This window comes from Podarcis gaigeae (assembly GCF_964106915.1).
Source record: "Podarcis gaigeae genome assembly, chromosome: 15".
Taxonomy (NCBI): Eukaryota; Metazoa; Chordata; class Lepidosauria; order Squamata; family Lacertidae; genus Podarcis; species Podarcis gaigeae.
Window position 1 is genome coordinate 865,263 of NC_139692.1, and position 137,589 is coordinate 1,002,851.

General features: G+C 45.7%; 1 protein-coding gene across 8 annotated transcripts; it reads right to left on the minus strand.

Annotated features, from left to right (window-relative positions):
- Positions 1–6,726: 6,726 nt before the first annotated feature.
- On the minus strand, positions 6,727–117,151 carry TACC1 (transforming acidic coiled-coil containing protein 1). Of its 8 annotated transcripts, none has more exons than XM_083713497.1 (14): positions 117,010–117,151; positions 77,227–77,342; positions 57,660–58,803; positions 52,722–52,757; positions 50,170–50,230; positions 47,296–47,422; positions 37,948–38,009; positions 34,950–35,090; positions 15,776–15,852; positions 14,692–14,735; positions 13,370–13,530; positions 10,732–10,838; positions 9,879–9,999; positions 6,727–8,705 (listed from the first exon to the last, which is right to left on the minus strand). In XM_083713497.1, the coding sequence occupies exons 3-14, from the start codon at positions 58,784–58,786 to the stop codon at positions 8,637–8,639; spliced, it is 2,133 nt and encodes a 710-aa protein (XP_083569623.1). In that variant the 5' UTR covers positions 58,787–58,803; positions 77,227–77,342; positions 117,010–117,151; the 3' UTR covers positions 6,727–8,636. The 8 variants fall into 8 exon arrangements, with proteins under 8 accessions (XP_083569623.1, XP_083569621.1, XP_083569619.1 ...); XM_083713495.1 differs by having other exon boundaries at positions 47,209–47,422; XM_083713493.1 differs by lacking the exon at positions 117,010–117,151 and adding an exon at positions 79,746–79,992.
- Between the last annotated feature and the right edge of the window lie 20,438 nt (positions 117,152–137,589).

Below are 137,589 nucleotides of genomic sequence, written 5' to 3' on the forward strand. Positions count from 1 at the left end.
CCTCTCCAAAGTTCTTCAGTGCTGACTGAAAAACCTCATCAGAAGGCAAAAGGTAAAGAATTTATTTTGGCTTTATTCAGTAAAACGACGGGAAGATAAAAAGGAAGTCCATCCCGTCAGTGGTGCAGTTTACTCTGCATGGGAATATTTTACAGGTGAATCAAGAACATTTTGCTTTTTGTGGTAGACATGCAAGATAACAAAAGCATTCTGGGAAATGATTTACATTGAGTTGAAAAAAATGTTTAAAATAATGTTTGTGGAAAAACCAGAGGCTTTTTTGTTAGGTATTTCAGGTACAGAGAAATCAAAGGAGCAGAGACGATTATTTATGTATGTGATGATAGCAGCGTGGATACTATTGGCCCAGAGATTGAAAGAAGACAAAGTTCTGACCAGAAACGAATGGTTGATGAAGATGATGTACTATGCTGAAATGGTGAAATTGACTGGGAAAATCAGAAACCAGGAACAGAAGAATTTTAAAAAGGAATGGGAAAAAATTATAATGTATTTAAGAGAACACTGTAAACAACTAAACACTTTGGCAGGTTGTGAGTAATGCTTGTAATGTATGAAAAACTATGATAAAAGTGGATTATTTTTCTTTTAAAAATAGAGAAAATAAGGGAAGCAGTTGGGAAAAAAGATTGATAATGGTAACCATGAAAGGGCAGAGGGGAGTCAAAGGATTCAGGGGATCCTAAATGATGATGTTTTGTTTGAATTTAAATTTGTTGTGTAAAACTCAATAAAAATATATTTTTTAAAAAAGAACACTTTCTTTTTATGGCTTTGCCCTAGTTGATAATAAAGTTGGAATTTATGGGTGTATGATCCCCTTCTTTGGAAAAGGAAGCTGTAATTCGGAGCTTGACTTTGATTTTCACTTGGATTTCTGGACTTTTATTTTTGTACATGAACTTGGACTTTACTTTTGAACTTGGATTCCTTTAAACTTGAGTGTGGATTGTACCAACAAATATCAATATCTGAACTTGTGCTTCACATTTGAACTTGGACTTTTAAACTAAGTAATTTGGATCTTGAACGTGAATTTTGCATATTAACTTTGACTTTGGGGCAGGACTCTATTGAAAGAGTTGCTCTGTCAACTTTTTGTTCATAACTGTTGATATATACAGTCATACCTCGGGTTAAAGTTGCTTCAGGTTGAGCGTTTTCGTGTTGCGCTCCACAGCGACATGAAAGTAACAGAATGTGTTACTTCCAGGTTTTGCCGCTCGTCCATGTACAGACGCTCAAAATGACGTCACATGCATGTGCAGAGGTGGCGAATCACAACCCGTGCACGCACAGACGCGGGCTGCGTTCTCTTCAGATGTGAACGGGGCTCTGGAACAGATCCCATTCGCATCCAGAGGTACCACTGTACTTTGAAACTGGACCTACCAAAAGACAATTAGGAACTGTTTTGGGTCTGTGGAAGGGGGAACTCACTAAACCTCTCTGCTCCTGGATTGGACTTACAAAAGTAACTGAAGAAATTACTGGAACTGTGACCTCTTCTGACTCTCTTGATTCTCTAACTGCACATTACATATTGTTTGAATTTTATTTTCTTATACTATTTTTCTACCCTGCCAAGGAGAGAGAGACATTTTCCTTTGTTCCTTCCACTCTTTCCTTAAATGCTTATTCCCAAACACCTTAAATACCTACTCAAAACCCCCACTTTAATAAATCAAAGAGAGTTACCCTCCCCACCCGAAGAAAGTGTGTAATGGTTGGGTCTCTCCCACAGAAGAGAGACAACTCTGGCAGCAGTTAACTCAGGTTTATTGCTCAAAACACACAAATCACTCTGGAACTCAGTCACTCTGCTTCCAAATTAGCTGTTGCTGAGTCTGAGGTCTGCCCCTTCCTCTTCCCCCATTTAAAGCCCCACTTTTGCTTCCTTTCCTGTTCACGCCTCGCCTGCGTCATGGGATGGGCTATTTCCGAGCTTAGCTGTCAGTCTGTGTCTTCCCCCTTGAACTCCCCCCTTTCTTCTCCATGTTCTCGGAGCTCAGGCTTTTACTGCCACTAGGCTGCTCCTCCCTCATTCCGCATTCCTGCCTAATTACCTCCTCCTGTCTCTCCACGCTCTGCCCCTCTGTCAACAATGGGATATAGGGTAGCTGACAAAGTGAATATGAGGACTAATTGGCCAACATACAGAGAGCTAAGGTAGAAAACAGGTAAAATTAAAAGATTTCGAAGAGGAGAGAGAACTGGTAACAGACTGAATACAATATCATCAATTAATTTTTAAAAAATGGATAAAAAGAATGGTTTAGAGCTTATAAAATAACTTTAAATTGGTGTAAAAAAATGTGTAATTTGCTCCTGGAATGGAACACAAAATATGAACAGGTCAAATCTGTGATGATCCAATGGGCGAAGGATGTGGGAAATGATATACAAATGACAGATTGAGAGAGGCTATGGAAAACCGATCTGAACATTTATGTCATGTTCCTCACTGAAAGAAAATTATATGAAAATGATGTATCGGTGGTACCTAACCCCAGTAAAATTAGCAAAAATGTATAGAGCAAGTACCAATATATGCTGGAAATGTAAAGAAAAAGCAGGTACCTTTTATCATATGTGGTGGAATTGTAATGTACTCAAAAATTCTGAGAAATGATATATAATGAAATGAAAAAAATGTTTAAAATAACTTTTCCTAAAAAAACAGAAGCTTTTTTACTAGGAATTATAGGTACCGAAATCCCAAAAGATCAGAGGAAACTGTTCCTGTATGCTACAATGGCCGCTTGGATCTTGCTACCAAGGGATGGAAGGAAGAGACAACCCCAAGCAGAGAAGAATTGCAGATCAAGTTGATGGACTATGCCAAAATGGCAACATTATCTGGGAAGCTCAGGAACCAAGAGGACAAGACATTTAAAAAAGAATGGGAAATGCAAGGAGTGCTGGGAAGAAGAAGTGGGGAGAACAAAGTGAGAGATCCATCCTGGGCAGGTTGTCTGAAGGCTGGCTGGGAGAGATGCCTTGGACTCCAGTGCTGCACTGCTGTAGGGGACAACCCCTCTTGAAATGACCAAGCTGTAAGATCTGGACTCTCTCCATGCAGACGGAAGGTGAAAATAGGTGAATGAACCAGATGTCTTAAAGCAGCAACAATCTCTGCCACATCTTCAATTCTTCAGGTGCTCCAAATTAAGTGCCTGGAACCCCCTGTGGAAGTGTAACAGTATGCAACCCCAGAATTCCACCAATACACCAATTGTGTTGGCTAAGGGAGGCCTCAGAGGTAGAAGAGCCCCATGGATGAATCACTGTGAAAGGACTGCTGGAACAAAACCATAACTGCTTTAGCACCCATGAAGGTTAGGAGCCCATATGGGGAAGGAGCAGAGGAAAGCCTGTTTGCCCCTCTCACCCTAAGAGAGACAATCCCCTTCCTTGTGTAAATTCCTCAACACTCAAGTCTATAACTGCTTGGACACCCTAGCCTTTCTCTCTCATGGTCTTTGTGAGCTGCATGTAGAACGCAACACCCAGTTCTCCAGTCTCCCCACCTTCTTTCCCCCATATTCATAAGCTTCTGGGTGCAGCCCATCTTGCATTCTGAGATCATCACCCCCTTCGCATATTGCAGGCAGAGCTGAAGCAGAAGGATGGGTTACAATCGCCTCTTCTCCCCTCTAAGCCTAGTTCCCCACCTTTTCCTACTTTAACCATTCTTCCCCTTATGTAAGCTGAAACTGTGCTGCCATAACCACATAGCCAATTCATCCCACAATTCCTCAGCAGGTGCTTTTTTATCTGATAGTACTCACCAGTATGGAGTACTGTCACCTTTTTTTTTGCTGCCCTTGGTAGCCGTTTCATGCCAGCATTTATGATATATTTATCAAGAGATGAGCACTGGCACCTCATTTTTTTAACCAAAAAAACCCACTGCTTCCAGCTAACCATTTAATTGCTCTTTATTATATTATTTCAATAAAACCTTTACCTTCTGGAAACCCTTGGACTTGTCTCCATTGCTCCCAGAGTGCCTTAGAAGGGCACTCCTTTACCCAGACTTAACCACCCATTACACATGCTCAGCTCCTCTGTATTTTGGTTGGTGTGTGAATAGGGCCAAGCTCCACCACACGGACACCAGGCTTTCCTCTAGAGCAGCGTTTCCCAAACTTGGGTCTCCAGCTGGTTTTGGACTACAACTTCCATCCTCCGTAGCTAGCAAGACCAGTTCTCAGGGCTGATGGGAACTGTAGTCCAAAAACAGCTGGAAACCCAAGTTTGGGAAATGCTGCTCTAGTGGGAGAGCAAAGGTGCCACATTGAGTCAAACCCTGACACCCCCCCCCCCCGAGCAGCATGTGTGTTCTGGAAAGGATTATTCCAGGAGAGGAGGACCCATGGCCCTTTAGGTCATTTTGTTATTAAAATTTGTATACCACCCCAGTGCTTTTTTTCTATATACAGTGGTACCTCAGGTTAAGAACTTAATTCGTTCCGGAGGTCCGTTCTTAACCTGAAACTGTTCTTAACCTGAAGCACCACTTTAGCTAATGGGGCCTCCTGCTGCTGCCTCGCTGCGGGAGCACAATTTCTGTTCTCATCCTGAAGCAAAGTTCTTAACCTGAGGTACTATTTCTGGGTTAGCGGAGTCTGTAACCTGAAGCTGTATGTAAGAAAATCTTTGGGGTACTCTCATTTTGACTCAAGAAAATCACCATCTTATAGTTAAAATTGCGGAAAATATATACAGTAAATGGACAAAAGTACAAAGATTCACAAAATGTTTAGGGCTATGCATCCCCAGGAAAAAAGCACTGTACCACCGTATACCCACAGGTCTCAGGGTGGTTCACAGCAGTCAGCTAATGTGATGCCCACCAGATGTTGTTGGAGTTCAGCATGGCCAGGATGGGATTTAGACTCCAACACTATTTGGAGTGCCACAAGTTCCCCACCCCTGGTTCTTTCCCTCAGCACTGAAAAGTCCTGCACAGTGGTGTGAGGAAAAATGTTAACTTGGCTTAGGTTTAAAAATCCCCCTTCACCGGGAGTTCCAGGAGGGGAATAGCCATCTCCTAGCTAGGATTCATTGGGGGAGGTCATGGCTCTTTAGAGCTGCATCCCAGGGCTTTAAATGTATGGTGTGAACGCAGTCTCATTGGCTGGCCGGTTTGGCCTTGTCTCACTGGAAAGTCACAAGAGGGTAGAAGCAAAACAGACTTCTCTCTCCCTCCCCCCTCCCTCCCCCCCCCCACTGAAAACAAAGCACAGTAATAAAAGGAAAACAAATACTCCCAACTTGGAAACACTTTATTTTTATTCAGGCAATGGGACATGGAAAAAATATATTAGTAATCATTATTATAATCTCATTTGTGTGAGTATAACTCTTACAAATATTTACCTGACATAGAAAAGGGAAATTATCATACATATCAAATGTGTGATGGTGGCAAGTCACACCCACTGCACAAAGCAGCCCCAGCCGCAGGGCATCCTGGCCCAGGGCTGGAGACCCTTTGCTGGACGGTACAAGGGAACCAAAGTAACTGTCAGGTTAATATATCTTGGGGACTTTGTGGCAGACAAGTGTTCTCAGCAACTGTATGCTGGTTTTGGACTACAACTTCCATCCTCCGTAGCTAGCAAGACCAGTTCTCAGGGCTGATGGGAACTGTAGTCCAAAAACAGCTGGAAACCCAAGTTTGGGAAATGCTGCTCTAGTGGGAGAGCAAAGGTGCCACATTGAGTCAAACCCTGACACCCCCCCCCCCCGAGCAGCATGTGTGTTCTGGAAAGGATTATTCCAGGAGAGGAGGACCCATGGCCCTTTAGGTCATTTTGTTATTAAAATTTGTATACCACCCCAGTGCTTTTTTTCTATATACAGTGGTACCTCAGGTTAAGAACTTAATTCGTTCCGGAGGTCCGTTCTTAACCTGAAACTGTTCTTAACCTGAAGCACCACTTTAGCTAATGGGGCCTCCTGCTGCTGCCTCGCTGCGGGAGCACAATTTCTGTTCTCATCCTGAAGCAAAGTTCTTAACCTGAGGTACTATTTCTGGGTTAGCGGAGTCTGTAACCTGAAGCTGTATGTAAGAAAATCTTTGGGGTACTCTCATTTTGACTCAAGAAAATCACCATCTTATAGTTAAAATTGCGGAAAATATATACAGTAAATGGACAAAAGTACAAAGATTCACAAAATGTTTAGGGCTATGCATCCCCAGGAAAAAAGCACTGTACCACCGTATACCCACAGGTCTCAGGGTGGTTCACAGCAGTCAGCTAATGTGATGCCCACCAGATGTTGTTGGAGTTCAGCATGGCCAGGATGGGATTTAGACTCCAACACTATTTGGAGTGCCACAAGTTCCCCACCCCTGGTTCTTTCCCTCAGCACTGAAAAGTCCTGCACAGTGGTGTGAGGAAAAATGTTAACTTGGCTTAGGTTTAAAAATCCCCCTTCACCGGGAGTTCCAGGAGGGGAATAGCCATCTCCTAGCTAGGATTCATTGGGGGAGGTCATGGCTCTTTAGAGCTGCATCCCAGGGCTTTAAATGTATGGTGTGAACGCAGTCTCATTGGCTGGCCGGTTTGGCCTTGTCTCACTGGAAAGTCACAAGAGGGTAGAAGCAAAACAGACTTCTCTCTCCCTCCCCCCTCCCTCCCCCCCCCACTGAAAACAAAGCACAGTAATAAAAGGAAAACAAATACTCCCAACTTGGAAACACTTTATTTTTATTCAGGCAATGGGACATGGAAAAAATATATTAGTAATCATTATTATAATCTCATTTGTGTGAGTATAACTCTTACAAATATTTACCTGACATAGAAAAGGGAAATTATCATACATATCAAATGTGTGATGGTGGCAAGTCACACCCACTGCACAAAGCAGCCCCAGCCGCAGGGCATCCTGGCCCAGGGCTGGAGACCCTTTGCTGGACGGTACAAGGGAACCAAAGTAACTGTCAGGTTAATATATCTTGGGGACTTTGTGGCAGACAAGTGTTCTCAGCAACTGTATGCTGGCAGACAGCAATAACTGGGTTTAGAGGCAGGCTCCTTTGTGCAAAGGGTTGTTTAGCTTTCACGGCAGAGAGAGAAAGGCATGCTGGGAACCAGAGACTAGCAAATTGCTTCTGTTCTGGAATTAAATCGAATCAACTGGACGATTTAACTAGTCATCAGCCAGATATAAGAGAATCATCCAGTCTGGATTTTTCTGATGCAAGGCAGCCTAATATGGAAGCACAGATTCCAAAATACACCACCAGAACCTTCCCCTCCACCCCGATTTTGAGTTCAGGACATAGGTCGCCTGCATTACATCGACCATTTGGGAGAGAATCATATACTTCTTACAGTATGGGAACAGGCTGCATCTGCCACCACCAGAACTAAGTTGCAGAAGCCATTACAAGGTTGATGAGCAACTAAAAAATAAAAGCAATCTGGGACAGTGTAGCATGGAGTAACCCAGTGCCAAAACTGTTCCTGCTAGTGAGCACAACTGCATTAGAAACTGCACCTGTCTGCTGCATAGTTTGCCTTCCATTCTTTCACCCAGTTTCCAAAGAGATGACAGGAGCATCTAGAATCCCATTAACCGGGAGGAGATTATATATTCATATTCTTCAATGTTTAGGAGCTGTTACTCACTTGGGAGGCCCTGCATTCAAGGTGCATTCTGGGAAATGTGCTCTCTCTGTGTCTCTGGGAGGGAACACTGTTCTCCCACCGCAGCATTAAAGTGCACTAACTGAAAAGAGAAATTCCAGGAGGGTACCCTATGTTGGTCTGTGCCTGAACACACAGAAGAGCCTTAAGAAAATGTATCGTGGCACAAACCTTCTAATCTACAAGACCTTATAAAGTCTTTAAGGTGCCCTGAAGCACTGCCTTTTTCATTGCCAATCCTGGCTCACAAAGACTTGCTCTCGCACAATCCAGTAGACCCTAATTTGAATTCTACATGTGATCCACCCTCAGGAAGCAATCTAGACGCCAGCCTGTGTCATGCAACAGCTGCATTAAAACTGGCCTTGTTGCGCACCCCCTCCATTGCAGCTTACTTCACATATCACTTGTGCCTTCCCCATGCTCACTGCAACCGCATATGGCAAAGCACCTGTTTAGGTAAATGGCACCTCCTCCTGGCCCCTCCCCATCACCCATCGGCAGGTATACACAGCAGTGTCCCTTTTCATCAGGCACCAGCTCTCAAGGCAGCAAATGCAGCATCTTCTGTGGGCTGGAGCCCCACCTAGTTGCAGAACAGAGTGGCTGTTCTCAATGCCTTCTTGCAAATAAAATGGCGTGTCTAATATATATATACTGCATATGCCTCACCAATAGCAGCTGGGCTACAAAAAGTGGACAGCGGAAGTGAAGCCAAGGAGGAGACCTGGACTGGTGTGTAATGTTGGAAATGAACACATAATAGGGCCTCTGATTCCCTCTTGAGGGTGAAGACTGCTTGATACAGAAGGCAAGTGCATGTGCTTTTCCCTCTCCTGCAGCAGGGGGAAGATTAGTTCTGGAAAATAAGGCAGGGTGCTCACTTGAAGATGCAGATAGACAACAGGAAGTAGCAGAGCATGGTTGCTCTGGATGAGAGAGAGGGGGTCAGTCCGCCTTTCCTAGCTTGGCAATCAGCTCATCGCAGATCTTGGTCAGTTCTTCAATTTCCTGGTTCTGAAAAACAAAAAACGTAGGAAGTGAAGAGCTGCTAATGACACATTCTTAAATCTCCTTTCTTGTTGCCACCATTGGATGCAAGAGAACGCAGAGGGTTTGGGCTGGTGAATGGGATAATGGGATAAGCCAGAGCTTTCCAAACTCTGGCTTAATGTGTGTTGCGACACATTAGCATGTTGCCTTCAGTGTGCAGTGTGCATTTCATGTGAATGCTGCTCCTCCTGGGACTGGCAAGGGGTTAGTGCTAGTAAAACTGAATTATTGTGTCGTGAAATGATGCATGTCTAAAAAGTATGTCACCAACATGAAAAGTTTGGAAAGCTCTGGTATAGGCAGTGGCCACAGTCCAGGGATGGGGAGCCTGCAATCGAGTCAACATGCTGGTGGACTCCACACAGGATTCCAATCCCTGCTGTAGAGCATTTTCATAAAAAACCCCAAAAAACAGACTTGCAAAAGTTGAAACCTGCAAAATCCAATAAGGCACCTGTAGTGCAATGGAGTCTCCTTTAAATGCTTGTGCAATCATATTTTCATATTTTCAACTAGGTCACCTTTCTGTGCCCTGGGCCACATTTGGAAACCAAAGAAACTGTTGTGAGCATCACAATATGCCCTCAAAACAGGCAAAACATCTACACACACACACACCAACCAAATCAAACACTGACAGAAAAAGTAGCTAAGGAAACCATCCTCCAGAACAACAAGTCCCCAAAACTTAGTATTTGAAAAAGAAACCTGGAAGGGCTTTTGCAGGCACCAAGGTGGGCCTCAAGTTAGGGACCATAGCAATAGGGTCTTGGTATTGAGGAAATCAACCAATAACCAAGTTAACCCAAACAGATTCAGGAGTACAGATTACTGTATATCATCCTCAGGATTGTACCACCCTTCAGTATATAAGGCTCCCCCAACCCAGAAGAAAATATTAAAAATATAGGACAAATGAAGCACAATAGAAATATTGTATAAACACAATAAATGAACCAGGCCATTGAACAATTAAGAAGAATAAAAAAAAGCAATATCACAAGATCAGAAGAATACTGAAAACTCAATGTACATTTTGCTGTCCAAGTTAAAGGAATTTCAAGCAGCATGTGGTAGATTCAGACAATTTGCTCTTTTCTTTGCAGCAGGAAAAAGATAAAAGAGAGGCTCCTTCACCTTTTGCTGGAGGGCCCTCTCCAGAGACTCCACCTTCATTTGTTCTTTTCGGAGCCCAGCGTGAAGAGCTGCACTCTCCGCTTTGGCCTTGTTGCGCACCTGAGCAATTTCTTCATTGGCTCTGCATTGAAGGGGGAAGACAGCAAGAGAAACAGAGATGCAAATAAGGTTCATCTTCTGGGTGGCCCTTGAGAGTGATAGTATTGTGCTCAGCCAGGCTGTAATGAAAATGTCCTTAGCAGAGAAAACTGACTCTCAGTTTGTGGGTGAAGGCTTTCAACTGCAGGATTTGCTGTCCGCAATATAGCAGCCCGCTGTTGATATTATTCATGATGCGCTGCAATCCTTTGGCAGTGGAGGCTGGTCCATTGCAGCAAACAGGTAGCTCTGCCCTCAGACAGCTGCCACCTGCCTGCTTTCCGAGCCTCCTCTGCCTTAAGTCTCAGTGTTTCCCTGTGTAGAACCCAGCATGGAGGAGGATGGGGACAAAACTAAAATTACCTAGCTCTGCTTGTCGCTGACTCTGGCTGCACCAGCTGTTGTTCACTTTGTTTCCATCTTATCACTCCCCAAAGGGCATCAGCCACCACTGATCCTTCAACTGCTTATCGTCATCATTATTCCTGAAACTTGAGCTTGTACTTGTATATTCTGTTGCAGGCAAAGACACTTTTGCTCCCCATCCCCCCTTACATCAAGACACCATGAGAACCTTCCTCTGGCCTCCCTTGCTTCCCCTTCTCCTCCTCCAGCACACCCACAGGGAGGAATCTGGAAGCTTTCACTCCCGCTTTCTGTTAACCACAGTTCAGTGTTGCCATTCTCTCTTTCCTTGAAAGCCAAAATGCCTTACTTGTCCAACTTCTCTTCAGCATGGATTTTCAAGGCCTGGTACCGCTGCTCTTCTTGCTTGACCCGAGTGAGATAATCCTGAGCACACTTCTTCAACGCGTCCTCATTCTAGAAGACAAAAGTTAGAGGAAAATGCAAAAGGTTTAGCAACAAAAAGATGCAAGTTTGCTAACTAGCAGAGCATCAAGATGGAGAAGCTAGCAAAGTTCTCCAGAGCTGAACTTGGGGAAAGTGCTTCAGAGGCTTCTTAAAGTCCATAGGGAAATAGCATTCAAGCTTCATGAGCCTCTAAATTCTTCTCCAGCGTGGACTGAAATCTGACCTGGAGCAGAATTGTTGGCTTCCTGATACTGCCCCATTGGGGAAAATCTGAATCGCCTGTTGCCATGTGATGTCAGGAAACAGACTGGTGGAGGCCCACACCTATTGGTCAAAAGGGGTGCACAGAGGGTGGGCCAGTTCCGGATCCAGCCCTCCAATGGAGATTATACATTCATCAGAATGAATGCACCCATTTGGATAATGAATATTAAAGAATACACCTTCATAAACTAGGTGTTTTTTAAAAAAGATATGAGACTTTGCAAGAGGCTTAATCCATAAATCCTCGACTAACACAGGGGAATAAATGCAATAATATATGAGGGGGATTATTTCCTCTGCTAAAATATGGCAATTGTGCAGTTGATTGTCGGCTGCTGGTGATGATCGGACAGTGGCTTTGGCGAGGTATGCGATTGGCAGTGGCGGTCAGGTGGGTGAGTGATTGTCTGCAATCCCCCCCAAAAAGCTAAACAACTGTGCCCCCCAAAAAGTTTAACAGCTCTGGGCAATCTCCCACCATTTCCTTAATTTGGAGTCCCCCAAAATAGGGGTCGTCTAATACACGGGTGCGTATTCTACATGGAAAAACACAGTAATATAAGTTACGGTAATTTCACTTGATAATTAAAATGTGTTTAAAATTGCCTAGAAATCCTTAACAATGCTTACCAAGTACTTGCAGATTTACTATAAATTATTATTATTATTGTTAATAATAATAATAATAATAATAATAATAATAATAATAATAATGGTGTCAGGGGTTCAGAAGGAGAGACACAGGAGGGGGAGCAAATGGAGAGTGAGGAGGAGGAGTACGAGGGGGGCGCAGGCAGTGACAGTGGCCAGAGTTATTCCACAAGCCTCTCTAGCGAATCGGAGGACTCACAGAAGGGAGCGCCGGTGGCCAGAGCAAGGGAGATTCCAAAGGAGAAACCTCAAGAGGGAGGGGCCAGCGGGGAGTCCCTGAACAGCAGCTGGAGATCAGGGCCAGCGTCTCCACCAGAGCGCAGTGGGGAGGGGGAGTCCCAGGAGTCGGGACCAGTGTCCTCACCACCAGAGGGAGGAGAGGAGTCAGGTTTGGCAACACCCACATCAGGAAGCGGGGAAACGGTCAGAAGGAAAGTCACCGGCTGGGCGCGCGCGCCAAGTTCAAATGTACAGGAGCGCGGCACAGCGGGGAGCCCGGGAAGGGAGCCAGGTCCTAAAGCCCGCCGGAGGGAGGGGCAAGACTCAGGAGGCTCCGCGTCAGAGGAGTCCAGGAAGGAGGGAACCCCAGAGGGCCGAAGGACCCAACGCAGGAAAGAGCAGCGCAAGAGGTGGAGCCGGGCTAGAATCTTAAACTGGTGTGGGTGGAGCAGTGAGTCAGAGGGGACTTAGCCGGTCTAGCGTCAAGACGTGGGTCTGCGTGCCCAGAGCTTGGAAATGGAAACTAAACTTCAATAAAGACTTTTGTATATAATATCCACTGGGCGTTGGTCCTCTGTGAGCTGGGACCTAGCGGCAGTCCTGACAAATGGTGATAAGGCATTCCTGAAATTCTCAGAAAATTAAAATCCTTTGGGTTTTTTTGGTTTTCCAAAAGCAGATTATGTGCTTCTTCCTCAGACATAGACTTACTGAATATGGTCTAATCACAAAAAGAATAGCAGATTTGAATCATACCCAGAAACATACTTTTAAGATGCATCACTGAAGAAATTTGCAAAAATTCAATTTCACCCCGAAAAAAGATACGCCCTCCTGCATCAGGGTACCTGTGGCCCTTCAGAAATTGCTGCATTCAAACTCCCATCAGCCCAGCCAGCAGGGCCAATGGTTAGGGGTCCAGGAACTTCTGGAGCCCACAGGTCCCCCACCTCTGGCCTACAGCAGATAAGGCAGGGATTCTGAGCTGCAGGTAAGGAGGATGTTATGTACTGAGTTGAATAGGATCCAAACTGCAGCAGTCTGATTGGTCCTAGAACAATAGGATCCAAATTGCAGCAGTCTGATTGGTCCTAGAACAATAGGATTCAGAATGCAGCAGTCTGATTGGTCCTAGAACAATGCAGCAATATGATTGGTTGGCAGGAACCACCCAATCATGCTCCAGATAGAAGTGAATCCACAACCTGATTGGCTTACAGTAGAATTCCAGAATTAGCCAATCATGTGCAGCCCATTGTGTAAATAATGTATATAAAGCAGATACTTTGAGGGGACAATTCATTCATTCCTCCTCACCACTATGAGCTGAATAAAGAGCATGAAATCACTTTGCGACTCTGAGTATATTTCAGAGGAGAAAAGGCATTTTTATGCAGAAAAAGAACCTTCTTAAAGCCTTCCAGGACCCCCTTCAGGTTCTCATATCTCCTGAACAGGTCGGAAAGGGACCGTTCCACAGAATTCAGGTCAGACAGAGCCTGCTCCTTCTCCATCGTCAGTTGCTGAAGACTCTTCTGGGATGCCATGTTTGTCCTCTGTTCATCCTCTGTGGATTCAAATGAAAAGGAGAACATTAAGCCTACCTGGAAAGTAGCAGTTGGGCGTTCCCTTCTTCCCCAGCTGTGATTCCTAACGGAGAAGACAGTGCTAAACAACAGTGCAGGAGGGCAGCTTTTCACTTGTTCAAGAGCTCCGCCAAAGGTTTAGTTCACCCTTCACTGACCTGGCGCCCTCAAGAGGTTTTGGACCACAACTCCCATTAGTGACTGAAGGTTGGCCAAGGCTGAACTAAATGGAGAGGGATTGGTGTTCAAAACCTCTGAAGGGTACCAGGTTGGGGAAGACTAACTTAATTCCAAATTCAGGTAGGTAGACATGTTGGTCTGATGTAGTCAAAATAATAATAAAAAAATTGTCCAGTAGCACCTTATAGACCAACTAAGTTTGTTCTGGTATAAGCTTTTGTGTGCATACACACTTCTTCAGATACCAATTCCAAATGGAGAAGTATCCTGTCCTTGATATCTGCTATTTCCCACCAATTAGCCAATATTTTTAAAAAAGAGTGCTGTTGTGCTCTGTTCTGCCTCTGCGTAGCCAGGGAACCAGGTGGAGGGCCTTCTTGGTAGTGGCGCCCACCCTGTGGAATGCCCTCCCATCAGATGTCAAACACATAAACACCCCACAACTTTCTGAAGACCTCTGAAGGCAGCCTTGTATTCAGAAGTTTTTAATGTTTGATGTTTGCTGTGTTTTTATTATGCTGGAAGCCGCCCAGAGTGGCTGGGCCACCCAGTCTGATGGGAGGGGTACAAATAAAAAAATTCTTATTATTATGGGCATCTGGTTGGCCACTGTGAGAACAGGGTGCTGGACTAGATGGGCCTTGGGCTAATCTATCTGGCTCTTATGTTCTTATCATGCTTGCAGCATTTACACGGAGACTTGACTATAACTGCTTCTGCAAGCGCTGACCAGACTCCAAGCTACCACTTGAAAACTTGGCACGTCGTGTCACAGACACAGAGACATTGCATTGAAACTGCATTTGTGAACAGCCCTGAGATCTATGGGTATAGACAGGGTGGTATACAAATTTAATAAAACGAATAAATAAAGATATGCCTCCTGCACATTTATGGCCTGGATTAGCTGGAGGGGATGATCTGTAGAGGGTGTCTCTTCTACTCACAAAGCCATGGCTTACCTATCATCTGGGCAATGGTCTTCTCGTATTCAGCCACAATCTTCCTAAACAGAAAAGTCAGGAAACAGCACACAAGAATCAGAATTGCTCACTTCTTGCTTCGGTGAACCAGCTCCACCCACTCATCCTAGTGTGGGATGCCTTTAACATTATTTCATCCTTATGCAAAACAGACAGACAGCCATCACTCAAAGTTTCTCTTCTGCAGGCATCTTAAGATGCATGCAAACTTGAGAATGGTTACATGCACACCCATTTCACTGCATAGACCTGTTTGGCTTCCAGAACTCTTTCCAAAAATGTAGGTAAAGAAAACTGACACCTTTTTTTGATTTGGGTGCTTTTTTTGTTAACAAACAAACAAACAAACAAACAAACAAACAAACAATGTACAAATTTATTCCATTTGTATCCTGTTCTTTCTCCTAATATGGTGCACACAAAGGTCCTGCTCTTTTATCTTCACAACCACCCTGTAAGGTTGGCAGGTTGGACTGAGAGGAACAAGCTGATGATCACCCAGGAAGTCTTGGGGCTGAGTGGAGATGGACTTGGGGTCCTCCCTGCCCAGGTCAAATTCCTAGGCCAGGGATGGCTTTTTTTCATACACTTGCCCTTGACCAACCCGCCAGGGGCTGGATGCCAATGGGCAGCTGCGGACAAAAGTGGATGTTGCCTTTCTACACACTTAAGAGAACATGTCACTGAAGTCTTTTTAGTGCCTGCGAAAAACATTTTTGTTTAGACAAAATACCCAAATATAGATAATGTTAATATGTATTCTAATATGTTTTTAGTTTATCAATGATTTTTTAAAACATTTTAAATACTTATTCTTAACTGTTTTTACCAGTAATTTTATTGGTTTATTATTTTGAAAACAGTTTTCAGGGTATTTTGTTTGTTTGTTTTTACATTCAATTGGTATATAAATTTTATGAAATAAAAAATTATACACACCCACACGTACATCAGATGAGTTAGGGGGCTATCACTCTCCTTGCTCATCAAATGACTGATCAAACTACAGGAGAGGGGACAATTTACGTCCCCCCAGGGCCCTGGGCTGGATGGAGAGAGTTACCTCATTTCCAGAACCTCTTGCCGGCTTCCTTCATATTTCCACTTCCAATCGTTTGCTTCAATCTCTTTGGAGATGATCTACAAAACATGGAAACAAGGAACATCATTTAGCTTTCCATTTTAAAACCCTCCTAACTGTAAAAAGTAATGTGTGAAGCCACTGCGAGGCATTTCAAAAATACCTAATGGGATAGACTCAGCACAGAAGGCACATATCAGGAGCGGTTAGGCGCAAATGTAAAAACTCTGCCTGCCACTTTTAAATTGTCATGGCACCCCTTTCTGTGGGCAAGAAGGGTCACTTCATCCATACCTGTCTAGTAGCTTTCATGTAAACCTCACCCACCTCAGACTGGGAGGACCCCCTGGCAGGCCTGGACCCGAGCACATCTGAGGTACTAGCGGACTTTGGACAAGGCTACCTTCCGCTTCCACATGCTCAGGCTCAGACCCAGACTGCGGTTCTCTCATTTCCAGAGGGCAGAACAGTGAGAAAGAGCTAAAGCAGGCTCTTGGCATTTATTGCCAGTCCTGGCCACTGATACTGCCTGCCAGTCAGAGGAGCTGATGTCCTTGTCTGTGTTTGAAGAGGCTGTAAAGCCTGAGTGCTCTGTAGCTCACAGGGTTTGACCTCAGATCAGAAGATTCCTGGTTGAAAACCCTGATCCCTTACACACCATACAATGAGGTGGGCAAGCTTTTCTCTTAGGGTGGCCTTTGCAGACCTGGAACGCAGCTTCAACCCAAACATACATTTGGGGACCCATTTCTGAATTTTTAAATAATCTACTTGCATAGTGGCAGTGCTGCTCCTGTGACTCGCCCTCGGTCATGCTGTGATGTCCTGGCAGCGGGTGCTGACCCAAGAGTTTGAAGGCCAGTGCCTCAGGGGCAGTCGGGGGGGGGGGCAGCACATTCTCTGTCTGCCTTTCCTTTCTCATTCCCTCTTCCTCCCAGGAGAGGGACTGATCACACAGATTTCTTTGGCTTTTAGGCCTGAGGCTGCAGGTTGCCCATCCCTGCTTTTTAAAAACAGATGGCTCTATAGCCCATTTCTACCTCAACATTTTGTAACTGATTTTAAAAGTAATTTATCATTCTTAGTGACAAAGCACTGTTCTCAAACATAACCCCACTGGAATTGCAACGACAGAGATCGTTCTGTGCGCAACTTAAGGGTTAATCCTGTAAGTGTTAAAGTCAGCTAGACAAGAGGGGGAGGGGGGTGTTGCTCAGCAACCAGTTGGAATGGTATGATTTTCACCCAATTGGCTGTGTCGTTTCCTGTCTATGTTTAGTTGAATGTCTCCCTGCTATGTACAAGGCCTGAAATAAGAATGACAACACCTCTCTCCTCAAATTATATAGTTTTCTGTTCAGTTTCCTCAGTAAATTGTTATCGGGTTTTCTTTAGAACCCAAAGGCAAAAACTTACTAATGACGGGAGGCAACCAAAGACGTTTTTCGAGATGGTGGACAATTTTGACCTGACAGACATTTGGAGATTGAAGAATCCAATGGAGAAAGATTTACATTTTTTTCAGATGCAAATCTATCGTGCAGTCGCCTAGATAATATATGGTAAACTAAAGACTTGACTCCAGGAGTGACTAAATCTGAAATTTGCCCAAGGACTTGTTCCGATCGTAATGCTGTGTTGACAGAGTTAAAATTGTCTCTACAGAGTTCTTTTAGATGGCAGATGAATGATGCTTTACTGAGAAATGATTTGATTGTAAATAAAGCTCAGAAGACCCTAAAGGACTATTTTGAGTTGAATTTGAATCCTGGAATTGAAGCAAGGGTCGTATGGGATGCAAGTAAAGTGGTAATGCGAGGTTTTTTTATTCAACAGAATTCTATCAGGAAGAAAGCACAGAATGAGCAAAAGGAAAAAATTCTGTCTCAATGAAAGGAGAAAGAGAAAAAACTGAGATGTAACCCAAAAAATCAACAGATTCAAAAGGAAATTAAGGCATTACAATCTTAGTCTTCACAAATAGTCAACCAAAAAATTGAATGGAAAATTAAATTGATGAAACAAAAGACTTTTGAATTGGCAAATAAATGCAGAAAATTACTGGCTTGGCAATTGAAAAAGAGACAGAAGGAGAGTACAATAATTAATATTATGGAGAATGGTAAGAATATTGAGAACCCAGCAGAGATTAGAAAATGTTTTCAAAAGTACTACAAGCAACTTTACAAAAAGGAAAAAGAAGAAAAGGAAAAAATGGAAGAGTTTCTGGACAAAAATGGATTGCAGAAAAGAGCCTACTAAATGAATGGATAACGACAAGAAGTTGAAGGGGCAATTGCCTAAATGAAAATAGGCAAAGCACCGGGACCTTAACATCCAAGTATTATAAAATATTTAAGGATTGGTTGATACAACCTTTGACGGAAGTTTGTAACAAAATATTACAGGGGGACAAAGCACCCGAGTCCTGGAAAGAGGCATTCATCACTCTGATACCCAAACCGGAAACAAATAGAGCTCAAGTAAAGAATTACCATAATTTTCTGTAATGGTTGTGAGGGGTTACTTGTGCGTAAATTGCCTTCGGTTTAGTTAGTTTGCTTGCCCAACCATGCTTAGGGTCAGAGCTCGCCCTCCGTGACCTGTTAGTCACTTGCAGAATCCGCCAGTGGGCGTTTCTTGAACCTCTTCCAGCATAAAAGCTGTTTGACCCCGAGTCTCCTCCTATGTTCCCTGCGCGGAACGCGTCTGCGCAAGTAAGGGGGAGGCAGGGGCGTGCCAGCGCTCTCTCCACTAGTTTCGGGTGAAGGGTCTTGGAGCCCTGTCACCAATTCCTCCATCTCCCTCTCTTCTCTATTGGTGTTATGCTGAATTCCTTCCCCCCTGCTGGTCCCCTCTCCAGCATCGCTCGGGAGCCCTGCCTCCGCTTCTCGCTCTGATGTCAGTTCCCTGACATCCACCTCCCTCCCAGGACCCCCTCCACCCCCGGCCTGACCCTGTGACGGGACCTTGTCCCCTTCTTCAGCCGATGATGCAGGGAACCCCCGAAAGGAGCTGCTGTCGTTGACCGAGGACTCAAACCCCGCTTCCCACCCGCTCCGATTTCTCACGGGAGGGGCTTCCCAATCTGATTCCTCCTCTCCTGACGATTCTCCTCCTTCCTCCTGGGAAGCCGGAAAACCCACAAAATCCTCCTCCTCCTCATCGGTGGTGGCAAATTGCTCCTCCCAGAATCTCTCAAGGGGTTTGGGCTTCCTCGGATACCTGTTGTGGAACTCTTCCACCAGATATTCATCATCTATTTCCCCCGCGGGAACCCACGTGTTTTTTGACTCGGGTTCCCCCTCCCAAGCCACTAGGTACTCCACCTGCCGCCCTCGCCAGCGCGAATCCAGGATCTCCATTACCTCGTGGTGGCGTTCCCTCTCTTCCAGTAGCGGGTGTGTGAGCCCTTCCCCTCCTACCTCCCGGACCCTCCGCTCCCCTCTGTATGGTGAGAGCAGTGACCTATGAAATACCGGGTGGATTTTCATGCTGTCTGGCAACTTGAGCCGGAACGCCACCGGGTTCACTTGGTGTGTCACCTCAAATGGTCCCAGCCGTTTTGGCCTCAGTTTCTTACACCCGCCCTTGAAGGGTATGCCTTGTGTGGATAACCACACCCAGTCCCCCACCCTAATGGTCTCCCCTTCCCGGCGATGTTTGTCTGCTTGTCTCTTGTACACCTCCTTGGCCCTTTCCAGATTCATCTTAAGCTGCTGGTGCAGGGCTTCCATTTCTTCCACGAACTGCTCTGCGACGGGCACGCTCCCCCCTTCCTCCCCCCTCCCGGGAAAGGCCCTGGGGTGACACCCATAATTAGCCAAGAATGGGCTCATCCCCATGGACACATGCTCCGCATTGTTATACGCAAACTCTGCCAGTGCTAGCTTTTCTACCCAATCGTTCTGTCTCTCGTTGACGTAACAGCGTAGATATTGCTGTAAAATGCTGTTCGCCCTCTCTGCTTGCCCGTTAGTTTCCGGATGCCTCGCCGTCGAGAAACCCACCTCCATCTGCAATAAGTTCATAAGCCTCCTCCAGAACCTCGAGGTAAATTGTTTCCCTCAATCCGAGATAACCCTCGAAGGAGCCCCATGCAACCTAAAGATGTGATTCACAAACAACTGGGCGGTTTCCTCTGCTGTCACTGCATGAGAGCACGCTATAAAATGGAACATTTTGGTTAGCAGATCTACTACTACCATGACTGCTGTCTTACCTCTGGATTTGGGTAAATCAGTCATGAAATCGATAAACACCACCTCCCAGGGTCTTCCCAGCGTGGGTAAGGGTTCCAGTAGCCCTGCCGGGGCTGCCCGTTCTCCCTTGGCCCTTTGGCAGCGGTCACACACCCGTACATACTCTCGTACATCTTCCCTCACCCTTGGCCACCAAAACTCCCTAGTGACCAGTAACATAGTTTTGTGTTGCCCAAAGTGCCCCGGTGTTGGGTTGTCGTGAAGCTGTTTGAGCACCCTTTCCCGCAAGGCCTCCCCGGGCACATACATTGCTCCCTTGTAATATAGCAGTCCTTCCCTTTCCTCAAAGCCTCCCCGGTCTCCCCCAGTTCCCCTGAGTTCCCTGATTTGGGTTTGGGCGAATTCGTCCTGGCGAATCAGCTCGGTTAGTTCTCATTTCCCAACCAACGCTCCCCCACAAACCCATCGTTCCTCTGGGAACACGTGTCGAGCTTCCGGCGGCCCTTCTCCTTCCGTGTACTCCGGCTTCCGGGAAAGCGCGTCTGCCCTCACGTTCTCTTCTCCCGGCACGTACTTGATCTCAAAGAAGAACTTGGAGAACTCCTGTGCCCATCGAATCTGTCTCTGGTTGAGGACTCGAGCTGTTCTCCAATATTCCAAGTTCTTGTGATCAGTGCAAACCTGAATCTTGTGCTGAGCCCCTATTAGGAGATGTCTCCACTGCCGAAATGCTGCATAAATAGCTAACAGTTCGTGATCATACACCGTGTAGTTCTGTTCCGATTTGTTCAGTTACCGTGGGAAGAAGGCGCACGTCCTCCAGGTGTGTTGGCTCCGTCCCGGCTGCAGCAACACCGCTCCTATCGCTCTGTCTGATGCGTTGGTCTCCAGCCTCATCGGCTTCTGCAGATCCACGTGCAGGAGCTGTTCCTCCAAGGCGAACGCCTTCTTTAGCCTTTCGAAGGATCGTTGGGCACTTTCCGTCCAGATGAACTTCTTCTTGCTACTGAGACAATCCGTGATGGGTGCGGTCAAGTCGGCGAAGTTCTTGATGAACTTCTGGTAGAAGTTGCTGAACCTGAGGAACCTCTGCACATCCTTCCGGGTTTTGGGGGCCTTCCATTCCAGCACCACCTGCACCTTGCCGGGGTCCATGGCTAGGCCTCTGTCCAACAACCTGTATCCCAGAAATTCCACTTCTCTGGCATGAAATTGGCACTTTTCCAGCTTGACCCACAACTGGTGCTCTTGCAGCCTCTTCAGCACTTCCCTGACGTCCTGGACATGCTGTTTTTCATTGTCTGAATAGATCAGGACGTCGTCCAGAAATGCTACGCAGTTTTTGTACAGCAGGGGACCCAGCACATGGTGCATGAAGCTTTGAAAACAGGCTGACCCCGACTGTAATCCAAATGGCATGACTAGGTACTCAAAGGCCCCTAGGGGGGTGAACATGGTGGTTTTCCATTCGTCCCCCTCCCTCATTCTAATCAGATTGTATGCTCCCCGGAGGTCCAGCTTGGTAAAGATCTTACCCTTCCTTACCCTAGTTAGAATATCATCAATTCTGGGCATTGGGAAGTTCACGGGTTCCGATACGAGGTTCAATTTTCTAAAGTCTACGACCAGCCTAAGCTGATCCGTGTTTTTCTTTTCCACAAAAAACATAGGGCTGCCCCCCACTGCCTTCGATTCCCTTATAAACCCCCTTTTTAGGTTTTTGTCAATAAAGTCTCGCAACTCCTGCATCTCTCAGTCCGACATGGCATACAGCTTACCCACCGGCAGCTGCGCCCCAGGGAGTAGGTTGATTTGGCAGTCGAAGGGCCTATGAGGCGGCAGCCTGTCCACTTCCCTCTCGCTGAAGACCTCCTGTAAGTCTGCGTACTGTGGCGGCACCTCTGCTCTCTGCTTCAGTGTAGTTGCTGCCACTCTGGCCAACCTCACCCTGGGCTTCTCCCCCCCTAGACAGTGTTCCAAACAGTGTGCTGACCCGAAAGTGACTGTCCGTTGATGCCAATCCACCACGGGATCATATAGCACTAGCCAGCTCATGCCCAGTATTATCGGTGGTCCCGCCAGTGTGGCCACATGAAAGGCAATGGTTTCTGTGTGCCTGGACACCCTCATTCTCATTGGTGGGGTTTGATGTGTCACCTCCCCTCCCAGCAGCTCCCTGCCATCTATCGTGGTCACTTGGAGTGGGAAATCAAGTGGCACTAGGTGTAGTTGGTGCTCCAGTGCAAACTCCTTACTAAAAAAATTACAGGAGCTGCCTGAGTCCAGCATTGCCTTCACCTTGACTGGGTGTCCATTTGGGAGTTTTAGCACCACCTCTATCGCTATAGAAGCCTTGGGGGGGTCTGGTTGGGGCACTTCCGTTAGTTGTTCGCTTGGCTGCTGCGCCCCCCTGTGGGCAGTCAAGCGCTGGCGTTTCCTTGCACCTTTTCCTCTGCCTCCTCCTCCGCGCTTCCAGAGGCTCCCACCATCCCTTGCCAAGCCTTCCTTTGTGGACAGACCCTGGAAGTGTCCTGGCCGTTGGCAGAGGAAACACCTCTTGGTGCTTTTCCCAGCCTTTCCCTCCCTTTTGACTCCTTGGTTGGCGCTCGAAACCTCGCGCGCACGCGCTCCATCGATTTCCATTGGCACCACGTCATCGGGAGGCTGCTTTGGCATCTCAGGAATGCGGTAGTCAGGGTGGCGCTCTCCTCTCCCTTCCCGCCTTTCCAAAGCGTGCGCTTCCTGCCGAGCGCCTATCACAAACGCAGCTTTAGTCAGTCCATCCATAGACTGCGGGCGGGGCGCGCGGGAGAGCTCGTCTTTAACGGTTGGGGGCAACCCCTCCTCAAACAGCATCCGTATGGGCGGGCTATCCAGATCCCATTCGAGCCGGTGTATTAGCATCGCAAAGCGGGACCAGTAGTCTCTAACGGAAAGATCCCCCTGCTTGCATCTCATCAGGTCCCTCTGGGTTACACTCTCCCCCAATTGGCTTGAATACATTGCGTGCATCGCCTGAAAAAACTTCCGGACGTCCCTCATGGCGGGGTTCTGCGCGGCCATAAGGGGTCTAAGCCATTCCCTCGCGCCACCCTCAAGGTGCCCCACGATATACGCCACCCTCGCTGCCTCGTCAGCAAAGTCATCATGCTGCAGCTCCAAAGCGTACTCTATTTCTGTTCGGAATCCATTATATTCCTGGGGCTTCCCCCCAAATTTGTGTACCAGTCCGGGCACCTTCTTTCCCACTGGGGTGGGTCTAACCTGCGCGTCCTGGGTGCACCTCTCATCCAGCCGCACCGTCAGCAGGGCTACATGCCGTTCCAGCTCCTGGTTCCTCTTTACCAGGTCCTGCACCCCCGCAGCTTGCTCCACTGCCCCGGTGCCTCCAGTCTGGCTCATGTTTCTCCTGCTTGCGCACAAGTAACGTCAAAGGCTGACGGGTTGCTGTAATGGTTGTGAGGGGTTACTTGTGTGTAAATTGCCTTCGGTTTAGTTAGTTTGCTTGCCCAACCATGCTTAGGGTCAGAGCTCGCCCTCCGTGACCTGTTAGTCACTTGCAGAATCCGTCAGTGGGCGTTTCTTGAACCTCTTCCAGCATAAAAGCTGTTTGACCCCGAGTCTCCTCCTATGTTCCCTGCGCGGGACACGTCTGCGCAAGTAAGGGGAAGGCAGGGGCGTGCCAGCGCTCTCTCCACTAGTTTCGGGTGAAGGGTCTTGGAGCCCTGTCACCAATTCCTCCATCTCCTTCTCTTCTCTATTGGTGTTACCCTGAATTCCTTCCCCCCTGCTGGTCCCCTCTCCGGCATCGCTCAGGAGCCCTGCCTCCGCTTCTCGCTCTGATGTCAGTTCCCTGACATTTTTGCTCCATAACACGCACTTTTTTGCTCCTAGAAAGTAAGGGAAAATGCCTGTGCGTGTTATGGAGCAAATGCACTGGATCGGAGCCATGGCTGCTGTCAGTCAAGCAAAGTGGGAGCCACTTGCAGGACTTTGCACGGCTCTAGCTTTGCTTGCTTTACAGCCAGGAGGAGGGGCTCTCTGAAAGTAAGCAAAGGGAAAGCTGCTTACATGCTCTACGAGGCTCTCGCTTTGCTTGCTTTAAAGCGACCTACAGAGGAGCCGGGGAGGAGGGAGGGAAGGAGAGCCATGGCAGCAAAGCGGGCAGCAGCCGCTTACACGGGAGGAGGGACAGACGGGAGCTATAGCGAGCTGGGAGGAGGCAGGCGGTTCAAAGCCAGCAGGCATTTTTAAAGTAGCCAGCAACAGCTGCTGCAGCCTCAGCTAGCAAAGGTCCGTTTGCTCTCTAAACTGAGCAATGAGGCTGCAGAGGGACAGCAGGGCACAGAAGGGCTTGGATCAGGAAGGATAAAATTTAAGCAACCAGCAGCAAAAAAACAAAAACAAAAAAAACCAAAACCCAACCTGGAGCTCTGAGCCACGAGCGCAGTAAAAACCAGGAAGTAAAAAAAAGGGCTGGGGAAGGCACGGTATGAGGGAGAGGGGAAAACTAGGCAAATCCCACACTTCTCAGCTGTTTTCTTCCACCTAAACATTAGGAAGAACTTCCTGACAGTAAGAGCTGTTTGACAGTGGAATTTGCTGCCAAGGAGTGTGATGGAGTCTTCTTCTTTGGAGATCTTTAAGCAGAGGCTTGACAACCATATGTCAGGAGTGCTCTGATGATGTTTCCTGCTTGGCAGGGGGTTGGACTCGATGGCCCTTGTGGTCTCTTCCAACTCTATGATTCTATGATTCTAGGATAGATTTGAGCATTGTCTGGGTCCTAGTGCCCCTATCGCCTTTTTGTTCTCCATTCTATTGCTGCTGGTGGCTGCTTATCACTCAAACTGAACCTGATACCAGTAGCCACGTGTACAAACAAAGCGCTTTTACACAGCTAATGGCGAATCCCCTGCAATCCAAGTCCTCCTCACTTGCTCAAATCTATTCTGCCTCAAAACAAGGAGCGGAAGGCGGTCACTACCCTTGAGATAGAAGGGAGAAACATCCAGAATCCTGTGGAGATTAGAAAGTGCTTCCAGAGATACTTCAAACAGCTTTATACACAGGGGCCGCAGAAAGAGACTGATATAGACCAATTTTTAAGAACTAATGGATTACAAAAACTATCTCAAGAAAATAAGACAATATTTAACTATGAGATAACGGAACAGGAGATTGAAGGTGCCATCCAGAACATGCAATTGGGCAAGTCTCCAGGGCCGGACGGGTTAACCTCCAAGTACTATAAGACTTTGAAAGACTATTTAGTTCAACCATTAAAGGAGGTGTGCAATGAGATTATGGAGCGGAAGAAGGCACCGGAGTCGTGGAAAGAAGCTTTCATCACACTCATACCAAAATCCGAAGCTGAAAAGGCACAACTTAAAAACTACCGTCCCATATCCCTTTTAAATGTGGATTACAACATTTTTGCAGATATTTTAGCCAATAGACTGAAAAGAGTGTTAAATAAAGTAATACACAAAGATCAGGCAGGCTTTCTCCCAGGTAGACATTTGTCTGATAACACAAGGAACATTATTGATATATTGGAGTTATTGCAGACGAACACTAATACAAAAGCAGTGTTAATCTTTATTGATGCGGAGAAGGCCTTTGATAATATTTCTTGGAGTTTTATGAAAAAAAACCTTAAGGGAATGGGTGTGGGACGAGGGTTTGAAAATAGTATAGAAGCAATCTATTCGGAACAAAAAGCAAAATTGATAGTTAATAATGTGGTGTCAGAAGAGATTAAAATTGAAAAAGGAACACGACAGGGCTGCCCTATCTCTCCATTGCTATTTATCTCGGTCCTGGAGGTGCTCTTGAATATGATTAGGAAGGACCAGTTGGTTAAAGGAATTCAGGTCAGAGCCAAACAATATAAACTTAAAGCTTTCGCAGACGACCTGGTTTTGACGTTGCAGGAGCCAGAATCTAGTACGAAAAGAGTTTTAGAACTGATTCAGGAATTTGGTCAGGTGGCAGGATTTAAACTAAATAAGCAAAAAACTAAAGTATTGGAGAAAAATATGATCTTAACGGAAATAGAAAAGCTTCAGAAAGAGACAGATTTAAATGTGGTGAAGAAAGTGAAATACCTAGGGATAAATATGACAGCCAAAAACCTGAACTTATTTAAAGATAATTATGAAAAATGTTGGTCATGTTACCATAAAGCACCAATGCGGCAGCAAGCAAAGGCTCTAGCAGCTTCGTCAGCTGCAGGTGGCTGGAAAGCCAGACAGGATGTTTGTGACTGTTGCCATGGGAATATAGGGGCAGTCCATTCTGTACTGAGCACCGGATGTTAGCTCAATGTGTGTGTCTTGTGACCCGTACTGGAAGTACATGGGTGGAGTTTGATACTTACTGTTGTTGAGTGCAGGCATGTTTCTCTGTACTGATGTAAGAGACAGAAATAAAGGATGTAAATAGATTTCTGTCTGCTTCTTTCCCCTCCCTGGGGATACCAAAGGGGAGAGAGAAGAAACGGTGTGTTCTTCTCACATCTGGGAAGAATCGCCGAGACCTCGCCTGCTTATCTGCCGGGAGTAGCAGCGGGGAGGTCGACAAGGAATATCTGCCGGTGCCTACGCTGTGGCACATTCCTCTGACCCAGGCAGAATTCCAACAGGTCAGAGGTAAAAAAAGATCTAGAAATTTGGTCAAACTTGAAGCTCTCCTTGTTGGGTCGAATTGCTGCTATAAAGATGAATGTATTGCCAAAAATGTTGTTTTTGTTTCAGAGCTTGCAGATTGTGGACAGGATGGACTGTTTCAAGAGGTGGCAGAGAGATATTTCTAAATTTGTCTGGCAGGGCAAAAAGCCCAGAATAAAATTTAAAATATTGACTGATGCTAAAGAAAGAGGGGGGTTTGCCCTGCCAGACATGAAGTTATATTATGAATCAGCAGCCTTTTGCTGGATGAAGGACTGGCTACTTCTTGAAAACACTGACATTTTGGATTTGGAAGGGTTAAACAATGCGTTTGGGTGGCATGCATATTTGTGGTATGACAAGGTTAGAGCTCATAAAGCATTCAAGAACCATATTGTCAGGAAAGCAGTTTTTAATGTCTGGACAAGGTACAAAGATTTATTAGAAAACAAGACCCCAAGGTGGTTGTCACCTATGGAAGCTAAGGCTCTGAAAAGACTCAATATGGAGGCCAATGGCCGAAATATTGGGAGATACTAGAACAAAATGGAGACACATGGAGATTGCAGAGTTTCGAGAAACTAAAAGATAAAGTGTGAGATTGGCTACACTATTACCAAATTAGAGAGGTCTTTAATATGGATAAAAAATAGGTTTCCAGGTGGAAAAATCGAAATTAGAAACGGAATTGTTAGAACCTAAAACTAAGGTATTGTCAAGAATGTACAACTTGCTGTTAAAATGGAACACTCAGGATGAAACGGTCAAATCAGCTATGATTAAGTGGGCACAAGACATTAGTTATAACATTATGTTTGCTGACTGGGAACGGTTATGGACCACTGGTATGAAATTCACGGCATGTAATGCTTTGAAAGAAAATATTATGAAAATGATTTATAGGTGGTACATGACACCAGTCAAGCTTGCAAAGATATATCATTTGCCTGACAATAAGTGTTGGAAATGTAAGGAAACTGAGGGAACATTCTTTCACCTCTGGTGGACGTGCCCAAAGGTTAAGGCTTTCTGGGAAATGATCTATAATGAACTGAAAAAGGTATTTAAGTATACCATTTTTAAGAAACCAGAGGCCTTTCTCTTGGGCATTGTTGGCCAGAAGGTGTTAAAGAAGGATAGAACCTTTTTCATGTATGCAACAACAGCAGCAAGAATACTTATCGCAAAGTATTGGAAGACACAAGATTTGCCCACCTTGGAAGAATGGCAGATGCAACTGATAGACTACATGGAACTGGCAGAAATGACTGGCAGAATCCGAGACATGGGAGAAGAACAAACAGAAGAAGATTGGAAGAAATTTAAAGATTATCTGCAAAAACATTGTAAATTATTTGAATGTTAAAGTGATGCAGGATATAGAGATAGTGCAGCATTAGTGACAAAGTTGAAAGGAATGTGCAAAGATGTTTTATAAGTAACAAGTAAAGAAATACAGCAAAATTAATCAATGATGGGGGATTAGAAGATAAGTGGATAGCAGCGGTAATGGTTAATTTAAAAGAAATTAAGCAATATTAAAATCAGTCAAAATAGAGGAAGAATTTGCTGAAACTAAATTGGAAATTGGAATACAGAAAAGGGAGGTGTGAGGAAGTTGGGAAAGTAAGTTACATGAAATTAAGAGTTGAACTTATATATTTTTGTTTGATTTTTGTATTTTATATTGTTTATTGTTTGTTATTGTGTTGTTTTGTTTTGTTTTGTTTGTTATGATAAAATCTGTTGAAACCTTAATAAAAATCTTTTGGGGGAAAAAAAAAGGAGCGGAAGGAACAGACTGCAAACTGTTAAATGGAAAAAAAACCAGGCACAGGGCAAATACCTTAAGTATACCTTTAAAGCAACAGTGCTCTTTTCCTCTCCGCTCAGCTCCCCGAAAAGCTCCTTCTCCACACACCCCACGCGTGCTCCTTGTCCCTTGCATGCTTTTCCTTCCCTCCCCACTTAAAACGTGGTTTCAAAGCACAGATCCACATGGATCCTCAGGATTTTTGCACTGGGTCACCCCAAATTCACCATCAGATCACAGCATGTCCATGGCTACAGCCTGCACCAAAAAACAGACACGCACCCACTGTTTCGTGGGGCCGCAATGGCGCAAAAACGTGCTTACAAAGCATGGATCCACATGGATCCTCAGGATTTTTGCATTGGGCTACCCCAAACTCACCGTCAGATCACATGTCTGTGGCCACAGCATGAACCACAAAAATCATACATCCATTGTTTCATTTAGAATATTTTTTTCTTGTTTTCCTCCTCTAAAAACTATGTGCGTGTTATGGTCAGGTGCGTGTTATAGAGCGAAAAATACGGTACCGACCAATTTCTTTGTTGAATGTGGTTTATAAAATATTTGCAAATATTTTGGCTACAAGATTGAAGAAGGTTTTGAATAAGCACATACATAAAGATCAATCAGGCTTCCTACCTGAGAGGCATATGAAAGATAATGTTCGGAACACAGTGGATGTGTTGGAAAGATTAGAGGTAAAAAGGAAAACTAAAGCAATGTTAATGTTTATTGATTCAGAGAAAGCCTTTGATAATGTTTCTTGGAGCTTTATGAAGCAGAACTTACGTAATATGGGGGTCGGTCAAAACTTTTAAAATGGTATTAATGCAATTTACTTTGAGCAGAAAGCAAAAATTATAATTAACAATGTGGTCTCACAAGAAATTAGGATTGAAAAGGGAACCAGGCAAGGGTGCCCACTTTCCCCCCCTGATTTTATTTCTGTCCTAGAGGTGCTGTTGAACATGATAAGGAAGGATGAGGAAGTTAAAGGCATAGTAACTAAACAATATAAGTTAAAAGTCTTTGCTGATGATTTGGTATTGACTTTACAGGACCCTGAGATCAGTGCAATCAAGCACTGAAGATAATTCAAGAGTTCAGACAAGTTGCAGGTTTCAAATTGAATAAGAATAAAACTAAAGTTTTAGAGAAAAAATTAACGATACATGAATAACTTAATTTAGAGGAAACCACAGGGCTGAAGTTTGTGAAAAAGGTGAAATATCTGGGTGTAAATATGATTGCAAAAAAAATGAATTTGTATAAAGACAACTAAGAAAAGTTATTGAAAGATATCAAAATAATTTGGATATCTGGACAAGGTTGAAACTATCTTTGTTGAGCTGAATTTCTGTGATAAAGATGAATGTATTGCCTAAGGTGATATTTTTGTTCCAAGTACTTCCTATCATTGATAATTTGAATTGTTTTAAGGAATGGCAAAAGAATCATAGAGTTGGAAGAGACCACAAGGGCCATCGAGTCCAACCCCCTGTCAAGCAGGAAACACCATCAGAGCACTCCTGACATATGGTTGTCAAGCCTCTGCTTAAAGACCTCCAAAGAAAGAGACTCCACCACACTCCTTGGCAGCAAATTCCACTGTTGAACAGATCTTACTGTCAGGAAGTTCTTCCTAATGTTAAGGTGGAATCTTCTTTCTTGTAGTTTGGATCCATTGCTCCGTGTCCGCTTCTCTGGAGCAGCAGAAAACAACCTTTCTCCCTCCTCTATGTGACATCATTTTATATATTTGAACATGGCTATCATATCACCCCTTAACCTCCTCTTCTCCAGGCTAAACATGCCCAGCTCCCTTAGCCGTTCCTCATAAGGCATCGTTTCCAGGCCTTTGACCATTTTGGTTGCCCTCCTCTGGACATGTTCCAGTTTGTCAGTGTCCTTCTTGAACTGTGGTGCCCAGAACTGGACACAGTACTCCAGGTGAGGTCTGACCAGAGCAGAATACAGTGGCACTATTACTTCCCTTGATCTAAATGCTATACTCCTATTGATGCAGCCCAGAATTGCATTGGCTTTTTTAGCTGCCGCGTCACACTGTTGGCTCATGTCAAGTTTGTGGTCAACAAAGACTCCTAGATCCTTTTCACATGTACTGCTCTCAAGCCAGGTGTCACCCATCTTGTATTTGTGCCTCTCATTTTTTTTGCCCAAGTGCAATACTTTACATTTCTCCCTGTTAAAATTCATCTTGTTTGTTTTGGCTCAGTTCTCTAATCTGTCAAGGTCGTTTTGAAGTGTGATCCTGTCCTCTGGGGTGTTAGCCACCCCTCCCAGTTTGGTGTCATCTGCAAATTTGATCAGGATGCCCTTGAGTCCATCATCCAAGTCGTTGATAAAGATGTTGAATAAGACTGGGCCCAAGACAGAACCCTGTGGCACCCCACTAGTCACTCTTCTCCAGGATCAAGAGGAACCATTGATGAGCACCCTTTGGGTTCGGTCAGTCAGCCAGTTACATATCCACTGAGTGGTAGCATAGTCAAGACCGCATTTTACCAGCTTCTTTACAAGAATATCATGGGGCACCTTGTCAAATGCCTTGCTGAAATCAAGGTAGGCTACATCCACTGCATTCCCTTCATCTACCAGGCTTGTAATTCTGTCAAAAAATGAGATCAGGTTAGTCTGACATGACTTATTTTTCAGAAATCCATGCTGACTATTGGTGATCACAGCATTCCTTTCTAGGTGCTCACAGACTGTTTGCTTAATGATCTGCTCCAGAATCTTCCCTGGTATTGATGTCAGACTGACTGGGCGGTAATTATTTGGGTCCTCTCTTTTCCCCTTTTTGAAAATAGGGACAACATTTGCCCTCCTCCAGTCTGCCGGGACTTTGCCTGTTCTCCAGGAATTCTCAAAGATGCCTGCCAGTGGTTCTGAGATCACATCTGCCAGTTCTTTTAATACTCTTGGATGCAGTTCATCTGGCCCTGGAGACTTGAATACATCTAAGCTAGCCAAGTATTCTTGTACTATCTCCTTAGTTATTCTGGGCTGTGTTTCCTCTGTTGAATCATTTGCTCCAAATTCTTCAGGTCGGGCATTGTTTTCTTTATCGGAGAAGACTGAGGCAAAGAAGGCATTGAGAAGTTCAGCCCTTTCTGTGTCCCCTGTTTGCATTTCACCATCTTCTCCGCTGAGTGACCCCACTGTTTCTTTGTTCTTCCTTTTGCTACGAACATACCCATAAAAGCCTTTTTTGTTGCTTTTAACCTCTCTAGCAAGCCTGAGTTCATTCTGTGCTTTAGCTTTTCTGACTTTGTGTCTACACGTGCTGGCTATTTGTTTGAATTCCTCTTTGGTGGTTTCTCCCCCTTTTCCATTTTTTGTACACATCCTTTTTAAATCTTAACTCAGTTAAAAGTTCTTTAGATAGCCACCTTGGCTTCTTTAGGCACCTTCCATGTTTCCGTCTCATTGGTATTGCCTGAAGTTGTGCTTTTACTATCTCCCTCTTAACAAACTTCCAGCCATCATGAACTCCCTTTCCTTTTAGTATTACTGTCCATGGGATCTCACCCAACACTTCCCTAAGTTTTATGAGGTCTGCTTTCTTAAAGTCAAGAAATTGAGTCCTAGTATGCTTGGCTGCTCCTTTCCGCTGTATAGTAAACTTCAGAAGAGCATGATCACTCGCGCCTAATGATCCTTCCACTTCTACCCCACTAACCAGGTCATCAACATTGGTTAGGACCAGATCTAAAATGGCGGTTCCTCTTGTTGTTTCACCCACTTTCTGGACAACGAAGTTGTCTGCAAGGCCAGTGAGGAATCTGTTTGACCTTATGCTCTTGGCTGAGTTTGACATCCAACAAATATCCGGGTCATTGAAGTCCCCCATTACTACTATCTCCCTTCCTTTTGCATGCTTCACCATCTGTTACAGGAAGGCATCATCTATGTCCTCCGTTTGGCTTGGGTATCTATAGTAAACTCCCACAATGAGGTCACTGTTATTCTTCTCTCCCTTAATTTTGACCCAAATGCTCTCACTTTGGCTTTGAGGTTCTAAATCTTGGATCTCTTCACAGGTATACACATCCCTGACATATAACGCCACTCCTCCTCCTGTCTTGTCTGGTCTGTTTCTCTGAAATAGATTGTATCCCTCCATTATTACATTCCAATCATGAGACTTATCCCACCAGGTTTCAGTGATGCCTATTATGTCATATTTAGTTTGCTGTACCAAGAGCTCAAGCTCATCTTGTTTATTTCCCATGCTTTGCGCATTAGTGTACAGACATTGAAGTCCATTAATCATTCCCCCGTGTCTCTTATTTAAGGATTTTTTCCTCCCACCACTAGGTCTGCGTGCTGTTTGCTCCATTTGGTCTATGACATTTGGATGATCATCTTCATCAATTGATAGACTCCTACCTTCAAGAGCACTATCTTCCTCCCTCACATTAGTCAGTTTAAAGCCCTCCTGATGAGGTTTCTGATATTTTTGGCAAAAACATTCCTCCCAACCGTTGTGAGGTGCAGCCCATCACTTGCCAGAAGTCCATCTTCAAGAAACTGCAGTCCGTGATCTAAGAATCCAAACCGTTCCTCTTTACACCATTTGCGAAGCCAGCTGTTCACTTCCACTATTTTTCCCTCTCTCCCTGGGCCACGTCGTTCAACTGGGAGGACAGATGAGATGACAATTTGTGCATTTAATTGCTTCAATTTCCTGCCCAGAGCCTTGTAGTCTCTTTTGATCTTCTGGAGGCTATTGCTTGCCGTGTCATTGGTTCCCACATGAACCAAGAGGAAGGGGTATTTGTCAGTGGGTTTTACGATTCCTTGCAGTCATTCAGTTACATCTTGGATCTTAGCCCCGGGGAGACAGCAGGTATTATCTAAATTTATCTAAAGGTATTATCTAAATTTATCTAAAGGTATTATCTAAATTTATCTAAAGGTACTATCTAAATTTATCTAGCAGGAGGGGAAACCCAGAATTAAGTTTAAATTATTAACAGATGTGAAAGAGAGAGGGGACTCCTCCCTGCCAGACTTAAGGATCTATTTTGAAGCTGCAGCCTTTTGTTGGTTGAAAAAATTGTGTTTATTGGAAGATACAGATGTTCTAAATTTGGAAGGTTTTGATAATGTATTTGGCTGGCATGCATATTTATGGTATGACAAGATAAAAGCCCACAAAGGATTTAAAAACCATATAATTAGAAAATCTTCATACAATGTTTGGATAAGATACAGGGATCTGTTAGAAAGGAAAACACCCAGGTGGATATCACCATTGGAATCTAAGACCCATAAAAGGTTGAATATGAAAGATATGTGGTTGAAGTATAATGATATTTTGATGGAAGTAGGGGAGCAATTTGGATTAAAATCTTATGATCAGTTGAAAGATAAATTAGATGATTGGTTCCAGTACATCCAGATAAATGAAGTGTTGAAAATGGATAAGAAAATCAGTTCTCAAACAGAGAAATCCAAACTGGAAACGGAATTACAAGACACAAAAATAAAAAACCTATCTAATATGTATAATTTATTGCTGGAATGGCATACGAAAGATTAACAAGTGAAATCTGTGATGATGGAATGGGCTAGGGATGTGGGGCACAATCTTATGATGGTGGACTGGGAGAAATTGTGGAAAAAAGGAATCCAATTTACAGCTTGTAATGTATTAAGAGAAAATCTGATGAAAATGATGTACAGGTGGTATTTAACACCAGTGAAGTTAGCAAAAATGTGTCATACTCATGATAATAAATGCTGGAAATGTAAAGAAAAAGAAGGAACCTTTTACCACATGTGGTGGACGTGCCCCAAGGTAAAAGACTTCTGGGAAAGGATTTATAATGAATTGAAAAAAGTGTTGAAAAACACATTTATTAAAAAAACCAGAAAACTTTTTACTTGCTATAGTGTGTGTGTGTGGGGGGGGTGAAATCCCCAAAAAGGACCTTACTTTTTTTCTGTATGCCACAACAGCTGCGAGAATATTACTAGCGAAGAATTGGAAGAAACAAGATTTACCAACTATTGAAGAATGGCAGATGAAGATGATGGACTATATGGAACTTGCCAAACTGACTGGGAGACTCCAGGACCAGAGAGAAGAGATGGTGGAAGAAGATTGGAAGAAGTTTAAAGAATATTTTTTAAAAAATGTTAATATTTAAATCTTAGAATAGCTTTGGAAGTGGATAGGGTTAGAAGAAAGATGATAGTGTATTTTATAAGTGATAAAATGTGAAGTTTAGAAAAATAAGGATATGACAAGAATTTGTATTGTTTGTTTTCTCTGTTTGTGTTTTTTATGTTATAAAATGAATTTAAAAAATCCGAACACTGTCTTCATTATTTAAGTGACTTAAATTAACATACCCAAAACACACACTCCAGAAACCACCAACGAGCCTTACATGGTTGACATCCTGATGCCCCCCCCCCCCCCGTGCAGCTCTTACCTCCTCTCTGATCAGAGTCAGAACTGCCATCTTATCGGATTCACTGAGGCAAATCGCATCTAGGGGGCTTTCAGCACTCCCTGGCGTCTCATGGGGTGCAGTTCCAGAGGCCTTTTCCCCAGAGGATAGTTCAGAACTTCCCTGTGGAAAGAAGGACTGCATCAAGACAAAAACCAGCCATCCCTTTCGAACTGGGAAAGTTATTCCTGAACTTGCTACCCCGATTCCAGTGGTCCAAAAAAGAGTTCCAAGGAGATGGATACTTTGGAGAGTGCAACTTTGGATACAATCCAGAATTTATAAACCACATATACATTTCAAGGAAATGGAAAAAGATATAATAAAAACAACTATTTAAAAGGACACCAAAAATAGAATACAATTTAAAACACAAACATAAAATTGAGACCCACAGCAGAGAGCCCTAGCCATCCATCTGGGAAAGGTTGTTGGAACAAAAATGTCTTCAATTGTTTCTGGAAAGTGATGATGGGGGGCAAATCTGTGGGTCTTTGAAGTCTAAAATCCTGTGGAAAGTCTGAGGAGGAGGGGGAAATGTCAAAGGAGGGGGAAGGGCTCTGGCCAGGCAAACTGGGCTTAGGAAAAAGAAGCAGCAAAGATGGCCAGGGCAGCACCAAGGTGCTGATACATCAACCATATAGGGCTGTATCTAACTCTACAATTCGAATTCTAAAATGAGGTTCAAGCCCTGTATGAGGAAACTGCCTATTCCTGCATTGCAGAGGTTGGACTAGATGATCCTCAGAGTCCCTTCCAACTGTACAATTCTTGAGTGTGGTCTTGTCCTTTGCCTCAGGCAGCAAAATGTCATAAGCTGGCCCTGCTGTTTGGGACCACATGAACTCCCCATCTCTAAAAGAGGTTTGAGATATAATGAATACCCCCCACCCCTGGAGATGTGTTACTATCTTATGCAACTTCTTTTGGTGCTTCCAGGGTAATTTCTGAAGCTGCTCTTTCACATTTCACACTTAACTTTTGTGTACTTTGCTCTCCACTCCACCCCAAAGTCCTGCACAAAAGCATCAACCTTAAAAAGGCAGCTGTCAACAAAATTAGCCAGGTGCGTGTACATTCCAAAATGTGTGCAACTGTATCCACTTGCATAATTCAACCTGCTACCTGAGGTGAGCTCCCCTGAACTCAATGTAACTTACATCCAAGTAAGCACAGAATCATAGAACCGTAGAGTTGGACCCCGAGGGTCATCTAGTCCAACCCCCTGCAACGCAGAAATCTCAGCTAAAGCAGCCATGGCAGACGACCATGTATAGGATTACAGTGGTACCTTGGTTCTCAAATGTAATCCTTCCAGAAGTCTGTTTGACTTCAGGAATGTTCGAAAACCAAGGTCAGCTTCTGATTGGCGCAGACACCTTGGAAACAATAGCCGACAGCCGCATCGAATGTTTGGCTTCCGAAAAAAGTTCGCAAACCTGAACACTTACTTCCAAGTTTGCGGCATTTGGGTTCTGATTTGTTCATCAACTAAGCCGTATGAGAACCAAGGTTCCACTGTACACTGTTATTCTGAGTTTCAGAATCCAAGAACTAATGTGATGGAAGTGTGCAGTGGGTGGGCGGTCCTTGGCTACGTCTCCCTTGGTACCTGCCTACATCTCCTTTGCGTTCTCTCCACAGAGGACTCCAGGGAAAGAAACATGATGTCAGTATCCCTGCTCTTGCCACTATACTACTTGCAAAGTAGGTTAAAAACAAAAGAAAACCTGAACATCACAGCCTCAGAGTCTAATAAATTGAGCATGTTCATGCAACTTTTTGCAGCATTCATTTTAAACACAATGACACACCTTTTGGTTGCAAAATTTGGAGAGAGGCTGCTGCAAAGTAAAAACCAGCCCTGATCCGTCCCAGAAGGAAGTGGCATGATTCATTTTAAATCTGCCCTTTTCTATCCTTTCTCTCCCCCTCCCCTCTATATGCTTACAATACCATAATGCCACTTTAAACAGCCACATCCTCCCCAAAAATTCTGGGAGCTGCAGCTGAGAGCTGTTGGGAGACCCCCATTCAACCAACCATTTAACAATCAATCATTCATCATAGGGAACTTTGGGAGTAGTAGCTCAGGGAGGGGAATGGGGGTTTCTAACAACTCTCAGCACCTTTAACAAACTGCAGCCCCCAAAATTCTTTGTGGAGGAAGCCACAAATGTTTAAAGTGGTGTCACAGCACTTTAAATGTATGGGGTGGATGTTGCTGCCAAGAGGCCTTTATTCCAGCCAAGGGCTCTCTCAGCAGAGCTGCCAACAGAGGCCCTTGGAGACACAGCTCGTCTCCCACATCCCTTCGTAGCAAACTTTGAAGATAGCACCCATGTTCACATTCTGCACATGTGGGGCAGGGGCTTACAGCCCACATCCACAGCACACAGAGGCTCTCTAGTTCAATCCTTGCATCTCCAGGTCACACTGGGACTGTCCCTATGCGAGACCCTGGAGAGGCAAAACTGAGCTCCAGGGAGCAACGGCTGTGACTTTGCATAAGGAAGCTTCCTACACGCAATCCCAACAAAAACTGCCCGCCTCGTAGTACTGTAAGATTGAGGGAAGGGGAGAAGCTCCCCCCTCCACACACTGCAGTTCCCATGAAATCCCAACTCCCAACTAGTATTACATTTTTTAGAAACTGCAGGTGTAGCTACCAAGTGCCCTTTATAGCATCATGCATAGTTTGGCTCTAAGGCAAAGTCAGAGAAATCATGCATGCATGTACACTCACACAACAAAGAAGAAACCAGAGGTCCTTCCCAGGCAGGATTCACTAGCCAGCAATGCCACCTGTGGCTGTTCCGTGCTTCAGCAGAAACAACCCCACATATATTCAAAAGTAAGGGAGGGGTGAAAGAGCCCTTGCTGCAAGGCATTCAGGTGAAGAGCAAGATCCACGGCTTCTACGGGTGCACCCACTGCATTTCTTTGCTCAATGGAGGGCAGAAACTGCTCTTGTGCTTACCAAGGGATCCCCAGGGTTGCCCCTCTCTGCCACCTTGCTCAACGATGTGTCCTTCTCAAAACCTAAAACAGAAGAAAGAAGTGGGTCACACACTGGTTGCTGGAGTCTCAGTGGTGATGACTGGAAGAAGAAAGTGGAAGCCCTTTTCTCTGAGTCGAGACTCTCCTGCCCTCCCACCCAACCCCTATTTTTAAGACTATGGGATGCCAAAGTTGCACCTGGAAGATTTTCCCCCTGTGCTTCCTTGCATCGGCTCAGAGGAAGATAGCTCATCCCAGGTTCGGCTATTTGAGCATGCAGCTCAGTCTTATCTGCTCTGGCTGGCAGTGGCTCTCCAGGGCAGTGGTGGCTGGTGCCCGCTGTGACTGATGGGGGTGGAAAAAAGGGGCCCAACTCTAGGGGGAACCAGAGCAGTCACCAAGGGCAGATCTACACTTGTCATTTATAACGTTAAAATGTGTTATTAAAATGTGACACCAGAGGGCGCTGCACACCAGCAAGCCAAAAGCAGTGGGAAACTGCTATTAAGCAGTTTTCTACATTATTTTTCAATACGTTTAGGAGATCAGTGTAGATCCAGCCCAGATCCTAGGCAGGTGCCTTATATCCGGCCAGAATACTTGTCCGTCCAGTCCACTGCTGTCTACTCTGATTGGCAGTGTCTCTTCAGGGTCCCAGGCAGAGAAGGCTCTTTCCTATCACCTAATCTACCTGTGCCTCTTAAGTGGAGACTCCTGGGATTGAACCTGGAGCTTTCAGTATGGAAAGCATGTGCTCGCTCAGTGAGCTGGGGACCTCCCTGCTTCATCCCTGCACTTGATTCTTTTATTAGTTGGCAGCTCAACAACTGAGCGTCTATCTCATCTCGGTCAGATGTGAAACACTTGTGGAGATCCTGGATGACATGAAAGGACCAGCTGAGCTGTTAGATCTGGGATGGTTTTCTGATGTTTTTCACAAATGGCTCAATGACCGAGGATGGGAAGGACAGACACCTTCTCCAGCTGGGCAATTTTGCAAAATGGACAACCTGGGAAACTGCCTAAAGAGATCCTGGGAGGCCACCTGAATGTCCCTGGCAATGCCAAGACCCTACAGAAGGGAAAGGGCTGGGATCCAACAGACCTTTTCTCTGGCAGTCACTGGGTGTGCACGGCACTGCCCATCCTTCACATTTTAGATGTTGAGAAGCGCTTCCTCACATTCTTCCTTCAGAATTACAGCCCCCCTTTTTGATGTACATCTGCTGTGTGTATAAAGCAAGAATGTGGCTGCTGGAAACATTTGGAAGTGCTTGCAGCATGCAAATCTAAGCCCCAGAGAACCAAGATTAGCTGTGCTATGCAAGCCTGCATGCAGCTTCCTGTAATGTGTGAAGCAGCCCTTCGGATCAATGTCAGAGGAGAGAAAGGTTGGGGGATGCTCGACAATGAGGAAGCCAAGAGTGCTGCATAATTGGTTACAATAAAATGCTTGGTCGGAATCCCAGATCAGTCATAAAGCCTGACCTTGAACCAAGCCATTCACCCTCTGCAGGTAACCTGAGACACCTCCATGTCAATGGGATGTGGTGCTCCAGATGTTGTGAGACTTCCCATCTCCATCTGCTGCAGCCAGCTGGGCCAATGAAGTACAAGGTCTGAGTGGCTGGATGCCTCTGAATACCAGTCGCTGGGGAACAAGAGTAGGAAAGAGCATTTGCCCTCTTCTCCTGCTTGGGACGCGGGTGGCGCTGTGGGTTAAAGCTTCAGCGCCTAGGACTTGCCGATCGAAAGGTCGGTGGTTCAAATCCCCGCTGCGGGGTGCGCTCCCGCTGCTCGGTCCCAGCGCCTGCCAACCTAGCAGTTCGAAAGCACCCCCGGGTGCAAGTAGATAAATAGGGACCGCTTACCAGCGGGAAGGTAAACGGCGTTCCGTGTGCAGCTCTGGCTCGCCAGAGCAGCGATGTCACGCTGGCCACGTGACCCGGAAGTGTCTCCGGACAGCGCTGGCCCCTGGCCTCTTAAGTGAGATGGGTGCACAACCCCAGAGTCTGGCAAGACTGGCCCGTACGGGCAGGGGTACCTTTACCTTTACCTTTACCTGCTTGGGGTGGGCTTCTGCAAGAGGCGTCTGGGTGGCATGTTGGGAATGGGATGCTGGACAGATCTAGCCAGGCTCTTCTTGTGCCTTTAAGATCTGAATAACACATGGATGTGCAGGGATGGGGGAAGGAAACAATCCATCGCTCTTGTGCAGCTCCATTCATTTCAATGAGGCATGCACAGGAAAACTTCATTGCACATCATAGCACATGTCGACTAGCAGAATAGAAAGGGGGGGGGGCTTGCTGCTTAGCATTTCTGCTTCAGATAGTAAGATTTTGTGTGAATTCCTTCACATGCAAAAACTAACATTGAAAAATTGCAGAAAATAAGAAGTGCCAGAATAGGGTGACTTAGTTTTTGTTCTTCTCTGTTCTCCCTTCCTTGTTGTTACTGCTTTGCAGGAAAAACAGCTGTCATTTTGCTCCACTCCATGAAATGGGGCATCACACCCTGTGGAGATTTGCATGTGGTTCTTAGCAGCAGCTGTTTTCTCTCCCCAGAATAACAAGAATTCAAGCATCATAATAGCCAAAGCTGATTGAAACAAGTTTCATGTGTTTTCTTCTATTCTTATCAGCTAGGCCAAAAAATGCCATCTCCAGTTGCCTCAGAATGCTCCTCAAGCCCCTTGGACTCAGCCATGGGGCTTTGGCCTTTGGGGATCTGCTAAAGCATTCAAGACTGTGTATTTGCAGGGAACCCTTTTCATACTGGCCTGGTTCACAAATAACGCTAAGCCATGGTTTGTTTAGCTGAAGTGAGGTTTGCGTGAATGTCTGAACCCAAAACAAAAAAATTCCTTCCAGTAGCACCTTTAAAGACCAACTAAGTTAGTTCTTGGTATGAGCTTTTGTGTGCATGCACACTTCTTCAGATACACACTGAACCCAGAATAGCAGACTAACTAGGGGTTGTTTTCTGACAACAAAATCAGGTTGTGAAGCCAAGGTCAGTTGTGGGCTTACAAACTGTGGCATGTTTTAACTATGATTTGGCATCATGATCATTATCTAGACTATTTCTATACTACTTAATATATAAAAATACCTCTAGGTGGTGTATAAGCAACTAAAATAGCAACAATAAATATAAAATGACACATAATGTTGTTGTTGTTGTTGTTTAGTCGTTTAGTCGTGTCCGACTCTTCGTGACCACATGGACCAGAGAACGCCAGGCACCTCTGTCCTCCACTGCCTCCCGCAGTTTGGTCAAACTCATGCTGGTAACCTCGAAAACACTATCCAACCATCTCGTCCTCTGCCGTCCCCTTCTCCTTGTGCCCTCCATCTTTCCCAACATCAGGGTCATCTCCAGGGAGTCTTCTCTTCTCATGAGGTGGCCAAAGTACTGGAGCCTCAGCTTCACAATCTGTCCTTCCAGTGAGCACTCAGGGTTGATTTCCTTCAGTATGGAGAGGTTTGATCTTCTTGCAGTCCATGGGACTCTCAAGAGTCTCCTCCAGCACCATAATTCAAAAGCATCAATTCTTCGGCGATCAGCCTTCTTTATGGTCCAGCTCTCACTTCCATACATCACTACTGGGAAAACCATAGCTTTAACTATACGAACCTTTGTTGGCAAGGTGATGTCTCTACTTCTCAAGATGCTGTCTAGGCCTGTCATTGCCCTTCTCCCAAGAAGCAGGCGTCTTTTAATTTCGTGGCTGCTGTCACCATCTGCAGTGATCATTGAGCCCAAGAAAGTAAAATCTCTCACTACCTCCATTTCTTCCCCTTCTATTTGCCAGGAGGTGATGGGACCAGTGGCCATGATCTTCTTTTTTTGATGTTGAGCTTCAGACCATATTTTGCGCTCTCCTCTTTCACCCTCATTAAAATATTCTTTAATTCCTCCTCACTTTCTGCCATCAAGGTTGTGTCATCTGCATATCTGAGGTTGTTGATATTTCTTCCGGCAATCTTAATTCCGGCTAGGGATTCATCCAGCCCAGCCTTTCGCATGATGAATTCTGCATATAAGTTAAATAAGCAGGGAGACAAAATACAGCCTTGTCGTACTCCTGTCCCAATTTTGAACCAATCAGTTGTTCCATATCCAGTTCTAACTGTAGCTTCTTGTCCCACATAGAGATTTCTCAGGAGACAGAAGAGGTGATCTGGCACTCCCATTTCTTTAAGAACTTGCCATAGTTTGCCGTGGTCGACACAGTCAAAGGCTTTTGCATAGTCAATGAAGCAGAAGTAGATGTCTTTCTGGAACTCTCTAGCTTTCTCCATAATCCAGCGCATGTTTGCAATTTGGTCTCTGGTTCCTTTGCCTCTTCTAAATCCAGCTTGCACTTCTGGGAGTTCTCGGTCCACATACTGCTTGAGCCTTCCTTGTAGAATTTTAAGCATAACCTTGCTAGCGTGTGAAATGAGTGCAATTGTGCGGTAGTTGGAGCATTCTTTGGCACTGCCCTTCTTTGGGATTGGGATGTAGACTGATCTTCTCTAATCTTCTGGCCACTGCTGAGTTTTCCAAACTTGCTGGCATATTGAGTGTAGCACCTTAACAGCATCATCTTTTAAAATTTTAAATAGTTCAGCTGGAATCCCATCTCTTCCACTGGCCTTGTTATTTGCAGTGCTTTCTAAGGCCCATTTGACTTCACTTTCCAGGATGTCTGGCTCAAGGTCAGCAACCACACTACCTGGGGTATACGAGACATCCATTTCTTTCTGGTATAATTCCTCTGTGTATTCTTGCCACCTCTTCTTGATGTCTTCTGCTTCTGTTAGGTCCTTTCCACTTTTGTCCTTTATTATGGAAATCTTTGTACAAAATGTTCCTTTCATATCTCCAATTTTCTTGAACAGATCTCTGGTTCTTCCCATTCTATTGCTTTCCTCTATTTCTTTGCATTGCTCGTTTAAGAAGGCCTTCTTGTCTCTCCTTGCTATTCTTTGGAAATCTGCATTCAATTTCCTGTATCTTTCACCATCTCCCTCGCATTTTGCTTGCCTTCTCTCCCCCGCTATTTGTAAGGCCTCATTGGACAGCCACTTTGCTTTCTTGCATTTCCTTTTCATTGGGATGGTTTTCGTTGCTGCCTCCTGTATAATGTTACGAGCCTCCATCCATAGTTCTTCAGGCATTCTGTCCACCAAATCTAAATCCTTAAACCTGTTCCTCACTTCCACTGTGTATTCATAAGGGATTTGACTTAGATTGCATCTTACCGGCCCAGTGGTTTTTCCTACTTTCTTCAGTTTAAGCTTGAATTTTGCTATAAGAAGCTGATGATCTGAGCCACAGTCAGCTCCAGGTCTTGTTTTTGCTGACTGTATAGAGCTTCTCCATCTTTGGCTGCAGAGAATATAATCAATCTGATTTCGATGCTGCCCATCTGGTGATGTCCATGTGTAGAGTCGTCTCTTGTGTTGTTGGAAAAGCGTGTTTGTGATGACCAGCTTGTTCTCTTGGCAGAACTCTATTAGCCTTTGCCCTGCTTCGTTTTGATCTCCAAGGCCAAACTTGCCAGTTGTTCCTTTTATCTCTTGATTCCCCACTTTAGCATTCCAGTCCCCTATAATGAGAAGAACATCCTTCTTTGGTGTCACTTCTATAAGGTCTTGTAAGTCTTCATAGAATTGGTCAATTTCAGTTTCTTCAGCACCAGTAGTTGGTGCATAAACTTGGATTACTGTGATGTTAAAAGGTCTGCCTTGGATTCGTATCGAGATCATTCTATCATTTTTGAGATTGCATCCCAGTACAGCTTTCGCCACTCTTTTGTTGACTATGAGGGCCACTCCATTTCTTTTATGGGTTTCTTGCCCACAGTAGTAGATATGATGGTCATCCGAACTGAATTCACCCATTCCCGTCCATTTTAGTTCACTGATGCCCAGGATGTCAATATTTATTCTTGCCATCTCATTTTTGACCACATCCAACTTACCCAGGTTCATGGTTCTTACATTCCAGGTTCCTATGCAATATTTTTCTTTACAGCATTGGACTTTCCTTTCGCTTCTTACATATAGACAGATATCTATTTCTCCTCCTCCTGACACACCTTGCTCAACATGTCTCAGCCTCCTGGCTCCCACTGAGGGCCCAAACTCCCAAATCACCCCTGAGATCTCACAACAAAGAAGGTTCCTGGAACCCGCTGGCCGCACTTGAGTCTTTCACATGAGGCTTGCTTTTATGGGCAGACACCGAGGATGATGGCGCCTCCTCAGGCCTCCCACAGCTGGAGGCCAGTCACCCAGTTCCAGGTAACAGCAGGTTTGATTGGGCAAGTGTCTCAGGGGAGCCAAAGGGTGGCTAATAGGCCACCACTCTCCCCCCCCCGCCAGCTCCTTCTCTGGCCTTTAGACTGCCCATCTCTCCTCTCCCACACCCAACAACTTTGCTTAACCAAGGGTTGCATTGGAACTCACCAAGCTACAGGGGATGGGGCTGGAGCCGCAGAACCAAGCTGTGGCTTGTTTGCTCATTTGCAAGACAAGCTATATGGGCCTGAGATCTCCTTTTCAAATACCCTACCAAATGGTGCTTCCCCTCCTACACACTGACTTGGATTCATAAGAAACAGGAAGCCAAACTGTGGCTTAATGTGAACAAGCTGGTGCATGGGGTGAAATTTGCAGCTGACTTGCTCTGCAACCAGGAGCTATGCCATGGTTTTGCTCTGCGCTTTATGCAAACCGAAGCTTGTGGTTTGTCTCACTCAGGACATACTATGAACCCAAGAACCAACCTTGGCTATAGCTTGTGGGTCGTATTTTTGCTTAGTGGGCCATGTGAACTGAGGCTTATGGTTTGTCTCACGCGAAACAAACTGCAGCCAAATTTTGTCCTGGGTTATCACTCATAGTTTGTTTCAAGCAAGCCAACCCACAAGCTAACAAGAGTTTTTTCAAAGCATTAATTCTATCCTGCAACAACAACAAAAGATCCCTCCGCTTTGGAACACACTTTTAAAAGAAAAGCCTGACTGGCTCTTCAGATTCCTTTTAATGGAATAACATTTTAAAGAAATGACTGAAGGAACTGATATTATAGTTTGAAATCTTGTTTATTCTGCTATATTTTACTCCAAGAAGACCCATTTATCCTAAATAGAACCCAATAAGGCAGACATGTATGTACAATATATATATTTTTTAATGTGATCACATTGAGATCCCAAGATGAATTTTTGCAAGTAACTCTTAGAAATATGGTGTAATCAATACATTACTTAGGAAATTTTTAATCATATTAATTTTTAATGACTTTTTAAATTTTGAAACTTAAATTTAGAATTCAAAGCAAGCCCATCGTGTGACATATCGTATTAAAGCCCATGAAGATCTGAAGAGATTAGTATTTTTAGTTTTGAATATCACAATTCTGGGCTGAGCTTTAAAGGTTTTTATGTAGCATGGCAAGGCCAAAATTGTCCATTTTTTGAAATTCCCTCATAACTAAAAACAGGATGAGATAAAAAATTAAAAACTGAGACCTGGGACCTTCTCTTAGACTACTTTTAGGAAACTGAAACTGAAAGCAGTATGAAATGGTAAGATAAAAGATGGTAAGATAAAAGGCATTTGATCACTTGACATGGAATGATCCAGCACTTAGGTCAGGGGTGGAGAACCTGGTGGGTCAGATCTTTCTCTCTCCTTGCTGCACATGTCAACTTTGGCAGCTGGGCAGGGCCATCTACCTGCCAATCATCTGAGAACACCATGAGGTCATATGTCAACTGGCCTGCAGGCAGGGGTCTGCTTTGCCAGTGCACTCCTCGCTGGATTGAATTCTAGGCTCATAGCTGATAAGCACAGACTTCAGTCCTTCTGCTTCGGAAATGCTGAACATGTTCCTGTAACTGCTTACACCGTTGTCAAATGCAGAGATAAGTAAGGCTCCAGGCTTTGTTCCTTCTCTTGCCACCCACCAAAAAGAGACATTTAGAGCTTTTTCTAATACTTTTGAGATATAAAATCTGGCAAAGCATGGAATGAGGATGGTTCTGTAGTTAATGAAAGAGAGTCTACAAGGTGAGGAAGTTTCAATAGTTTTAAATCAGTAGATCACAAAAAGCTTTAATTAATTAATTAATTAATTAATTAATTAATTAATCAATCGGACTAGATAAATTTTAATCAGAGTTAAAGGTTCCCCTCTTCAGTTTTCTTTTTCTAGTAGGCCATTTTGGTTTTGCTACATAGCCCTACCAGAAAATTAATGTGGAAAACATAAAAGATGTCCAGCCACCTAATAATTAAACAGTACACTGGCTTAGGGACAAACTTGATGCTATTCCAGTTGCAGGGTCAGCAACCATGTCTGGGTGTTTAAAAGGGGAAGGGCTCAGGGGCACAGCATCTGCACTGAATGCCAAAGGTCTCGGTTTGGATTCCCAGCATCCCCAGGCAGGGCTGGGAGGGACCCTTGCCTGGGACCCTGGAAGGCCACTACCAGTCAGGGCACACAATACTGGGTTAAATGAACCAACGGTCACTGGAAGAAGGCCTCTTCCTCTGTCCTAAAGTTTAATACCAATACATGTGGGAGCCCCTCTTGTTCACTGAGAGCGCAGCACCCAGAGAGGAGAAAGTCTTCTCTCCCCAGCTGTAATTTCGACACCTCCCTTCACTGCAATTGGCCTTAGAAGAAAAGGTTCTCCTGGTGTGAACAGGCACTTTCATGATAAAGCGAAGTTCACTGGGGGTAGGAGATTTACACCAAGAGTGCAAAATTAGCAATGGGGGTGGTGGTGGTGAGTGAATGCATGGCCATGAAATTAGATGTCTGCTTCCCAATCTCAAAAAGACACCTTTACATGGGCTTTGGTGATAAGCACATTAAGTGAAACTTAACTGGAATTAAGGCTACAATCCTAAACACTTTTGCTAGGGACTGAGCGTTCCATCAAATGGAGCAGGGCTTACATCCGAGTGAACACACAGAAGACAGTTTCTTTCAAAATGGCAGGTGCCTATTTGACCCAAAATCCATTTATCAGCTGACAGTCTTCTCAAGAAACACACACACGTTCCCCCAGTGCCGCTTCTTCCCTTGGAGCCTTCCAGGTGTTGGCAACTGCAATTCCCATCAGAATAGCCAGCACTGTTGGGAGCTGTAGTCCCAAATACCTGGAGGGAATAGGATGGGGAGGTTAAAGGTTAAGACAAGGGGGCGTGAAACAGAGAGGGAGAGACTTTCGTACCTTCTCCTGGGGATGAAAACGTATGATTTATGGCAGACGCAGGAACATTGGAACACTCAAAGTACTCCAGGTCTTCCTCTGGCTCACCTTTCGCCTCCAAGTCCGCTGCCTTTTGACTGGAGGATGTGCAAGCCAGTTTCTCTTCGTCAGTGGCATGCCCATCTCGGTTGGAAAGGTCTGGGATTTTGGAGGCAAGCACGGCTTCCTCTTTGTCCTGCACAAGGAAGGAGACAGTTAAACAGGGATCAGCCCGTTGCCCAGGACTTGGATAACATTAATGGGGGTGGGAGGAATCCGGAAGTGCCCAGGGACAGCTGTCTGTGCCTTCCCTTCCACTTCTTCTCACTTTCCAGCTTCTTAAAACATTGAATTGATTCTATATTTATTGTCAGCCACCAAAATGGTTCTTGCAAGAAAATGAAAATATTTAGGGGGGTTGAATAAGGATATCTGGTAGAGTCAAATCTGGTCCATAGCTAATACACTGAAAAGCAAACTTGAAAATTAAGGTACACCAGAGGACACCCCTCTAAAAAAGATTCATTCTTGATACAGTACACGGCAAAATGTATTTCATATATTAATGATGATTGAAATGTTCAAATATGCTTCTATTTGGAATTCTTAGTAACCTTTTAAAGTGAGAATATCACAAGATCTCAAAGACAATATCCTGATATTTTTAAATAAATCATTTTTTTAAAAAAAAAATGCTGCTACTTCTCAACGCCAGTAATAATGGGGGGGGGGAATGAGGGGGGGGGAATGAGAAGGAAACAACTCAGATTTGTGCTTTGTATGAGCATGTTTAATTTTAGTTGTCATTCGTTCCCCCCACCCCCCGGTTCTTGTGTGCAACTGAGGTGTATATTCTTGTTTAAATAAATAAATAAATATTTTGATTATTATTCTTTTTTAAAAAAGCTTCTGGGGAAAGAGTTAATTTAGCCTGCAGCTCTTGTCTTCCTAACAGGCAGGCAGTCGGATGCCTCCGTGGGAAGGGCCGTGGCTCAGTGGTGCAGCTCATGCTGTATCTCAAACAAGGCTCAGGTTCTTCCTGTTCAGGCTGGCAGGGGGGGGGGGGACCCTCTCTGGAAGACTGGAGTGCTCCTGCCAGTGCTGGAGCTGATAGGTAGCCTATTCTGGCACAAGGCGGCTCCCACTGCAGACAATACCAATGGTCTGACTCAGCCTATATTCCAGGGTCTGCTTTAGGTTCTTAAGATGCCCTCAGTGTGGACCGTTCCCTGAGTAGATTCCCCTCTTTGCCATTTGATATTGGACCGTCTAGAGGGGTTGGGAGCTGGGGGCACTGTTATACAGTGGTTTCGCTCCTTCCTCCTGGGCCGTGTTCAGAAAGTGGTGGTGGGGGATGAGTGTTCAGACCCTTGGGCCCTCACTTGTGGGGTAGCTCAGGGTTCTGTCCTCTCCCCCATGCTTTTTAACATCTATATGAAGCCGCTGGGAGAAATCATCAGGGGGTTTGGACTGGGTGTCCATCAATATGCAGATGATACCCAGCGCTACCTCTCTTTCAAATCAGAACCAGTGAAGGCGGTGAAGGTCCTGTGTGAGTGCCTGGAGGCGGTTGGAGGATGGATGGCGGCTAATGGATTGAAGTTGAATCCTGACAAGATAGAAGTACTGTTTTTGGGCGACAGGGGGCAGGCAGGTGTGGGGGACTCCCTGGTCCTGAATGGTGTAACTGTGCCTCTGAAGGAGCAGGTGCACAGCCTGGGAGTCATTTTGGACTCACAGCTGTCCATGGAGGCACAGGTCAATTCTGTGTCCAGGGCAGCTGTCTACCAGCTCCATCTGGTATGCAGGATGAGACCCTCCCTGCCCGCGGACTGTCTCGCCAGAGTGGTGCAGGCTCTAGTTATCTCCCGCTTGGACTACTGCAATGCGCTCTACGTGGGGCTACCTTTGAAGGTGACTCGGAAACTATAGCTAATCCAGAATGCGGCAGCTAGACTGGTGACTGGGGGCGGCCGCTGAGACCACATAACACCGGTCTTGAAAGACCTACATTGGCTCCCAGTCCGTTTCCGAGCACAATTCAAAGTGTTGGTGTTGACCTTTAAAGCCCTAAACGGCCTCGGCCCAGTATACCTGAAGGAGCGTCTCCACCCCCATCGTTCTGCCCGGACGCTGAGGTCCAGCGCCGAGGGCCTTCTGGCGGTTCCCTCATTGCGAGAAGCAAAGCTACAGGGAACCAGGCAGAGGGCCTTTTCGGTAGTGGCACCCGCCCTGTGGAACGCCCTCCCATCAGATGTCAAAACGATAAACAACTACCTGACATTCAGAAGACATCTTAAGGCAGCCCTGTTCAGGGAAGTTTTTAATGTATGATATTTTAGTGTTTTCTGGTTTCTATGGAAGCCGCCCAGAGTGGCTGGGGAAACCCAGCCAGATGGGCGGGGTACAAATAAATTATTATTATTATTATTATTATTATTTGCCCTCTTCCCCTGTGCCCCATCGGCTCCACTGCCCTGCAGGAAAGAGCAAGGCAAGCAAAAACTGCCATTCCTTCTTCTTCCCTCGTCTCCTTTTGGACAGTAGGAAGAGGGCAGATAGAGGCAGGAACAGCACAGAGTAATTCTGAGGGACGTGGGCCCAGGCAGAGTCCCAAGGATGCCAACTCTGGAAGGTGCACCTGTCCCCGGCTGCTAGTACAAGGAACCCTTCTCCAAATCCAAAGCTCTTCCACATGGATTACTTCTTAAGAAAAGCCTTGCTGGATCCAGCCAGTGGCCCATTGAATGCAGCCTCCTGCTCTCACGTCCCCCCCAGTAGATGCCTAAGGGAAGCCTGCAAGCAGGACCTGAGCACCACGGCTCTCCCCCGACCCCCCCAGAGGTGCACAGCCTCTGACAGTGGAGGGAGACTATAGCCATCGTGTGGGCCTTCTCTCCTGTGAACGTGGGGAGCAAGTGGCAGTTCTTGGCTACCCCATACCTGGGAGCAGACATCGAGAACCAGGGACGGTACTTCGTATTTCTTCACCTTGCAGCCACTCCTGCAGAGAGAAAGGGAGGACGGGGTCAGCGTTGGACTTTCTGTTATTGGGTGTGTGGTAGAGAGCTGAGGAGTCAGGGAGGGAGGCAAGTAGGCAGGACCAGATGCCAGGACCAGAATTGGCACCCACGTTGTTGGCATAGCAGATCTCAGCCCTGAGCAGGGAAGGCCATGTCCTTTCTTAAAGCAGGAGGTGGGGAGAGAAGAAGGGAGAGACCAACACAACGGCTACTGTGCTCAAAAGACCATGGACTCTGAAACAGCCAACACTTAAAAGCCGTTTTGCACGAGGGCAAACACAGGTCTGCTGCCAACTCAGCCAATCCTGGATATTAAGCAGCAGAGTCAGTTTTTCCAGCTGGGGAAAGGGTGACGATTCAGCGGCACAGTACTTGTTAAATGCAGGAAGGCCCTGGGTTCAACCCGCAGCACCTCCAGGTAGGGTGGGATAGAGTCCTTCCTGAATACCTGCAGATCTGCTGACAGCCAGAGAAGATAATACTGAGCTAGACTGATCCATTATCTGATTTGATACGAGGCACCTTCCTACGCTGCTACTGGTGTCTTGCTAAAGCATCTCAGAAGTTAACTTTACCTCTTGTAATGACTTTGGCTCAACAATGTTTGAAACTGAAATCATAGCACCACAGAATTGTACAGCTGGAAGGGACTGCAAGGATCATCTAGTCCAAGTGGACTAACACTTTCCAGGAGAAGCAGAGGAACAATACCATGGATGTGGCGGCATCTACAGATTTTCTTTCTTGCTGTGGACTTGGAAGAGGAAGCCAAGTGATGCCACTGCGGGAAAGGGCACAAGAGGAAAGCACAGTGGAACAAAAAACTTTCCCCAGGAGCAGGAGAGCTGCTTCTGCCTGCGAAGCCCTGTGCAAATCATGATACCCCATTCAGATGTAATGGGCACAGCGCCTCTTGCCAGGGGAGGCGAGAGTAGGCAGAGTGCGCCAGCAGGCAGCTCATTCACAGAAACACCATGATAAGCCAGGAAGCCTGACTTATGTCAGAGGCTGGGCAGATTTCATTCTGCTTTTCATGCAGAACTGGCCTCCCAAAGCAGCTCAGGTCCATAAAGAACTGAACACAGTGCTAGGAACCCACCAATGAAGCTGGACAGCAAGAGCCCCCTCTTGCCACGGCTGCCATCCACTTGCTGCCTCTGACCACGGAGGCGTCATGCAGTAAGACCCACCCCATAGGCATCTAATCCCCCTTTCTAAGCTGCTAGCCCTCGCAGTCATCTTGCCACAGCAACATGAAGGAAGACTTGACTTTGGTTTGCCCTGAAACTGCCCATCCATCCAATGTGATGGGGAAAATCTCCATCAGGATTGTGCAGCATTTGAGAGAGGATCTATGCCTTGGCCTTATACCAGGAGTGGGGAAACTCAGGCCCAGGAGCCCAGTGTGGCCTCTGTAGCCCTTGGGACTCTCCAGGCCATGCCCCTCCCTGTAGACCACACCCCTCTCTGGCAAAGGTGTCCCGGAGCGGCAGCGATGCCTCTTGCGTCCCAGCTGTGTGTGGAAACTGGTCCTATAAACAAAGATCAAGATGGCAGTCCTTCCTCTGCCCACTTCTGCCTTGATCCCTGCCTACTGCTAGCAGGTGGCCCCCAGAACGTTGCCCAGAAGAGAAGGTGGCCCTTGGGATGAAGAAGGTTCCCCAAGTGCTGCCTCAGGCTCTCCTTTTTCCTAAAGCAAGAAAAGGCGCCTATTGCAGCCTCTCTTCAGATGGCAGGGCGGATAACTGGTGTCACTCCCTACGCTCAAAACAAAGACCAACTAAGTTAGTTCTTGGTATGAGCTTTCGTGTGCATGCACACTTCTTCAGGTATTTTTGTTTTGACTATGGCAGACCAACACGGCTACCTATCTGTAACTCCCTACGCTGTTGGCCATGACACCTGGGACTTGAGGACCACATCCTCCCCACTCTGTTCTGGGGAAACTTTTACCGTGCCTAGTTCTGTAGGTTTTCCATTTCTGCAATGTGGAAGATAAGAGCTAGCTGAAGCTCCCCACTAGAGACTGTGAAGGGCATGATCTCTGAAACTATGTGGCTTTTTAACTGAAGACCCAGACATTTGTTTCTGAACAAAGGTGGGCTAACCAAAAACGAATTCTTGGCTTTGGAATGAAAGAAGAGCCATAATGTTTTGGGGGGAGTGAGCCGGGGGGGCCACACAGCAAACACACAGAATTTGTTATGCCTTGGAAACCCATAGAAAGCAAGCGTGCCACAACAGCCAGCCCAGCCATCTCCCTGGCCTCATTCTGATGCAAAGCTAAGCTGCCAGGTGAAAGTATGGTCTTCTAAGAGGAGGCTGGAGAGAAGATACAGACAAAAATCTCAGAATAAATAGGCGAGGAAGCTGCATGCAGTGAAGAGAGAGAGGGGGAGGGAGAGAAAAGATCAACAAAAACACCAAAACCCAAAGAGGAACACAAGAAAAAGAAAGGAAATGAGTACTTACAACAGAAAACAGAGAAATTTCACTTGTTCTGTAGTCCTGATGCACCAAAAATGAACAGACAAGAAAGAAAGGTAGAGAGATGGAGGGAGAGGAAAAAGAAAAAGAACATGTAAAAGACCCAGGGTGTGTGTGTGTTCAGTATATATATATTCTCCCTGGATAAATAGAGAAGTCATACTATGAGTGGAAAGTCTATGCGAAGAAGAGATGTAAAACTTCAAATGTTTGCTGCTGGTGTGCAGAAACCTTACAAATGAGTGCATAACTCAGAGCCAGGGCTATGTGAGCCCCCCGTTGATGTAAGGCTGGAGATGCTACACGGGGGAATAGAATTTAGTCTCCTGAGAATCAGGAAACAAAATCTCAGGTTTCTAGCCCTCATGGCTATGAAAATATGCCTCAGTACGTGTGGACATAGAATCACGGAGGCAAAAGACACTTCAGAGGTCATCCAGCCCAATCCCTTGCCTATCAGGGAAGCAGTAGCCATGAATTTTCTGCACTGGCAACCCCCACTGCAATTTCAGAAGCCAGAAGAGTATTAGCTCCATGTGGCGCCTGCTCCTCAGTATGACTAGAAGAACAAAAAGAAATTACACAAAAGAGCAGTAAAACGAGACAAAACAAAAACTGCAGAACTGTGCAATGGAGGGGAAACTGCAAAGTTGTAAAATTCAGTTTTGAGGGGGAAGAGCCAGGATTACCAGGCACAGGTTTCTTGCATTTTTAGCAGAGTGTAGACCGAGCACTACTCAAAGCCAACTGTAGCTAGAGTTGACCTTTAGGACAAAGTTCTAGTTTGATCTAACAGCTCAGTTCTTGCAAACTTGTCATACCAATACAGTGGTACCTCGGGTTACATACGCTTCAGGTTACAGACTCTGCTAACCCAGAAATAATACCTCGGGTTAAGAACTTTGCTTCAGGATGAGAACAGAAATCATGCTCCGGCGACGCAGCGGCAGCAGGAGGCCCCATTAGCTAAAGTGGTGCTTCAGGTTAAGAACAGTTTCAGGTTAAGAACGGACCTCCAGAACGAAGTAAGTACGTAACTAGAGGTACCACTGTATTTGTTAATTTGCATAGGCTATGAACAGCTGCTTAACATCTATGACATCTATCCTCTTCCTACAGTACATCCCAGTTCCTGAAATGCACTGAACTTCTACACAATACTGTGCATTGCCAACCACGCTACTAGGGCTGGAACAATACAGACCACCTTCCAACATAGCAAAACTCTTACGTTTTAGTTCCATGTGGAGCCCTTCTAAGAGCCATATGTGACAAAGTTGTGATGCTTGCATTTGCCCAAGCATCTTTTGCTTCATGTATATAGGGGGAGGGGCGTGTTTGCACACAATGCAAAGGCAAAAATACTTGAGCATGAGCTTTTCTGCAGATGCAGAGCCTCTCTGGGGCTGTTTGGCTCCTCCTTTCACCTGTGTAGCAAAACAAGCCAGGACCCAACTCACAGCTATAGTCTCCTGTTGAATGAAAACCTGGAAACCACGGTTTCAAATGAAGACAAGATATGAAGCCAGTATCAAACCATGGCTTCAACCCCGGCTTGTGTTTAATCCATTAACCAAAATTTCCAGGTTTACATGTAGCAGGAAGCTATAGTTGTGAGCTGCATCCTGGCTTGTTTTGCTACTCACCTGAAAGAAGCAGTGAAGTGGCTGCAAAGGAAACCCTTTTCTAGCACAGACCACTTGTGCACTAACTTTTTGAAGCCAGAATTGTCTGTTTGGCATTGTGGGCATACACAGCTAGTGTGTGCTTGCAGGGGAGCCTCAACCCACCAAGGATTCCCATCAGGTATACATGCGCTCTCTTGGATGCAGAAGCACTTCACACACAGAAATCTCGTCAGGGCTGAAACTGCTTTGGAGCTCACCCCTTTGCTAGTCCCTGCTGAACCCAGGTGCGTTACACAAGAAGATGCAGCAAGACACAAGCCCTACCACAACCTCCCCAAGGCCTTGGGTCTGCTTGCTCCCAGGGGCCTGTGGCTATTCCGGCCGGCACCAGCGCCCTTGGAACCCTGGCTCCCGAGACTGCATGGAAGCTGTAAATAACAAACGGCTGGGAGGGCCCAAGGAGAAAAGGATTCGTTTCCTGCACAATAAGCGTTTGTGCTTCGCAGGCAGAATCAGATTTTCCCACCTCCAAAGTCACCAGCTTTCTGATCGTTTCATATTCCAGCTAGGGCTGGCTCGGGGCCTGAGGGGGGAGTGCTTTCCCCTCGCCTCCCAGGGAAGGTGGCCATTTAAGCAGAGGCTGAGGGGGCCATCGCAGAATTAGGGAACCTCTGTCCTGTGGGAGGGGCTCTATTCTGCTTTGGCTGCATGACAGTTCCCATGCTGATGAGCTGGGGTTAAATCCTGCTCCATTGGCTGCACGCCCTAGTTCCCCTGCTGGGAGCAGGCATGTGCAGGCAAAAGCAGTGTGGGGTTGTCTGAAAGCAACAAGCCCAGTGTTTCTGGAGGTTTAAAGTGCAGCAGGGGACTGCTGGCAAAAGGGCTTTCAGAATCCACCCTGTGCTTTGAAATTCTGGCACATCCAGACTTCAAAGCCCCACATCACCTAACCTTCATCCTGACATCCAGTGATTATTCAGCCTGGCAGGTGCAGAGATGACCCTGCTCCACAGCACCCTGAAGAGACAGGAATCTTTCGCTTCTCTTAAACAAGAACTTTCCTAATTTTCAGTGCTGGAATCTAAAAACCTACATTTGCTGCAGGGACCCAGAACCCTGGAAACAAATGTGGAAAACCTATTGCTGGATCCTACCACAGCAGGTGGGGGGGGGCTGTATTCTCCACAGAGGAAGTTCGTGAGGTACACCATATATAGAAAACTAACATGTCAGGATGAAGTTACAGATAGGTAGCCGTGTTGGTCAAAATGTCAGGATGAAGAAAAGGCTAAAACCATTCCCCTTGGCATACAGTGGTATCCCGGGTTAAGTACTTAATTCGTTCTGGAGGTCCGTTCTTAACCTGAAACTGTTCTTAACCTGAAGCACCACTTCATTAGGAGGCTAATGAGGCCTCCTGCTGCTGTGGTGCTGCCGGAGCACGATTTCTGTTCTCAACCTGAAGCAAAGTTCTTAACCTGAAGCACTATTTCTGGGTTAGCGGAGTCTGTAACCTGAAGCGTACGTAACCTGAGGTACCACTATACTAGGTTTCTGTGTGCAAGGAGCTTTAATATTTAAATTGCAATACACATACGATCTCTCTTAGGATGGAGCATTCAATCAGGCAATTCCCACACTTGCATTCCATTTTTCAGGGCTGGAGAGCCTTTCTCACTGGCAGGCAGAAAAATGGGTGCAAATTTTACCTCTGTCCAATAGGCTAGTTTCTACACAAGGCTTTTAATCCTCCCTCCATCCAAGCAAGAGACCTTATCAGAGTTCAAGGACATATTCCAGCCAGGCAAAAGCAATCAAGGAGGACGTGAAGCAAGGCCGGGTGTGTGTGTGGCGGTGTGTGTGTGTGTGTGTGGCGGCGTCCCAAGGGCTTGGAGGACTGCATTCATCCCCCAGGCCAGAGATTCCCACCCCTGCTGAAGCTGTTGTGGTTGCTGTTAATTCAGTGTTTATACTGCCCTTTATCCAAAGATCTTAGGGCAGTTTACAACATGAAGAAGATAATTTACGCAGCATAATAATAAAAACATAATACACAGCATAAAAAAGAAACAGTCATAACAACAGCCCCCCTTCACCCCACATTGAACAGGCCACAGGTTATTGAATGGCCCAAGGCTTGGGTGGTAGCGTTTGGGAACAATGAGCTGTTTCTCTCGTGGCCCCTCTGCACCCCCACGTCTTGCTAGAATCCCTGCAAATACAGAGCTTGGCGACTACTGCCCTGGGCCCATGGGACACCCTTGCATCCTCCATCCTTATGCTCCTAGAGCAGCTAGACAACAAGACACTGCCCTCTATCCAGCTGCAAATATTTATTCAGGCCAGGGAACCGGGCAGCCCATGAGCTTCTGGGACTTTTTCACAGCAAAACTCCATACCTGGAAGAGTTCAGAGTGAGAGAAAAACAGTCACCACACTGCTCCCTGCACCCCAGAGGGAAAAATGAAGAATCCCAGTAGAAACTGTGTGGCGAGCAAGGGGGTAGGGGAAGCTCAGGGCAGCCCCGCAGGCCTCCTCTTCTCTCTGCTGTCAACTGGGGCAGCCATTCTGCCAGGCTGCCTCAGTGGGAGGCTCATTGCACCAGGTGTCTCCTCCCCCTGAACTGGGCCAGCCATTCCTTATCAGAGCAACAGTCAAGAATTGGGGCTTGAGGCTGTTTTTTTCCTCTTCCCTCCCTGCCCATTTCCCCTTGTGTGTCTTTTTCATGGGGTTGTGAGTCTGCAGGTGGGGACTGTCTTATTTCAATTGTATGTAAGCCACTCCAGGAGCCTTTTTGGCTGAAGAGCAGGTGCAAATACTCTCAATAAATAAGTAATAAATACCCCCAGATATTAACAGACTCCACCAAGCCCATTTGTTGGGTTACATACAATCTTAGTCATACTCAGTCACTGAAATGAATAGACAATATAAACTAGGTCCTTTAACTGCAATGGCTCTACTCTGAGTACCTGGCACAACCCACAGTAACAAAAAACATATTGAGGGACCAGATGCCTGGGTGGGTGGGTAATATGCAGCACCCTTGGGGTGCTGGGTTGGCCAGAGGGGAAGAAACTTCCACAGCCCAGCCCAGCCCAGCGCCATTGTGCTTTTATTTTTTGCTGCCTCCACCAGAATCAGGGGATTCTAGCAGGGTGAAGAAATTTCCTTGGGGTGCTAGATGAGGTGCATTGGTGGGTCCAGAAAACGCTCGGCCCTGCCCAGAGCCTTGTAAACTATGGGGCTTCTGTGCTACCCTGCAGCAAAGCCAATCCCCCCCACCCTCACTCACATTATCAGCCGGGACTTGGGCTTCTTTGGAGAGGCCAAACCGCTCTGCAGCTCTTCGCCCTCGCAGGCCTCCAGGGTCTGCAGCTCCAATATCTCATTGAGACTGTTCTCCGCAGAGGGGCAGGAGTCGGCTCCTGGGCCAGCCAAGGTCTGGGTGGGCTTGAAAGGATCAGGTGCATCAAGGTTGTAGGAATCTCTCGGAAGGACTGGCGAGCTCTGCAAGCCCACACTCCCTGCAAGGGGGTTACAACTAGGTCCATCCCAATGGATGGCATCCACCTGGTGGGAGAGCTTGGGGAGGGGCACCTCGGGTGGATCTGCAGCAAGGGCTTTCTCTGCCCCCTCAGTGCCCACAGTGGGTCGGTTGGCACCAGCTCTTTGCTTCTTAGGAGACAGTTTGCTGGCTGGCTTCCTTCCGGCTTTCCTTGGCAAGGCTTTCTTCAACTCTGCACTTTCCACAGCATCGGCAAAATCAAATTCAAGCTTCACAGCCCGGCCCTGCGACTCACCAGCAATTCCCAGTCCCAGCACCTTGGGGTCACTGTGTGGAAGAGCAAAGCCTGGCTGGGATGCCGGGGAGGAGTTCTGGAGCTTGGAGCCCCCAATCACAAAGGGGTTGGTGTTCTCGTTGTACTCCTCTGGGTCAAAGCGGTAGGAGGCTTTGGGGATGGGGCAGCTCTCTGCGGCCGTTTCGGTCTCAGGGTTCTCTCCTCCCATCTTCTTCAGGAGGGCAGCTGGTCTTGCCCTGGGGAGTTTACTCTTGCTGATCACAGGTGTCTCACCAACTGTTTTGGCTTCCGAAATCCCTTCAATGGGTGCTACTCCACATCCCCAAGACGTCCCCTGTTGTTCTTCCTGAGTTGCTGCGGGCACAGCACTTGCTGAAGCTAGGTCTGGATCTGACCTCTCTGGGGCAGCGCTTTCTTCCACAATTTGCTGCTCCGTGGACGGCTCTGGCCTTGGTGCAGATGGGGTCATGGATGGACCTACGCCAATCCCAATATTGCTTTCTGCCGTGAACACCTCATTGGTGTGTGGGACTGCAGGCTTTGCTTTCCATTCATTCTCTGCTGAAGCTGAGCCTTTTAGGTGCACATTCTCCTCCAAAATGTCAGCCACAAATGGCATGTCATCTTCAAGTGATTCTAGGGAAAGAGAGTGAGGCAAGACAATAAAGAATATGGCTCATAAATAAAGATTTCTCCCCAGCAAACCCTGGTGGTGGACAGCATTCTTCTTCCTTCTTTTTACCCTCTTTCCTTTCAAAAATGAAAGTGTTTGCTCCTTGGGGCAGGGGACTATTATCTTGTTATTCCTCTACAGAAGTGCCATGTACATGGATATCAGCACTATATAAAATGTTTTAAAACTGTAAATGACTGTATATTGGGTAGCTGGGGCCACCCACATACAATTAGGCCAAAATTCACAAGTTGCCCACCTGTAGGTTAAAGTTTTGGGCAGGGGCAGGGGCGGGGGGAGAGACTAACCAAGGACATGATAAAGGGATTATGACATGACAAACAGTGTGGAGGTGATGGATAGAGATAAGTTTTTCTTCTAACCTATCAAGAAGGAGGCTAGATCAGAAGCATTCTCCTTAACATGCAAAGCAAGGGACAATAGATAGATAGATAGATAGATAGATAGATAGATAGATAGATGATAGATAGATAATTACACAAGTCCACAGGAGTTCGATCAATTTTCAAAATAAATCAACATTTGCAGAATGTTGTAGTATGTTCTGTAGTATGTAGAATGTTGAGTAAATTCCCATCATTTACTCATAGGGGAGCTGCAGAATTTGCAACCAGCAACTCCCCTCAAGCTATTTGCCTGTGTCATTACTTAACAAGGTTGCAGCAAGGCGGAAATCAAAGTGCCTAAGCCTCACTTAGGGAATTTATTTAGCTTCATTGATTATGAACCCCAGAATCTGTGATCCCCTTGAAACTGGTGCCAATTTTTTGAAGTCATTTTGCAGCAAAACCCCCATGTTTTGCAGCACCCTCAAACAGACTAATTGATACATCAAACAAGGGTTCATAGTTAACACCCCAAAACCCCACGTTGTCTAATTCACTCCAAACCAGCGAAAACCCTGCATTTTGCATCACCCTACAAATGAAGCAATAGACCCTCAAACCCGGGGGCCACAGGATCGCCCAAAAGCCCAATGTTGTCCAATTCACTCCAAACCAGCGTGGTTCCAGTTTGCGGTGATTCAGATGATGTTGGGGTTTTGGTTGACCTCCAGGTTTGATGTTCTATTGCTCTGTTTGTGGGGCGCTGCAAATCGCAGGGTTTTCACTGAAAAAATGACTGCAAATCTTTGGCACCAATTTTGAAGGGATCTCAGATTTTGGGATTTATAGTTAATGAAGCTAACTTATTGAATGGCACAGCAAAAAGCAGCAGCCAGGTGGCTTCACGTGTTTGTTGAAAAAATGTTTGCACACCCACCAGCACTGCTACCTCCAAGGCATCTTACAAAAATGATTTCAAAACAACCACCTCATCATCAAGGGTTGTACCCAAAGCTAGTTCTACATCAGAGTAGACCCACTGAAATTAATAGACATGGCGAACCTAGGTCCATTAATTTAAAAGAGTCAATGCTGAGGAGAAATCAGTTGGAGATGACTGTAAATATCAAACAATTAAAACAACAGGACACTCAGAGGCACAAAATTGAAGCAGCACAATCCATAGAATTCAACACGGCTTGAGAACTATTACCTATTTATACGGCCTTATCCATGTACATGGCTCTTTTCAAAGGAATGAGAGGAAGGGTCCTCACCCCAAGCAGCTTAAAATCTAGAACTAGATTCCCCAACTAGTTCCCAAGATTGTCTGGGGAAGCCATGACTGCTAAAGTGGCAGCATAATGCTTTAAATGTGTGGGGAGGTTGTGGCCTGAGTTACATAGGAGTAGGGGAATTTGGGGGTTGTGCGTGGCATTGGAAAGACGTGAACGTGGGCACCAACCCATCACCCCTGGTGTGGGGCAATGTGGGGGTAAGAAACTCTCTCCCATGGCCAGCTGGTGGAAGGGCCTCTAAAGATCATCTCAGTGTACCTACAGGTATGTTCTGTACTGTTCCGCAGGGAATCACATTGTGCAAAAGAGTTTCCCTGACCCAATAAATAATGATGATAGTAGTAGTAGTAGTAGTAGTAGTAGTTGTAGTAGTAGTAGTTGTAAAGCACTTGTATAATGAAGAAAGCACTGTGTTAGATAACATCTAGGAAAGGAAAAGATACTTCTGATGAGGCAAACCCTTTTGCCTCATCAGCTATGCAGGCACCACAATAAATCTGCTCATCTTTAAGATGTCATGGGAGATTCCTGGTTGTTACAGCTAGAAAAGTGAGTTTTGCAATTTACAATGTCAGATTTAAGAACTGCCTGGGCCTGCTCAAAAGCTCAGTTTTCCCAGGATTTTCCAAAACTTTTTTTCCCCCCTTTGGCAGCAGGAGGGAGAAGATTTTTCAGAAGATTACCACAGGGTGCACCAAGCTGCTGGTAAACTTTGCCTGTTTGTGTGCAATTGCTAAGGTACCTGTCAACCCATCTGAGTTGAACATCGTCTTTATTATTTATGTTAAGGGAGAGGCCCAGGGTGTTTATTCAGAATCTGTGGCATATGGACATGTGCACAGATAAATATACCAATGAAGAACTATTCTGAGAAAACCCCTGGGCTGAACAGCTGCAGACACCTTGCTTCACACAGGAAAGATACTGACTTTAAGGAACCATAGATAGTTAAAGGCTAGTGGCATAACTTGTAAAGCCCATGGCATCTCGGTACCTGAAACAGAAATTCTATATTGTAATGCTCCGCCTCAAATACACACACAAACATTTATTAACAAGGAAACAAGAAAGGAACTGTGAGAAGAGCCAGGAAGAATATTGGAAGGAAAAATACATGTGTGTGATGTACCATCCAATCTGCCAGTGTTTCACAGCTGAGGCTGGTACCATTGGGAGTGCACTTGTCCTGGGCAACAGAGAACAGTTCTCTCTTGGAAGGATGGTCCAATTCCAGTCAGGTTTAAAGAGAGACAACCCAAAGAAGGGAGATGTGCAGGGTCTCAAAGCTGTGCATTAGTAGTTTGCACCTAGGCAGCAAAGTGAGCAGGCACCCAGGTCCGCCTGGTGACAGCCCCCCTCCCTGTTTCTATTTACATTGTCGTATTTATTTCCACATTTGACCCCATACATACAAATTAGCACATGCACATTTTAGACAAATCTGTGCCCTCTCTGTTATTTTGACAATGCATAAAAGGCCACTCATATTTATCCACACCAAGAGTCAGTGCCTGTCTGACAAGGCACAGGCACAGAGGTGTGTGGCACGCACACACACACACACACACACACACACACACCGGCAGCCAATTATCCTTTGCTTCATTTGCTTGCTGGACGCTGCCTTAATTTACTTTGCAAAAGCCTTTTCCTGAATTGGCTTCAGAAGCAACTTTTTTTGAGGCTGTTTAGCAGAATGAATGGTCTGTCCTGAACTGATCTTTATTCACTCATCAGGAACTGCATACACAATTCCAGAGTCTTGCAGCACCTTCAGGCAGCCTTCCCCATCCCGGTGCTCTCCAAATGTTTTGGACTACAAACTCAGATCAGTCCCAGCCAGCAAGAGGTTAATGGGAGCTATAGTCCAAAATAGCTGGGTGCCAGGTTGGGGAAAGAAAGGCTGTTCTTGAAAGGATCTCCAAGGAGCCACCTTGTCCTTTGCCTCAGGCAACAAAAAGCCTTGGGCCAGCTCTGCGCTACCATTGCCTCCCCTGAAAGCCTGTTATGGGATTTCCCCTTGAGGAAGGCATCCAAGTGGCCACTGTGAGAACAGGTTGCTGGCCCAGGTGGGTTTTCTGTGGTCTGGGCCAGCAGGGCTCTTGGCTGAGGGGGTTTCTAGCAAAGCACCCCACCCTGCTCAGGACACGCCCAGAGCTGGGCAGAGAGCTGACTGCATAGCTTGAATTCTCCTGTGGAGCCACAGCCCCATCTGCCCTAAACCCAAAGAGTTTCTCTCCACAGAAAATTACAGGAGCGCCATGCAAAGAAGCCATTCCTGAAATGTTGAAGCATTTGGAGGATATTCAGAAAGACAAGAGAAACTTGCTATGTCAAACCAGCAGAACTGACAGGTTACTTAGTAAAATCCAGAGACTGTTTTTCTAATCCCAGCCCTGGAGATTTTGAAACAAAAAAACAGCAGTGTCCTCCTATATGCAGATACATAAAGGTACACATATATGTCTAGGGATGTGGGATAACGATGGGACTCAGCAGTTAATTCATGAGTCCAACATAACGTCCGCCAATGATCTTCATGCATCAATGAGCCACCAACATTCACTACACGTATAACTTTTGTATCAACCAATCACCCCAAATGAAATGTTGTTCAGAGTGCAATTCTATATCTATCTATAAATCTACACACACACACACACACACACACACACACACACACACACAAGCAAGTCCCTTCTGAGTTCCACAGGGTGTAAGACTATTGAAATCAGCCTGCCACATTTAGTTGTCAGTCATCAAGGGCAGAGGAACAAAGTGATGTGTGAACCAGACGCATGGCAGAAACAGAGGGTAAGAGTGAAATGAATCTCTTTTTCTCACAACACCCAGACCAACTGACAGCAGCAGATTCAGGACAGACAGAAGAAGAAATGGCAATACATGCCTTGGTTGCACCCCATTTGGATCACTGTCAGGCGAGCTGTGTGGGGCTGCCTTCAGCAAGTTTTCAGAACCTTTGGGGAGTCCAAGATTTTGTGGCCAGATTGCTGACTGGAGCCTGTTGCAAGGAGAATGGCAACCCCTTGTTACAACAGCTCCGCTGGCTGTTGGTCCCTTCCCAGGCACAATTCCAAGTTCTGGCTCTGGCCTACAAAGTCCTAAAGAAGGACCTGATCTCCTTAGATGAGCTGGCTTCGGCTTTGAGATCTTCTGGGGAGGCCTTTCTCCTGGTCACAGGCATGTTTTATGAGGATATCAGAGAGGGCCTTCTCGGTCACAGAACTCCCTTCCATCCATGAGAAGGTGGACTGCCCTTCCCCTGCTTCTCTTTCATCAGCAGGCAAACACTATTTTGACACCCTCCCCAGTCCTCATGCTGCCTTCCCAGAGCCAGGTAGGGATTTGAGAAGGAGGCACAAGGCTCTGGCAGGGTCCAGCAACCCTCCTACCTCCTTCCCAAAGCTGGGAAAGCACAAACTCATCTTTGCGAAGGAGGACTCTGTCAGAGCCCTCAAGCTTCCTTCCCAAAGCCCCTCACGTACTGGGCCTTGGGAAGGCAGCACAAGGACTGGAGAGGGTGTCAAATGTTGCCAAGGGCCACCCGAAAAGGCCTGGAGGGCCACACATTGGGCCACCCTGTTCCAGATGGACCACCAGGTTCTAAGAGCAGCAAAAGCAGCTGCTGCTCCCACAGATAAGCCATAGATGACCTGCATGTAGCTCGCAGACAATGGGTGGTCCATACACTCCTGTTTGGGAAGCCCTGAATGAGACCATGAGAGCTCTATGTGACCTTTGGACTCAGGAGAAGCATGCCACTGAATATCAGCTGCTAGGGATTGTGAACAGGAGTCTGCTATTGTGCTCCTGTGCTGCTGGTGGGCTTCCCAGAGGCATCTTTGGGGCCACTTTGCAAAATGGGATGCCGGACTAAAGGCACTCGGATCTAATCCCATAGGGCTGCTCTTTAGGTACTGACTTTTGTTGCCACCCTGTCCAAATCTTTGCTCCTTTCTCTCTTGCTCCCTATTCCAGCTATCTAGGCCAGTGCTTCCTACATAATAGCTTATATCTTGAAATACTTGCTTTCTGAGCTTGGAGCAGCTAAGAACTATCCTTCGTTGGCGATCACATATGTTTCCAGGTAGGAGTTGATTATGGTGAGGGTTTGCCAAGTGTGCCTCCCTTTTAGCACATTTCTCCCTTTCCTCCTGAGTTTGAGCATCTTCAAAACCCATGACACCTTTGCTAAAGTCTGTTATCCAACTGGAGTGCTTGCAGGCCAGTATTTCCCAATTGTTGGTGGCACTGTGGTCTAAACCACTGAGCCTAGGACTTGCCAATCGGAAGGTCGGCGGTTCAAATCCCCGCAACAGGGTGAGCTCCTGCTGCTCGGTCCCTGCTCCTGCCAACCTAGTGGTTTGAAAGCACGTCAAAGTGCAAGTAGATAAATAGGTACTGCTCCGGTGGGAAGGTAAACAAGCATTTTCGTTTGCCTGCGAATGTCCTAGTCCTCAAACACTCTGCCCTTCAATCGGGAGAAAGCGGCACTCGCAGAGCTCAGGCAATGCTGGATTTCGGCCCTCGTGGAAAGATAACTGCCCAGGTAGGAAAAGTGATTGACATTTTCCAATGTTACACCATTAAGTTGTTTTTGTGGCACTGCAGAGGGGCTATTTTGTGATTGTTGGTGCAGCACTTTGGTTTTTTGGATGTTGAGCGGATAGGCCAAGCTTTTTGTAAGCTTCTGCGAAGATATTTAGGATGGTTTGGAGGTAATCTTTTGTGCGTGCGCACACTATGTTGTCATCATACTGAAGCTCTATGATGGAAGTTACAGTAGCCTTACTCTTTGCTTTCAGCCTGCTCAAATTAAAGAGATATATGATTTCTACTCCGGAGGGGAGTTTCCCTTCGACAAAGTGTAGGATCATGGCAATGAATATAATGAACTATCCATCCACTGGCTCTGAATGAAGCATTCCATGCCTCCAGGACTCATGCAGAGACAGAGCAGGTCAGCATCCCCCAAGGGCAGCAAATTGTGTTGCTTCAGGAGTTACTGAATAATCCAGAGAAGTGGTGGAATAACCCTTCCCCTGCTTCCTCACTTGCCACACACAATTACAATTGCATAAGAAGAGGGATGTGCAAGCCCCTCAGACCCTCCTGCACGTCTCCTTCCTGCAGCCTTCAGTACAGTGGTACCTTGGTTCTCAAACTTAATCCGTTCCAGAAGTCTGTTCCAAAACCAAAGCGTTCCAAAACCAAGGCATGCTTTGCAATAGAAAGTAATGCACAATGAATTAATCTGTTCCAGACTTTTAAAAACAACGCCTAAAACAGCAATTCAAGTTTAACTAAGCACCACAAAGAGCACAGCATGGTTGGCCAGTTGGTGTCAAGAAAGGACAGGACTTTTTTTATGTATGCTACCACAGCAGCAAGGATACTTCTAGCAAAGTATTGGAAGACGCAAGAATTACCCACACTGGAAGAATGGCAGACGAAAGTGATCGATTTTATGGGACTGGCAGAAATGACCGGCAGAATCCGTGACCAAGAGAAAGAGACGGTGGAGGAAGATTGGAAGAAGTTTAAAGTTTATCTCAAGAACTGTTGTAAAATTGATGAGTGCTAAAATGTTAAGGGGAAAGAAGATGCAGAATTGCAGCTGAAATTGTTTGATAAATTAAGATGAAATTGAGGAAAAATAAGTTATAAATATAAACTGGACTAAGGGGTTGCTGAAAAAACTGTAAAATAACGATGCAGAGAGGGGGAGGTATGGGGACGTCCATGAAAGAAGGTTTATGAAAAGGAGGATATGGAAATATACATGTTTGTATGTGTTTGTTTGTTTTGTTTGTTTAAAAATGAAAAATCAATAAAAATTATTATATATATATATAAAAAACAGCAATTCAACATGAATTTTACTATCTAATGAGACCATTGATCCATAAAATGAAAGCAATAAACCAACTTCAAATAAACTACGATCTACCCAGTATCAAAAACTGGCAGTCACCCATTGTCATTGCAGGGATGAGGAGTGCATGCAGGATCCGTGTGTGGAAGCAGGTGGCTAACTGGACACAAGAGGGGGGAGTTTAAGCAGTGAGGAAGGAAAGGGAGCCAGCCCTTCCTCTCCCTACCTAAAGCAGCTCTCCCCCCCCAAAGCAGCTCTCTTTCCCCAAGCCAGCCCTTTCTGTATTATATTTTTAACGCTGTACAGTGGTACCTCAGGATGCGAACGGGATCCGTTCCAGAGCCCCATTCGCATCCTGAAGCAAATTACTGTATTGTATTTTTAATATTTGATTGGGAGCCACCCAAAGTGGCTGGGAAAACCCAGCCAGATGGGCAGGGTATGTATGTATGTATGTATGTATGTATGTATGTATGTATAAATAATTTCTCTCTCCCCGCCAAGCCAGCTCTTTCTCTCTCCCCACTAAAGCAGTGCTCTCTCTCTCTCTCTTCGGGTCATTCCACGCCAAATTACCTGGTGCCATGTGCTTTCACGACTCAGGTTTTCTTCAAAATAATTTTATGTGTAGATACCCCTTCATGGATCACTGCCTTGCCGTGGCGAAGGGGCTTGAAGAACTCAGAGAAGCTATGAACTATGCCGAGCAGGGCACCCAAGATGAACAGGTCATAGTGGAGAGTTTTGACCAAACGTGATCCACCTGGAGCAGGAACCGGCAAGCCACTCCAGTATCCCTGCCAAGAAAACTCCATGGACAAAGACAACAGGCATATAAAAGTTATGACGCTGGAAGATGAGCCCCTCAGGTCGGAAGGCGTCCAACATGCTACTGGGGAAGAGTGGAGGGCAAGTACAAGTAGATCCAGAGCTGATGAAGCGGCTGGGCCAAAGCCGAAAGGACGCTCAGTTGCAGATATGCCTGGAAGCGAAAGGAAAGTCCAATGCTATAAAGAAAAATATTGCATAGGAACCTGGAATGTAAGAACCATGAACCTGGGTAAGTTGGAGGTGGTCAAAAATGAGATGGCAAGAATAAATATTGACATCCTGGGCATCAGTGAACTAAAATGGACGGGAATGGGTGAATTCAGTTCGGATGACCATCATATCTACTACTGTGGGCAAGAAACCCGTAAAAGAAATGGAGTGGCCCTCATAGTCAACAAAAGAGTGGCGAAGGCTGTACTGGGATGCAATCTCAAAAATGATAGAATGGTCTCGATACGAATCCAAGGCAGACCTTTTAACATCACAGTAATCCAAGTTTATGCACCAACTACTGGTGCTGAAGAAACTGAAATTGACCAATTCTATGAAGACTTACAACACCTTATAGAAGTGACACCAAAGAAGGATGTTCTTCTCATTATAGGGGATTGGAATGCTAAAGTAGGGAGTCAAGAGAGAAAAGAAACAACTGGCAAGTTTGGCCTTGGAGATCAAAACGAAGCAGGGCAAAGGCTAATAGAGTTCTGTCAAGAGAACAAGCTGGTCATCACAAACACGCTTTTCCAACAACACAAGAGACGACTCTACACATGGACATCACCAGATGGGCAGCATCGAAATCAGATTGATTATATTCTCTGCAGCCAAAGATGGAGAAGCTCTATACAGTCAGCAAAAACAAGACCTGGAGCTGACTGTGGCTCAGATCATCAGCTTCTTATAGCAAAATTCAAGCTTAAACTGAAGAAAGTAGGAAAAACCACTGGGCCGGTAAGATACAATCTAAGTCAAATCCCTTATGAATACACAGTGGAAGTGAGGAACAGGTTTAAGGATTTAGATTTGGTGGACAGAATGCCTGAAGAACTATGGATGGAGGCTCGTAACATTATACAGGAGGCAGCAACGAAAACCATCCCAATGAAAAGGAAATGCAAGAAAGCAAAGTGGCTGTCCAATGAGGCCTTACAAATAGCGGGGGAGAGAAGGCAAGCAAAATGCGAGGGAGATGGTGAAAGATACAGGAAATTGAATGCAGATTTCCAAAGAATAGCAAGGAGAGACAAGAAGACCTTCTTAAACGAGCAATGCAAAGAAATAGAGGAAAGCAATAGAATGGGAAGAACCAGAGATCTGTTCAAGAAAATTGGAGATATGAAAGGAACATTTTGTACAAAGATTTCCATAATAAAGGACAAAAGTGGAAAGGACCTAACAGAAGCAGAAGACATCAAGAAGAGGCGGCAAGAATACACAGAGGAATTATACCAGAAAGAAATGGATGTCTCGTATACCCCAGGTAGTGTGGTTGCTGACCTTGAGCCAGACATCCTGGAAAGTGAAGTCAAATGGGCCTTAGAAAGCACTGCAAATAACAAGGCCAGTGGAAGTGATGGTATTCCAGCTGAACTATTTAAAATTTTAAAAGATGATGCCGTTAAGGTGCTACACTCAATATGCCAGCAAGTTTGGAAAACTCAGCAGTGGCCAGAAGATTAGAGAAGATCAGTCTACATCCCAATCCCAAAGAAGGGCAGTGCCAAAGAATGTTCCAACTACCGCACAATTGCACTCATTTCACACGCTAGCAAGGTTATGCTTAAAATTCTACAAGGAAGGCTCAAACAGTATGTGGACCGAGAACTCCCAGAAGTGCAAGCTGGGTTTAGAAGAGGCAGAGGAACCAGAGACCAAATTGCAAACATGCGCTGGATTATGGAGAAAGCTAGAGAGTTCCAGAAAGACATCTACTTCTGCTTCATTGACTATGCAAAAGCCTTTGACTGTGTCGACCACGGCAAACTATGGCAAGTTCTTAAAGAAATGGGAGTGCCAGATCACCTCTTCTGTCTCCTGAGAAATCTCTATGTGGGACAAGAAGCTACAGTTAGAACTGGATATGGAACAACTGATTGGTTCAAAATTGGGACAGGAGTACGACAAGGCTGTATTTTGTCTCCCTGCTTATTTAACTTATATGCAGAATTCATCATGCGAAAGGCTGGGCTGGATGAATCCCTAGCCGGAATTAAGATTGCCGGAAGAAATATCAACAACCTCAGATATGCAGATGACACAACCTTGATGGCAGAAAGTGAGGAGGAATTAAAGAACCTTTTAATGAGGATGAAAGAGGAGAGCGCAAAATATGGTCTGAAGCTCAACATCAAAAAAAACGAAGATCATGGCCACTGGTCCCATCACCTCCTGGCAAATAGAAGGGGAAGAAATGGAGGTAGTGAGAGATTTTACTTTCTTGGGCTCAAGATCACTGCAGATGGTGACAGCAGCCACGAAATTAAAAGACGCCTGCTTCTTGGGAGAAGGGCAATGACAGGCCTAGACAGCATCTTGGGAAGTAGAGACATCACATTGCCAACAAAGGTTCGTATAGTTAAAGCTATGGTTTTCCCATTAGTGATGTATGGAAGTGAGAGCTGGACCATAAAGAAGGCTGATCGCCGAAGAATTGATGCTTTTGAATTATGGTGCTGGAGGAGACTCTTGAGAGTCCCATGGACTGCAAGAAGATCAAACCTCTCCATACTGAAGGAAATCAACCCTGAGTGCTCACTGGAAGGACAGATTGTGAAGCTGAGGCTCCAGTACTTTGGCCACCTCATGAGAAGAGAAGACTCCCTGGAGAAGACCCTGATGTTGGGAAAGATGGAGGGCACAAGGAGAAGGGGGCGACAGAGGACGAGATGGTCGGATAGTGTTTTCGAGGTTACCAGCATGAGTTTGACCAAACTGCGGGAGGCAATGGAGGACAGAGGTGCCTGGTGTTCTCTGGTCCATGGGGTCACAAAGAGTCGGACACGACTAAACAACAACAACAACAACAAAGATACCTATGAGATAATTTTTTAAGATTTTTTGGTCCAAAATTGGGTGCAGGAGAATTTTTTTTTAAATTTCGATTTTCACATGATTTAGGCTAATGCAATTTCTGTGTCAGTGAAGGAAAAAGCTGCTTTTTCATTATTTTTCGACCAATTGGGCTTATTTTGGTATCAAAATAAAGCTAATTGTGGTCTCTTTCAAAAAAGGTATAAAAATGTTATTAAGTGCCACAGAAAAGGGTCATCAACCATTCAAAGTGAATTTCTCTCATTTTATTACTGGTAGGTTCGATAAGCCATAGCGCGCAAACCACAACTAACACAAGTATCATCCTTTTTTTGTTGTATGGGCTAACCATGTACTTGTTATGTTTTACAAAGAAGCAGGGTGTTTTTTGTCGTTATAAAATAAATTGATTTTGAAGTAATTTTTTTACAATTTTTTTTTGGGAGGGGTACAGGTTTTAAGGTCTCTTTGAGCCTGAAATAACTCACACATTCATGAGAATAGTTAAAATTGTACCCTCTTATGTTACAATGTCATCTGATATATTTTTAAAATTAAGTTTTATTGATTATTTAATAAAAACAAAACATGTCTCAGAGCCCTTGTTCATTTTATTGTGTAAAACACTTCTGCAATGTTATGGTCAAAGCTACTTTGTTTTCCATACATGGAATATGGTCAAAGATGGTGTTTTGACCACTGCATGCAATATGACCTTTCTGAATAAGCAAAAAAAATGTATGTATTTATTTTTTACTTTAAAAATGTCGTGAGAGCACGGTCAAGTATTAAAATCAGGTGATTTGATGTGGAATGACCCCTCCCCCAAAGCAGTTCTCCCCCCACCCCGCCAGCCCTTCTGGATCCCTTCCCTGCCCTCTTTCTTCAGGAGCCTGACTGGATAATTCTGAAAGTCAGTCTACTGTGATCTCCAAACTGGCAGGGACAGTTCACCCAGCGAGCAGGTCGTGTGCAATGGAGTGGAGAGGAAGGAGGAACTGCTGCACCCTTGAACGGCTAAATTCCTCCTTTCAGAGATGAGCTCTTGAACCTATTCACAGTGCCAAGGCTCAACCTGCTGTGATATAAGCAGTAAGAAGAAGTGCAGCTAAGGACAGGAAAAGATGGATCCATAGATCCCATGATTTGCCTATGAAGGTGAAATCAGGCCCCTACTTAGAGGTTTCTAAAAGTATGCATGGCTTGGAAAAAGCAGAGACACATTTTCCTCCCTCTTGCATAACACTAGGACACAAGGGAGATTCAGGACAGGCAGAAGGAAGGCCTTCTTCACCCAGCACCCAGCTGAACTCTGGGATTCTCTGCTACAAGAGGCAGTGATGGCCTCCAGCTTGAAACAGCTTTGAGAAGCAGATGAGATGGAGGCTGCAAGTTATGATGGCAGTATGCCAAAGCAGAGAGGTGGGGCTGTAGTTGCCAAGCCCTGCGGGTGGGTTTCCTGCAGGCACCTCACCGGCTGCTGTGGGAAATGGGATGCTGACAAGGCAGACTCTTGGACCAACCCAGCAGGACCCTCCTTGCACTCTTACGCACACTCAATCACACTCAATTACGCACACTCAACCACAACACATTGTGGTTTCTGTGACTTGGTGCTGAGTCAACCTCAGCTGAGAGGGAGAAACTGTTTTCTCTCTTCCTCCCAAACAGCCATTAAATCAGATCTGGCTCCAGAGAGTTTTGGGGGTGGGGAGAGAAAGGGAGGGAGGGAGACTGAGCGCCATCACTGGCCAAGACCTCCTTAACTAGCCAAGACCTTTCCTTATATGCTCAAAGAAAAAAGCAGGCTTCAGTCCAAACAACAACTCTTAGGCAGTCTATATGGTACCTACTCCTACAATGCCTAAACAAGGTCAAAAAGTCTCGCAATTCCCTCCCAAATAGCAACAACAACTCCACACCTCTCATCTCCCGTGATGGGGGCCAGTGGCTTATTCACAGCGCCCAAAGGAGGCACTGCAGTTGGACCTCATAACTTTCTTCTCCCTGGCATTTCTATCCTGCTTTTCCTCCAATGAGCTCAAGAAGGTATGTGCATAGTTCTTCCTCCTCCTCATGACAACCCTGGGGGGGGGGGGGTTGGTCCAAGGTCACCCAGTGAGCTGAGGGGAGATTTAAACCCCCTTCTCCCAGGTTGCAGCAAAACACTTCAACCACCAACCACCAAGAATGTGTGGAGTTTTTTCCTCTCACAACAGCAGGCCTTGGCAGTTGGCTCAGGTGGGGCTTAAAAAGTACTTGTTCCAATAACTTGCAATTAACTTATTATAATGTGTGAACATTTGCATCCTGCCTTACCACATATCATGCCCAAGATGGCTAAACAACAACAGATACAAATACATATTTCTCTTCCAAAGAATGTAGGGATGGTCACTAGCTGAGATGGATGTGCACCATCCTTCCTGGCCCAGCACAGCCAGCTGTCAACCAAACAGAGCTGAAAGGCAGCCTTCCCAGGAGCAGGACTTTGGATATCAGCCACTCTGTCAACTCACCAAAATTCAGTGTCCGCTGCACACGACCCAGTAGCAGCCCTAGACAAGCCACATTTTCTCAGTCCCAATACAATGCAGGTGCGATAATACTGGCCCATCTTGCAACATTAAGCACAGTATTAAGATAATGCACCGGGGGGTGGGGTGGGATGGTGAATGCTTTAGGCGAAGTGCTGGATAAAAACAAAGTATTGCTATCAGGCTGCAGCCATGAGAACCAGTAACTTTCTTCTGCTTTTGAAAGAAGTTCTGAAGTTCCCAGGAACACAAACTCTGCCAGAAATAGCAGGTTGCCCCTAGAATTCTGCAGGCACAGAATAAGGCAAAGGCTAAAGGCCACACTGGCTATCGTTTACCTCCAAGGTATGAAGCAAAATGGCTCTGAATGCTGAGCTTAGGTTGAGAATCATAAGTTGCTACTAGACTCAGATCTGGCATATGGGCTTCCCACAGGCATCTGGTTCCCCCACCCCAGCCCACCCTGAGAACAGGATGTTGGACTAGGTGGGCTCTTCCAAATATAGCCCTTTTAAAAAGCACAGGATTTGCAAGCTGCAATACATCAAAACACCCACTGGCTAAATATCGCTGCAGGCAGAGTAAACCAGGTCACCTACATTTCTTTGGGCACTAACCAAGAGTTTTCAGATGGGGACAGTGGGATGCCCTGAAATGTCCTTCTCCCCCACCCCATTGCCCATCAGTAGAAACTGCAGCAAGTGGCCTCTTTCCTCTCTCCCTTGGCAGAGATGCATATGCCATGAAACCAGGCAGCTTCTCTACCAGGCTGTCTCTCTCAATACATTTGCTGGAAGGATGTCAGAGGATCAAAGCACCCTCAACGGCCACAAGAAGCCTTTTCAAAAGGGGTGGAATTAAGCAATCAGAACCTTGCAGGCAGGAAGTGTCACTTCCTCAGGGGGAAAAAGGATTGTGGTGTTGCAGAGAGCAGTGGGGAGTCCAGGAGGAAGTAGAGAAATGTCAGTGAGGCATGAGAGAACAATGGAAAGATACTAGGCGCTCACAACAATAATGGGAGTGCAACTGCCACAACCAAGGGGAAGTCCCTGGCCATTTTGTGAGACACAAAAATCTCTTTTTAACGTTAGCAGCGTCACCAATAAGGATTAAAGCTGCCCCAGAGCTAAGGTAAAGAGCTATCATGTTCCAGACTGCTGCAGCATCCATATTCAGGATGCACCTGGAACACGCAGAAGGCGCAGCACGGCTAGACTATTTGGGGGAAGGCTACATTGAGAGGGGGCAACTGTTTCACCTGGCTAAAAGATTGGTGCACGTTGCAGGATCCAGACCTCCTGGACCTGGAAGGTTTTGACAACCGTTGGGGATGGCACACCTACCTGATATATGGAAAGGCAAAAATTCATTAAAAAATTACCCACCATATAATAAGAAAATCACTCTTTGCTGTATGGGAAAAATATAAAGACCTGATGGAGCCTAAAGTCCCGTGGTGGACTTCTCCAATAGAAGCCATAGCAGTAAAACAGAAAAATACTCAGAAAAGTTGGCCAACATATAAAACACTTCTAAAAAATGAAGATAACCAAATAAAATTAAAAAAACTTTGAGGAAATGAGAGGACACATCTCAGACTGGTTCCAATACCATCAGTTATTTGAAAAATTTTAAATCTGACAAACAAAAGGGGTTCTCAACAGAAATTTCCCAATTCGAATCTGATCTTATAAATTCTAAAAGAAAAACTCTTTCCAAAATGTATCGACTTCCAATTGAATTTCCAATTGATCTTCCATAAATTTTCCCATTGGGCCATGGTTATTGAATGGCCAAAATCCTGGGACCACCTCACCATTGCCACTGTTACCACCTCCTCCTTGACTGTCCAATTGGAAATTCACAAATTGTTACACGATTAGAGAGAACTTTCAAAAAATGCAACATCGATGGTATCTAATACCATGGAAACTTTCAAAAATGTATAAAAATGTGTCAAGTAATTGTTGGAGATGCGGTGAATCAGGAACATTCTACCATATGTGGTGGATATGTAGGAAAATACAGGTATTCTGGGAGAGTATCTATGCAGAACTGCAAAAAATGCTAAAGATCTCTTTCAACAAAAAACCAGAGGCCTACCTCCTGGGAATAACAGATTTGGATATTCCACAAAAGAGGAAGGGTATCTTTTTATGTGCGAGAGTTTTGATCGCAGCAAAATGGAAGAGTAATGAAATCCCTTCTATACAAGATTGGATCCAAAAGCTGACAGAATATGCCAAATTAGATGCTTTATCAGAAAAAAATAAAGAACAAATCAAAACAGGAATTTGTTTCAAAATGGGAGGTTTTCAAAGATTATCTGAAAAATAAATATAGTAGTTTAAATTCTGTTGCAGCATTCGAGGAACTTCAGTAATAATTGCAAGGTAGATATAAGAAATTAGATTTATTGAGAAGAAGTTAAATTATGTTAAAAGTGTGTATTGGGAAAAAGTATTAAGAATTTGAAATATGGAATAGACGGGAGGTTGGGTCTTTAGTGTCAAGACCAATAGATGTTTTATTGTTTGCTAAGAAAATTATGTGTCTATGGTTATTTTTTTGTAATTTGTGTGTAATTTGGTATTTGTGTTTTTTTCTTTTTTTCTTGTTGTATAAATAAAAAACTTTTAAAAAAAGAAAAGAAAAAAAAGGGGGGCAACTGCATTCTGCTTCAGCATATCTGATCTCAGTACCAATGCCACAGGTTTTGGGGTTGGGCTTCTTGGGCAAGATACCCCCAGTGCCGCTGCCCACTGTCACTAGTTGCTGCTGCTCTTTCTCATCACCTGTTTGCTTGTTGCGGGAAGAGCTAGCAAGTAAACAATGGCAGACACTCCACCTCCTCAGCCTGCCATCATCTGTTTGTTTGCCCACTCCCTCTGGGTCTGGATCAAAGAGACAGGCAGGTGAACAAGCAGCTTGCAGTGAGAAGCGGGAGCAGGTCCACGAGGCTCTCATCAGGGGCACCCCTACTGGGGCATGGGCTCCTGGCAGGTGCTCTCGACACCAGCCCACACTGGGTGGACACACTAAACCAAACCATGGCTGAGCAGAGCAGCAGCACAACCAGAGAGGAGCACAGCAGCCACAATCTCTTCTCCAGCGGATCATGGTTTGGCTTCATGTTACATACAAATGGAGCCAAAGCATTAATGTTCAAAATCACATGAGAGAAACAACACTATTTTGCACTGGGGGGAGGTGAGGCTGAAAATCTGTGGTAGTGCTGTGGCTCAAAACCAGATCTAAGCCCAAACATCTGTCCATTAAGATGCACTGGCTAACAGAATTGTGTTTTAGATTATGACCAAGAATAAACACATACAACAAAATACTTGGCACTTTAGTGAGTTTCTGCAGATACAGTATCTCTGCAGCTCTCAGAACAAGGCTACACAGATTTGAATGAAAATAGCTACTGAATGAACTGTTACAAATTCTAACTCACAATAGCAAAAAAAGTGTTTCTTCCACTTTCCAGCATGGGCAGATCAAAGCAGATGCAATGATTTTTTTGCCTTCTAGAGCTCAGCTGCCAGGCTTCTCTGCCTGAGCTTCCCACCTCATGGTCACAGGGTTCAGCCCACTGAGCCCAAAACTGGTCCCAATAGACTATGGGGAGGGTGAAGCAAAGAGCTGCCTTTCCAAGAGCTGCACCTTGAACATGCTAGGAGCCTTTGCACTATTCCGGGCCAAGGCTCTGGAACTGCATGCTGCTGAGGAACTCTAACCCTAACCCTCCAGGAGGAAGAGTTTTAGTTGGTTACAGCAAAAAGAAAATAGGGAAAAAAATCAATGAAAGGTGCCTCCAAGAATGCTTACTATTTTCAGGTGGGATTCACATAACAGCAAATTCAGGTTGTGAAACAGAAGCTGATTAAGAGATCTTGTGCAACAAACCCACTTCCCCAACAGATCAGAAAAGTGACAGAAGAACACATTAGGAAGTGCAAGATAGCACTTGCTTGGACACAAACCTTCCCGCAAGCAAATCAGAATGAAGGCCCAATAAGCAGGTCATCTTGAAGCATCCGAAGATGTTCATTTCTAGCAGAAGCCTGCTCAGTGGCGGAGCATCTCACCTCTAGAAGCTACCATAGCAGGTTGCCTTAAGAGACTTCAGGGAGACCCCTGAGAAATGACACCCTTCCCTCAGATGGCACACAACCCAGAGGGACTGAGGGGTGGCCATCACCTATTTATAGAAACTGACAGACACAAACCCAGATGCTGATGCACAATTGTTGTCTGCTAGACATGGCTGCAGCCAAGCATACTGTTTCCCAAAGCAGCCAAACAGGCATGATCTGCAACCTTGGTCTTCACAGAGGGGTCTGAAAGACCATCAAGTCTGCCTGCACAAGAGGCACCTGTGCATCAAAAGGCATCTTCTAACTCCATTGGAAAGGTGCGAAAAGGAACCTCCATGCCTCTTTACCTTGGGGCTCAGTCTCAGGCTCCAACAGATGCAAGGATGGTTCCTCCAGCTCCTTTCCCAGCGAGCGGACTGGGGTCTCTGCCTCAGGAGTCCCAAAATGGCCTTCTGAATCTGAACTGCAGACAAGGAGAGGGAAGAGAAGGACAAATTAGCCACTCCTCCCAGCCCAGCTCTGAACATCTTCTCAAGTAGGGTTTCAACAAACCTTCCTGGCCATTGCCAGGCACTCAGAATTTCTCTTACTGAGACTTCTCATGACTCAGACAAAATACCGTCTGTGTCATGGCCAAACGATGCACAATGTCATTATGAGTTTTGCAGTTAACAGGAACATGTTCTTAAAAGGCAAACAGCCAGTAGGGTTTGCACAGGGAGAAAACTCACCAATGGTGCCCATGGGGGATCCACTCACTCACGTGGTGGTATTGGGGGACTTCAATATCCAAGCCGAGGTGGCCAAAATGAGCTGGCTCAGGACTTCATGGCGTCCCTGACAGCCATGGGGCTGTCTCAGCACATGCATGCTCCAACACACATAGCAGAGCATCTCCACTATGGCAGGGGTTCGGAAGCTTTTTCAGTCCAAAGGCCACATTTCCTTCTGAGTAACCTTGTGAGGGCACATGCCAGTGGCCAGCAGGGCCAGAGGCAAAAGTGGGAGGAGCAATGAATGCAAACTTTGCACAGGCAAAAAGAGTCCCTGGTCAAGCCAGTGAGGGGTACTTACTGAGGAGAGGCCAAGGACCAGGTGGAGAAGACTGGAGGGTCAAATTTAGCCCCTGGGATCAAGGTTCCCCCACCCTTTCCCATGGTTTGCTGCCTATGTCTAGTACTTGAAGCATAACTGTCTCTGCATATGGAGGTTCAGGGAGGAATTCAATATTGCAGAGTGTTGATCAGGGCAAATATTTCTGCTGGCCTCTCTTCCACCCGTGCACGCTTCTGGGGTTCTCTGGCCTCCCCAGAGCCAATGTTAGGGAGCGCAGGGGATGCATGTGGGGTGAAGACCCCTTGAGCAAGCAGACGTCCTTGCTCAGGCTTCTGCTGATGGGACCCTTTCTCCATAACACAGAGCTAATAGCTGTTGAAGCAGACCACAGATGGGGAACCTGCAGCCCTCCAGATGTTCTTAGACTCCACCTCCCATCAGCTCCAGTCAGCATAGCCAAATATGTTGGGAGTTGTGGCCCAACAACATCTGGAGGACCCCAAGTTCTCCATTCCTGCCCTGGTTGCTCATCTAGTTTCACTGGGCAGCGATTCTGAGCAGGAGGGTTCAGGGCAACCCTCCAAATCAGAGAGCCAGCAAGTCCCACTGCTGCCTCAGAGGGCCAGATTCAGCCCTAGGGCTGCCACTTGCTAACCCGTAACAGAAAACAGGATAGGAAACTGTAGTTCTGCAACTGCTTGGGGGTCACTCTGCAGGGAGTTGCAAACTAGGCATCCCTCGTCAGTTGTCCCTAGCAAATTGGGAGAGGGCTGCATTTCTCAGTATTAATTCATCATACATTAAGAAGTAAAGCAAAACCCAAGACCCAGTTTTTGTGCCAGGGCTCAGGCATGGAAATTGTGAAAATGTGATAAAGAATTTGGCCTTAAAAGCATGTGTCAAGTGCCTCCGCTCTCCAAGTAAGCACTAGCAACCCCAAGAGAAATGTGGGATAGAGAGGGAGGGAGGGAGGGAGGTGGTTCACACCCTGCCTATGGAATGTCACTCAGGCAGACTCCCACCTTACCTCATTGCCGGATGAATTGAGGCAGCTGCTTCACCTGCTTATAGGTAGGACTTTGGCTGAGCCTCGCTTTGTAAGGCTGTCCTCCCACAACCAGTTTTCTACAGCAGCATACTGCCCAGGGAGTGCCTCTGAGGATGTGTTTGACCTAGAAACCCTGACCTCTCTGAAATCTCCCTGAGAAGCAGCACCAAATGCCGAGAGCATTCCTCTTATCACAGAGTAGCCACAGAAGGCAGGCCTGAGAACCGGCTGCAAGAGGAGAAGGGGGCTCACCTATGGAGCCCCCAAAACAGCCACTGCGGTAAGTAAAGACATTTTGCCTTTACTCAGAGACTGGGTATTTCTCTTCCAGGCACAGTAAAGATAGTCAAAAAGTGGTGGAAGGACTAAGACCCAGCTTCTTTGAACACTTCATTCAAGAAACAAAATAGGCATCTAGCACGGTTTTAGCTGCGCATACGCTGTGGATGGATGTGGCAATCAGGTCTAAAACAGAGGTTTGCTCCTCACGGATGCCCGATCTGGGCTAATTCACACACGCACCCAGCATGGCAGAGGATGCCCTGCACATGAAGATGGGCCTTCCCACCGAGGCCGGTCCGACGTGCATTTGCCGATCCCCGCGGCCCGTCTGGCCCCCGGCGCCACGGGGAAGCCCGGCCTGGGCAGAGCGGCGCCGGGGACCCACGAGGCGCCCCTCCAGCGCGCAGCCCGCCTGCCCGCCCGCGCCCCGCGCGTCTCGTGTGAAACGGCCCCGTCGAACCCCGAGGGCGCCCGCCTTGCCTGAGACTCAGCGACTTGCTGTCCGCCTGCGCGTCCTCGTCGTCGTCCTCGGGCTGCCCCTGCCCGTCCGCCCCGGCGAGGCCGTCCTGCTCGGGCCCCGCCGCGCCGCCGCGCACGGCCGACCACGTCCACTTGGCCCACTGCACGGGCGACAGCAGCTGCCACGACGAGCTGAACGCCATGGGGACGAGGCTGCCTTCAAAATGGAGGGGCGGCCCAGAGGCGCCGGCAGGAAGGCGCGGATCCGGCGCCGACGGGCTCCGGCGTGAGCGCGGCTTTCCGCTTCTGCGCGCCGCCTCCGCCCGGCTCGCCGCCTCCCTCCCTCGCTCGCTCGCTCGCCGGCGGGAAGGGGATCGGGCCCAAGGGCCGCGCCAGAGGAGCCTCCGCGGACCGGCCGCGCTCGCTCAGCCCATTGCCGCGCCCGCTCCGGCGCCCCAGCGCGGACTCGCCGCCGCCGCCCGGGAGGAGCGCGCCCAATTCGGAGCAGAAGCCGCCCGAGCGCCGCCCCGGCGAGCTCGCCCCGCCTGCACGCGCACGGCCGCTTCGCACGTTACGCTCTGCCATCCAGCGGGCCCGGGGAGGAAGACGGGCAGGTGCCCCAAACACGCCACGTCTGGCGGGGCTGCGGAGGCGCATTCCCGAGGGAGCAGCACGGGCTGCGGGCTGGTCGCCGGGAGAGGAAAGGAGTCGCCATCAGCCGCACCGACGCCACGGAGACGGAGAGGCAGGGCCGGAGACAAGGGGCGAGCCTTGGCAGACGACCGCAGCTCCCGGAGCACGGACGAATATCTTTGGCACCCCCAAACTGATCTGCTCGATTTTGTGCCCCCTCAGTTCGGCACCGTGTGCGGGGGAACTTCCCACGCCACCCTAAATCCAGGGCTGCCTGGAGAGAGACAGTCAGGCCCGGCATCCGCACCAGTGGCAGGAAGCAGAGCGAAGCAACGCCCGCAGCAAAGCATGTCTCTCCTGCATGCGTCTCTGCAGCCCCAACAGGCGCTGCAACCTCCCAACAGCTTGACTTGACCTCCCTTGTCTCCAATGGAGACAGACAGATGCCAACCAACCAGCCTTGCAGGATCAGACCAAAGGCCTTTCCAGACCAGCACTCTGTCCAGCCAGATGCCCCTGGGAACAGTGCCAGATTACCAAATAGGCAGAGTAGGCACCAGCCTCTGGGCCCCATGTGACAACCGCTGAAAATAATATTGATTTGATCTTGGGGGGGAAATTACATTCAAGCTTTCTTAGTTCAATGTTATCCCACTGGGGGGGGGGGGGGAGATTTCAACTGTCATGGGGTCTCCACAGGGTTTAATCCAGCACTGCCTGGGAACTCTGCAAGCAGGACCTGAGCACAACTTGGTTGTCATTCCCAGTAACGTGGTCCACAGAGGTGTTCTGAGTCCTGCAGTCCAGGTAGTGGATAATGTCCTGGCTCTGGCAACTGATTTGATACAAATGCTGACATCCTCTCTCCTGCGATGTGACATCTGAAGCCACAACCTCACTTTCTCAGGGCTAAGCAACTACAAAAAAAAGTGTCAGCAGAAATGCTTCCATTGCTCTGGCACACTGCTTGACTTTAGGGAAATGCATAACTGGAACAGCTCTTTTGGAGAGGCAAAACAGCACCATGGATTGCTCCACTGAGTACAACACCTGCGCATGAAACCAGGCTCTCAAAACATGTCACAAAACAATCTCATTCCTCAGCCCCCACATGCAACCTGCTAACAATCTTACAAAGAAAAACTACCATGTTGGGAAGAGGGTGGATAAGGAAGAGGAGGAAAGCAAACTTCTCTCATAATTCTAGAGCCTGGGGTCATCCAGTGAAGAAGAGATATTGGGAGATTCTGGGTGGACAAAAGGAAGTGCTTCTTCACACAGCATCTAGTGAAACAAGGAGTGAGGAACCTCTAGCCCGCATGCTGGATGTGGCTTAGCATGTGCTCCAGTTTGACCCACAAGGCTGTTTTCCCAGAGCCATACCTGTGTGACATCAGATGTAGGGAACTCAATTGCACAGCTAATCCCTGCAGAAAGCAGGCTTGAAGTCACTGCACCCACCTGTCACATTTGGCCTGCACTTGGTAGAGGAGAGATGGACAGGTCTGGTTCCCCATCCAAATTAAAGTATGGAATTTGTTGCCATAAAATATGGGATTACGCACCAACCAAGATGTATTTAGAAGGGGATTAGAGAAATTTGTGGAAGATATGGCTATCAACAGCTGCCAGCCATGAGGGCTACATATTATCTGCAATATCAGCAACCTTAGGCCCCTGAATATGGGTTGTTGATGGATCAGCAGCAGGGAAGGCTATTGCCCTTGGGCCCAGGCCTGTAAGCTCCCCAGAGGTAACTGGCTGGATGCAGCAGGATTCTTACATTCTTAGCCAATTCTGCCTGATCTAGATAAGACAGCCTTCACTTGTATTTTCCTTCATCATACGCCTGAGTTATTTACATTCTTGACTTTTTACCTCTCCCCCACACTCAGGGCAATGCCCTTCCTTATTTGGCTTCTGTGTGTGTGTGCACGCGCGCGCGCGCGCACACACACACACACACAGGCATGTTTTCTTGCTTGGCAACTGTTTGTCACTGATGGTGAAATTAAGCAGTCAGTATTGCCATTTCTTTTTGAATTATGGTGCTGGAGGAGACTCTTGAGAGTCCCATAGACTGCAAGAAGATCAAACGCATCCATTCTGAAGGAAATCAGCCCTGAGTGCTCACGGGAAGGACAGATCCTGAAGCTGAGGCTCCAAGACTTTGGCCACCTCATGTGAAGAGAAGACTCCCTGGAAAAGACCCTGATGTTGGGAAATATGGAGGGCACAAGGAGAAGGGGACAACAGAGGATGAGATGTTTGGACAGTGTTCTCGAAGCTACAAACATGAGTCTGGCCAAACTGCGGGAGACAGTGGAAGACAGGAGGGCCTGGCGTGCTCTGGTCCATGGGGTCACGAAGAGTCAGACACGACTAAACGATTAAACAACAACAACATTGCATTTCTGATATCTACTAGATGTATTGCATGGGTTTTCATATGCATTTAAAACACAGCAACACACACACACACACACATCTTCAATAAGACATAAAATCCAAGCCAGTACATATATATTGAAAAATCACAAAACCAGAGCTAAAATTCTTCATAGGAGCTAAAAACAGCAACTAAGACCCAACAAGTAAAAAACAGAACTGAAACTTCCAACCATAAAACAGGAAGAACTGAAAAAATTACCCTGTCCTGATTCTGGGGAGAGAACAACGTGGGCGCTGAGGGATGTTTCTGAGGGAAAGCATTCAGAGCACATGGGGTGGTGCTGGTAAAAAAAACGGCGAAGGCACTGATTCTCACAACTCAACTCTAGACTTCCTATGGCAGGGGCACTCTTGACGACAGCCTCTGGGAGAAGGGACCCAGCTGTAAGGGGTGTGTGACAAACCTTTTCCAGTCAAAGGGGCACCTTCCCTTCTTGGGAACCCTCTGAGGAACACAGGCAACTGGAGGGCAGAGCCAGAGGCAGAAGTGGATGAGCAATGAATACACATTTTGGATACATAAAGGTTTGGACCTATAAAGCCTTTAATGGCTCAGGATCACGATACATCAAGGACCGCCTCTCTCCATATGAACTGATCCAGACTCTGCAATCATAATGTGAGGCCTTTCTTTGAGTGCCTTCTCCACGAGAGGCCCGGAAGGTGGCAACAGGAGACTGGGCCTATTCTGTGGTGGCTCCATGTTTGTGGGATGCCCTCCTCAGGGAGGCTTGCCTGGTGCCTTCATGATACACCTTTAGGCACCAGGCAAAAATGTTCCTCTATAACCAGGCCTTTGGCTGATTAACATTCTATGGCCTTTTGAATGTGTTCGTTGGAGAGGGGCTTCCTGGTTTGTTTTGTTCTAATAATAATACATTTTGCTTTTGTACAATAGGATCGTTTCTACACACTCACACACACCTCTCTCCTCCACGGAGGTCAGCAGGAGTTCTTAATGGAACTCAAGGACATATTTGAGCCAGGAGAAAACACTGATGGAGGAGGGTATGAAGAATGGCTACTGAAGGATGTGACCTGAAGAGAAAGGGAGCGTTTTTCAAACAGGTTGTTTCAAACAGTGTTACTAGAGATGTCTGCAATGAGATATATTTAACATTGTTATAGATTATTTGGGGGGGTGGGACCCCCCTAAACCCTAAAAATTAATAAATGGCAGGATTTTTATTAATTGGGATATGGATGAAAGTACAAGCTGCAGAGCTGCATTCTGGGAAGAAGAAGGAGGAAAGAAGATTGGGATCCATCTTGGGCAGGTTGGCTGCAGGCTGGCTGGGAGAGATGCCTTGGACTCCAGGGTTGCACTGCCATGGGGGACAATCTCCTCTTGAAATGACCAAGCTGTAAGATCTGGGCTCTCTCCATGCAGACGTGTAAAAAGGTGAATAAGCCATAGTTCTTAAATCTACAACAGTCTCTGCCATGTGTCAATTCTCCAAAGGAACACAGACGCGGTGAGCACCTGGAGCCCCATGGACTCTTGCTGCAGCTCAGCAGGGAGTGGGGGAGGCACCCGACTTTTGTAGCAAGATCTGTATTGGCGAGGAAACTCCTTATTCAAGGAGGGTTAAAGCTGCAGATCCCCTGTGCCCAGGGGCGCCGACTTATAAAAAATATTGGGGGGGCCCATACCGGGGTCCTGCCCCGGGAAGTTTTATAAGATCCGCTCCCGGCCCGTTGCTGCTGCTGCCGCCCGCCTCGTGGCCCCCTCGCCAGCTGAGGGAGGGAGAGAGACCGAGAAGGAGAGAGATGCGTGGTGGGCAAGGCAAGTGCCGGCCGCGCCTCGCCTCCCACCGCCCCTCGTGCCGGCCGCCCCCTCCCCTCCCTTCCCCGCGCGCGCGCGCTCACTCGCCCTCCTCACCCCAGCTCTTGGCCGTTCGCCCCAGGAACTCGCCGCTATTGGGGTTGTAGATGAACCTCCGCCACTCGGCCATAGACTGGCTGAAGGGCTTCTCCTCCTCCTTGGCCATAGCGAGAGAGAGAGAGAGAGAGAGGCTGGAAAGAGAGAGGGAGCTCGGCGGTTCGCAGGCGGTTTTTCCCCTGCCGAAACAACAGCGGCTCCTCAGAACCGCTAAGTAACTCTCCCTCAGGCGCCCGGCGGGAGAGCAGAAGAGAGGAAAAGGAAAAGGGGCTGGGCCAGTCGCACGCACCGAGCAAAACTACTCGCGCCGCCTCTTTTACTACCGTAATAATTATTTGTTTTAACTCATTACTGAATGTATTTTAAAAGGTAACTATCATCAAACAAGGAAAATAAAAAATACCAACATAATTTTGTGATTTTACAAAGCATAATATAACTACCGTATTTTTCGCTCTATAACACGCACCTGACCATAACACGCACATCGTTTTTAGAGGAGGAAAACAAGGGAAAAAAACATTCTGAATGAAACAGTGGATGTATCATTTTTGTGCTTCATGCTGTGGCCACAGACATGTGATCTGATGGTGAATTTGGGCTGACCCAATGCAAAAATCCCGAGGATCCATGTGGATCCATGTTTTGTAACCACGTTTTTGCACCATTGCAGCCCCAGGGAACAGTGGGTGCGTGATTTTTGGGGGGCAGGCTGTAGCCATGGACATGCTATGTGCTCTGATGGTGAATTTGGGCTGACCCATTGCAAAGATCCTGAGGATCCATGTGGATCCATGTTTTGTAACCACGTTTTTGCACCATTGCAGCCCCAGGCAACAGTGGGTGCGTGATTTTGGGGGGGCAGGCTGTAGCCATGGACATGCTATGTGCTCTGATGGTGAATTTGGGCTGACCCAATGCAAAGATCCTGAGGATCCATGTGGATCCATGTTTTGTAACCATGTTTTTGCACCATTGCAGCCCCAGGCAACAGTGGGTGCATGATTTTGGGGGGGCAGGCTGTAGCCATGGACATGCTATGTGCTCTGATGGTGAATTTGGGCTGACCCAATGCAAAGATCCTGAGGATCCATGTGGATCCATGTTTTGTAACCACGTTTTTGCACCATTGCAGCCCCAGGCAACAGTGGGTGCGTGATTTTGGGGGGGCAGGCTGTAGCCATGGACATGCTATGTGCTCTGATGGTGAATTTGGGCTGACCCAATGCAAAGATCCTGAGGATCCATGTGGATCCATGTTTTGTAACCACGTTTTTGCACCATTGCAGCCCCAGGCAACAGTGGGTGCGTGATTTTGGGGGGGCAGGCTGTAGCCATGGACATGCTATGTGCTCTGATGGTGAATTTGGGCTGACCCAATGCAAAGATCCTGAGGATCCATGTGGATCCATGTTTTGTAACCACGTTTTTGCACCATTGCAGCCCCAGGCAACAGTGGGTGCGTGATTTTGGGGGGGCAGGCTGTAGCCATGGACATGCTATGTGCTCTGATGGTGAATTTGGGCTGACCCAATGCAAAGATCCTGAGGATCCATGTGGATCCATGCTTTTTAACCACATTTTTGCACCATTGCAGCCCCAGGCCACAGTGGGTGCGTGATTTTTGGGGGGCAGGCTGTAGCCATGGACATGCTATGTGATCTGATGGTGAATTTGGGCTGACCCAATGCAAAGATCCTGAGGATCCATGTGGATCCATGCTTTTTAACCACATTTTAAGTGGGGAGGGAAGGAAAAACACAGAAGGGACACGGAGCAGGAGAGGGGTGTGCAGAGAAGCAGCTGGCTAAGAATGCAGGAGAGGGGTATAACAGGAGGAGGGAGGAAAGGAAGGCAAAAGTTTTCCCTCACCTACCCACCCAAGTCAGCCAGCTCGCGCGCTCTCTCTCTCTCTCGCTCTCTCTCTCTCCCTCCTGCACGGAGCACAGAGACACACTCTGCTTTCCCTCTGCCTGGAGGGGAGGGGCTTTCCCTGCTCTTTGTTCCGTTTGAGCAAACACAGCAAGGAAACAGAGGAGGGTGGGCAGTAAGACCCTGAGGCAGAATGCCGGAACGCAGCCGCTTCCTCTTTTCAAGTTTCTCTTCTAGGAGAGCGCGATTTGATTTTTGCCTGCTTTTTTTTGCCTCCCCTCGCACCACTTGGCTCCAAGGACCACACATTCGCTCAATAACACGCACAGACATTTCCCCTTCCTTTTTAGGAGGAAAAGTCTGTGTGTTATAGAAGGAAAAATACGGTAATAATTTTCTTAAATTATTGGGGGGGCGGAGCCCCCCCAAACGAATTTTTGAGGGGGCTCGGGCCCCCTCAGGCCCCATGGAGTCGGCGCCTATGCCTGTGCCTGCTTGCTTTTCAGGACATGTTCATGCATTGAGAGGTCAAAAGATGGCCGGCAGAGAAGGCAAGACACCATGGCTGCCAACATGCCACCCAGACAAATGACACTTCCATAGAACAATGCCATCTGGATGACAAGTCTACTCCAAGGGAGTCCATTAAACTTCAGCAAAGGGAGGCTGCCTAGAAAGCAAGGGGAAGGATGGGTTCATGATAACATGCAGTGTGCATTTCCCTTACTACTGAGTAATCTTATCCCTTCCTTCATGAGGAAGCACAGGGAGTACAACTGTAAAATGGCAGGCAGGTCCCTTCTCATCCTGCAGACTTCACTCAGCTGAACACTTCTCAAAGAGATCATAGAACTCCATAATTGTGTAGCAGGAAGGGATTCCCAAGAGTCATCTACAGCCCCCTGCAATGCAGGAAGCATAGCTCAAGCATCCCTGACAGATGGCCACCCAACTTTTGCTTGAAAAGCCCCCACCACAGCTGCCCTCCCTTTAGTTGCTACAGACTTTGGTGACCCGTCCAGCTGTGCTAGTTGCCTTTGGTGCTAATGCAATCTCTAATGCAATCTCCAGAGTACAGGCACAGCCCAAGATTCTTGGCATTATTGGAGTCCCCTTTCCCTTTGGGCATTTGAACTGCCCCCCTGGAGAAAAACCTCTCTCTCCAGCGAGCCTGGAGACCAGCCCCCCCATGGCAAGTCTGGGATGTGGGCTTATCCAGAGGCATTGTGGGGCGGCAGCAGCAGCAGCAGGAGAGGACACAAAGCTTGCTGCCCTGGAGGATGCGGGCAATGACCTCTGGAGATGCTCATGTCAATAAGGCATGCGGATGGATCGCCTATTAAAAATGGTTGCCAGGATCGATTTTTCTGTCAGAACAAAAGGACGGGGGGGGGGGGGGACATCTGTTTTAAGCAATTCTTCACACAATGATTGTTGCAAGGGAAGACAGGGAGCAATTTCCCCCTCCTATAGCCACACAGTCAGATCACCCCCCATTACAACTCTAAGGTTCATGAGGCAGAAGTTGGTGCCAATTTTCTTATAAAAGCCCCTTCCCTAGGAATAGCTTATGTGCAACTGGTTGCAACACTTGGTAATTTGGCTCGCAGCACAGGAGCCACACGGGACCCTGCAGATAATGCTGCAAAACAGAAGGAGAGGAGCAGATGCTGTAGAGCTCAACTTTCTCCTGACTGCCAAAAGTCAGGCCGCAGAACAGCAAATTCCTTTACTTGCTAGATGAGGACCAGGAGAAGCTGCAGCCAATCTGGAGGAGGGCATTAGCAACATCCTCCAGTTGTCTGGGCAGGACATCATGTGCTGCCAAGAAGAGAGACTCCTGCCAGGTGAGCAAGAAGAGAGGGCAGGCGAGGGGGGCGGCCACAAAAGACTCACAGGCATGTTCTTCCTCCAAATCCCAGGTCAGGCTAGGATTACTCTATGGCGGTGGTGGCAGACCTATGGCGCGCGTGCCAGAGGGGGCACTCCAGAGCCCTCACCCCAGCACAGAGCCAGCAGAAGGCAAGGGCAGCGCGTCGAGTCCTCAGCTCAACTTGTGTCGGAGTAGAAGTGCCTCGGATAGGGTGTGGGGGGGTGTGCAGAATGGAGCCACAACCTCCAGGGTGCACATTTTCCCTTGGGGAGCCTCCGTTGTGGGTGGGGAGGGCATAGCGCTATGCACGCGCTCAGAAGCGCACTGCTGCGTTGGTGGGCCGCCAAGGTTTCCAAGCAGCCGCTTTCCTCCTGCCGCTGCTGCGAGGTTGAGGCTTTACACACCCTGCGGTGTGGGAGCGGAGTCCGAAGTGGAGTGGAGGCTTCGTGGTGCATCTGAGGAAGCACGAAGCCTCCACTTCTGAGAGATTCCAGCCATGCTCCTGCTTGCTCGCAAGTAGGAGCGGGATGGGGCAGTTCAGCTGGGGAGTGCCTAGCTGCCTTCAGGTGGTGCAGGGGTCTCAGATGCAGCTTCTGGGCTGCCTCCACCTTCCCCAACCTCAGCAACTATTCAACCTGGCTGCCTCCACAGGGCTGCAGGGGATCTCATGCGGAGGTGGGGACTCTTTTAAACTTCTCCCTTGAGAGGAGTGCAGCCGCGAACCCCTCAATGGAAAGTGTGATGGAGCCTGCACCTCCCCAGCTGAGCAGCCCCAATCCAGCTCCTGTTCCTGTGCAAGCAGCAACACTGCCTAGCGGAGCAGCCCAATCCAGGAGCCGGAGCAGGAGCAGGCGGGGGGGGGCGGCGGCGGCATCCCTTGCCTGCTCGCCCCAGCCCAGCCTTCCCTCACTCAGCGCCTCCGGAGCTGGAGGATGGGGCGGTTGCTGTTGTGGCAGTGGAGGGGCCCAGCACTGGAGGGTAGCCCGTGCCTGCTCACTTGCTGCTCAGCCCGCCTTCCCTCTGAAAATGGAAGTGTGGCACTCAAAACGGAAGTTATACTCAGAACAGAGCATGGGCTCTGGAAAAAGTTTGAAAACCGGAACACTCATTTCCATGTTTGAAGTGTTTGGGTTCCAAGTAGTTTGAGAACTAAGCAGTTCGAAAACCGAGGCACCACTGTGTTGCTGCGCCAACCTCCCCTGCTAAACTAAAATCTCAGTACTGTATTCAGGTTAAATTGCCGTGTTGGCACTTTGCGATAAATAAGTGGGTTTGGGGTTGCAGTTTGGGCACTCGGTCTCTAAAAGGTTCGCCATCAGTGCTCTATGGTAAAGGGAACACAGCCCCAAAGGATCCGGAGGGCTGCTGTGTGCTCAGAAGTGGAGCATCTGCTCTGCAGGCAGAAAGTCCCAGGTTCAGTTTCAAAAGGCTTCTCCATGTATGCCTTTATTTATCTGGAGCACTTGCACCCCCCTTTTCAGCCAAAGAGTCTCCCAGAGGGGCTTACTTACAAGCAGAAGAAGACAGTCCTCACCCTCAGGCTTACAGTCTTAAAAAAGCACAATACACAAGGGAAAAGGAACAAGGAGAGAAGAACATTGCATTGTTCCTGCAATGACCAGCAATTCAGAAGGTGAAGAAAGGCCCCGTGGTGGTCAAAAAGACCCTGGGGTAGAAAAGATGTTTATGAAGTACAGGGTGAAAAAATTAAATAGGAATGACGAGCCTCAGAAATAAAGGGCATGGAAATTCACAGAATTCATTTCCCTTGCCAATTCAGGAGAGAAAGTCCATTTGTTTCTCATATTTATGTATAAATACTTAATCTACACTTCCAAAAACACATAAGCAAAAATACAGCTAACATTGAAATTTTGCACTTCTCCAAATTTGGCAACACAGTTCCCCAGAATCATATATATTAGGGGAAAGTCTTATAAAAATGAAGATAACATACAACAATGCATGATATGAAGAAAAATCACATGCAAAATTGTATATCTGAGAAGAAATTCCCACTAAAGAACTTCTGAATTTTCAGGACTTTTTTTAAAAAAACCAAACCCTTGCAGGTGTGGAAATGGGCAGAAGAGAATTTAATATTAGAAAAAAGGAGAAACTGGGAGAAACTGAAACCAAAAGATCTGTCCATGTCTATTCTTGATAACACTGTGTGTTTACTAGATTTAGGTGCTGGAACATGATCCCATCACAGTGGCTGAAATCTTCCCTGAGAGCTGCTCCTTCCCGGCAGAGCATCTCTTCTTGAATGCAGGACAGTCATACTGTGGGAGCATATGAAACATGATGGCACAGCCCATGCCAGGCTCATATGAAAGGGAATTGGCTCCATTTCAATCTGTGCCTTGCCAGGGCTGTTGTCCCTGCCCTTTGCCAAGAAAGGATGGATGTTCAAGCAGGGAGCACCAGAAGGCTTTCCTCTCACAGCCAGCACACGGTTGACCAGCTGCTGCTCAGAGCCTCAGAGCCAAATGCAAGCACTCAGAGGCAGAGGAAGCCTCTCTGGCACCCTAGGGGAGCATGCACGCTCGGCAGCCCATACGGACTCTGTGCCCTCAGCCGCTCTACAGCTTGGGGGGGGGGAGGCAGCAGGCCATATTGTCACCCTCCCAGGTGGCACCCGAGGTGCGCCACCCCCCACCTTCATATGCCCCTGCAAACACTTCCACTCAAGGTTAAAATTAAGAAGTTATCTTAGATGTGCGTAGGCCCCCCTTTCTCATTGCAGGCTCCCCCTTTTTAATTGCATATGCACATATGTGAAAGTGAAGTGACTGCCAGATGGAGCACCTAGAACGAAACACAGCAGGCCTCAGCAACAAGAGGCACCTTCTCTCCCAACCTTCTGATGCCTCCTGTAAGCTCTTCTATGCTTAGGCAAATCTACTGAAATTGCACTTTCCAAAACTCAGCCATTCTCCAAATTCTACAGTGTGCTTCTCCAGCCAAGTAATGTGTAAAAAAATGTAGACACCAAACTATGAAAATTTAAAAACAAAAATGGATCAATTAGACAAAATTGCATAATGGGGGAAATTTGCCCTGAAATGCAGATAAATTTTCTAGCAGCAAAACTCACTAGAGGGAGCTTTGAGATGGCTTTTCCAACAGAAAGCACCAGAAAAAGAAGGCTCCCTTCTCCAGAGTCAGAATAGCAAACAGCAGGCCTGTGGTTTTGTTTCTGGAAGAATCTGAGCCATTGAGATTCTCTAGACTCTCTGCAGCCTTGGCTTACTCCCACACCACTTGGCATCAGGGCTGCACACGCACATCCCTCAGCACATAATTTTCCTGTAACCGTAGTTACATAACATTTTTTGCAGTTGCTAAGAAACGTGGAGTGGGAAGAGGCCCTGATGTGGCTGTGAGAAAGCCTGCAAATAAATACAGGAGGAGATAAGCTGTTCTTACAGCAACTGTCCAAGGATTCAGGAAGACAATGCACACTTTATTGGAAATAAGTCTTGCCAAACTCAGTTGGACTTACTTCTGAGTAAACAAGCACAGAAACAGGCTGTGCATCCCCATACACTGACAAAATGTTGCGATAGAAAATGGGTTCAGAGTGGTAGAAGAAACCCCATGTGCTGATTTATTTGGGTGCCTAAAATATTGATGCTGCCAGTTGGGGATGGGAACATCAGAAGCTGCCTTCTAGCAGGTCAAAACATTTATCCATCTAGCCCAGTATTGTCTACTAGAACTGGCAGCACCTCTCCAGGTCTCAGGCACAGGTTCTTCCCCGCCCCCGCCCAGCATCTGCTACCCAATCCTTTATTTAACTAGACCTGGACCTTCTGCACTCAAGCAGGGGCTCTATCCTTTTCTAGCCCTGCATATGACTAGCACAGAATTGCATCCAACAAACAATATTTCAGCCAGATCTTAAGACTCTCAGCTTCTCAGTTTAGAAACATCACACATTTCTAGCACTTCAAAGCTCCCCCAGAAAGTACCAAAAGGTGGAAGTCATTCTTGCCAAATCTGAGAAAGTGAAGTATGGTTTTAATAAATTCAACAGGAGAGCAGGAAAAGCCAACATGGTGCCCCCAGATGTTGTTGGACTACAACTCCCATCAGTGGTGTGTGATGAATTTTTTTGTAGGGGAATAGATAGGGCCAGAGATGCCAGCTTGCAAGGACGATGGGGCGGTTTGTGTGTGACATTGCACATACTGTATGAGCATTCCGACTCCCTCCCTAAGCTGGGCAGAAACTTCCTGGGCTTTGGGAAGGAGGTGGCAGAGGAACATTTAGGGGACTACCCTAGTCCGCCTAGTCAATGATCATAATCATAATCATATATCCTGCCCATCTGGCTGGGTTTCCCCAGCCACTCTGGGTGGCTCCCAATCGAATATTAAAAACACAATACAGCATTGAACATTAAAAACTTCCCTAAACAGGGCTGCTTTCAGGTGTCTTTTAAAAGTAGGATAGTTGCTTATTTCCTTGACATCTGATGGGAGGGCGTTCCACAGGGCAGGCGCCACTACCGAGAAGGCCCTCTGCCTGGTTCCCTGTAACCTCACTTCTTGCAATGAAGGAACCACCAGAAGGCCCTTGGTGCTGGATCTCAGTGTCTGGGCTGAACAATGGGGGTGGAGAGGCTCCTTCAGGTATACAGGTCCAAGGCCATTTAGGGCTTTAAAGGTCAGCACCAACACTTTGAATTGTGCTTCGAAATGTACTGGGAGCCAATGTAGGTCTCTCAGGACCGGTGTTATGTGGTCCCAGCAACCACTCCCAGTCTAGCTGCCGCATTCTGGATTAATTGCAGTTTCCGAGTCACCTTCAAAGGTATCCCCACATAGAGCGCATTGCAGTAGTCCAAGCGGCAGATAACTAGAGCATGCACCATTCTGGCAAGACAGTCTGCAGGCAGGTAGGGTCTCACCCTGTGTACCAGATGAAGCTGGTAGACAGCTGCTCTGGACACAGAATTGACCTGTGCCTCCATGGACAGCTGTGAGTCCAAAATGACTCCCAGGCTGTGTACCAGGGGCACAGTTACCCCATTCAGGACCAGGGAGACCTCCACACCAGCCCACCCCCTGTCCCCCAAGAATAGTACTTCTGTCTTGTCAGGATTCAGCCTCAATCTGTTAGTTGCCATCCATCCTCCAACCACCTCCAGGCACTCACACAGGACCTCCACTGCCCTCACTGGTTCTGATTTAAAAGAGAGGTAGAGCTGGGTATCATTTGCATATCGATGAAAACCCAACCCAAACTTCCTAATGATCTCTCCCAGAGGCTTTATGTAGGTGTTAAAAAGCATGGGGAAAAGGGGACTTCCAGAGGCGGCGCGTCCGGCAATGGCTGCCCTCTTCTAACTGCGAAGAGGGAGCTCCGCAGAAACGGGTCGTCCGCTACGGCGCAGCGGAGACCCACATCGGAAAACCACAGGCAGCGAAAGCCTGTGGCCGTGGGACTCGGCGGGCACCAGGAGCGCCCCCCGAAACGTAGAAGGGACCTCGTAAGAGGTCCCGGAACGTGGAAGGGTTGGCGCAGTGCCGTGAGTCAATCGCTCTTTCTGTGGAGTGAAGCCGCGTAGCTGCTGTCGGTGAGTGCTGTCCTCTTTTCCTGGAAACATTCGGCTTGAAACCAACAACTCGTGAGTAAGAAAAGAAAGAAAGATTTGGAGGATAAATTCTTGCTAATTCGGCTAAAAGCGAGAGACGAAACCAGGAAGTCCGTCTCTTGCCACTGCTTAAGATTTAAAGCAAAGACTTTGATGTTTGGAGCCTTTGAAGAGGTGTTAAAAGGCAATCAACTCTTGCATCTATTCAAGTTGCTCTAGGACTTAACCCTTTAAAAGCCTTATTTCAAAATATGAACTGTGTTTTACCTGCTCTGCTGGATTTACAAATCCCAGGCAGTCGGACTGCCTAGATAACAGAACTGTCAGATTGCAAGACTTTGACATTTTGTTGCATTATTAGCTGAGCTTTAGTGGAATTGTTATATTGAATTGCTACATCTGGCACTTATTGAGACATTGTTTTACTTTGAGACCAACTCTGCCAAACACAACTAACTGAAGGTCTTTTGGAATTAAAGGCTGTTTGGACATTACTTTTAAAATATTGAAGTTTGGAAAAACTTAAATAATTGATATTAATAACTTGACTTCTTCCCTACAATATAAGTGGGCTCCCTCTAGAGGACTTTGGATTTACAACTATATGTGACTTTCCTTTTGGTTTCCTTCCTCCTACTTGGTTGTTTACTTTATGGGCTTGTGGATTCTCATGGGAACATATTCAATTTGACCTTGACTAGCAGACAGAATTGGAATGAGCGGCACTGGGAGACAAACAAGAGCGGCTAGAGGAGGAAAAAAGCAAGCAACTTTGAATTTACTTTCACAGCCGCACAGATCATCTGTTCCTGATGTTTTGGAACTAGAAGAAAGTGAGCATCCGCTGGGAGAAGATATGGTGGATCAGGTGGATCTGCTTCAGTATTAGACAGAATACTTGAAAAATTGGAAGGCTTAGACAAAAAAGTGGATGAACAAACGGCAAAGATTGATCAGACCAGAGATTGTGTCAACAAGTTAACTGAACAAGTTACTTCGAACGCTCAAGCAATTGGCAATTTATCTGAATCCACTGTAGAAAATCGAAAACTGGCAGAGGAAGCCATTCAGAAAACTGCGGCACTAGAGCAGGAGGTAAGACGACTGCATAAGCAGGTTGGGGAACAACAGGCTTATCTGTCTATGATCGAACTTCGGGCCCGGGAAAATAACTTAAAATTGAGGTTCATACCAGAACTTGAACCCGAACAAGGGAACTTAATTGAGTTTTTGACAAAAGAATTTTCCAAGTGGTGGCCTTTGGAGGAGGAAAAAGACTTTAAAATTGTGACTGCTTTTAGACTTGGGAAATTTACAAAGAAGGACAAGCCCAGAGACTGTTTGATCACCTTGAGATCCAAGGAGGAAAGGGACAAAATACTAGGACTACACTACGGAAAGTCACTTGAAATTTTGGACAAAAGAGCAGAGATTTACAAGGATATTCCCAAACAACATTTGGACCTTAGATCCACCTACCTTGAACTAGTAAGGCTGTTGAGGAGCAACTTAATTATCTTTAGGTGGGAATTTCCACAAGGACTATCTTTTACGTTCAGAGGGAAGAAGGTGAAAATTAAAACAGCTGAAGACAGAGATAAATTCTTGAATACCTACGGAGAGGACCTTCAGAAAGGGATTGAAAGACCTTCAGGGGCTGGACCACAGTCTCTACCTACACCTACACCTGTGGGGTCTGTAGACCAGGACAAAAAGATACCACCACCAGGACAATAACAGATTTGACCAGGATGTCTCTGCAACTTCTGAGCTGGAACATAAATGGCGCCAACATCCCGGAGAAAAGGAGAAGGATATTTCACATTTTGAAAAAAGAACAATTGGACATTATTTGTTTGCAAGAAACACACGTGACTAGGCTACATAGAAAAGTGTTAATAAATAAAAGATTAGGCCAAGAATTTATCTCTTCGGATCGAGTAAAGAAAAGAGGTGTGGTGATATATGCAAAAGAGAGCCTGTCACCAAAATTTCTATTTAAAGATGAACAAGGACGAATTCTGGCAATTGAGATCCAGACTCAAGGAGAAAAGTTTCTGATATTAGGAATTTACGCGCCAAATGAGGGAAAATCGGAATTTTATAAGAAGCTGCATGAGATAATGCTGGACTATCTGAACTATGATAACATCATTATGATGGGAGATATGAACGGGGTGGTATCAACCAACATGGACAAATCGCACAGCCAAAACGTAACAAAAGAAGGCAGACTACCCAAAACATTTTTTGAATTGACTGACAACATGGACTTGATTGACATCTGGAGAACAAAGAACCCTCTAGGAAGAGAAGGAACATTCTTTTCTGAAGCCCAACTGACATGGACAAGAATCGACCAAATTTGGACAACTAGAGGCCTGGCACCCAAGATAAAAAAAGTGGAAATCTGCCCAAAGACCTGCTCCGACCATAACGCCATAAAGATGGATATGAGACTAACCCCAACCGGATCCTTTAGATGGAGGATGAATGACAATTTGTTTAGAGATCAGGAGATTATTAAAAAGGCCCAAAAAACTTTGAAGGATTACTTTGAGATAAATCTGAACACCACGGTGGAAAAAAGAACTGTCTGGGATGCAAGTAAGGCGGTTATGAGGGGGTTTCTGATACAACAGAATACTATAAAGAAAAAAGCACAGAATGAGAAAAAAGACAAGATTTTGGAGAAAATTAAAGAAGGTGAGAAGAAGTTAAGATCGAGACCGAAATCAAAGGAAATTTTAAGAGAAATTAAACATTACCAAGCACAATATTCAAAATTGATAAATCAGGAAGTGGAATGGAAAGTTAAGTTAATGAAACAAAGATCCTTCGAATCGGCAAATAAATGTGGAAAGCTGCTAGCATGGCAGCTGAAAAAGAGACAAAAATTGAATACGGTAACAAATTTAGAAATTGAAGGAAGAAACATCCAGAACCCAGTGGAGATCAGAAAGTCTTTCCAGAGATATTTCAAACAATTATATACACAAGGGCCGCAAAACGAATCGGAGATAGAACAATTTTTAAAGAAGAATGGTTTACCAAAGTTGTCTTTGCGAAATAGAACAATTCTGAACTATAAAATAACACAACAAGAGATCGAAGAAGCCATTCAGAACATGCAATTAGGCAAATCTCCAGGGCCAGACGGACTCACCTCCAAATATTATAAGACATTGAAAGACTATCTGATACAACCATTAATGGAGGTCTGTAATGAAATTATGGAAGGGAAGAAGGCACCGGAGTCGTGGAAAGAAGCTTTCATCACATTGATACCCAAACTAGAAACTGAAAAGACACAACTTAAGAACTACCGCCCCATCTCCCTCCTGAATGTGGATTATAAAATATTTGCAGACATTTTAGCAAGTAGACTTAAAAAAGTGTTAAATGAAGTGATTCATAAGGACCAAGCAGGCTTTCTCCCAGGTAGACATTTGTTTGCTAATACAAGGAACATTATTGATATTTTGGAACTCTTGCAAACAAATATCAATACAAAAGCAGTTTTGATATTTATAGATGCGGAGAAGGCCTTTGACAATATTTCTTGGAAATTTATGAAGAAAAACTTGGAAGGAATGGGAGTGGGGCGGGGGTTTGAGAATGGGATAGAGGCAATTTATTCGGAACAAAAGGCAAAACTGATAGTGAACAATGTGGTGACGGAAGAGTTTAAAATTGAAAAAGGAACACGACAAGGATGTCCTATTTCCCCCCTGTTATTTATATCGGTCCTGGAAGTGCTTTTAAATATGATCAGAGGAGACCGGTTGGTGGAAGGTATTCAGGTCGGAGCTAAACAGTATAAACTCAAAGCATTTGCAGATGACCTAGTATTGACCTTACAGGAGCCAGAGCCTAGCACCAAAAGGGTATTGCAATTGATTTATGAGTTTGGTCGGGTGGCGGGATTTAAACTTAATAAGCAAAAAACCAAGGTTTTGGGGAAAAATTTGACCTCTTTAGAATCAGAAAGGTTTCAGAAAGAGACAGAATTAAATGTGGTTAAAAAAGTAAAGTACCTAGGGGTAAACATAACAGCGAAGAACATGAGTTTATTTAAAGATAACTATGAAAAATGCTGGTCTGAAATTAAAAGGGATATAGAAGTTTGGTCAAGACTGAAACTTTCCTTGTCAGGACGTATTGCTGCTATTAAGATGAATGTATTGCCAAAAATGCTGTTTTTGTTTCAAACTTTGCAGATTGTGGATAAAATGGAGTGTTTCGGGAGGTGGCAGAGAGATATCTCTAAATTTGTCTGGCAGGGCAAAAAGCCCAGAATTAAGTTTAAGATATTAACTGATGCTAAAGAAAGAGGGGGCTTTGCCCTGCCAGACTTAAAGTTGTATTATGAATCAGCAGCTTTCTGCTGGTTGAAAGATTGGCTGCTTCTCGAAAACACTGACGTTTTAGATTTGGAAGGATTCAACAATGCTTTTGGATGGCATGCATATCTGTGGTATGACAAGGTTAAAATACATAAGGCTTTCAAGAACCATGTTGTCAGGAAAGCAGTGTTCAATGTCTGGATAAAATATAAAGATTTATTGGAAAATAAGACCCCAAGGTGGTTATCACCAATGGAAGCTAAGGCCCCGAAAAGACTCAATATGGAGGCCAAATGGCCGAAATATTGGGAAATAATAGAAAAAGATGGAGACAACTGGAGGTTGCAGAGTTTGGAGAAACTAAAGGGGAAAGTGCGAGATTGGTTACATTATGCTCAGATCAAAGAAGCTTTCAAGACAGATAAAAAGTTAGGATTCCAGGTGGAAAAATCGAAGTTAGAAACAGAACTGTTAGAACCCAGTTCTAAGATACTTTCAATAATGTATAACTTGCTGCTAAAATGGAACACACAGGATGAAACGGTCAAATCAGCTATGATAAAATGGGCACAGGACATAGGGTACAACATTATGTTTGCTGACTGGGAAAAGTTATGGACCACAGGTCTGAGATTTACGGCATGTAATGCCTTGAAAGAAAACATTATGAAAATGATATACAGGTGGTACATGACTCCAGTCAAGCTTGCAAAGATATACCATTTGTCTGATAATAAATGTTGGAAGTGTAAAAAAGCTGAAGGAACATTCTTTCACCTCTGGTGGACTTGTCCTAGAGTGAAGGCTTTCTGGGAAATGATATATAATGAGCTGAAAAAGGTATTTAAGTATACCTTCCCTAAGAAACCAGAGGCCTTTCTTTTAGGCATAGTTGGCCAGAGTGTGCAAAAGAAGGATCGAACTTTTTTTATGTATGCTACAACAGCAGCAAGGATACTCATTGCTAAATGCTGGAAAACTCAATATTTGCCCACACTGGAAGAATGGCAGATGCAACTGATGGACTATATGGAGCTGGTGGAGATGACTGGTAGAATCTGAGACCTGGGAGAAGAACTGGTGGAGGAGGACTGGAAGAAATTTAAGGACTATCTACAAAAACATTGTAAATTGTATGAATGTTAAGAAAGATTTAAGATTGGTAACAAGATGGCTCCAACAAATTAGTTATAATGAAAAAAAAAGTCTATATGTAATTGAAAGAAAAGATAAATTTTGGATAAATAGTATGTTAAAATTAAAGCTTTAAAAAAGTGAGTTAAATTCTAAAATTTGAGATCCAATATTGGAAAACTATACTATATGAGTTGAAACAAGTTAGTAATTTGCTAGCAAATATATGAGTTTAGAAGGCAGGAACAAGAGATGTGAGGAAGTCCAAAGATGAGAATGAAATGTGGATAATGGAAAATACTATGTTACTATGAATGTTCTTTATTGTCTAAACAAAAATTTTAATAAATATCATTTAAAAAATAAATAAAAGCGACTTCCGGAGGCGGCGCAAAACGGCAATGGCGGTCCTCTTTACTTTGTGAAGAGGGGCTCCGCGAAAAAGGGTCGTCCGCTGCGGCAAAGCGGAGACCCACTAAGAAAAACCACAGGCAGAGCGAGCCTGTGGCCGTGGGACTCGGCGGGCGCCAAAAGCCCCCCCAGAAATGAAGAAGGAACCTCGGAAGGGGCTCCGGAACGTGAAAGGGGGAGCGGCGCTGTGAGTTCATCGCTCTTTTCGTGGAAGCAAAGCCGCGCTGCTGCTGCCGATGAGCGTTGACCTTTCTTCTTGAAAACACCGGAATTGGCGGTAACATACCCGTGAGTAAGGGGTACTAAATATTGGACTAAATTTGTGGAATTTGGCTGAAAACGGGAGGCGAGTAACAGGAAGTCCGTCTCCCGATCTTGCTAACTAGATCAAAGCAACGGCTTAGAAGTGTGCTGAAGCGTTCAAAAGGGATCGTAAAAGCAGAACAAAGGTGCATTGATAGACTTTGTATTGAAAAGACAAGAGGGAAATCTTAGTAAAACTTGTGGACTCTATTCTTGGAACTTTCTTCCTATTTTTGAGCTATGCAGAGTTAAAAGGGACAACCCAGTTGTCGGACTGTCAGCGCGTAAAAGAGAACTGTCAAACTGCTAATACTGTTGCTGGAGTTTAAACTGTTACATAGACTGAGATACTAACGCTTAAACATTGTTGCTGGGACCCTTCTTGACACCTTGTGGCCCTTTTTCAAGAAATAGAAAGCCTGGGGAACCTTCCTTTTGTGCTCTGGAATTACAAAGACTTAATATGGGGAATATAGGAACTTCAATGGCGGAAAAGAGTTCTCTCCTTCCTTGAAACTTTGAAACACCCCCCCTAGAGGATTGTGGAGATATAGAGGCCTGGGAACTGTATTTTATTGAGACTTTCTGTGATTTAATTGTTTACACTCTGGATTTGTCTTTCTCATGGAATAAAAGACAATTTGACCTTGAACAGAGGCAGGTGTGGAATGAGCGGCTCAGGGAGAACAAGAGCAGCCAAAGCTAAAGAAAAAGAAAAGAAATCGGTGCAACTTGTTCAAACAACCTTAACTCATCAACGTAGATCATCTGTCCCAACTGTGCTGACAGCACAGGAGGTGGAAGTTGAACAGCCTGCTGCAGAAGACATGGCAACTGGAGGATCTGAAACAGTCCTGAAACAAATTTTGGAACAACTGGCAATTTTAAATCAAAAAGTGGACAATCAATCATCAAAAATTGATCAAGCTACATCCTCTATTAGTAAATTATCTGATCAGGTTTCCCAGCATACCCAGGCAATTGAGAAACTGCAAGGAGCTACGGCTGAAAATTATAAACTAGCTGTGGAAGCCAGTCAAAAAGCAGAACAGGCGAACAAAAAGGTTGATGAGATCAAGGGGGAAGTAAGGCCTCTGAAAAGACAGGTAGGGGAACAACAAGCCTACCTGTCATTGGTTGAACTGAAAAGTAAGGAAAATAATCTCAGGTTAAGGGCCATCCCAGAATTGGAGGTAGGAAATCTAGAGGGATTTTTGACATTTTTGTTCTCCAAATTCTGTGGAATTGAGGAAGACAAGGATTTTAAAATTGTGACGGCTTTTAGACTGGGAAGATCGATAAAGAAAGATAAGTCCAGAGACTGTTTGGTTATTTTGAGATCAAGAGAGGAAAGAGACAAGATACTAGGCCTACATTTTAAAAAATCTTTGGAGATAGAAGGTAAAAAGGCTGAAATTTATAGAGATATACCCAAACATCTTTTGGATCTTAGGACCACCTATATAGACCTGACCAAATTGCTTTAACCCACAGCGCCACCTGCGTCCCTTCCAGGCCCCGATGGACTTACCTCCAAATATTATAAGGTTTTGAAAGACTATTTGATACAACCTCTGTTGGAGGTCTGCAACCAGATTATGGAGGGGAGGAAGGCACCGGAAACGTGGAAAGAAGCTTTCATCACATTGATACCTAAACTAGAAACTGAAAAGACCCAGCTTAAGAACTACCGCCCCATCTCACTCCTAAATGTGGATTATAAAATTTTTGCGGACATTTTGGCAAGTAGGTTTAAAAAAGTACTTAATGAAGTGATACATAAGGACCAGGCCGGCTTTCTCCCCAGTAGGCATTTGTTTGACAACACAAGAAACATTATTGACATTTTGGAACTTCTACAAACAAATCTTAACACTAGAGCGGTTTTAATCTTTATTGATGCGGAGAAAGCCTTTGACAATATCTCTTGGATGTTTATGAAGAAAAATTTGGAAGGGATGGGAGTGGGGCGGGGGTTTGAAAATGGAATAGAAGCAATATATTCAGAACAAAAAGCTAAATTGATAGTAAACAATGTGGTGACAGAGGAGTTTAAAATTGAAAAAGGGACACGGCAGGGGTGCCCCCTATCCCCCTACTGTTTATTTCAGTTCTGGAGGTGCTATTGAATATGATTAGAAAGGACCGGTCGGTACAAGGAATTGAGGTCGGAGTGAAACAATATAAATTGAAAGCATTTGCAGATGATTTGGTATTAACATTACAGGAGCCAGTCTCTAGTACTAAAAGAGTGTTAGAATTAATTTCTGACTTTGGTCGGGTGGCGGGATTTAAGCTGAACAAGCAAAAAACTAAGGTTCTAGCAAAAAATTTGACAACTACAGAAACAGATGAGTTCCTGAAAGAAACAGAACTAAATGTGGTTAAAAAAGTAAAATACCTAGGGGTGTATCTGACCTCCAAAAATTTGAATTTGTTTAAAGATAATTACGAGAAATGTTGGTCAGAAATCAAAAGAGATTTGGAAACATGGTCAAGATTGAAACTTTCCTTGTTGGGCCGAATAGCAGCTATAAAGATGAATGTATTGCCGAAAATGTTATTTTTGTTTCAGGCCCTACAGATCGTGGACAAGGTGGAATGTTTTGGAAAGTGGCAGAAGGATATTTCCAAGTTTGTTTGGCAGGGCAAAAAGCCCCGAATAAAGTTTAAAATATTAACTGATGCGAAAGAAAGAGGGGGATTTGCCCTGCCAGACTTGAGGTTATATTATGAATCTGCAGCCTTCTGCTGGTTGAAAGATTGGATCTTATTGGAGAACACTGATGTCCTAGATCTGGAAGGGTTTGACAATGCTTTTGGGTGGCATGCATATTTGTGGTACGACAAGGTTAAAGTGCACAAATTGTTTAAAAACCAGATTGTCAGAAGAGCAATTTTGATGGTCTGGACAAAATATAAAGACTTATTGGAGAGTAAGACTCCGAGGTGGCTCTCACCGGTGGAGGCCAAGGCACGTAAGAGACTTAACATGGAGGCCTACTGGCCTAAATATTGGGAAATAATTGAAAAAAATGGAGACAATTGGAGGTTGCAGAGCTTGGAAAAACTAAAAAACAAGGTGCGAGATTGGTTGCACTATGCACAAATTCAGGAGGTTTTTAAAGTGGACAAGAAGGTTGGATTCCAGGTGGAAAAATCGAAACTAGAGACAGAACTGTTAGAGCCAAAAAATAAACTACTTTCGAGAATGTATAACTTGCTGCTTAAATGGAATACTCAGGATGAGACAGTCAAATCCGCCATGATAAAATGGGCTCAGGATTTGGGGCATAACATTATGTTTGAAGACTGGGAAAGGTTATGGAACACCGGAATGAAATTTACGGCATGTAGTGCCTTGAAGGAAAACATTATGAAAATGGTATACCGGTGGTACATGACCCCAGTCAAGCTTGCTAAGATATATCACCTGTCTGACAATAAATGTTGGAAATGTAAAGAGGCGGAAGGGACATTCTTTCACCTCTGGTGGACTTGCCCGAAAGTGAAGGCCTTTTGGGAGATGATTCATAATGAACTAAAAAAGGTACTTAGATTTGCCTTACCTAAGAAACCGGAGGCCTTTCTTCTGGGCATGGTGGACCAGAGAGTGTTTAAGAAAGATAGAACTTTTTTTATGTATGCCACTACAGCAGCAAGGATCCTGATTGCAAAGCATTGGAAGACACAAGATCTACCCACGCTGGAGGAATGGCACACGCAGTTGATGGACTACATGGAACTGGCCGAAATGACTGGCAGAATCCGAGACTTGGGAGAAGAAACAATTGAGGAGGACTGGAAAAAATTTAAGGACTATTTGAAAAAACATTATAAGCTGTATGAATGTTAAAAAATGCACCCTCTAGGAAACTCTAGCTTCAGCAATTGTAAATTAATGAAATGGAAATTAAGGTACAAGAAGTCAGAGGTAGAATAATGAAATAACTTTATTGTGTTTAAACGAAAATGTATAAGATTTGGGTTATAACATCTTTGAAATTAGGTAACATGATAAAATGAAGGATACAATAAGTATTGAAACAAGTTAACAAATTGCTGATGTTCTGTATCACAGAGAATGCAGGGTTTGGAGGATGCGGGGAAGTCCACTAGACTTGCTGGAAAAAAAGAACATGGAAATTTGTAACTTTTTTATTTTATTTCTTATATCTGTCTTCTATTCTTTTTTTCTGTATTTCATAAACTTAATAAAAATATTATAAAAAATAAAATAAAAAATAAATAAAAAGCATGGGGAAAAGGATGGAATCCTGAGGCACCCCACAAGTGAGAGCCCAGGAGTTTGAACACTCATCCCCCAACACTACTTTCTGCACACGGCCCAAGAGAAAGGAGCGGAACCACTGTATAATTGTGCCCCCAGCTCCCAGCTCTTCTAGATGGTCCAAAAGGATGTTATGGTCGATGGTATCAAAGGCTGCTGAGAGATCCAGCAGAACTAGGAAACAGCTCTCACCTTTGTCCCTAGCCCGCCGGAGATCATCGACCAGCGCGACCAAGGCAGTTTCAGTCCCATGATGAGGCCTGAATCCCAACTGAAAGGGATCCAAATGGTCCGCATCCTCCAGGTGTGCCCGGAGTTGTTGAGCAACCACCTGCTCAATCACCTTGCCCAAGAATGGAAGATTTGAGACGGGGCGATAGTTGGCCATATTGGCCGGGTCTAAAGATGTTTTTTTAAGAAGGGGTTTAATGACCGCCTCTTTCAGAGGATCTGGAAAGGCTCCCTCGCAGAGGGAAGCATTCACCACCCCGCAGAGCCCATCGCCCAGCCCTTCCAGACTCGCTTTCATTAGTCAGGATGGGCAAGGATCAAGGAGACAGGTGGTCGGTTTCACTTGTCCAAGCAGCCTGTTCACAACCTCGGAGGTAACAGATCCCACACAACTTGACCAGACAGAACTCTAGCACTCTCCCACCACGCCCCTGCTCCCATGGTGGAATCTACCTCTTTCTGAATCTGCAACTTTATCTGCAAAAAACTTTGCAAAAGCATTGCAGGAGATCTTGGGGCCCCTACCAGGCCCCGGTGATGAAGGTTGTTCCGATAGATTGCGAACCACCTGAAAGTGTCTCCTGCTGCTGTTCTCTGCAAATACAATAGAGGCAGTGAAGAAGGTCCTATTTCATAGAATCATAGAGTTGGAAGAGACCACAAGGGCCATTGAGTCCAACCCTCTGCCAAGCAGGAAACACCATCAGAGCACTCCTGACATATGGTTGTCAAGCCTCTGCTTAAAGACCTCCAAAGAAGGAGACTCCACCACACTCCTTGGCAGCAGTCGCTATCGCCACTTGGTAGGCTTGACGTTGAGCTCTAGCCCGTGTCCAGTCCAGTTCAGAATGAGTTTTCCACCACCGACACTCTAGCCATCTTAAAGATTGTTTCATCACCCTCAGCTCAGGGGAAAACCACAGGGCTGTCCGGGCTCCATGCAATCAGAGAGGGCACTTCAGAGCCAGACAGTCAATAGCCCTGGTTAACTCTGCATTCCAGCGGGCCACTAATGAATCAGCTGAAAGGCCATCAGCATGGGATAAAATATCCCCTACCACTCCCTGGAAGCCATTTTGATCCATTTGGATCAATTAAGTGGCGGGAGCGGACCATCCGAATCAGTCCCACCTCCCTGCAGAGGGAAAGGGCTGCAGAGAAGTCCAGTTGCACCAGGCAGTGATCCGACCATGGCACTTCTTTTGTTTCGCTTTTACTTAGTGTCAGATCACCAACATCCATAGAGGTGAACACCAGATCTAAGCCATGTCTACAACTGTGAGTTGGACCAAACTTTTTTAGGGACAGCCCCATGGAGGCCTAACCCCAGGCCACTGACTCCCATCATTCCTGACCAATGGCAATGCTGGCTGGGGCTGAGTTGGGAGTTCAAGATACAGAGGGAGGGCACCACATTGTGCCACAGTCTTAGATTTCAATATTGTTATGAATATGTGGGGTGCCTGGACTCCCCTTCTGACTCCGAGACCCCCCTTCTAATTCCTGGCTTTAGTATGTTGAAATACAAGGCAGGAGCCAGCCTGGTGATGGCCCCCTAAAGATGAGTCTTGGGGGACAAAGCGAGTGGCTCCGTGTCAAAGGCCTCTGAAGTAGAGTTTTAGAGCTGAAAGGAGAGGAGTTGTTTTTAGAATTGCAGTTGGCTGGGATGTGAGCTGAGAGAGAAAAAGTGGCAGAGCAGAGAGACAGAGGGCCGTGGCTGATTTCTGCTGGCATCCAAGACTGAGACCACAGGAGAAGCAAGAACCTCTTTGTGCGTAATGCTGTGAGTTCCTCCATCGTAGATATGTGTACATAAACCCTATATCACAAGGACACCACAGTCTCTGTTGTGCCTCATTTCCAAAGGAAACGCAAACACTGGTAATTGCCTGGAACCCCTGCAATCTTGCATCACTTGGAGATCAGGGTGGTGTGTCTCCCCCCATGTCTTCCATTCCTTTGCCACTAAAGCACTAGTACCCCCATCCTCAGGACTTCTCAAAGACCCCAAGGCTTAACCAGGAATGTCATGGTGGGACTACCTGGAACATGGTCAAATGAGCTACCTGGAACCGCCAAGCCTTCATGGGGCTCAGAAGGGGCTGGGTGTGTCCTCTCATCCCAGAGAGCCTGCCTTGTACTGAGTCACGCTAACAGCTAAGCATGGTCTGCGCTGCCTGGCAGCAGCTCCCAGAGTTTCAGCATGCAGAGCATCAGTTCTGCCATGGAAATCCTGGATGCCCTTCCTCAGCCTCTGGGACTGGGAGCCAGTAAGAAGTCTCTGCCCCGGGCAAAGATGAGGAGCTTGGCCTTTGACTTTTGCCCGCCCAGCAAAGAATGTGTTTCTGCCTTCAGGATTTCAGCCTCCAGCTTCCCCCATTGCTGCCAGCTCCAGCAACTGTCTCCATGCAACCTGGGGTGACAGAGACACCCCCAGAGCTTTGAAGCAGGGATAGCCCAGGCTGAAATTTCCCTATCACTGCTTTGCAGATCTGAGGCACAATTAATAAAGCAACAAGAGAGATGCAAACTGGCATAATTTATTTTAGTTGAACGGTTTCTGATTTGTGGTATGTACGTGGTGCCCTGGAGATGAACTGCAACCGCTGGTGTGACTCAGCTGGCCACGCAGTATATGTTTCAAGTTGCATTTCAGCTAAGAAACAGAGGAGCAATACCAGTTGGAGTGACAGCCAGAGACAGAAACAATACATCCTCAAGGGGTTTGATGCTGCAGGTAGCTATTGGAGAAGGACCCAGGCTCCATCTCCAAAGGCATCTCCCGGCAGGGCTGGAATGCCTCCCGGAGAGCTGCTGCCAGTCAGTGCCAACAATCTAGAGCTCAGTGGACCAATGGCCTGGCTTGGCATGAGGCGCCTTCCTGTGTTCCACAGGATCACAGCTGAAAAGACAACACATCCAAGCCACCTCTCAGTTACACATCTCTGCAGTGTGAGGAACAGACTCTGTTCAAACAAAATGGAACTTCCTTTTCTTTGCAAACACACTGACACTCACTCAGCACCGTTGCTGGGAGACAGCCAGTGCACATCTTAACAGGACCAAATGCAAGAAAGCTCTTCAGCAGGAATACAGAAAAGCAGAATACAGTGGACACACGAGTAGCGAATGTGATCCGTGCGGGAGGCACGTTCGCAACCTGCAGTGCCGCATCTGCGCATGCATGGGTCACGATTCGGCACTTCTCTGAATGCGCAAAGCGCGATTTAGCTCTTCTGCGCATGTGCGAGTGCCGAAACCCGGAAGTAACCTGTTCTGGTACCTCTGGGTTTGGCACGGTGTGCAACCTGAAAGCGCAACCTGAAGCATCTGTAACCAGAGGTATGACTGTAGAAGACATGACCATCCATCACCCACAGAGGGAGGCAATATCCTTATCATCCTAACTATCCCTCTGACTGTTAGTCGAAATTAAGAGCATATCAAATTAAAAGCAACATTAATAAGGTTTTGTTAGAACTGGATATGGAATAACTGATTGGTTCAAAATTGGGAAAGGAGTACGACAAGGCTGTATTTTGTCTCCCTGCTTATTTAACTTATATGCAGAATTCATCATGCGAAAGGCTGGGCTGCATGAATCCCTAGCAGGAATTAAGATTGCCGGAAGAAATACCAACAACCTCAGATATGCAGATGACACAAGCTTGATGGCAGAAAGTGAGGAGGAATTAAAGAACCTCTTAATGAGGGTGAAAGAGGAGAGTGCAAAATATGGTCTGAAGCTCAACATCAAAAAAACGAAGATCATGGCCACTGGGCCCATCACCTCCTGGCAAATAGAAGGGGAAGAAATGGAGGCAGTGAGAGATTTTACTTTCTTGGGCTCCATGATCACAGAAAATGGTGACAGCAGTCACGAAATTAAAAGACGCCTGCTCCTTGGGAGAAACCTAGACAGCATCTTAAAAAGCAGAGACATCACCTTGCCAACAAAGGTCTATATAGTTAAAGCTCTGGTTTTCCCAGTAACAGATAGGTAGCCGTGTTGGTCTGCCATAGTATCTGTGTATCTGAAGAAGTGTGCATGCACACGAAAGCTCATACCAAGAACTAACTTAGTTGGTCTTTAAGGTGCTACTGGAAGGAATTTTTTTTGTTTTCCCAGTAGTGATGTATGGAAGTGAGAGCTGGACCATAAAGAAGGCTGATCGCCGAAGAATTGATGCTTTTGAATTATGGTGCTGGAAGAGACTCTTGAGAGTCCCATGGACTGCAAGAAGTTCAAACCTATCCATTCTTAAGGAAATCAGCCCTGAGTGCTCACTGGAAGGACAGATCGTGAAGCTGAGGCTCCAATACTTTGGCCACCTCATGAGAAGAGAAGACTCCCTGGAAAAGACCCTGATTTTGGGAAAGATGGAGGGCACAAGGAGAAGGGGACAACAGAGGACAAGATGGTTGGACAGTGTTCTCAAGTCTGACCAAATTGCGGGAGGCAGTGGAAGACAGGAGGGCCTGGCGTGCTCTGGTCCATGGGGTCACGAAGAGTCAGACTGAACGACTAAACTGAGAGCCAGTGTGGTTAAGTGTGCTTAACCACTAGGTTAAGAGCGGCAGTCACATAATCTGGGGAACCGGGTTCGTGTCTCCGCTCCTCCACATGCAGCTGCTGGGTGACCTTGGGCCAGTCACACTTCTGTGAAGTCTCTCAGCCCCACTCACCTCACAGAGTGTTTGTTGTGGGGGAGGAAGGGAAAGGAGAATGTTAGCCGCTTTGAGACTCCTGAAGGGGAGTGAAAGGCGGGATATCAAATCCAAACTCTTCTTCTTCTTCTTCTTCTTCTTAAACAACAACAACAACAACAACAACAACAACTAAATTGACAGTTAACACAGGATTTGACCTGAAAAGCTCACACTGTGCTTTCCTCAATCTTGTACGCTTGCTGTAAGCTTTCCCGCACATTATCGGTGGTCTTGGTGTTACTTCTGAAATAATTTAGGAGATTCGTGTAGGTGTATTGGGCTGTTGTAGCAGACAACAGTAAAGTCTCATGACACTTCAGGAGATGCTGTTACTTTACAGTGGGATTTCATCACATGCCAGCAAATTCAGGTTGTGTTGTTAAAGTTCATTTGGTGTTTTTGCACAACAGACCAGCTTCCCCCACCACTATTTTGTACATTTTGTGGTAAAGTGATGAGAAGATGTACCAATATTCCACTCATGTCTTCCCCCACCCAGCAAACAAATCAGAATGAATGCTCACGAAATAGTTAATACTACCTAACAACCAGACAAAAGTTGTACAAAGTTCATCAAACAGGTATTCTGGAAATAACCAAAAAGCGTCCTGTGGCAGGTCCTCTTGTGGATGGGAGTCCACCTCATCAGACTGGAGTCCACAGAACTTTATGTCAGGGATGGCAAACCAGCCTGGGGTCCTCCAGCTGTTGTCAGTGGCCATGACAGGGGGAGGGGGGAGACAGGTAGAAACTGCAGTTCAGCTACATCTGGAGAGTCACAGGTCAGCTACCACTGGCTTATGCACAAGACACTTCGTTTTGGGAACATCAATGGTCTGACTCAGAATAGAGTCAGACCCTTGGTCCATGTAGCCCAGTTGCTCTTTGGTGTTGGAGGGTCTACTTAGATGAGCCTGGCAGGAAATGAGGCAGCAACAGGAGGTGTCCCCTTGCCTTTTAGTCACACCTGGCAGAACTGGTGTGCCCTTTCGCTGTACCTTTTCCATCCATGTTAAGCCACAGTCACAACATGCAGTACATTTCAAGAACGAGGGTACCATGTTCTGGCTTCCCAGAGTGGCTTCACATTTGATCCTTCTTCCCAGGGGACTCTGGAATTGTAGCTCTGGGGTGGGAATGGGGTCCCCTAACAACTCTCAGCACCCTTAACCAAGTAGCACCCCAGAATTATTTGGGGGAACATTGGCTACGCACTCACAGGCTGCAAGCTTTCTAGGGCCTTGGGGAGAAGATTTTCCCTGCCCTACCTGACCATCCCAGACACTGAACCTCAGAGCCCCTAAGGCAAAACAAGTGCTCTCCTGCTGGGCTGCCACCCACCTCACAGCTGCCCACAGGTACAACACAGCACAGAGAGGATCCTCCTCCAGTCTTACACATCCAATCCTTTGCACCATCCAACACTTCTAATCCTTTCATTTATAAAGGCATCCAAGTGAGTAACCATCAGGCTAGCTTATTGTGACAAATTCCAGAGACACGAAATTATGTTTCAACAAAAGCAGCAGCAGCAACAAAAAAATTGTGGCACCCTAAAGACTAGCAGATTTATTGTGGCATAAGATGTCAAAATAAATCTGCTAGACTACGGTAGTCACAAATTTCAGAGGCCAGGATGTTAAATCCACTTCCTGGGAAGTAAGCCCCATTGGTCACAGTGGGAGTTACTTTGATGTAGACACATAGAGAAGAGGCTCAGCTGGTTTATTGTCCTATCTCCAGTAGTCCATGAAAGTTAATGGGGGCCCTTGCAAAGGGGTGGACAAGTGCAGAACAGGAGAGCATGAGAACAGGATTGCAAAAGATCAGGATTGCTGTGTTGAATCAGGCCAAAAGCCCATCTAGGGCAGCATCTTGTTCTCAACCAGATTCACTCATTGATTGGTTTATTTATACAGACTTTTTGGCCCGAAGGCTCCCAAAGCAGTGAACAGATTAAAGCAAAATAAAATATAATAAAATTGCAGTAATTGCAAACACAAAAGTACAATAACTACAGGAGATATAGAAAACAGCAAAAACCAGAGACACCATCAGTTGAGGTGCTGCATTTGCGCTCTCACCCCAAGCTCCACTCTCCAAACCTTCCGGGTCTCAACTAGAAGCCAGTCTGACCCCCATTTGCCTGCCGGCCTCCTTCCAGCCACAGTTGTTCCACCAAGGAGGAAACAACAGTTCAGGGGGAATCCTGTCACCTGCATCACCCTCCAGAGGATAAACCCCAAGGGAAAATACCCCTTTGGGGAGGCCCAGGGCTATGGAGCCTCCAAATAAACAGGTCCCCCCCCCCCGAAACCACGATGGCAGAAACTTCCCCTGGCTGCCCGTGGGCCGGGCTGGCAGGCTCAGCCTTCTGGCTGCTCAGCCTGCTGGCCTTCTCCAAGTGCAGCAGCAGCAGCAGCAGCTGCGGGACAAAAGGGCAGAGGAGGCTGCAGTCTGTAAGTCTCCCTCCTGCTCCCTGCCTCCAGGTGCCTGGAAAGCCCCCAACTGGACTGCCCTCCCCATTCAGAGGCCTTAGTTCTGCCTCCAAGAGAGGAGAGAGAACATGACCATCAGTGGGGGAGAATGTGGGATGGAGACAGCCACCCAGAAGCCATCTTTGACCCACAAGAGAAGAAGGGCCCAATCCTCTGCAGGCTCACTGAAGCCTGTCCGATGTCAAGGAAGTTTATTCTCTAATGAAGCAAAGACGATCAGGATTGCAGCCTAACTACAATGCACAGAAAATGTCTCCCTCCGAGCAGCCGGGGCTTTTCAAAAATTCCAATTTTCATAGATCAGCCTTAGCTTTGACGGGAACAAGAGGGGAGCTCTTATTTTGTCATCTGTATCCCACTACCTTTCAGGGAGCGCAGGGAGGGGGCGCACACGTCTCCCCTTTCCGTCTTATCCCCACAACAACCCTGCGAGGTGGGCTAGGCTGAGAGACAGGGACTGGGCCAAGGTCACTTCGTGGGCTCTCGGACGCTCTAACCACTGCACCACCCTGTCTGCCCCACCAGCTTTTCCTCCTCGTTTCACTCTTAAGGAAGTGGGGGAGTTACAGTGGGGGAGTTACACCCCCTGCCAGGGAGGGTCACCTGCCAGTCTCTCCCCCTGCACTTACCAGGCCCCCTCCAGCCTGCAAGGCGGAGGTGGCGGCTGCCCGCGGCGGCTCAAGGTGCCCCCCATCGCCCACGAAGGCGCCTCGCTCCACGGGGAGAGCCGCCCGCCGGGCCGGGGCGTCGCCGGCTCGCAGCTCCAGGCGGACGCGCCGCGCCCAGCTCCGGCCGGAGGGGCGGACCCGGCCGGCAGGTGCGGAAGGGCAAAGATCGGCCGCGTTGCAAGCGCAGGAGCAGCGCAGAGGGGACGCGAGGGAAGCGTAGGAGCCGGAATTGCCAACTTTTCCTACTGCAGCTGCTCCTCTGCTTTTTTCCAATAAAAGCCCAGAGACATCGAAGTTGAGCCGGCGAGTCTTTTCCTGACATGGAGACGAAGCGAGCCGAGGGAACTACGGTTCTCTTCTGTTAACTTCGCCGGGAGCCAATGTTTTCTCTGGCGGGGCGCCTGTGCCTTTATAACGCAATAATTCCTCAGGTGAAGCTTCTCTGAACCCCTCCTGCTTGGTGCCAAGAAATATGTCACTTGCTGATTTCTCATTAAAAGCACAGGAGTGGAGTTGGTAAAATATAAAATAAAATAAAATAAGTTGCTGTATGGAGCACACCGTGAGGGCTGGTAAATGGGGCTGCCAATGTATTCTCGTGGCTTTTCTTCTGTGCATATAGCAGCTTCCTTAGAGGTGCAAATGAAGCTGGTGAGAAAACACCCGGCAGCGCCGGCTGCTGTTAAAGGGACTAGAAGGGATCCAGCCAAAAGAAAATGGTAACTTCATATGGAATCGGCTTGCTCTTTTTGGGGCATCTGTGTGCATATAGTGCCATGCGTAAGTACCTGTGAGAGGGGCACCTGTGTGTTTCCTGACAGCAGTGCTCTAAGCCGCCTCATTTTCCTAGCAGGAAGTGTTTCTATCTGTACAACAGCTAGGAATGCCAGTATTGAAACTTCCCCTGAAAATGCAATTGCAGCCCTAGGAAAACTTTCAGTCCTGGAACAAAGTATCAGTACTGGATAGATGGACATGCTGTTAGGAGGGTGCATGCAGCTGTTCTGAAGAGCAGCAATCTGCTTGCTGGTGGAGGGAGGGAAGCAGCAGCAGAAACCTGCACCTGTCAAAACCCTCAACTGCCCTGCTCCACACCCTCCTTGGGAGCTTTTGCCTGGCTGGAATGTTTCCTTGAATGGTGACAATGTCTCTTGCTCACTTGGATGGAGATACATATGTGAAGAAACCTCTGTCTTTTGTGTGGTACAAAGTTTCTTGCCTTGCACACTGTTTGCCTCTGGCCCTGCCTACCCCAGCATGCGGCCCCTGGAAGGCTGCCCAGGGGGAGACGTAGCCCTGGAGCTGGGAAAGGCTCCCTGCCTCTTTTTAGAAGTTCAAACTACTTATTTCTTGATTTGGAGAGATACACAATTGCAGAATTTGAAAAAGCCCACCCTGTCCTACCAGAAGAAAGTAAGAAAGTCACAGACCCCAGATGAGATCAGTGAGATTCTCAAGTCTTGGTTGGTCAAAGAAAGTTTGTTAATGGGAGAGGCAGTGGGTGGAGTTTTAAAATAAATCAGTAGCTATTTTTATTTGCAACAGCAATAAAAATCACCCTTGTTTTCTCCTTAGGCAAAAGCTCGAGGTGCCTAAAATAAGAAAGCATAGTCAAGTAATGAAGCCCAAGGAGCAACAGATTAAGATGGAGCACAATGGTCAAGTCAATGCTCTTCAATAAATGGCAGGACAGCAGGCAGAATGGTTGGCTCTTGGAGGACTGCAGTGCTCTGCTGGTGTCCCAAGAATGCCATCGCTTCTCTCTGGGAAGGTTTTCATAATGCTTTCAGAAACAGGGAGTTCTGCCAAGTGGCAATAACTCATCCCCCCTCCCCCGTCCCACAAAACTGAGGCCCAACTTTAAAGAGAAACAGACACGACTGGCCCCTGGCTTGCTCTTTAACTAGATGTGTGGAATCCACAGTAAAAACGTTGCCAACACACTCAGAGGTGCAGAAGCACCAAATGAGAATTTATTGTATCAGTTTACTAGGGATGTCTGCTTTGGTTTCTCTCAGTTTTTGATTTCTCCAAAGTTAAATTCTGGTATTCACACCTCCACATGAACTTGCACATTTCTTTCAAGCAGTTCTTGTGAAAATTCATCAGCATTTTAGTATGAATTTCTCCTGAAGCACACACCTTTATATGCAGTTTTGCCCAATATACACATTTGCAAAGCACATTTCCTCATTTTTGTATGTCACTTTCACTAGTACATGTGTCTCCATGCATGCTTCACCCTAGTAAATGCATTCTTGTGCAGATTACTTGGCTGGAAAAATGGTACTGCAAAATTCAGAGAAGTGGGTATTTCGAAGGATCTTGCTGTGTTGTTTTAGAAGGGACAAATAATGCAAAATTGTCTTTAAATATTGAATTACTCCTCCATCCCTAGTTGGAGCTCTGAGTGTGTGTGTGTGTGTGTGTGTGTGTGTGTGTGTGTGTGCAGAAGACCCTGGGAGCCATAGCCTGTGCCAGAGCAGGTGCTGTGCATGATAAAGATCCCAGATGTAGTTCCTGACATCTCCAAGTAAAAGGATCAGGGAGCAGGTGATGGTAAGGATTTGTGCTACAGACTGTTCAGTGCTGGGTATATGGTGGTTTTGGGGGTGTGGTTGGGAACTGGGCCATAACTGAAGGGTAGAGCCCACATTCTGTATGCACAAGACCTCTGGTTCAGTTCCCAATATCTCCAGGTGAGGATGGAAAAGATTCGCTATCTTTGAAGCTCCTGAGAGCAGCTGCCAGCCAATGTCATCATTACTCAGTTAGATGGACCTAAGATCTTCCTTCAACAAGGCAGTTTCCTACAGATCTACGACCAGTTTGGTCATCCATATCCAAAGACCTGTTTAAATTGTGCAGTGGAGCCCATTGGCATCTGCTCTCATGTTTGGCATCAAAAAGCCCTGCTGGCCCATCTAGGTCAGTGGGTCTCAAAGTTATTTTCTCTGGGCCAGGGGCATATGAAGGCGGGGGCAGGGGGCATGCCCTGGGTGCCACCCGGGGGTGTGTGTGACAAGATGGCCTGCTGCCCCCCCAGCTGTACAGCAGTTGAGGGCGCAGCGCCCGTACAGGCTGCCGCGTGAGCACGCCCCGCCCTGGGTGCCGGAAAAGCTTCCTCCGCCACTGCTCTGGGCCACACTTTCAGAATAAATATCTGCTGGTACCACACCAAATATTTTATTGATAAGAAATATGTGGGGGGCGGGGTGGAGAAACAACTCCCAGCAATGCTTCATTTGTAACACAGAACACAACTACTTTATAATATGATCCTGAGACATCCAAAAAGTATAAAACAATGCTGCTACATAAAAACACGAATCATTCCCAAATAGAGTTATAAACAAGCCACTTAAATATGTACCCTAAGTATGTATACAAACTCAATGAGAGGTGTGAGCTTGCTTTTACCAGGTAGTCGTATTTATAAAAAATATTTTGATACCATATTAGTTTGCATCTGTCTGCCTCGAGAGACAATGGAGTGCGCCTCCAGGGGTAAGGTGCATTGGCAGCACTGAAGTGACCTTCCCTGGGTGCAAGCCTGGGCAGTGTATTTGGAGACCCTCCTTTCTCTTGGCCTCACTGATGGGGTCCAAAGAAAGGCAGAGCAAGACGTTTGGCCCAGCTGGGCTGCAGTAGTAGCTGGAAGGAGGTGTACAAGGTGCCACCCAACCGTCTTAGGGACTCCACTCCAGATTTTTGTAGGGTTTCCTCCTGAGCCTTCCCTTCTCCCAAAGATAACCCACAAGGCAACAGAGGTTTAGGATCAGAGTTTTCATTCCCCTGGATGGGCTCCCTTCCCAGGTGGACAAGCCCCACGTGCCCCTCACTTCCCTCTCCAGCACATGCAGAAACCACCTTCTTGACTGTTGGACCCACTCTTGACCTCATTTGCTCCATCCGCCAGAGCCTGTCTTTGCATGCAGGGAAGACCCTAACTTTCCAAGGGTTTAAGACCCATCAGCCAACCTCACCTGCTTAGCCAGCCAATTAAAGCCATTTCTGGGGTTGTGGCTGCAGTTACATTCTGACAATTTCTAGGAGCCACAGGTGAGAGTTGAGTGCAGGATGGGGACAAGGTGTTCTGTTTATTAAGTATGGATTTGGTTACAAACTCTGCTGCTAGCCGTGACTCTCCAGGATTTCAGGGAAGGTTCACTCCCAGCCCGACCTGGTAGATGCTCTACCACTGAGCTACACCCTTCCCTCAAACCACTGGGAGAGAGACCTGTTGCCAGTCATTGTGGACAACATGAAACCAGATGAACCCATAGTCACTTGGTCCAAGGCAGCACCCAATACTCCACACACTGGAAACATCCCTCAGACTTCTTTAGACAATGTGGAGGGAGGTGGCAAACTCACCCTGTGTGGTGCAGCCTCTGAAATTCAAGGTGTCCTCTGCAGCCACCACCCGTCCCAGAGCCTTTGGAGCTCAGCACCGCTTCCAACTTCTGCTAGCTGCTCCTCAGGCTGTGCCTTAGCAGGAGCTGCCAAGAAAGGAACAGATGGGAAAGATGAGCCACACAAACCAACCCCATGGAAAGTTCCGTGTGCTGGGAAATGATCAAACTGAGACCATTCCCTCACCCTATGGCCAAAGGGCAGCCTTCCCAATGTATTCCTGGGGAGTGTGACTAAGCACAACTGTCTCACCATGACTTGCATTGCTCCTTTAAATGTCCCTCAGGAATTTCCATTTCACCATGTGAGCAATGACAACGACGATCTCATCAATGCTGGGAGAGATCCCTTGGGTTGTCAGCATGCAGCCTTTATGAAACAACCTCAGCACCTCCTGGGACTCCCCCAGAGTGTTCCTCCTGATTTGCTTGCACAAAGCTTATGGGGAGGTGAGCCCAGCCTTCATTGAGCATTGGTTCTGATTTGATAGTCCATGTGGAGGTTAAATTCTATCTGGTGTTTATAGAGCAATTGTTTTGATCCAATTGTGGGGCAGTTATTCAACAGTGAACAGTTAGTTCTGCATCCTGTTATCACAGTGATCAAGCAGATGCACCTGGGAAACCTGCAAGTAGGATCTGAGCACAAGAACCCTCTCCCAGCAACTGGTAGCCATGACTATCCAGCTATGGAGGCAGGACAGAGCCATCCTGGCTAGCGGCCATTGACAGCCTTCTCTGCCTGAAATTTGTCAAATCCTCTTTTAAAGCCATTGCTCTTTACAGAACTCTAGCACACAACTCATCTCCATGGTTGATGCATTCCAGACATTCCAGCTGTCCTTATTTACCATGGTCTCTATTTTATGGAACACATTGTTGGAAAAATAGCTGCCTATATTTTGTCCCTATTTTTGTCCTTGAGGAATGCCTTGCAAAAATGGTTTGCAAGCGTTACTAGAGTTATCATTCTTTGGAGTTGAGCTTTCTACCCAGTTTCTGTAGAACAGACTTTATCAACCTGGTGCCCTCCAGATGTATTTGACTGGCTGTGGCTGATGGGAATTGTGAAGAAACATCTGGAGAGCACCCAGTTGATGAAGTCTGCTCTAGAAGCTAAACCTCTGGGCCTGTACATCTTGACTGCAAAGTGCACACATGGAAATACCTGTACATGAACTTTAAGGTCCCATGCACTACACAGTGGAGGTTGCTCCATTAAGGCAAATGGAGTGCCCACCACCCTCAGCTGCTCCCACCTGCCTACTTTGCTGGTTACAACCAGAATTGCAAGAGGGTGTGTGTGTGTGTGTGTGTGTGTGAAGAAGAAGAAGAGTTTGGATTTGATATCCCGCCTTTCACTCCCCTTCAGGAGTCTCAAAGCGGCCCACATCATCCTTTTCCTTCCTCCCCCACAACAAACACTTTGTGAGGTGAGTGGGGCTGAGAGAATTCAGAGAAGTGTGACTGGCCCAAGGTCACCCAGCAGCTGCATGTGGAGGAGCGGAGACGTGAACCTGGTTCCCCAGATTACGAGACTACCGCTCTTAACCACTACACCACAGTGGCTCTCGAATGCATTGACTAGGATGCATTGACTCTGCCTCTGCCCATCCTGGATCACCCTGCTTTCTACCCTGCCAATCTCAATGGGCACTACTCACTCTGTGGAGCAGAGAGCTTAGTGGAGCAGAGAACATACACTTCCCTTGGTGCAGTCAGCCTGTCTCCCCCCCCCCCCAGGCAGGCTCAAGGATGCCGGGTAGGTAGGCAAAAGTCATCATGGAGGGTGTATGGGGGCAGGCTGTGGCTTGGGGAGAGTCCCAAGGACCAGAGAAAGATGCCTGGGGGGCCACATTCAGTCCCTGGGGCTCCCCACTCCTGGCCCCAGTGTCAGGATTCCTGAATCTATGTCAGGAGCCAGAGTCAGGAACAAGTCAGCACTAAGACCCCCGGTGTCAGTGAAGTTACATGAAGATACCCAAACAGCACAGGCCTATTGACCACGGCAACTCTTCCCAGTAGGCCTTGCATCAATGAGGCAGTTGTGAGGACTGAAGGTCCCCACCTTCCCACCATTCTCTAATGTTCCTTCCCTGGTTCCTTCCCTTTTTTTTCAAGAATATTTATTAAAGTTTTCAATAATAATACAATAAAAATCAAAAAGTAAAAAGAGAAAAAATAACAAAAATACAAAAATAAAAATAATTAAAAACACATAAAGTTTCCATTACTTATTTTTCATTAACTTATTTCCCTTATACCTCCCTTTTTTGTATTCCAATTCAAATTATTAGTTCAGCAAATCCTTATTAATAAATTTTAACCTATTTCTAAACCTTTTCTCTCTCTCCATATTCTCTTAAAGCATTACAGCTGGAAACCACTTAATTTCTATCCGACATCATTCTAACATTCATTAATTTTGCAATATTTCTGTAGATAGTCTTTAAATTTCTTCCAATCTTCTTCCGCCGACTCTTCTCCCTGGTCTCAGATTCTGCCAGTCCCATATAGTCCATCACCTTCGTCTGCCATTCTTCCAGAGTGGGTAGATCCTGTGTCTTCCAGTACTTTGCAATGAGTATTCTTGCTGCTGTTGTAGCATACATAAAGAAAGTTCTATCCTTCTTTAACACCAATTGGCCGGCCATGCCCAGGAGAAAGGCCTCTGGTTTCTTCAGGAAGGTATATTTAAATACCTTTTTCATTTCATTATAAATCATTTCCCAGAAAGCCTTAATCCTTGGGCACGTCCACCAAAGGTGAAAGAATGTACCTTCATTTTCTTTGCATTTCCAACATTTATTATCGGGCAAATGATAAATTTTTGCAAGCTTGACTGGGGTCATGTACCACCTGTAAATCATTTTCATAATATTCTCTCTTAAGGCATTACATGCCGTAAACTTCATACCTGTGGTCCATAACTGTTCCCAGTCAGCAAACATAATATTATGTCCAACATCTTGTGCCCATTTAATCATAGCAGATTTCACCGTTTCATCCTGAGTGTTCCATTTCAACAGCAAGTTATACATCTTTGACAAAATCTTAGTTTTAGGTTCTAACAGCTCTGTTTCTAATTTTGATTTTTCCACCTGGAAGCCAACTTTCTTGTCCAAATTATATGCCTCCATTATCTGGTAATAATGAAGCCAATCTCGCACCTTGTTTTTTAATTTCTCAAAACTCTGCAGTTTCAATCTATCTCCTTCTTGTTCCAAAATTTCCCAATATTTCGGCCATTTGGCCTCCATATTGAGCTTTTTCTGAGCTTTCGCTTCCATTGGGGACAACCAACTTGGGGTTTTATTTTCCAATGGGTCTTTATATCTTATCCAAACATTAAACAATGCTTTCCTGACAATATGGTTTTTATTTTTTTTATTTTTTAAAAGATGTATATTGCAATTTTGAACAATAGAACAAACTTCACAATCAGAACCAAAAAAAGAAAGAAAAGAAAAAACATTATCACAATCAAATAAAAACAGAAAGATGCAATACAAAACATAAAAAGTAGAAGAAAAAAAGACCTAAAAAAGACATATAAATCCAGTTTCTTACTTATTATTTTCATATCCTTCTTTTCTGACTTCCTCACATCTCCCTTTTCTGTGTTCCCTTTTTACACAATCATATTCAGCAGTGCCTTACCCTTTTTCAAATCTTATTCTGTGTTATACCTTTCAACTATTATGGTTTAAAAACCAATATGGTTTTTAAATGCTTTATGTGCTTTAACCTTGTCGTACTACAATTATGCATGGCACCCAAAAACATTGTTAAAACCTTCTAAATCCAAAATGTCTGTGTTCTCAAGAAGCAGCCAGTCTTTCAACCAGCAGAATGCTGCTGATTCATAGTAAAGTTTAAAGTCTGGCAGGGCAAATCCACCCCTTTCCTTTGCATCAGTTAATATCTTAAATTTTATTCTGGGCTTCTTGCCCTGCCAGACAAATCTAGAAATATCTTTCTGCCACTTCTTGAAACAGTCCATCTTGTCCACAATTTGCAATGTTTGAAACAAAAACAACATTCTAGGCAATACATTCATTTTTATAGCTGCAATTCGACCCAACAAGGAAAGCTTCAAATTTGACCAAATTTCTAAATCTTTTTTCACTTCCGTCCAACATTTTTCATAATTATCTTTAAATAAGTTCCCATTTTTAGCTGTCATGTTAATCCCCAGGTATTTCACTTCCTTAACCACAGTCAAACCTGTTTCATTCTGAAACCTCTCTCTTTCAATCGATGTTAAATTCTTCTCTAAGACCTTAGTTTTTAACTTGTTCAATTTGAATCCTGCCACTTGACCAAACTCTTGAATTAGTTCCAAAACCCTTTTAGTACTAGATTCTGGCTCCTGTAACGTCAATACTAAGTCATCTGCAAATGCTCTCAGTTTGTACTGTTTGGCTCCAACCTGTATACCTTTAACCAACTTCTAACCTTTAACCCTTCTAATCATATTCAGCAAAACCTCCAGGACCGATATAAAAAGTAATGGGGAAATTGGGAACCCCTGTTGTGTCCCTTTTTCTATCTTAAATTCATCTGTTACCACATTATTTACAATTAATTTAGCTTTTTGTTCAGAGTATATTGCACCTATACCATTTTCAAAACTTTGGCCTACCCCCATCCCCTGTAGGTTCTTTTTCATAAAACTCCAAGAGTTGTTGTCAAAGGCTTTCTCCGCACTACAAATATCAGAACTGCTTTAGTGTTTATATTCACTTCTAGCTTTTCCAAAATGTCAATTATTTTCCTCAAATTGTCAGATAAATGTCTTCCCGGGAGAAAGCCCGCTTGGTCTTTGTGAATCTCTTCCATCAATACTTTTTTCAATCTCTTGGCCAAAATGTCAGCAAAAATGTTGTAATCCACATTTAATAACGATATGGGGCGGTAGTTCTTAAGTTGAGTATTTTCAGTCTCTGTTTTCGGTATAAGTGTAATATACGCCTCTTTCCACGAGTCTGGTGCCCTTCTCCCCTCCAAAATTTAATTGCAGACCTCCTTCAAGGGTTGTATTAACCACTCCTTCAAAGATCTATAGTATCTGGAGGTCAGCCCATCCGGTCCTGGAGACTTGCCTAGTTGCATATTTTGGATGGCACCTTCTACTTCCTGTTCAGATATTTTGTAATTCAACATTAATTTACTTTCTTGAGAGATTTTTTGTAATCCATTTGTCTTCAAAAATCAGTCTATGTCCATTTCCTTCTGTGGCCCTTGTGAATATAATTGTTTAAAATACCTCTGGAAGCAATTTCTAATCTCAATTGGATTATGTATGTTCTTTCCTTCCACTTCTAAATTTGTAATGGTGTTTAATCTTTGTCTTTTTTTCATTTGCCAAGCCAGCAGTTTCCCACATTTATTCGCTGATTCGAATGTCTTTTGTCTCATTTGTTTAATTTTCCATTCTATTTCCTGATCCATCAATTCCATGTATTGTACTTGATATAATTTTATTTCTCTCAGGATCTCCTGCGACTTTGGTTTTGCTCTCAGTTTCTTCTCCCCTTCTTTTATTTTCTCCAAGATTTTATCTTTTTTCTCATTTTGGCTTCTCTTCTTTATTGCATTCTGTTGTATCAAAAACCCTCTCATGACAGCTTTGCTTGCGTCCCAGATTACTCTTTTTTCAACATTAGTGTTCATGTTTATTTCAAAATAGTCTCTCAAAGTTTTTTGGTCCTTTTTATACACTTCTTCATCTCTAAATAAGGTGTCATTCATCCTCCATCTGAAGGAACCAGTTGTTATTTGTTTCATCTCCATCCTTACAGCATTATGGTCGGAGCAAGTTTTTGGGCAGATTTCCACTTTTTTTTTTATCTTTGGTGCCATTCCTCTAGTTATCCATATTTGGTCAATTCTAGTCCATGTCTTCTTGGCTTCAGAGAAAAAGGTCCCCTCTCTCCCCAGAGGGTTCTTTGTTCTCCAAATGTCAATCAAGTCCATATTGTCAGTCAGTTCAAAAAAAGTTTTTGGTAGTCTACCATCTTTGGTGACTACCTGTCTTTGTGCCTTGTCCATGTTTGTAGATACTACTCCGTTCATATCCCCCATCAAAATTAAATTATAGTCCAAATAATCCAGTAAAGTCTCATGCAACTTCTTGAAGAATTCAGATTTCCCCTCATTTGGTGCATAAATTCCTACAATCAAAAATTTCTCTCCTTGGACTTGAATTTCAATTGCCAAAAATCTTCCTTGCTCATCTTTAAAGATTAATTTCGGTAATAATCTCTCCTTTACATATATTACAACTCCTCTTTTTTAAACTTTATCAGATGAAATAAATTCTTGTCCCAATCTCTTATTAATAAGTATTTTCCTGTGTAGCCTCATTACATGTGTTTCTTGTAGACAAATCAAGTCCAATTGTTCCTTTTTTAGTATATGAAAAACGCTTTTTCTCTTCCGAGGAGAGTTAAGACCATTACAATTCCAACTAAGAAGTTGCAGAGCCATGATGGTGGGCTTACTTCACTTTACCTCCAACTGCTCCAAGTAACTGTTCTTGTTCTGTCGGTGGTGTCTCTTTCCTTGGACTGTGCAGTCCAAAAGATAAGTTTGCTATATCAAGTATTCCTTTTTCCAGTGCTCCTGGGTCTTCTCCGGATTCTACTTCTTTTTGTAGGTCTTCTTCGTGATCTTTCAAAAATCTGTCTTTGTCATTAACTGTTCTTATTTTTATCTTTCTTCCTTTATATTTAAAAGATAGGCCTTGGGGAAATTCCCACCTAAAGAGAATTCCGTTTCTTCTCAACAGGGCAACTAAGTCTCCGTAATTGGTCCTTAAGTCCAGAAGATGTTTTGGAATGTCCTTAAAAATCTCTCGAATCTCCAATTTCCAAAGGTCTTTGATAGTGCAGGTTCAAAATTTTATCTCTCTCCTCTTTTGTTCGGAAAGTGATCAGTCTCTTACTTTATTCCTCCTTTGTCCTTTGCCGAGTCTAAATGCACTCACTATCTTAAATTCTTCCTTCCCTAAATCCTGTTGCCAAAAGTCTGTAAATTCCTGTGTAAGAAAGTCAGTCAGATTATCTTTCTCACTTTCTGGTACCGCCCTGATTCTTAAATTTCTTTCTTTGTCTCTTAATTCAATCATAGAAAGTGTGAGGCCGTGGTCCTCCAATTTTCTGTATACTGGTGGTATCTTCTCTTGAGTAGCAGTTGCAATTTCCTTTGCTTCTTCAGCTACCTTTCGGGTCGAAGCAGATTCTTGTAATAGTTTTTCGATAGACTGTGTATTGGAGTTCACCTTCTGTCCCAAATTATTAATACTTGTAGTGTTCAAATCAATTTTGGCAGATGCTTCAGTTACTTGTTTATTTGTCTCAGCTACTTGCTTAGCTAAATTTCCCAAAGATTCATTGATTTTTCCAAGTGCCTGTGCCAAAACGTCTTCAGACAACATAACTTTTGTTTTAGCCTGTGAAGGTGCAGCCCCTGATGTACCAGATGCTCCAGATGTTGATGCCCTTCACTGGTGTGTAGTGTCAGTTCGGTATTGTCTGCCAGACCTCGTAGTCTTTTCCTGTGCCAACTCTAATTTTCCTCTCTCATTTGCCATAACACTCTCATGAGAATCCAAGGTCGCTCCCACGGCTGGAAAAGATTGTTTTGAAAGGGAATTTTCCTATAGCCCAGTTGTTGTTGCAACAATGACAGTATTCCTCTAGGGGGACACAGTTACAGTCCAAAGTTTGCAACTTTCTTGAAACAAATATGGCCCTTTTAAGTCCCCCAACTCCCTTAAAAACAACAGTTTCAATGTAATTCAAAGTTACTTTAAAATCAGGAGAAGTCCGGAAACACTGTATCTCTCTCGCAGAGTTAATTCTGAGGTTCTTAAGTTGCCGACAGGCTTTTCCTGTCTGGGGGCAGCCCGTTCCCAGGTTTTAAGCAGCGGATATTAACTTTCTTTCCCCCATTTTCTTGCAGGTATATATTCTCAGCTCTTTTCCCCTCCACTCCTGCAGTCTGGAGGGGAATCGACTTTCTTGATGTTAGGATTTACGTCTTTTAAAAAGTCTTTCAAAGTTTCCGCTTTACAGTCTCTTTGCTTTGATCTATTTACAAGCAGGGAAGGCAGACTTCCTGTTTGTACCTTCCCATTTCGGTGTCGAATTTACTCAAATTTTCTCCAATTTTTTCCAATTAGTTCAATGTAAACCTACTCACGGGCAGTTGCTTTTAAGTCCAATTGTCCCAGGAAAAAGTCAGCTCTCTCCGATAATGGCTGTGCGGCTCACTCCGCGGAAGAAGCAGTCGACTCTCAGCACCGCGCCTCACCCCCGTCCTGCTCCGGAGCCCTTAAAAGGGTTCCTTGGCAACTTGGGGGGGGGGCGCAAATGGTGCCCACCGAGTCCCCACGTTTGCAGGCTTCCCCCGCCTACGATTTTTGAAGGGTCCCCGCTTTGCCTCAGCGGCAAGACCCGATCCCGCGGAGCTGGTCCCTCCGAGACTCAGAGGGAATCCGCCATTAATCATTGGCGCTGACCCGGAAGTCTCCTTCCCTGGTTCCTTCCCTAGCAACCTAAGGCTCTTTGCCTCTTGGCCCTCCTCCTCTCCAGCCTCCACCTCTGCCTCTGATTCTGGACTGCTCTCTGCCACAACCTCTTCCTGCTCACTAAGCCCTGTTGCCTCTTCAGCTTACACCACCTCCTCCTCCCAGTCTTCTCCCTCTTCTCCCTCTGACCACTTATCATCATCCAGTCCCCTGGCTCTGAGCCTTCTTGCTCCGGGGGTTCCTTGGGGTTCCCCAGATGGTGCCTCTCACCACTCCTCTGCATCCAGCCAGTCCATGATCTGGACATGAAATCGGAGACTGCCGGGGCACCAGATGGGGAGCCACGTCTGGGTCAGGGCTCAGATGGGGAGACCCTTGCACCTGAGGCTGTTGGACAGGAGTCCCCAAAGGACCCTCCCAGACCACCAAGGGAGGTCTGTAGGGCCAGAGTCTAGACCCCTGCAGGCACCTTACCCAGAGTTTGAAGAACCAGATGCCGTGACATGTGCACCATAATTGGCTTTACAGTATTGATTATCTTACTTGTGGTGGTCTGACAGCTCATCCTGCAGAACTGGAAAAATCTGGAGCATCTTCTGCTCTTTCTGTGAAGACAGAAGGTGTGGACAATAGCACTGATGGAGAAACATCGAATGGTGCACAGGACTCAGAAGGCTCCATTGAAGCATGGCCTCCCTTCATAACCTTTCAACAAAGAAATCTGGCATGTTCACCTGTGGCACAATGTATCTAGCGGCTTAGAGGGCACACCAGGAAGGAGGTTATGGAATAGAGAAGGAGGAGGAGGTGGTGGTGGCATGGCCATCTTCAGGTCAGAAGGTTAGAAGGTTGGCTCTTTAGGGCTCTGAAGTCCTCTACAAGGGGTGAAGTCTGGAGGAGGAGCCTGGAGCCAGAGGCTTCAAAAGATCTCAGCCTCCTTGGAGCAAGGTGCTCCCTCCATGTACCAACAAGCTTCAACATAATAACAGGATTGTGTGTTCGAGCCCCACGTTGGGCAAAAGATTCTTGCACTGCAGGGGGTTGAACCAGATGACCCTCATGGTCCCTTCCAACTCTACAGTTCTGTGATTCTATGATTCTAAGTTGCCTCCAAGTTTTGCTGCTTTCTCTGTGGGATCTGACTTTGGTCCAGAACACGACACCTGACACTCAAACCACAATCTAGTATTTTTTTTGTGTCCCCCCCCCCCCCGAAGCAAAGATCCATCCATTGTGCTGTTCATTTCTGTGGAGAATATACAGACAGCATCACAAAAAAACTTATTGAACAACTACTACTACTACTACTACTTATTTATATCCCACCCATCTGGCTGGGTTTCACCAGCCACTCTGGGTGGCTCCCAACAGATTATTAGTAATAGTAGCAATAATAATAGTAAATTATTAGTAATAATAATAATAAAAAGCAATAAAACATCAAATATTAAAAACTTCCCTAAACAGGGCTGCTTTCAGATGTCTTCTAAAAGTCAGATAGTTGTTTATTTCCTTGACATCTGTTGGGAGGGCGTTCCACAGGATGGGTGCCTGTAACTTCTCACAGTGAGGGAACTGCCAGAAGGCCCCTGGCTCTGGCCATCAGTGTCTGGGCTGAATGATGGGGGTGGAGATGCTCCTTCAGGTGTACTGGGTCAAGGCTGTTTAGAGCTTTAAAGGTCAGCACCAACTTTGAATTGTGCTCAGAAACATACTGGGAACCAATGTAGGTCTTTCAGGACGGTGTTATATGGTCTCACTGGCTGCTCCCAGTCACCAGTCTAGCTGCTGCATTCTGGATTAGTTGTAGCTTCCACGTCACCTTCAAAGGTAGCCCCACATAAAGTGCATTGCAGTAGTCTGAGTGGGAGATAACTAGAGCATGCACCACTCTGTCTGTGGGAAGGTAGGGTCAGTCTGTGGGAAGGTAGGGTCTCATCCTGCATACCAGATGGAGCTGGTAACAGCTGCCCCAGACACAGAATTGACCTGTGCCTCCATGGACAGCTGTGAGTCCAAAATGATTCCCAGGTTGTGAATCTAGTCCTTCATTCAGGACCAGGGAGTCCCCCACACCCACCCACCCCCTGTCCCCCAAGAACAATACTTCTGTCTTGTCAGGATTCAACCTCAATCCGTTAGCCGCCATCCATCCTCCAACCGCCTCCAGACACTCACACAGGACCTTCACCACTTTTACTCGTTCTGATTTGAAAGAGAGGTAGAGGTGCTTTACACATACACTGTACACAGTTTCAGGCATTTTGGTGTTATTGGCAACAGCAACTGTTTCTCACAATAAACTGCTTTAAGAAAAAAGCCTCCAATTAAAACAAGTGTCTTGTGGCATTTTCAAATCCTACAGATTTATAGTGGGATATACTTTTGTAGACCAGTTCCCACTTTTGTTGTCCAGGTGGGTCGGTGTATAAACTGAGAATTTGGCCAGCCTTGGCTCTCTGCCCCTCACTTGAACATCAACCTGTGCACAAAGACATTGAGCAGGTGAGGTTTTATCAGGCATGGAGACAAAGTGGTGGAGGGTGGAGAACTGCCCTACTGAAATTTCTGCATGTTTAGGGCATAGGAGATGGGGCAGGAAAACAAAGCTGGCAACCTCAAGCAATGTGCAAAATAGTTATTTCAATTTACCTTCTGAAAGACAGAAGCAAGTTTTTGAGGGATGCGGGTGGAGCTGTGGTCTAAACCACAGAGCCTAGGGCTTGCCGATCAGAAGGTCGTCGGTTTGAATCCCTGCGACGGGGTGAGCTCCCGTTGTTCAGTCCCTGCTTCTGCCCACCTAGCAGTTCAAAAGCATGTCAAAGTGCAAGTAGATAAATAGGTACCACTCCAGCGGGAAGGTAAATGGCGTTTCCGTGCACTGCTCTGGTTTTGCCAGAAGCAGCTTAGTCATGCTGGCCACATGACTCGAAAAAACTGTCTGTGGACAAACGCCGGCTCCTTTGGCAGTAAAGCGAGATGAGCGCCACAACCCCAGAGTCGTTCGCAACTGCACTTAACTGTCAGGGGTCCTTTACCTTTTTATCCTGAGCACAATTTAGTTGGATACAAGCCAGTATTGAATTAATCCAATCAATGGATTTATTCAACTGCAGCCAGAGAGAAATAGACAAGACAGGTTGAAACAGTATAAACAGATACTGTACACAAGTTGCCTGGGACTGATGCACCTTGTAGCATCTGGGGACCAGCTGGGCAAGGCTCTTTGCCACTGTGTTCCAGGGCGAAGGTGCCAGACCAGGATGGCGGATGTGCTCTCTCCGCAGGTGCCAGTCCACACTGGCTCTTTTGACCTCTGCTTCTTTTTTTCACCCATCCTGGGGACCCTCACCCTCCAGCACAGACAAGGGCAGGAGAGGGGCTTCACCTGCATCTTCCTGCTGACTCTGTTTGTCGTTGCTAAAGACCAGTTTGCAGTTAGCAGGGCTTTAAATAGCTTTGTTCATGGACCATAAATACACACCTAAATTACAACCTGCAGCTGACCACAGGAAAATGCAGGGAGTATTTTTATGTGGATAAAGATACCAGTGAAGGCTGAGGGGATAAAAACAGCCCAGAGTCCAAATAGATAAAAACGCAGGTGCAGTGAAATACTTTCGTTTGTTAGGACCCAGAAATGCTCACGAAGGACCACTTGCTCTCTGGGCTGCAAACATAAGAACATAGAAAGCTGCCTTATCATACCCTCCAACACTTTGAAGTCAAAATCCAGGATGCCTTCTTCCTGTTTTTATCACAAGAGCGTGGCAGCTATTTTGGTTACTGTGATCTCCGCTAAGCTGAACTGCAAAGGGCCACGAGCTCAGTTGGTTTCCTATATGGTGGTCTCCATAGGGCAAAGGGACTGCCACTTTGATTGACATCTGCTGGGAACCTTCACTGGTTCTGATTTGAAAGAGACGTGGGGGGGGGTACACACAGTGGTGAACACCCAGCCCAACCCCCTGATGATCTGCTCTGGTTTCACCAGAAGTGGCTTAGTCATGCTGGCCACATGACCCGGAAGCTGTACGCCGGCTCCCTCAGCCAATAAAGCGAGATGAGCGCCAAAACCCCAGAGTCGTCCGCGACTGGACTTAATAGTCAGGGGTCCCTTTACCTTTAGAGCAGAGCAGAGCCACCTAGTGGTTCCTTCTAGAAAGGAAAAACCAGCCAAGGCAGATATAATTGGGTGTATGTGTGGGAAGATCCTCACTCAGTTCAAACCCCACCCTCTGTCCCAGAAACAGCAGTGGCTCAACTTGCCTGTCCACATGGCAGGTTGGCTGGCCTGTTTGCGAAATTCCCCAAAAACCTGCCCTGCCCAATCTGTGGAGCAGTTTTGCATTTTAAAAACACTTACACACATGCAACTCCCCTCCTTAAATTAATCTGGCAATGAATGGGATAAACTCATTTTATTTATTTATTTTTACATTTCCTTTTTTAAAAAACAATTTTTTATTAATTTTAACATATAAATTATAATACATACCACAAAACTTCACATCTAATACCATCTATTTTGTGACTTCCATCAGCTCCTCTGATGATCCACCATTCTTGTCACTTCTTCTGCATTTCTTAAATTCATAGAATCATAGAATCATAGAGTTGGAAGAGACCACAAGGGCCATCGAGTCCAACCCCCTGCCAAGCAGGAAAGACCATCAGAGCACTCCTTGTCAAGCCTCTGCTTAAAGACCTCCAAAGAAGGAGACTCCACCACACTCCTTGGCAGCAAATTCCACTGTCGAACAGCTCTTACTGTCAAGAAGTTCTTCCTAATGTTTAGGTGGAATCTTCTTTCTTGTAGTTTGGATCCATTGCTCTGTGTCCGCTTCTCTGGAGCAGCAGAAAACAACCTTTCTCCCTCCTCTATGTGACAGCCTTTTATATATTTGAACATGGCTATCATATCACCCCTTAACCTCCTCTTCTCCAGGCTAAACATGCCCAGCTCCCTTAGCCGTTCCTCATAAGGCATTGTTTCCAGGCCTTTGACCATTTTGGTTGCCCTCCTCTGGACACGTTCCAGTTTGTCAGTGTCCTTCTTGAACTGTGGTGCCCAGAACTGGACACAGTACTCCAGGTGAGGTCTGACCAGAGCAGAATACAGTGGCACTATTACTTCCCTTGATCTAGATGCTATACTCCTATTGATGCAGCCCAGAATTGCATTGGCTTTTTTTCGCTGCCGCCTCACACTGTTGGCTAATGTTAAGTTTGTGGTCAACCAAGACTCCTAGATCCTTTTCACATGTACTGCTCTCAAGCCAGGTGTCACCCATCTTGTATTTGTGCCTCTCCGTTTTTTTGCCCAAGTGCAATACTTTACATTTCTCCCTGTTAAAATTCATCTTGTTTGTTTTGGCCCAGTTCTCTAATCTGTCAAGGTCGTTTTGAAGTGTGATCCTGTCCTCTGGGGTGTTAGCCACCCCTCCCAGTTTGGTGTCATCTGCAAATTTGATCAGGATGCCCTTGAGTCCATCATCCAAGTCATTGATAAAGATGTTGAATAAGACCGGGCCCAAGACAGAATCCTGTGGCACCCCACTAGTCACTCTTCTCCAGATGAAGAGGAACCATTGATGAGCACCCTTTGGGTTCGGTCAGTCAGCCAGTTACAAATCCACTGAGTGGTAGCATAGTCAAGACCACATTTTACCAGCTTCTTTACAAGAATATCATGGGGCACCCCGTCAAATGCCTTGCTGAAATCAAGGTAGGCTATACATTCTTGATAGTACCTTAGTCTTTGGTTCTAACAGTTCTGTCTCCAACTTCGATTTCTCCACCTGGAACCCTAGTTTTTTGTCATTTTTAAAAACTTCTTTAATCTGGGCGTAATGTAACCAGTCTCGCACTTTACCCTCCATTTTCTCCAAACTCTGCAATTTCCAATTGTCACCGTCTTTTTCTAATATTTCCCAATATTTTGGCCATTTGGCCTCCATGTTGGGTCTTTTTGAAGTCTCTTAGAATACTGCAGTGGAATTTCCAGAGTTAAATCTTTTCGGCAATAAACATAGCAATTCCAATTTCAGGGTCCATTAAACCAATTATACTTAACATGCCACCCTTCAAGTGTCTGCCACTTAAAGCAGCTGCCTCATTTTCCCCAATGGTATGGCTGGCTCTGCTTCCTCTGTGGTCTGTCCTGCTCCCTCCATTTTGTTGCTAGGCAAAAGGTGCTTCTCCCAACCTCACTAGGTCTTGAACCTTTGTCCCAAGGAATAATAATAATAACAATAACAACAACAACAACAACAACAACAACAATAATAATATATCATTTATACCCCACCCATCTGGCTGGGTTTCCCCAGCCACTCTAGGTGGCTCTCAGCAAAACAATAAAAAACACCATAAAAGATCAAACATTAAAAACTTCTCGAACAGGGCTGCCTTCAGATGTCTTCTAAAAGTCAAGTAGTTGTTTATTTCCTTGACATCTGATGGGAGGGCGTTCCACAGGGCGGGCACCACTACCAAGAAGACCCTCTGCCTGGTTCCCTGTAACTTTGCTTCTCACAGGGAGGGAACCACCAGAAGGTCCTCGGTGCTGGATCTCAGTGTCTGGCTTGAACGATGGGAGTGGAGACGCTCCTTCAGGTATACTGGGCTGAGGCCATTTAGGGCTTTAAAGGTCAGCACCAACACTTTGAATTGTGCTTGGAAACGTACTGGGAGCCAATGAAGGTCTTTCAGGACTGGTGTTATATGGTCCTGGCAGCCACTCCCAGTCACCAGTCTAGCTGCTGTATTCTGGATTAATTGCAGTTTCCAAGTCACCTTAAAGGTAGCCCAACATAGAGCGCATGGCAGTAGTCCAAGCGGGAGATAACTAGAGCATGCACCACTGTGGTGAGACAGTGTGTGGGCAGGTAGGGTCTCAGCCTTACTGGGCCCCAATGGTGAAAGTGGTTCCATTAGATTGCAAACCATCTGAAAGAGTCTCCTGCTGCTGTTTTCTGCAGATGCAATAAAGGTGGTGAAGAGGGTCCTCGCCTCTCGGTTAGCCCCCGGGACCAGCACACTCCCCCTCTTTCTTTTTCCTTTCCTTTTTTCCTTTCTCCTCCTGTGAAAAGGCTGCATCCTAAGGTTTTAATGTTGTATTTAAATCTTTTTTAAAATCGTATTTTAATCAACTTGTTTTTATTATTGGTTGTTAGCCACCCTGAGCCCGGTCTTGGCTGGGGAGGGCGGGGTATAAATAAATTATTATTATTATTATTATTATTAATAATAATAATAATAATAATAATAATAATAATAATAATAGTAATAATAGTAATAATAATAATAATAAATTGTGGGGGCTTCAGTAGAAGCAACATTTCAAATAGGTTTTCACGCTGATGCTGGTGAAATTTTGCTTTGTGCCAGGTGGAAATATACATCCTATAGTTGACCCTATGTGTGTATGAGAGAGATACCAGGATATTGGCTCAAGGTGGAGTGCTCAAACCATAAGAATGAGGCGGATCTCCTGAAGGAACAAGGTAATAACGCTGGCTTAAATTAAAATAAAAGGAGTACGGACTAACTTAATATTATAAAGGACAGTAAAGCTAATGGAGAGAGGAGCTTCAGCGTTCTGAGACTTATCAAGTTGTGGAAAATAAGCCTTGTAAAGAGGCAGAAAATAAAAACTGAGACATACTGAGTACCTGCTTCTACAGAGGGACGCTCTGTTGAGAGAGACAAGGAGCTGAAATAGCAAGCAGCAGCAGCAGCAGCAGCGGTGACAAGCGGCCATTAAGAAGGAGATCAGCGTAAAACAAAGGGGTGAGTGAAAAAGGAAAAGGAGGGGGAGAAACGTGGAGGATACAGTGGAAAAAGAGAAGGAATAGAAAAGATTTGAAGACCAGGCAGCAGTGGGAAGATAAAGATTAAGATAAAGAAGTGAAAGAGAAGAGGAAGAGATATACAAAGGGAGAGAAAGAAGGAGGAAAAGACTGGAATAGGGAAGAAAGCAGCTGGCGAAAATGGCGCTGGGGGGGAAGAGTGAGTCATCGCCCTCAGAAGGGAAAAAAGCCGGAAGAAGAATAGTGGCGGCGGAAACAGTCACGGCAACAAGGAGAGGCTAGAGAAACAAAACAAGAAGGACCACCTCACAAGTAAATTAGAAAATTGCGCCACCTAGTGGCGGAAAATAAAATTACTCCCATAATTTAAAAAATTGCTAAGACACAGGCTTGAAGTACAACCATAAAGAAAACTAGCTATACATGAAAGGACATTTGAAATACCAAGTTCAGCTTCAAGAAAATAAGTTCTTAAGACGGATGTTAAGTACTGCGAAGGATTTTTTCTCTGATAATTGCTAAAGTAATTAAAATTTGCCAAAGTAATTAAAAATATTTAACTAATTTTTTATTAAAACTTGGACTTTTTTTACTTTTTTTTTAAAAAAAAATTGAGATGAACTGATAACAACATAGGGTAAAACCACAGGAATCTTAACTGACTTTCAATCCCATCAGGTAAAAGGACCGAATTATAGACTATAAACAGAGCATTTTCAAAGTTTAGGAATATATATATTCTTGGTTTGAAATAAAGATATCTAGATCAGAACCAAAAGGAAGAATGACAAATATGGGTTCTAAAAAATACCAAACTACACTGACATCTGGGTCAGGTCTACAAGTGAGAAGACAATCAACAGCTGAAACAGACCCCAATGCTGACATAAAAGACCTTATAATGGGGATGGAAAAGAGCCTGAATGATAAGCTGGACATACTAGCTGGCAACATCCAACAAAACTCAAAGCTAATAATAGACCTAACAACACAAATAAGTGACCCCTCACTTAAAAATAAAGAACTGGATAAATCTGTACAAGAACTTAAGAGTAAATCTACCAAACAAGAGGAAATGACGAAGAAATTGGAAATGGAAAATAAGGACATTAAAAAATCACAAGACTCAACGAAGGAAGAAATAAACAACCTAAAGAGAGCCCGTGAAGAGCTGCTAGATGATATATCATTGATGGAGATGCATCAGAAGGAGATGGTCCTCCGCTTCCGAGGCGTCCCACAAACTCATGATGAACAAATTCAAGAGAAACTATCACAGGAGATTGCAAACTGGTTGGGAGTAGAGGTATAAGAGATGCTATTGGATATTGATAAAATTTTCAGGATCAAATCAGAAAGATCGGACACTTATAAAGGGCCAGGAGATTGCTTAATTTTTTTCATCTCAAGACTTTTAAAGGACAAAATATTACATCAAAAAGGACAAGTGAAGTTAGTAATAGATGATAGGCCTATCAAAATATTTAAGGAAATCCCAAAAAGATTTCTGAAGAAAAGGCAGAATTATAAGACAGTAACAGAAGCACTCAAGAAGAATTCGATTAGATTCCGGTGGGAATTTCCTGAGGGCATCAACTTCACATATAAGGACAGAAGAAAAACTTTTAGATCAGTAGATGAGCTGGGAAAATTCTGGAGGAAGTACAAAAAAGAATTAACTGGAGAGCCAACATTGGAGCGAGAGGAAACAAGGCAGACACCACAAGAAGCATAGAGAGACAAGCGTGTATTAAGGGGGGGGAGATTGGAAGAAGCAGATTATCAAAATCCTAAAATTTCTGATTTTTTTTCTTTTTTTCTTTTCTTTTTTTTATTTACTCAACGAAACTACTGTAGATAATAACTAAAAATTAATGACTCTAAAAAAATTATATCTTGGAATGTTAATGGTTTAAATGATAAGAGGAAGAGAAATAAAATAGAACATGTATTGAGGAAAGAACAATGGGATATTATATGCTTGGAGGAGACCCATGTGACTAGAAACCATAGAAGGGTTTTAGAAAACAAGAGATTGGGTCAAGAATTTATATTCTCAGATGTAAAAAAGAAAAGGGGAATTGTGATCTGTGTGAACCCTAAACTAAATGCAAAAAAAATCTTTAAGGATGATGAGGGTAGATTACTAGGGGTAAAAATAACAAAAGGTACAGAACATTTAATTATAGTAGGAGTTTATGCACCGAATGGTAACAAAACAGAATTTTTCAGAAAAGTAGAAGCTAATTTACTGGAATTTATAGAAGAGGAAATTATTTTGATGGGAGACCTAAATGGTGTCTCATCAATAGAATTAGATAGGACACGGAGAGAAAGAAAATCCAAAAAAGCCAGCCTCCCAGACACCTTCTTTCAGATGGTAGAAAACTTAAATTTGATTGATACATGGAGATATAAAAACCCAGGAGAAAGACAGTATACACATTTCTTGGAAGTTAAAAAATCAGCCGGCAGAATTGACAGCATATGGGTATCAAATAACTTAACAACTAAAATTAAAAAAGCAGAAATACAGACCAAAATTATTATAGATCACAACCCAGTCACATTAGAATTAAAGGAACACAAGAAAACTAATAAAAGATGGAGACTTAATGAAAGATTATTAAATGACGAAAAGATTGTGAAAAAAGCGCAAGAACTATTGAAAGAATTTTTTGAATTAAATAAAGAACAGGATACAGACTTCAGGACAATATGGGATGCAAGTAAAGCTTTCATAAGAGGCTTTTACATACAACAAAGTGCAATAAGGAAAAGAAACAGAGAGCAAAAACTGGAACAAATAAGGAAGGACATAGGAATAAATGAAAACTTATTAGCAAAAGAACCAAAAAATGAATTAATAAACCAAAAGCTAAAAATATTATAAACCCAGGCTTCAGCAATATTAAATAGTGAAATTGAGGACAATATTAAATGGATGAAACAAAGGTCGTTCGAATTTGCAAATAAACCCGGAAAGATGCTAGCCTGGCAACTGAAAAAGAGACAAAAGGAAAAACTGATTGATAAAATAGTGGAAGGGGGGAGAACTTTAGATAACCCTGAGGAAATTAAAAAGTGTTTTACAAAATATTATAATAAGCTATATAAAGCAGGAAATGAGACAGAGGTTGAAATAAAAGAGTATTTATGTGGAAAGGATATACCTAAAATTAAGAAAGAAAAGATTCAAGAGCTAAACTCCCCAATAACCACAACAGAGCTTCATCAAGTGATAATTAAGATGAAACTGGGAAAATCCCCAGGCCCAGATGGTCTTACCGCAATACATTACAAAAAATTAGAGGAACCACTATTATCACCTGTCAGGGAACTGACATCGGAGACAGGAGTGGAGGCAGGGCTCCAAAGCGATGCCGGAGAAGGGCCAAGCAGGGAGAGAGGGGACTCAGCAGCTGGGGAAGGAATTCAGCGTAACACCAGGGATAAAGGGGGGCGGATGGGGAAATCGGAGAGAGGGCTCCAGGACTCTTCGCTGGAGACCAGCGGGGAGAGCACAGGTCCTCCGCTACCCACACCCACCCTGCGCAGAAGACTTCCGCGCAGGGAAAGTAGGCGTAGACTTGGCGTCAAAGAATTTCTTTGCTGGAAGAAATTCAAGAAACGCCCACTGACGGATTCTGCTAGCGACTGAACAGCCACGAAGTGAAGGGCTGTCCAGCCAGGAAAGATTTAACTAGGCTACCTAGCCAGGAGTGGTGGCAACTTTCGCACAAGCAACCCCATATACCCATTACAGCAATCCGTCAGTCCCTGACGTTGCTTGTGTACAGCGACAGACAGGCAGCACCATGAGCCAAACCGGAGGAGCAGGTGCCACGGAGCAGGCAGCTGGAGTGCAAAATCTGGTGGAGAGGAACCGAGATTTAGAACAGCATGTGGCTCTGCTGACGGCGCAGCTAGACGAGATGCGGACGCAGGATGCACAGGCCAGACCCACCCCCATCGCAAGGAAGGTACCGGGACTGGTACACAAGTTTGGGGGGAAGCCCCAGGACTATAACGCGTTCCGAACGGAAATAGAGTATGCTTTGGAACTGCAGCATAATGACTTTGCTGATGATGGGGAGAGGGTAGCCTATATTATTGCGCATCTACAGGATGGGGCCCAGGAATGGGTCAGGCCCCTAATGGCGATGCAAAATGCTGCCTTGAAGGACCTTAG

Coding starts and splice junctions, on each gene's coding strand:
- TACC1 (XM_083713491.1), bottom strand. CDS start 79,927: ATGGCGTTCAGCTCGTCGTGGCAGCTGCTGTCGCCCGTGCAGTGGGCC. Junction 50,231..52,721: donor AAATTTCTCTGTTTTCTGTT/GTAAGTACTCAT, acceptor TTCTCTCTGCAG/GAGTGGCTGCAAGGTGAAGA. Junction 15,853..34,949: donor TGACTCTGATCAGAGAGGAG/GTAAGAGCTGCA, acceptor CATGTTTTGTAG/ATCATCTCCAAAGAGATTGA.